The sequence below is a fragment of the Hibiscus syriacus genome, unplaced genomic scaffold (genome assembly GCF_006381635.1).
Source record: "Hibiscus syriacus cultivar Baekdansim isolate YM2019G1 unplaced genomic scaffold, ASM638163v2 tig00110206_pilon, whole genome shotgun sequence".
Taxonomy (NCBI): Eukaryota; Viridiplantae; Streptophyta; class Magnoliopsida; order Malvales; family Malvaceae; genus Hibiscus; species Hibiscus syriacus.
Window position 1 is genome coordinate 2,760,569 of NW_024062627.1, and position 139,811 is coordinate 2,900,379.

A 139,811-nucleotide genomic window follows, 5' to 3' on the forward strand; every position below is an offset into this window, starting at 1 on the left:
ATTTTTGGATCGGTCACTGCTTACTACCAACTAAATATAAGGTTTTTAGCGCTATTGAGACAATTGTTAGGCAGGGTTGCTCTTGACTATGGAACGGCGTTCGAATGAGAGTTGTTTTGGAACCTTGACGATGGGTCCTCCATTGATTTTTGGAATGATGTGTGGCTGGGTGATCATGGCCCTTTATTAGACATTTGATACAACGCACCTTAAGGCTGGTTTCTCTTCCACTATTGTTTAGTCCATGGTGGCTCCGGATGAGGATTGACAGTGGGATTTGGTACGTAATGCTCTGTCGGATACAACTTTACTTAGCCTCGCAGTTGTGAAACTTCCATTGTTGAATGGGGGTGATGACACGCCATCTTGGAAATGGGAGCAATCTCGGCGTTTTACGGTTTCTAGTGAATATGCACGTGGCGAGGGTGGTCATGCTGGTTTGGATGTGCAACTTTGGTGTCTAATATCGAAGTACCGTGGCCTCCTGCAGGTTCAAATGTTGTTTTGGTTAATGGGAAGGGATCGCCTTATGATAAAGGCAGAACAGGTTCAACGCCTCCTTTCGGACAACCCAAGCTATACTTGTTGTGGTGTTGCCATGGAATCCATCTCTCATATTTTCCGGGAATGTCCTATTGTGCTCACGGTTTGGAACGAGGTAATCAAGTCGGAGTTATTAAACCAGTTTCTCCGTATGGACTTGGCTTAATGGCTTCGCTTGAATTCGCAACATTCGATGTATTTTTTGGTGCACGGGAAAGATTGAGACCTAATTTTTTCAGTTCAATCATTTGCTGTCTTCGGACTCGGAGGAACCGAGCGATTACTGATCACACGCTTCGTGTCCGTCCTCGACGGATTGGAGTAAGTTGAACACTGATGGAACCGCAAGATTACCTCGGGCTTAGCTGCATATGATCAATAAATCATGGATTTTACGAAAGCTAGAGGTCGCTGTTCGATGCTAGATTCGGAGTTGTGGGGCATATTGATATGTATAGGTTTGTGCAGAGTTCAAAATTATCTGAATTTATAAATTTATTTTCTAAACTACACGAGTTTTTTTTCCCGAAATAATTTGCAGAAAATAAAAGAGTTCAAAATTATCTGAATTTATTTGGAAAAAATGAAAGAATTTGTGATTTTTAAATTTTATTTTCGATGCCATCCAAAATTATTTGAAAGAGAAAGAATTTATTATTCTTTAAAATTTTCGAAGTTGTCCAAATTATTTGGAAAAAGAAAAAAACTTTTGTTTTTTTAATATTATTTTCGGAGTTATGCAAAATCATTTTTAGAATAGAGGAGATAATTTATGAAAACCGTTCGGGTTTGGAGAAATCTATAGTTGGCGTAAACTAGAGAAAGTGACGTGGGGAAATGGCAAGTGGTAAGTGTGGGTTTTTATTAAATTTATATGAGTTATTAATATACGTTGATTCTCCTTCCATGATACGATATAATGATAACTTTATTAATTGATCATTTGGGGGTTGATCCACATAACTGAAAGTAGCCAGACCAATTAATGATCATGTATTATAATTGTGTTGTATTTTTGTTTATTTATTATAATTAGAGATGAACCAAGGAAAAAGTGAGTGAGACAATTCTCTCTTAAAAATTTTAAATTCCTATATATTTTAGATGTATTTTTTATTTTTAATTAAAATTTTATAAATTTATTATGTCTTAAAATTGTATAATTCATCCTCAAATTAAAACCATGAGTATGTCCCTAATTATAATTTAAATTAAAAATGTATTTACATAAACACAAAATATTTAAATAAATTTATTTAATTTACTTATAATTAATCTTCTAAATCTCGGGCGTAGCCGGGATTGGAACTAGTTTTAGTAAAAAGGAATCCCATTTACAGCAACCGGGGTTAAAGGCTGCAGTGAAAAAATCCCTGTGCAGTTGGTAAACTTCTAAAGAGGTTAATTGGTGGTGCAGTTCAGGTTTGGACGTACTGGGGGATAAATGAAATGATTTCAAAAACTAAAAGAATGATGTTTCTAGAAATTTTCAATTCGAGTAGCATGTCTATAGAAAGGTTTAAATGTTTATTATGAAAGGTTATTAGTTACGGTAAATAACCTGAGATATTGAAGTAAATTATTGGACTACTTTTTAGTCTAGAGACCTTTTAACATAAGAGGAGGAAACATCAATATGTGGTAAGAATATTTTCATCTTTTATGATTTTCCTTTCCTTTCCTTTATGCTTCCTTTCAGGCTGAATTTCAACTTATGAGTTAAGGAACTGATCATGAAACAGAAGACTCTAAAACATACAAATAAACCCATTACTTATGAGAAACAAAAACTGCAAAAAAAAAAAAAGGTGTAAAATTACTTTCTATAACACAATTTTGCTTAGTTATTGATGTGACGCTAAATTTTATCATCGTTTTTGGACCATGTTAATGAATGCAAGAGAGATTGCCGTCAACTGAAAGAAATCGCCGTTCTCTTTCGTCAACGGCGACACCACTCCTTCCTTCTCCTTGAACTGCTCTTCACAGGTGTCAGCTGCATCCATAGCGGCACTTATCTCCGAATTAGCCGTTCCATAATCTTTGCCCTCAAAAGCCTGCTCCCCACTTTTTAAATTCGACCCTGCATCAGAGTAAAGCTCGGAGCAATCTTCCAGGCAGGTCCTCGCATACTGTTCGAGGCTTTTGTTACTCAGGAGCTTCGATATGATGGACCCGATGCTCGTCGCATTCGACATGGCGGTATCGATCGCGACGTCGACCAAATCTGCGACGCTGGTGGCGCTTTTGGCTTTGGGATCCACTTGGAGGCTCGATACGCAGAAGTCGAAGTTTATATTCGGATCGCCCTTTGCAGCTTGGCTGCAAGAATCATTGAGGACATCGGACCTTACAGAAACGATCAAAAGGTGGAAGAAAACAATACAAGAAATGAGGTAATTTTTCATCTTTGGGTGTTTAATATTTCTTTAGAGAACTCGTATGAAGATGATAAGAAAAAGCTCGGAGATGCAAATGATTATATGGAGTTGAAATGGGGTTGTGCATTAATGGTGATAATTTTAACAATGGGAAAATCTGAAACGTAAAATGGAGTGACTTTCTGTTCAGATTTTTGTTGTGTTTTTTTGGATTTTCAAGATTCTTCCGTTAAAGAATGGCAAAGGCCATCTTCATCTTTGAAATCTATTTTGGTAAGCAATCTATATGTATTCAAGGTTGGCCGCCATTCTCAGTAATGTGAACTGTCATGGTAATATTCCATCAAAATAATAATATATGGCAATATTATAAAGGGTAAAATACACAAATGGTCCCCCAACTATTAAAAGTTACAAAATAATAATCTGACTATACGGTGTTACTTTGTTGAGCCTCTTGACTATTAAAAGTTACAAAATGGTTACCCGACTATTCATATGTTCCAAACTCGTCCTTTTTCGATAAAAAAATTGACAGTCGTCACGTTAACATGTTGTCTAAGATATGATAGTCGTTTGAGATTCTAAGATTATATTTTAGCATATCTTAGTCAATAGGTTAACGTCAAGCTCAAACTGTCATTAATTTTTTAACCGAAAAGGCCGAGTTTGAAACATATGAATAGTCATGTGACAATTTTATAACTTTTACTAGTCAAGGGACTCAACAAAGCAACATCCTATAGCTGGAGGACCATTTGTGTACTTTACCCTATTAAAAAATCAAAATTAATACATTATAATCCAATTGGTTCAATTACTTTAACAGTTATCCCCAAATCATCACGATGCTTCATTAAGAAATTTGGTTCATGAATTGATCGATACATATGCAATCTCAATTACCAAATTCTTATTTCGGTAATTTTGGATGCTTACTTTATGAAATTATGATTCTATTTCTATATTTTGTTAAAATTTAAAATTTAGTTTTTATATTTTAATTTGATATAATTTAATGTTTATTTTTAAATACGTTCTTCTTCAGTCAAATTATGGATTGGAGTGTTTATTTTTAATGTTTATTTCAGTAATTTAACGTTTATTTTTAAAATTTAGTTTTTATATTTTAATTTGATTCTATTTCTAGATCGATTGGAGTGTTTGAAGATGGCCCCGACTCACCAAGAAATCCCAAGAAGCACAGACGGCTAGTCAAGGAACCACCGGACAAGGGCGATCCTGAAAAGGAATATTTCTTTACCTTTGTAGTAGTCTTAACTCACACTATAGGTACAAGAACCAAGATATATAAGTTATTAAGAGAATGATTATTATTTATAAAGCTCTAGGTTTGAGTATTAGAGATTCTAAAAGTATTTAAGCTTTCATTACCAATTAATTAAGAGTTTTTATTTTGAAAATTTATGTGTATCAATATATACACATAACAATAATTTCAAGATGAATTGAAAATTGCACGAATCAACTTACCTCAGTAGTTAAAAAAAATCACTGTTGTTCCTAAAGGTAATGGGTTCGAGCACCAGCGACCGTAAGGGTGATTGGACTTTCATTATCAAATGATTGAAAGTATTTAGAACAAATATTATTTTATAATCACCTTAGTTTAATAAAAAAATAAATTGAAAATTTTCTCATGTCACTCGATTCTGATTTGCGATTTTCAGTGTTATTAAAACCGGACCTGATCGGCCGGTTCAACCGGTTGAACCGTGAACCGGTGGCTTGTCCGGTTCGGTTAACTCCCAAAACCGGATGAGCACAGAACCGATAAAGAACTGGTAGAACCGGCTGAGAACTGGCAAAACCGGGGTGAACCGGCTGAAAACCGGCAAAACAGATGTGAACCGCCGGCTCTCTTTTTTTCTTTAAAAAAAATTAAACCAAACGACGTCATTTGTTAAACGAGCCGAGTCGAACTCGAGTACTGTTGAGCTCGACTCGAACTCGAAAACTTTAAAAGTAAGCTCAACTTGTAACATCCCAAACTATGGGTTAGTGACCAAATTGTAAAGTTTCAGAATTTGGTGACTAAAGTAGAAGAATGAATTAGTTCAGTGATTTATTTGGAAGTATTTCCTAAAATTTGTTAGTAATTATTAAAGGAACTAAAGGGTAAAAATGGTCATTTGATCATTTAAGGAATTAAAAATGTGATAGTGGGGATATATATTTTTACACGTGGGAGTGTAGGAAACCAAAAACAATGTCTCCAGAATTCTCTTCTCCTCCTTTCTTCTTTGTGCGTGAAGCTCCAGCTCAAAGGTGAGTTTCTTAATTAGTTGGTTATTTGTTGAATTAAAAGTTGGGTTATGATTCTTAGGTGATACTTAAGCTTAAGGAAAGCTTAAGTTATCTTAAGATCAAAAGATAAATGAGTTGGGAAGATTAAAGATTTGCAGTTCTTGAGTGAATTTCCAGAATGGAGTTGATAAGTTGAACTTGAAACTAAATTTGACTTGTCATCAGCTTAATTAAGAAGTATTAAGTGTTAGAATTAGATTTGAAACATGTGGAAAATAGGGTATGATTCTTGAAATTCCTAAAGAGGAGAGGATATTAAGGTTAAAGATGAGATAAATGAATATTAATGAGTTTAAGTATGTATATGTAAGTTAGGAATATGAAAGGGGTTGAAATATGAAGGATTTAATCCAAAAAGAATGAATTTTCGGGTTCAAAAAGAGGATTCTGGGCAGAGTGCATCGATGCATATTCATAGTGCACCGATGCATCAAGGTTAAAACCCAGAAATTGTTTGAAGGTGGTAGTGCATCGATGCACTCTTTTAATCTAAAAACACTGAATGCAATTGGTGCATCGATGCATAAGGCATGCATCGATGCATCCCAGTAATAAACAAACATCGAATGTATTTTATGCACCGATGCACAGGTAGTGCATCGATGCACCGATAGGGAATGCATCGATACACTGTGCAGTGCATCGATGCATACCTTCATTAAAAGATGAAATGGGCTTTTCTTTTAGCCTAAGAAGTGACAATTTAGAAGATATCAATTAGTATACTGATATGTATCAATGTATTATTATGATGTAGATATAGAATAAAGCTTGTTCCGGAACAATCTAAGGATTAAGATTGATTCAAAGCAAACAAAGTTAAGGTGAGTGCATATTCTCTAGTATATGAGGTTCAAGGGAAAATAAGACTTGTGATAAGTCTATTTCCAATAGTGAAAAACATGAATTCATAGAAGTATGTATTTGTTATGATTTATATGTGTGCATGAGTATATGTTTATGTGATAACATGATAAGATGACAATGATTTACATGTCATATGAACACATGAGAAATGTTATGAGCCATATGAAAGAGAAAGTATATGTGATACATGAGGGTGAATCCTATGTTTATATGAATGAACTCATATGAGAATTGACATGAACTACGTGATTACATGTATATGTGAATGAAACCATGAGCTTATATGAATATATGATATGGTTACATGAATATGTAAAAGGATATAAAAGATAATGCCCATGTTATGTGTCATGAGAGCTAGGGGTATAGTCGGCATGCCAAGAGTCGAGGGTCTATGTGGTCCTTCGGGACATATATGTATTCTTTGGAACATGTGTGAAGTCTGGTGAGACACATACTTGATCCTTGGCATATGTATATGATTTTTAAGGAATGATATGTGGTCTTTCGGGACATATATGTATTCTTTGGAATATGTGTGAAGTTTGGTGAGACACATACTTGATCCCTAGTATATGTATATGATTATTAAGGAATGATATGCGGTCCTTATGGACATTATTATATGACAATACGATGCAATTGTACGCGGCACTCCGGTGCAATTATATGTGGCACTTCGGTGCAATTATATGAGCTGTGGTGACAGCATTAGTGTACAACCTCTATGTACTCGGAAATCTTTAGTTCTCACATATGTATCATGGGCTATTAAATAGATAATATTAATAAAGTGATATGATAATATGTTTTTTTCCTTGTGGAATTTCATGTGTGATATTGATTGTACAAATGGTAACTTATAAGACCATATGATGAAAGGAATCAATGATAGTGATAAAATAAGAAAGAAATGAAGATGATAATATAGTTGCTTGGGTGTACGTGTTTTATGATAGTATATATATATATATGGTTTACATGACATGATATGTATATGTGCAATTGGTTATGGTATATGTTATATGATATGAACATAAGAGATCATAGGAACATGAGATAAGAGATATGAATGATAATGACATATTTGTATGCATATATTTGTTACATGTAAAAGTATGAGTGATATGAAATGATAGTAGTAATTGTTTAGGTATGATTATTAGTTACCGTTTACCTTATATGTTTATATGCCTCACTAAGTCTTTGACTTAGCGTGTAAGTGATTTACACGTAGGTTTCGAGAAGAGTAAAGAGCAATGTGGAGCAAGACAGGTCATTTCTCCTTACTAAAGGTCAGATCAGAAAAGATGTGAATAATATGTATTTTAGTATATAAAGTTCTAGTTGGCATGTTTTCAAAAGAATATATTGTTTAAGCTATGAATAGTTTTATAAATGTTTCGAATAGTTATATGTAAATAAATAAGTGAAATATACACGCTCTGATTGGTTTTGTAATAATGAAAATGTCTTTTATGTAAATTAGTCATTTATATGTTATAAAAGTTTTAAATTACTCACTATTTTATACAAGTACATGTTTTAAAAGGTCAATGTGACACCTCGGATTCGTATCCGGGTCGGATACGGGTTGGGGTGTTACACAACTCGACTCAAAAACTCACGAGCTAAAAATTATCAAGTTCAACTCGAACTCGAAATATAATATTGAAACTTGAACTCGAAAAGGCTCAAACTCAAAAAAAATTTAGAAGCTCGATTAAAACCTGAAATTCAAGCTCAATTGAAGCGAAAGAATAATTCGCTCTGTACTCACCAAAAGGCTCCATGATTTTGAATGTCAAATTACCTCTAGTATTTATAGAAGTAGGTTGAGATGCTCTTCTATGTTTCTTAGTCATGTGAGATTGTTTTGTTCTCCTATTTTTACTCTTTAGACTTTTGGGATGCTCTTCTATGTTTCTTAGCCATGTGGGATTGTTTTTAAAAAAAAAATCAAACCAAACGACATCGTTTGTTATGATTTTTTTCAGCCCCAAAAGTTTTTTTATTATACTTATATACTTATATTTATTATTTAATATGTTTTACCTTATGTTGTAGTTGATTTAAATCATTTTGTTTCACTTGATTTTTTTTAAACTTATATATGTTATGACTTGTGATATTTTTATACCTTTTAATATTGTAAACTTAAAAAAAGTGTTATATATATATATATATATTAATATTACTTTGAATATTATGTAAAATTAAAAAAAATTATTTTATATAAAATTCGGTTAAATCGCGGTTGAACCAGTAAACCAGTACCTTCACCGGTTCACGGTCTGGTCCGGTTTTAAAAACATTGGTGATTTTTCAATAATCTTTCAATAGTTTGATTTCCTTTTGTGGTTTGTTTGGTAATACACTTAGATCTATTCATATATACATTTTTTTCGAATTCATATGGTTAGGTTTTTTAATATTTTCCTTGTATGATCCTAAGTAACTAATTTATTGTGTTACTAATTATAGGAATATAACTTTATTATATGTTTAATTTATGATTTTAATTATAAAATTTTATTATAATTTTTGATATTTTTTAATAAAATTAACGATTTTTATCTTATAAAAAATAATAATTTTTAAATAGAGGACAGAGGAGCAAATTTTAGAACTGTTCGCGAATAGGAAAATTAGACCACCAACGTATGGGTGTTTCGTCATCAGATTCTTTAACTTTTCTATATACTGGACCATGTCCTTCGCTATGCTTTGAGAAATTAGAATAAAGTTTAGAATAATATATATTAAAATACAATAAAGTGATTCGTTTTTATAGCATATAAAATTATGATTAAAATTGAATGATTATAAAAATAAATATATATTAGTTGTGTGAGTTTAACACCACTAACATTATTATCTGTGTAATATAAGAGTATATGAGAAATATACTTAAAATTTTAATACACTAATTTTAAGAGAAACTTGAATAATTTAAATATTATAATAAAAAGAATGGTAAAAGAGTATAAGAGGTCCTTGTAATTTTGGGGAAAAAAATGTGGCCATCGTATTATTTGTGGCCCAAAAATTCAGAAAACAAATTAAATGTGGGTTTAGGTTTTTTTTTTTTTTGAAAAATAGTACTTTGTATTAATATATTTTACAAAGCACACCACCACAAGGACCTCATTAAAAAAACCTCCTAAACTTAAATGGAGTAAAAAGAGTGTAGATCTTTGACCAACACTTTTCGTATTAACCATTACGATGCTAACGTAGCGGTTCAAAGTATTAATATGATGGTTCACGGTGATTAATGATGTGACGGATAACATGATAAATGAATTAATTTGATTTTTTAAATTGTTCAATATCCAAATTAGTTCCCAAAATATTGGTTCTACAAACATTTACAACATTAAATTTAATTAATGATCATTATTTTCATAGGATGATTGATGCGTGCACTTCCAATTCTATAGCTAAAGTTGAGATGCATGCAGAGTTTATTGAAGTTGATGTGAGTGGTTCGAATTTGTATTGAAAAATAATAGAAAAAGATGACACATACGAAGTAGACTCAAAAATACTACATAAAATTGAATGTCTACATGATGCGATGTATAAAGAACAAGAAGAAAAATCACAAACGATTAAAGAATTCAATATAACTTTTGACAAGTATACAAACTACAATGACTTAAGTTATAATTTAGCTATATTATCATCTATCAGAAGAAGAAAAAATATTTTTTTTCTTTTTGAAAGACCTTAATTAATAAAAATGTTTTGTCTTCTCTCTTTGGCCACTAAGATTAATCGTGTTGATCTTTTGATTATTGTTTTGACGGAGATCATGAAATATGTAATTGAGCATTTTGTTTTTCAGTTTTTCCAGCTCATAGAATGCACATTTGCTCTTTATAGTACAAATGAATGCCATTTTAAGAATTGATAAAAAAATGGTGTTATTTTAATAACTAACTTTTATATATATTTAGATAAAAGCACCATGAATTATTTAGATTAGAACAAAGCATGTTAAAAGTACAATTGAGTTATCAATGAAATTAGGATGGCTTTTATATAATTATATTATATCAAATTATAAAAGATTCAATATTAAAGTGGTTTAAGGTAATTTTAAAATAATATTTTGATTTTCACAATATAATCAATTCGGTTTGATATGTTTATATTGGATATTAGGTTTGATTTTTCAAAAATCAAGATATTGTATAATAACAATAGTTTTTCTTTTCTTTCCAAATTTGGTCCGAACCTAACTTTTATGACCCAATAATTGCATATATGATAAACCTATTAGTCGTAACAGGTCAAGAGAATGTATGAGAGAAGTGTAGACAGTGAATGAGTTTTGAAGGAGTTCGGTTCAAGAAAAGTTGAAGGCCGAACAATCCCAAAATAAAAAAGGGATTGAGACTTACGCATTGATTTAGTGGGCCAATTCTCAACATCTTTCATGTGTCGATTGTCCTAATTCTCATACAACTCACGGTTGCATCCTTTTCATTTCATTCTTCACAAGTCACGGGTTCAATTGTTAATAAACCATACTTGTACTCTTTTATAAAAAAAATTGTGTAAACTAAGTGCTTAAACCTTTTTCAATAAATATATGTATCTAATGTTATAAACGTTATAATTTTGAGTATTTAGTCCACAAAAGCCATTAAAAAATCCGTTATCTAACACTTGTCACATTTATAAAATTATAAATTTTTTATTTAAAATAAAAACTTAAAAATTAATTTTTTTAAAAAAAATAAAAAAAATATTCTTAAATCACATTTAACCTTTACCTTTTTAATTTTTATTATAATTTGGTTCTTCTCCTTAAAAATAAACCCTCTACCGCCACCATCTTTATTCAATTTTTGTACCTTTAATCCTTTCTTTGATGTCATTGCATTCTAAGTGTGTTTATCATCTATAATAGGTGCAAGGGCCGAGCCAGTCTTTCCCGGATGGATTTTCAATGGGAGAAGTGTCCCAGGTATTAAATCTATGCAGGAATCATCGTTTTTTCCCTTCAAGAATTGCAATTTATGTTGCTGATAATGTCTTGCAATCACACAGGACTTGTTGGGAGATGACTTCAAAAGCCAAGGCTCACATGTCCCTTATAACATAGCTGATTTTTCAACACAGGTATAGGCTCTTAACTAGTATTTTTTATTATTATTAAAACTGTATTCTCAGTCTGTATTATATAAATTATCAAGTTGAGGTTTGTTCAGAATTAGCTTGTAGTTTTATTGGAGATTGCATCACTGGGTCATTTTTAACTTGCTGAGCGTCAATGTTATGATTTAAATAAGGGAAAAGAAAAGTTAAAAAAGGTGTATCATGGCAATGTAACTGGATGTTTCCTGATGGCCTCGAGTTATTAGGAGTGTTGAATATGTTTTGAATAATCTGTTTTCCATAGGTTTTTATCTTTTCTAATTTCCTGCAACTAGAACAAGGAAGTTCTGTTTTGCGTTCCTCTCTACTGGATTGATAACACAGGTTGGTTGATTTTGTGTTTGCTTGCAGGCTTCTCAGAGTGGGTATGCTGTTGATTATGTTACGCAAGGAGCACAGGGTGCATTCTCAGGGAACTTCCTAAACCACAATTCTCAAGCTGGATATTCTCGTTTTGGTTCTGGATATGATTTCATGTCTCAGGTTCCGACAAAGTGCTGTGGTGTGATTAGTTTATGCGCTCTCCCATTGTCTTCCTGAAATGATTCATTTTTTTTCACAGGACTACATGAATCATGGATCACAAGGCTTGTTAACTCAGGTCGGCTATAATGACGCTTCACATGATGATGCATCCCAAAGCCACTTTGGCATGTCTAGTCTCAACCAGCTTCAGTTCCGGGTAGGTTCTTTTATCATTGCTTATTATTAATGGAGAATTATTTTTGACTAAATTGTCAGGTTGGCAATCATATTTGTTCCCTAATTAGGAACTTTCTTGTCAAATAACTGCTAATGGGGTAGTTTTAAGTATTTTCAGCTTATCTGGTTAGAGAACAGTCATACTGTGACATCATTATGTTACATATTTTGACCTTCTTTTCTGTATTAAATGGGAGTGCATATGGCTGGCTATCTATTCCCAGGGCATGATGAATTCTCTTTACTCCCAGCCCTTTTCCCACTACAACACACAACCACTGAACTTGCAGGCTCCTCAACAGAAGCCTCCGCAGGAGCAGGTTTCCCAAAACCAGAAACTTCACTATAATGGTTAAGAATAAACATGCATGTGGACTTTGATGGGTTATAGTCTTTGGAATCAGCAACTTGGTTTATGCTGTCCTTGTTTGCCCGAACAAACACATACTATGAAGTTGAAAAGCGTTGTTGGTTTGAGGTCACCTAAATTTCTGTCCATGACCTGAAAGATCGACGGTGGGAACAAATATAAATGCAGTGGGAGTAAGATGGCTGTGGCCGTTGGGACAATGTGCAAATAGTGGCAGTGCACCCAGGGCTGAGAAAGAAAAGGTGGATATATAACCCCAAATATCTGCTTGGAGGTTTTGCATTTGTTTTGAAGAAATCAAGAGAGCATTTACATGGTAAGGTTTTGTGGAAAGGGATGTGTTTATATGACATATGGGATAAAACCCATTACTGGTAGAGAGGCAGTTTGAGGTGAAAATTTTGTACAGCGCGCTGGGGAATAATATTGCCCGACCCTTTCAGCACTTCCTGAAGTGTAATTATGCTCGTGTTATTTGACAATTTAGATGTATATACCTAGAACATTTATCGAATATCGACATGTACATTATATTTCTAGTTTTGTGATTTTGCATCAATAAAGCACGTTGCGTCTATCGTACCTTAATTTAATATTTAATATACGTTTTATATAACTAGTTAAAGTGATTCAATTTAAGTATAAATTCATGAATATAATAATGATAAATATTACACAAAATTTTAATTTTCATTTCTCAAAACTTAGAAGTTTTCTATACTTTACGGGTGTTTTGATACTGATGTGTTCTAAAAGCATTGCCTTAAATTCACAATAGCGTATTGGAAATTGATCTAGGGCATGTCAACAATCATTTTAAGGGATCAAGTCAAGGGTATGTGGTTTTTCAGATGATATGAAGTTCCAAAAGTTTCGAGGGACTCCAGAGGTTTTAAGGAACTCCAAAGACTATTAGTAGACGGAAAAATGAACATTGAAAGATAATTTAAGAAGGAGATCGGGAGAAGATACAACAAAAATAATCGTAATCTCCAACCCTATTAGTACCTTACAATAATGTAGTTCTAAAATCATCGCGCAAATAATATTTATGTTATTTTCTCACATTATATCAAATACTATTGAATTTAATAATTTGATGCGTAGCCTAAACACATAAGCCAATGACAAAACAACAATTTGATCATCAATTCCTAGATTTGTTTCTTTATAATTTGTCATTGAAACTTTTTTTTTTTTTTGATGTTTATCAACTTTCTAATAATATTTGTAAAGGAATGGATATGAATTTTGAAAGAGCAATTAACGTCGAGGTGATGTGCGAAGCTGCTCAGATCACTAAGTTTTTTTTCGAAGGAATCAACTTGGCAGGTGACAACACTATTTTTTTGGGCAAACAAACAATCCAAATGAGGTTGGATAACAAATTGAAGTGAAAAGGATCTTCTTTGGACGAACATGTAATAAATATATACGCTGTCGGCATTCACTATGTATTTCAAGGTTAAAAATTGTTTACCCATTTGGATACGTGTTTGTTACCATGCAAGTTACATTTATGTTAGTATTTTTTTTTTGGTCTATGATTCTTATTTGTAGTTGTCCTCCCGATTTCTTATAACTTTATCCTGATTAATTATAAATGACATGTATCATACACTTAATTTTGATAAGTGAGTCTCTCAACGAAGATTTTCTACATATACAATGTCTCGTACTTGAGACATGCTTAAATAATATCAGGTTACTTACCATTTTAACCTACCTTATTGTTTTTGTTTATTATTATTTTAATTATGTTTTTGATTTAAAATTTTTGGGTTGGTTTGAGTAAATCGCGAAAGATGTCAGGAAGTGATCCAATTAAGGAGAAAAACGCGTAAACAAAGCTTCAATTTTCTCCTAACCCTAAACCACCACCGAAAGAAAGAGGACAAATGAATGAAATGTCAAAATGCTCATCATCTTTAATTTTATTTTTTTCTCTTTTCAATTTGTCTCATAGTCAACCTCTACAACTAAGAAAACTCGCCTTCCAATTTGCGGTTGTTATAATCAAATTGTAAGCAATGGCCTAATCCACAATAATCAAACCTAAATCAATGATAAAAACTATATAAAAATAGAGAATAAAGAGATAAAGACATCGCATTAAAATACTAATTAGTATCTATTCTTCTTATAAACTCATGATTGAGTTAATTTAACATATTAACCAAATATTGCATGAACCAAGTGATGATTAAGAGATTTTTTGTTATCCTTTGAAGTCCCGAGTTCAAACATCGCACATATAGAAGTATGAGCTTCATTGTTAAAGGATTTGAGTCTTTGAACAGATATTATTTTGTATTCACTTCATATTTATTAAAAAAAACATATTAAAAGAGAATGATATTATTGTCTTTATATTTGGTGTCAAGTGGTATGATAATATTAAAAGGGAATAATCTTTCTTTGGCATATCTTGTATAGTCATGATGAACCAACTCTTTTGATATATTAATTGTCTCGTAAGGTGGCAATCGATTTTACTTAAGTTTGCTTATTATGTTATGTTCATAAGTCTTAAATCGACGATTATAAATTGAAATAATGTAATTGGTCGAAATGACCCCACGGAAAAAGGGGAATCCAACAAATGGCAAACAAAACGATGAGATATAACAATATATATCTTCATTATTCAATCCATTCTCTTTGAAGCATAAAGATATTATCCGTCAAAATATACGACCATAATGAACTTACGTTACATTAAAAATAACATTTTGTAGTGAAAAAAAAAATCCACGTTAAATACTCCCAAAAGGGACAAAAAAAGCTCTCAAAATGTTGCACATACTTAATTGTGACCGATGACAACTGCAACTGCAAGGGTAAGTGTCCCCTAAAAATGGGCCAAACCGAATATCTTTATCCCTCGAAGTTGGTCCCAAAATACAACTCTAACTGCAGTTAGAGTTCAGGTTCTAAAGAAGAAGAAAAAGTCGATAATTAAATTAATATTTTTATTGAAAATATAACTTACCTATTCTATGAATTTCATAGTTAACCCTTATATTTAATGTCTTATTCGTTTTTCTTTTACTTTTATGGTGGAGTAGGGGAACGCTGATTTTCCCCAGAATGCGTGATTTATCTTCTTTAACCAAACTTGATAATCTAAGGTGAACTTTTAGGGGGGGATTTTTAACAAAATTAATTCTCCGCATAGCAACCCTTCCTATGGAAATCATGATAAATATTTATTTTTTACCTCTCGCATAGCCTCGTTATTCTCATATTTTTTTTATTTGAGTGAATGTTTTCTTAACATTTTCAATGAAAACGAGTGCCGTTCATTGAATTTACACTGCTTCGAACATAGATTACGTTTTAAACTATTCGACAAATCAAGTACTTATATGAGTAGTCAAAATACGAGTACCCAATTATCAATATTTCTATTACTTGTGGTGCGATCCATCAAATAGGGGTTAGATTGATATGATGGTGTAACACGTTGAGTCCCATTTGTCCTAGTCAAAACAGAAACTGTGGAGTTCTCAGCTTTGTTGAGCATGCATTCATACAATATGATTTGAGGTAATTATTATAATAAGATAATTAAATATTATTTATATCTAACATATTATACGCAATTAATAAAAATATTAACTTGTAAAAGAAGAAAATAGTTAGAAAGAATTTTTCATATTTAAAATTTTGATGTGATTGAACGATTGAAAATAAAAAAAAATATTGCATAAACATCGTTGAAAAGAAAACAAAAAGGATTTTGGTAAGAAGAAAGGAGAGATGGTGATTAATGAAGCTTCCTCTTTGCTCACTGTTGTTTTTTTGGTATATAATTTGCCGAATTTCGTGCTTGTTTCAAGGTGATGGCCCCAAGCTCCAACCCCATGCAAAACCTATATTATTACACCAACACCCAAACAGATTTCAAAAAACCCCCACCTTAACAAATAAATGAGTAAAAAATATATTTATTCATTCAACTATCCTTATATTTTTATTTTGACCGTCCAACTATTTTTTTTTTTCTAAATCATCATTATATTTATTTTTTGTTACCTTTTGATCGTCTGTCGTTGAAAAAATATTGACGTGATATTTTTTCAATCATTGTTAATTCTTTAACGACGGATAATCAAAATGAGACAAAAATATAAGTTTAATAATTTTAAAAACAAAATAGTTGAAGGATAAAAATGGAACCATGAAATAACTGAATACGTAGTTTTATATAAATCAATAGCTCAGTGCTTTCCTAGATCGATTTGATTCATATCCCAAACCGTGTTGACTAGACTATATGTTTCTAAACTAATGTATTTCATCATTGTTCTTTAACTAATTAAGAATATTCATTTTTTTTACATTAATGTAGAATTATCACCATAATTTCAAGCTTTGCTGTATGATTATTCTACATTAAGAAAATATTAGATATTAATTGGTAACAGAATGATAACATCGGTTTGCTGGATGGTTCTACAAAGTATTTATCTGGATTTATTTGAAATTTTCTAGATTATTACAAAGTAATTATCCAAGTTGTTGATTGTTTGCTGTCAAGAGAAAATACACTTTGGGATTTTTTATTAAATTAAAATTCAACCTACTACAAAAACAATAAAACATGGTTTAAAGTCAACAGAGTTGGCCTGCTGTTCTAATTCATATGAGAACATTGGTTTCATAAAATACAATCCCGTCGAAATCAAATCGCTCAGCTTCGTTGAATCTTCAATAATCTCGAAATATCCATTTCATCTAAGCCAATAATTAAGGAATATTTATGGGTTAATTTCCTTAATTTTATGTGACATTGTTAAATTATGATTCATATTTTAAACAGTTAAGGATATTAAATATAATCAAACTTTTTTTAAAAATAATTAATTTTTTGAGTTTATTTATTCAATTAAGTTCTTATACTCGAAAATTTCATCAATTCATCCTTTTAATCAATTTTAATCATTAAATATAACATTTTTTAGATCAGTTTGTGACACGAGTATGTAACAATGTTTTCGCATGACATTTATATAAGTCTTATTATTTTTAAATAATTTTAAAATATTCTTTTAAAATTTTTGTTAAATACACAAATATCATACAACAAATAATTTATTTATTTATTTCGATTTAAGTACGTAATTGATTTTTTTTGTTGCTGTGAGAGTTTAATTGGGTGTAAAAAAAACTTTATGGATTAATTATTTTTGTCAAAGGTCAAGAACTTAGACACCCTTAAATCTAATTTAATCTGATCTTCAAGTTTTAGAACATTTTAATTAAGTCTCAGAATAGCATTATCAAATCGATAAGGTTAATCAAATTGATCTTTGGACATTAAGCGCTTAATCAAATCGAGCATGAAGTGTATTTAAAACAATATCGTATTGTAAACACGTGTGTAGGGATAGAAACGAGATCCGAATCCTACGAGTTCTGACCCGATTCAAAACTATTGGGTCAAGTTTTTTAGATTATAAGTTTGGGCCGGGTTAGATAAAAAATTAGGGTAAAAAATATTTGATCCATAAACTATATAATTATACATTATATATTTAAGGATAATTACAATAATATTCCACTCTCTATATTTTTTCAATTAGACCTCTATTTTATCAAATAAAATTAAGAATCGTGTTATATATATATATATATATTTGTACAGGTCGAATCAAGTACATATTTTATCTCAAAAGATGAGTCGAATTTCATGTTGAATGAATAACTTTAAACATGGGTCATATCAAGTCAAATTTTCGATGGAGTGTTTACTTTTATCTAGTCAGACCAGATTAGCCAGAAACCCGATCTGATCGTCTGTTGTATGAATAAGTTAGATCTTGTGTTTCCAAATTTATTAACTTCTTTTTTACATAAAAGTTATTAATGTTATAGTAATACACATTTATAATTTAATCCAAATATTTTAAATATATTTTACATCATATCTAAAATAAATATTAAATACCTATATTATGACTAGATTGATAAAAAGACCTATTCAATATAATTAAAATATTTTAAAAATTTTATATCAATTTAATATATAAATGATAGTTTTAGGACATTTGGAGGAATTAACCCTATTTATTAGAGAATAATAAAACATGTCATGATTTTTTTTGAACATGTAAAGCTGATCTTTAGGTCATCTCCAGTCCTCATCTCTACTCTACATCATCTTTATTTCTACTCTAAAGATGAAACAATAATTTATCTCCAGCGTTATATCTACATTACCATCAACTATACTTTATTCACAATATTTAACTATTATAATATTAATTTTACAAATATAAAAAAATATAAAAAAAATTAGTATGATTATTTATCTAATTTTAATATATTTTTATCTATCTTATAATTTAATATACTTTAATTAAAAAAAGAAAATGTAATGTTAGCTACAGTACCGCATAGCGTGATACTGTGGCAATTCATCACTGTAGCGATAATGATAGCGCAGGGCTGGAGCGCGCTACAATAAAAATATCTCCATTGTAGCGCAACGTTGGAGATGGTCTTTTTAAGATAAAATGAACGCAACATTACAACCGAGAATAAAGAAACAATGAAAACAAAACACTAAAACGAGCTGAAAGGGCAGAACAAAAAATTGCAAATGAACTTTGAAACATGATTTTAATCTTGTGGCTAGGGGAGCCAACCCTTGCTCCTAGACACTCAGTCCAAACCTTACTTAAAGTTGATTGTTTTTGGGAAAGATCACCAGTAACCTCATCATAAATTTAATTAAAATATATCTGTTTTTTTAATATGGCTTTAATAATGATTATTGGCATTGGTTTAATAATGTTTTTGGGGATAGATAAATTCTAGGGATTTTATACATAGATGGTAAAAAGGGGAATTTTGTTAAAAAATATCACATTTAATTTTGTTTAAAATATTAATGAATTTTGCATTGATATTGTTTAAAAGAAAGAGAAAATAACTTCAGTGACAAAAAATGTCTTATAATATACGATTTTAACCAACTTTTTTTGGATTTGCCAAAATGACCAACTAAATCGCAATGCGATCGATAATTCACAACGCGATCTCCGGTATCGCAAATCAGTTTCCAGATTCGCAACGCAATTCTGACTATCGCATTGCGATTTTCCAAATTCGCGTTGCGATTTTCTGACTATTGCAATGCGAATATGTAAATCGCAATGCGATTATAACTATCGCAACGCGATTCTGACTATCGCAACGCGATGCTGACTATCGCAATGCGATTTTCAAAGCGCCATTATTATCGCAACACGTATTTTTTTTTCAAATTCTAAACACGAATATTAATATATCGGAACACTGAACCGTCCACAGTATATCCCGTAATCGCAACTCATAACCTAAAACCCTAAATCACAACTCAGTCATATCTCCATCTCTCACTCTCTAAGGCGACATCTGTCCCCATCTCCGACAAAATCAGTCCCCATCTCCGACGAAATCCGTATATCTCCACCTCTCAGAGCCACCCTCACAATCATTCACGGTCAGAAATGGAAAATCAACCAAATCAACCACCGATGGTTAGTTTTTTTTAATTATTTTTATTTTGAAATTTTTGCATTATTATTAGGTTTTTCATATTGAAATTGATGATAAGTTTACTGGTAATTTCAATAATAGATTAACCATTTCATTTAAATTGCTTATTAAATTCATTCGATTGCTGCCAATACTGCTAAACTGTTTAGTCTTTAAACCCTATGAATTTAGTATTTGTCTTTGTTTTGTCTTTTGGTTGAAGTAATGCAATCCATTCAAGTTTCAATTTTAGTATTTAAAACCGAGAATCGCAACGCTAAATAAAAATCGCAACGACAGAATCGCAATGCGATTTTAGTTTCGCGTTGCGATTTTCATTCCGCGTTGCGATAGTCAAATTTGCGTTGCGATAGTCATTTTCGTGTTGCGATTTTAAGTTTCAGAAACTATTCTTCTTCTGCAAATTGAAACTTGAATGAATTGCATTACTTCAACAAAAAAAAACAAAGACAAATACTAAATTCACAGTGTTGCAAATTTAAGTTTGAAGAATAAACTACTACTCTTTATGTTTATTGTTCTTGGTATATCTTCACAGTGTAGTTTTTGGTATATCTAACTTGGTATGTTTATTGTTTTTGTAGAACTTTTATTCAGCTCAATTGACCTTAAGAAATAAAGTAAGCCTGGCCAAAACAATTGCGTCGAAGCTTTCACCTGCATAAAGAAAAATATTTGAGGATACTTGCTTCGGGCCATGGCTGAAAGTACAACATCCGAGTGGAGATGCTATGTTGACCCATCTATTTCTTCAAACCATGACTAGCGATCTACCAGAGACCATACAACGTCGTGATGAAGAGATATGGTTTGATTTTCCACCGGCGTATACTTGTTTTGGGCGGGAGGAGTTTTACTTAATCACCGGTCTACGCTTCGGACACGATGATTAGGTCGGTACACTAGACATATTACCCGCCTATCATGGTTATCCCGTGTTTTTCCTGAGCTGTCAATGGAGAAGCCGAATTTTCACGTGGAAGACTTGACGAGATTATTGAATAAGAAAGAAGGTTTTACTCGGATGGATGATGTCGATGTTGTCCGAGTATGCCTTCTAATACTTTTGCATGCCGGCTTTTTAGGCAGAGAGGCCAGACAACCTATTCCTAATGATTTAATTAAATTGGTAGAGGACCTAAATGCATGGAACATGTTTCCGTGGGGTTCGTATATATGGAAAGCTACATGGAATAAGTTGTCGTCTGCCTTTGATGATCGAAAAAGTTTGCGTGGCGATGGTTCCAAATACACTTTGTCAGGCTTTATTTGGGCCTTTAAGGTAAGAATTTTTATATAATGTTTCCAAAATTATAATTAATTATTTAACAATTACTAATGTTTGTTATTATATTATTTGTAGATTTGGATATTTGAGGCCTTTCCCGCCATGCAGACATATGCATTAAAAACTTCTAATGATATTCCTAGGGCTATTTCCTGGAAGAGGAAACGGACCTTGTAGCAATGGGAAGATTTACTACCGTATACGATAATAAATAATGTAAGTTAACACAAATAATACCATATGTTTATAAACAAGTTATTACTAGTACACGTTTAACTTTGTTTGAGCTTTTATATTGTTAGGAGGCCAACACTCCATTACAGAGGCTGACACCCACGGAAGCTGAGCTTGTCACTGATTGGTGGCAAGCTAGTAAGCGTTTTTTTGATGGCACGGATGATGAGCAACCTCCACTTCGAGAGCCATCACCTCACCCAGAGCCATCACCTGATCGACCCGACTATACACCTCCACAACGAGAGCCATCACCTATTCTGTCACATCATCGAGCCTCTTCTCCACCATCACCTTGTGATAGGTGACCGGCAAAGATGCCACGATGTTTATCTCCCTGTTCTCCACCTCCACCTCTACGGGATGAGTTAGGGGAGTTACGTGATGAGGTCAATGCCTTGCGTGAGGAGGTCGGTACTTTACGCGGTGACAATGGTGCATGGTGTGTTAAGGTGTCTACTTTACGTGGTGAGGTAGCCGCTCTACGTGAGATGGTAGCATCGTTGCAAAATGAGGTTCATACTCTACACAATGAGGTAAGTTTAATATTTTTCATATTTAACTTGATGATAAATTTACTCGTAATTTCACTTAGATTAACCATTTCACTTAGATTGCTTAGTAAATTCATTCGGTTGCTGCCAATACTGCTAAACTGTTTATTATTCAACCCTGTGAAGTTAGTATTTGTTTTTGGTTGTCTTTTGGTTGAAGTAATGCAATCCATTCAAGTTTCAATTTGTAGAAGAAGAATAGTTTACTTTCGCAACGCGAAAATGACTATCGCAATGCGAATTTGACTATTGCAACGAAAGAATCGCAATGCGAAATGAAAATTGCATTGCGATTCTCTCGTTGCGATAGTCAAATTCGCGTTGCGATAGTTATTTTCGCGTTGCGATAGTCATTCGTGTTGCGATTTTAAGTTTTAGATTCTATTCTTCTTCTGTAAATTGAAACTTGAATGAATTGCATTACTTCAACCAAAAGACAAAGACAAATACTAACTTCACAGTGTTGAAAATTTAAGTTTCAAGAATATACTACTACTCTTTATGTTGTCATTGAACCTGAACTAAACCTATATGTTGTCCTTTTAAATGTTTATATAAGTGATTACTTCTGGAATGTTATCTGATGCATTTTGTGAACAATGATAAAATAATGACTTGGGTGAATACCGTGCAAGTTTGAAATATATTTGTCTTTTTTTTCACTGTTTAATATCATGTCTGTTTATTTACTGATTATGTATTAATTTATTTTTAGTGGCCCGCTAAGGTGGATGCTCTACGTTGGGTTTTTCTTGCAAGACGGAGTTCACGCATCAGACGGCGTGCATGTGTCATTACGTCTCCGTTCATCACAATAGTGCGAAGAATCCGTAAGAAAAAGCCCGACTCACCTGCCATCGTTCAAGAGGCCTCCCCTATCATTCAAGAGGCCCCTATCATCCCTCAAGAGTCCCCTCCCACCGTTCAAGAGGCCACTGTCATCGTTGAAGAGGTCTCTCTCAACATTCTAGAGCTCGATTCACACGGCGTAATATATCAAATTATTGAGAAACTCCCTCACGTGCCGGACATGATGGATGATTGTTGGCTTTCGTATAAGTTACCGGCCAATACCATTCCGGCAGATGAAGTGGAGAGGAAACAACTACCGAAAACAATTCTGGATAATACCCTTTGGGCTAAGACCGTAGTTGATTTTTATCTACATGAGCGGAGCCAAGGGTTTTACGCTGACATATACAAACTCAACGATGATATGCATTTGTTGATTGAACGGTCTTGGTGGGGTGTGTTATTAGGGGTTGAAGACAATGTCTATTTCGATGAAGGTAAGTCTTATATTTATTCTTATATTTCATTTTGATTAATTTTTTTTAAAATTTATGTAATTCACTAATATATGTCTTTTTTTTGTAAAACATCATATTGATGCATGTGTGTCACATCTTCTAATAGTAAGAAAATTGAAGAAAAATAAAAAAAATACGCGATATACAATTATGCCGACGTCTTTTCACGTAGTTCACTTGAAGAATCAACGATATGAATCATATGTGTTGGCTAATGGACAAGCTAAACTTTATCCTGCATAGTGTGAGGTCGATAAGGTTAGTATTTATTTGTTTAAATATTTTAAAGGTGTTCATAAATAAGTGCGCAATTTGAATTATTACATTTCGATGCAGGTGTTTATCCATGTTTCGGAACATACTCATTGGTTTCTCGTCGAGCTTCATCTCCCATCCCTAAAGACAATAGTATATGACAGCATGATAAATTACATATCATTGTCTGATTTGAGAGATATTATTAAGGGATGGAGCTCTCATTGGCTAAATTCTTGGATGCGAACAAACGCCGAAAGCCAGAGGGGATTGTGGTCCTCTCATATGCATGTGCTTGGAGCGTTTGACGACAGGAAGTACACAGTTTCTACCTCTCACTGATAGAGATAGAGGTGCAGTAGGCTTGTGATTTCGGCATTTTATGGCTAGAGCGATATATGCAAGACGCTGCCTACCTGCATCCGCGTTATGAAAGTGTCCATAAACAATTTGTAAGTCAAATGCAAGTGTTGTTAAGTACCTAGAATTCAATAATTGTGTTTGTTGGTTTTAGATGTGTAGAAAGTGTTATTTGAGCAAATGTTTGGTTTCTGCAGGTTAATCCTGAAGTGAGCTGCGTGAAATTGATGTATGGGTGCATAAACAACTGTCTGGGGTACACTTTTTTTGATTGTTTAATTGATTCTTAAAAGTCTGATTTGTTTAATTGATGAGAAAAATAAGAATTATTATCATTTTTTTCTTGTTTAATTGATTTATAAAAATTGATTTGTTTAATATTGATGTGTAAATAATTCGTATTTGTACTTGTTTAATTGATTGAAATGTAAAAGTTGATTTGTTGATTTCAATATGCATCATATTGAAGGCAAAAGACCTGTTGAATGTACACTTTCGCAACGCTAAACTCAAAATCGCAATGCGAAAGCCAAAATCGCAACGCGAAAGTCAATTCACGTTGCGATAGTCTAATATGCTTTGCGATTTTCTCGTTGCGATAGTCAAACACCCGTTACGATAATCAAATTCGAGTTGCAATAGTCAAATTCGCGTTGTGATTTTCTCGTTGCGATAGTCAAATACCTGTTGCGATAATCAAATTCGTATTGCGATAGTCAAATTTGCATTGCGATAGACAAATTCGCGTTGCGATAGTCATATTCGTGTTGTGATAGTCAAATTCGCGTTGCGATTTTTGAGTTGCGATAATCAAATTCGCGTTGTGATAGTTAAATTCGCGTTGAGATAGTCAAATTCGCGTTACGATATTCAAATGAATGTGTAATAAGTGATAACAACTGAACATATCATAGCAATGTTCAAACTCAAGTTACTAATACATGCCTAACTGAAAATATTAAAAGTTTACACATAAAATACACATAATAGTCAAATTCGCGTTGCGATATTCAAATGAATGTGTAATAAGTGATAACAACTGAACAGATCATAGCAATGTTCAAACTCAAGTTACTAATACATGCCTAACTGAAAATGTTAAAAGTTTACACATAATACAACGTTTGCATTTAAAAATCACCTAAGTTAATAGTCTCAAAAGGTGAAGCTGGTTATGATTGGGATTTTGATTTTGATTGCGATTTTGATTTCTTTTTTCTTGACACCATATGAGCTTTGGATTTTGATGAGGATCCATATTTTGGTAGAGGAAAATATGATTGTGATGGCACTGGAGATCCACATGTCAACCTTATATGATCATTTTCCTTGCACCGACTACATGTCGATCTCTTCTTCTCTTCACCCTTAGACGGTATACGATCGTGACTTTTTGGTCGGCCAGGTAGCCTTCTGTCAATGACTGGTGGCAAAATTGTTTGTAAGTCATCTGGTATGTCCCACTCAGAAGGATGTGGAATATGGTAGATAATCTCGGCATAAGTCTGTCGATATACTTCTGTAGTGTAGCAATCCATAGCGTATGCGCTTGAATCATCTTGGTTTAGATGAAGAGCAACTTTTATAACATGCCCACACGGATAACCAGATGTTTGTCATTTCATACAACTACACGTCTTTGCATTTAGATCGACAAGCCCATTTAAGTTATTATCCAGTACTTCAAACAAAGTGTTTGAATATGGTTCAACTCTCCATGACGTTGACTTCACAACACGTTTCGTTATCTTTTTTTCAGTCCATGGTGTAAGACGATGTTTCAATGTTCCTGTAAATTTAAATAAATAATACTTAGTAAAATATATGATAAGTTACGAATTTAAAGAAATAATACATGCATGATTTCTTTTCTTGTAGTACAACTGTTGAATAGAGGCTCGAAAAAACTCCATTAACATAGTAATGGGTAATTTCCGGGAATGACGACTTAGAGCGTTGATTGATTATACACTATTAGACGTCATGAAACCATATCTTGCTCCAAGTTGATGTACTCTTGACCATCTTTCAAACCCGACATCTTCTAGTGTTTGAGCACACTGAGGCAAAACATGTCTTAAACAATTTATATGCTTATTAAAATCCACTTCCCGATAAGCTTTTACAGCCTTCCAGTATGTCTATTTGTGATTTTTTATAACAGCATACCTTGATTTTAGATTTCTATATAAATAAACACCACAAAGTCCATGAAAAGCATCTGGGAAACACCTTCTAATAGCGTTGTCAATTGAGTTTGCCCTATCGGATATGATTGTCAGATTGCTAATAAGACCTATGCAATCCCTAAGATGCCCCATAAACCATGTCCATGAATCAGATGTTTCAGATTTGTCAACCCTGTAAGCTATTGGCAGTATCTCATTGTTAGCATCCATGACTACTGCTAATAAGTTTACTCCAAGGTATCGACCTTTTAAATGTGCTCCGTCAACTATAATAACTGGGCGCATGCAAGTAATAAACGAACGAATCTACAAAATCATATACACAAGAAATATAATCATTTAAATGTGAAATGCATGCAACTAACAAAAATGGGTCAACAAAATTATATTGATTTACTAACCGCAACACCAATGGCGATAAACAGCAACTCAAAGCGTCCATCTCTATCTGTTTTGATATGAGTTACCGACCCAAGATTTTTTAGCTTTAAATTGTGACAATAAGCCGTCAGTTGGGCAAACGATGCTTCTGGCGACCCCCTCAACAATTTCAAGGCATAACATTTGGCTCTCCAAGCTTGAGAATATGAGATACTAATCTTGAACCGAGCATTCATGTCAGTCATAATTTCATGTCCCCGATATACCCTGCCATTCAAAAACATTAACTCAGCCAGAAAACCACCCAGCACGTTTTTGTTTGCCTGTCTATGGTGAGGAAAAACTTGGGTTCTTGAACATGTATGTTTATCAATAAAAGTCCTAACTTGAAACATTTCGCAATCTTTTATCCTCTTTGCAATCATACACCACGTACAGTTTTTGTCAATCATACACCTTGTTTCGAAACGATCTTTGCTTGATTTGTTAACTTTTAGTTGATAGCCATCTTCCACACATTTCGTATACAAAGTTATCTTCAAGTCTTCCTTTGTATCAAAACAGTCATCTTTCTTGATACGAATAATTTTTGTGTAACAATCAACTGTTATTTTTACCAACTCTTCTTCCGGTATCTGAAGTAATTCTGGCATATTCCAGATATACTCCCGTGGCATTTTCTTCGGGGACTTTTCTTCGAGGATTTCTTATTCTTCTTTTTCTTCTTCAGGGTTATATGAATTACAGAATGAATGTTCAATATGTTCATTCACAGTCGTAATTTCCTCCTCATTATCATCAACAACATCTTCCTCGGTAGCGGCTGTTTCATCATCAAAATTCAGGTATTGACCAATATCAAAATCATTACACGCAGGGTCTGTTTCTTCTTCTGAAACATCATCAAAATCCGAGTATTGACCAAGATCAAAGTCCGGGTATTGACCAAGATCAAATTTTGAATACCGACTAGTACTCACAATTTTTTCTGTTGGCTCATCATCGTCTAACTGGTTAATACGAAAACCAGAATTTGGTGCTGAAAGTTGATTGGGATTTGGATTAGGGAAAGATTGTGGGTTTTGAAATTGTGTTTGGTATTGGAAATGTGGTGAAACAAAATTTGCTTGGTGATGAAATTGTGGTGGAACCATTAAATTTTGAGCACCATAAATTGGGGTTGAAAAACTTAATTGATTACTACCCGCTACTGACCCAACTTCACTACTTTTAAGTTCAACAACATACAATGTAACATCATCTTGCGAAACACTAATGTAAGCAATGAATCGTTTAACATCTTCATTGCCGGTTAACAAATAAACTTTACCTTTTCTCTGATAAAATAGCCTAAATCCACTTAAGGGCTCTAAATTTAATTTATTTACAACACGTAACATTAGAGTTTCATAAATTAACTTTTTCATAAGTTAATTTTTTTAATAAACTTAAGGACTCTCTCTGTCTTTTTCATAAGTTAACTTTTTTAATAAACTTAAGGACTCTCTCTGTCCTGCACCAACTTTGAACGTACTCTTTTTACCAACCCCATTTTCACTCTTCTTTTAATAATTATAGAAATTAGGTGTTTTTATTAAAAAGAAAAACGATAGGATTAGGAGAGTTGAATTGGGTGTGTGAGGCTTTTAATAACAAACACGAGATTCCTTACTCAAGACAAGCCAACCCCCACGCCAAGAAGAAGAAGAAATAAGGCGCCTCTCTCTTGGACTCATTCCTATATATCACAAGGATGAGATGGGTTTTTGATTCTTCTTCTGCTTATTATCATCCATTCTTCATTGCTTGATTTTCCTTCTTCAAAGTTTACTGCACAATCTTGCTTGCTTTCTTTTTCATTAATGGCTGTTCAAGCTCAATACCCTTCCAATATCCTCCTCTTAAACAGGTTCATTCTTTTTCTTCCTTCTTTACCGTTTCTTATCTTACTTTCCTCTTCCTTTTTTTTGTTGATTATGGGTTTAAATTTTCAGAGGTGGACAAGAGGAGCATGAGTTTTCACTGCAGCAACAAACAGGAGGAGTTTTCATTGATCAATCTCATATGTTTTCCAACAACAATAATACGAGGAAAAGAGGAAGAGAAGTTGCAATAATAACGCCAATCAATTCTTTCTCTTTGCAAACACAACCATCCCAGTTGATAGACCTTTCTCAACTTCACCAACCAAATGCAGTCTCCACCGGCCTCCGGTTATCCTCCGGCGACCAACAACAAAACTTACAGCAAACTCAAAATCATTGTTATCCCCAACAACAACAATTAAGTCTTCTTTCAAACTCCTTTGATGATTTGGGTACCCAAATCCAACGCCAGAGAGAAGAACTAGACCAATTCCTTCAAGCCCAGGTACCAAGTTGTCTCTTTTAAGAACTGTGTGTTTTCTTTTTCCTTTTGTTTGTTGGGGAAAATGTAACTTTGGGTTAAAGGGAGAGGAATTGCGGCGTGTCTTGGTGGAGAAAAGGCAAAGGAACTACCGTGCGCTACTGGGAGCGGCGGAGGAATCGGTGGAGAGGAGGTTGAGGGAAAAAGAAGCGGAAGTGGAGAAAGCAAAGCGTCGAAACGCCGAGTTGGAGGCACGCGCGGCACAAGTCAGAGTGGAGACACAGGTTTGGCAGGCAAAGGCGATGGCGCAGGAGGCGACGTCGGTTTCGTTACAAGCGCAGCTCCAAAAGGCTATAATGAGCGGAGGGGCCGCTGTGACGCACGATGGCAAAAGAGGGAACGATGGGCTGAACTGCGCGGGTGGGATGCAAAGGCAGGCGGAAGACGCCGAGTCTGCTTATGTGGACCCGGACCGGGTAGTTCTGACGGGACCGGCCTGCAAGGCGTGTGGGACATGTGTAGCATCGGTGGTGGTGCTGCCGTGTGGGCACCTTTGCCTTTGTACAGAGTGTGATAGAGTGGCCGAAGCCTGCCCCCTTTGCCTCACCGTCCGTAATTCTAGCGTTGAGGTTTTGCTTTTCCCTTGAAAGTTTTCCTTTTTCAAAGGAAAAAAAATTGAAAATAACCTTCGAGTATAATAATAATCTGTTTACCTTATTTTTACTTTTCGGAAATTAAATTCTTTTATTTGATAAATATAATTTGGTCTTAATTAATTAATGTCGAGAATGATTTTTTTTATTTTTTAACGATCGTGAATATAAATTAATATATGTTTAGAATTATTTTTAGTCATTAATAATGTACATATACTTACAGACGTAACTGTTTGAACTCATAATTTTTGGAAGGAATAACGTTCTCTTAATTATGTAGGTCACTTTGATGAGTTTAGAATTAAATATGTTAAATTTAATGATAATAATTTAACTCAAAACTGATGAATTTATATCTGATCCAATATGATAGGATCAAATTTTAAAAAAAAATTAAGTTCATGTCGGGTGGGGTCGATTTTATATAGAGATGAGATCAGGTCAAATGGAAGGTGAAAAACCTCTGACTTAGGAGTAATAGTTTAATTTTTTATACAAATTTATAGATAATTGCTATACTACTCATCTCTCACTATAGTTTTTTTTTAATTAGGTTTATGTCTAGTTGGTTCAAATAGAATTTATATTCAAAAAACTCATGTTGAATCAGGTTCGGGTGGAGGTCGGGTCAAGTCGGGTGAAAGATAAATATTTTAAGTTAAGTCAATTCGAGTGAGAGGTATATGTATATTTCGAGTCGAGTCGAACCCGGCCCAATCTCACATGTCGCGATCTCTAATTAAATTGTTTTAATTTTGCATAGTTAGTTCTTTGTTGCAACGGTTTTAGTATTGGAAACTCAAACGTTCAGTTTATTTTGTTAATTTGGCTGCATTGTTTTAGACAACATCTTGTGTCAATTTAGCACTTGTTTTCTTCCGTTTGTCTTTCGGAATTAAACTTTCCAAATAGCTTAATGCCAAACAAATTCTTAAAAAAGAAATAACCATATCAAGTATCTAATAATAATAGTTCAAAGGGTTAATTAAAGGACTCAAGTGAGGCAAATATATAGGCAAATCCCACCTTTTTTTTTAATTTATATGAACACCCAGTTTTCAAGTTGAAGCCATCTCATATGCGCTATTATTCCCATACCTTGTACTGCTGAAGATGCTAAAACAGAGTATATATCAAAGAATGCTAATGGCATATCATCTATATTTTCATTTCACTGAAATCCCATGGTTATATACCATATCTCCAGAGAAAACCCTTTCCTTCGGAGGAATTTCACAAACCAAAATCTTTGGGGTTATTTTTACTTTATTCACGGATTGAACAGAGTAAAGAAATGGGAAATTTCCCTCTTTTTATGCCAACTCAATTATCGAAGGAAAAATCAATAAATGAAAAAGGAGGAGCAGTCACATTGGCCGAATTTCAAGGTTTGATTAATGTCGTAATTATAAATAGTATGTTCAAAGATAACTCTCAACGTTTTAACATTAAACATCTTTGGGGTTATTTTTACTTTATTCACGGATTGAACAGAGTAAAGAAATGGGAAATTTCCCTCTTTTTATGCCAACTCAATTATCGAAGGAAAAATCAATAAATGAAAAAGGGAGGAGCAGTCACATTGGCCGAATTTCAAGGTTTGATTAATGTCGTAATTATAAAATAGTATATGTTCAAAGATAACTCTCAACGTTTTAACATTAAACACTCGCACCATTATCATTCATAGTGCTTGAACTCGATACCTCTAAACTTGTTTTTGCAGTATAGATTGGATCACAGGCATTACCAAATTTATTATACTTCAACTCAGTTTCAGCCTTAGCGGTTAAGCTGGAATCTGATTGTGATCACATGCTCATCACATCGCGTTGTCCACTGAAATTCGCCTTTTATATTTTTCCTTTGCTCACACAATATCAAACTCGGTCATAGAATGGTTGTTTTCTAATTCCTTGGGAAATATCTAGCGAGTGTGATGAACTTGTTGATGGCTTCAACGTCTAGACCACGAAACCAAAGGGACCATTATCAAAATGGTTGTTTTCATGGCGAAGGAAATCAAACAGACAACAAATGAAATCTCAAGGCTGTCAAATGGGACAACATATACATGACAATATTTGTATAATTGTGTATATGCCCGCATGTTCTCATCAATTGCTCCGTCCCATGTCTTTAAAAAACCCACACAAATGAAAAACAAGTATGAGGACAATGTAGATGTACCTAGAGATGGTCTTATAGATATTTTTTCCTTTGGACCAAAAGTAAAATTTACAAAAATCAAGGGTCTCTCTCAATTGATAAAAACTTTATATAACTCAAATTAATCTAAAGATAAATTTTCGACACATCTATTATGGGGTGACCATCTTAATTCAATTTTTTTCTATTTACAATATCAGTATTTGAATTATTAACTTTATTTAAAATATTTAGTGTTTTATCTCACTAAATCAACTGATTGTTAATTATAATATTTTTTTTTAAAAAAATCAATCATTTTTATTTTTTTTCTTTTGAAAGTGGAAGACAGATATTATTGTCCCTTACTTCTACATCGTTATTATTGTTATCACCAAATAATCTTTTTTGAAAACATCTTGTCATAAAACACACATCTTGATAGATAACAATAATAATGTTGGGTTTTGGTCCTCTCCATGAATGAAATAAAAATGTATTGATATTTGATCATATCAATTAGGGACTAAACGTGTGCTAGGCTTTAAAAGAGCAATGTGAGCTGGTTTGGGGAATTAAATCCAATGGCTATAGAGGCAGAGAGATGATGGTTTTGGGGGTCCTTCGAAATAAATTTGATTGTATATTAAGTTATATAGAACAAGAAAAATGATAAAATTATCTTTAAAAAATAATTGATGGATTAACATATTTGTTTGATAAGTGTAAAAGTATAAGACATATAATAATAAAAATATAAATATAAATGTTGTTATTTGTTGATGTTTTTAATAGAACATTTTAAGTGAAATAATTTTAAAATTTAAAAGATATAAATTTAATAGGATAGAAGAAGTACTATTTTAATTTTTTTTACTCAATAGCAAATTGGAGACGGCAAATCTGCTTTGTTCTGGGAGGATTGGTGGTGTGGAGAAAAACCTTTGAGAATTATCTTTCTTCGACTGTATAGGTTATCATTGTTTAAAGGAGCACATGTGGCCAATTTAATCGAAAATGTTGAATGTAGGAACGTGGAGTGGGGTACAACTTTCTCAAGGACTTTGTTGGATAAGGAATGACTTATGATTGAGGAACTAGTTAAAGTAACAGTGTGTGTTAAAATATTATCGAACGTGGTAGATAAATCGAGTTGGATTCATGATAAAGCAAGATATTTTTCAGTGAAAAAAACTTGCGCAGTTGGTGGTAACTGTTGGGGTGGAGGAGCCGAATTTGACTTCGACAGGTTATGAAAATTGAAAGTCCTTCCTAAAGTTGAAAGTTTTTTGTGGACATTGAAGATTGATCGACTGCCGAAAAAGGAATTTTTGGATAGGATGGGTGTTGAATGCGATATAGAGCAAAGTTTTTGTGTATTTTGTAGATCAATTTCTAAAACTGCAAACCATTTGTTTGTTGGCTGCTCTTTCATTGGAAGATTTTGGAGGCTGTTTTGTAATCGATGGGAGGATGCCGAAAATGTTTCAAACCTGTATCTTTTTTGTATTAATCTTCCCTTCACAGGTTTGCAGCACAGTCTTTGGTCGATAGCCGTGGCAGCAGCAATATGGAGTATCTGGCTTATGCGTAATCATATTGGTTTTGAGGTTAAATCTGCCAGTATAAAGGATTTGTCTTTTTATACAAAATCGAGTGTATCGAAGTCTTGTTCTCCCTAGCTGTGGGTTGCTCCATCAACTGGTTCGATCAAGTTTAACGTGGGTGGTGTAGCAAAAAAGAGGGCAGCTGGGTGTGGAGGTGTTCTCCGTACAAGGGAGGGAATTAAAATGAATGAATCGTATATGACCGTCACAACTAAATATTACTATCAACAAATTAAATAGAATGTTTTAAAGTGTAAAATCAATGTAAGTACTATTATTTAGTACAATTTTCATCGAACTTGACTTCTAGTTTCTTCTCCTACATCTCACAAATTAACAAGCAAAACAATGTATAAGGACTAGAGCACGATGTAAAAGAGATTTGGATTGAAAGGGATATTAAAATCACTTTCAAATATGACCCCCCAAAAAGGAAAAAAACTATATTGAATCACAAGACAAGATAATTCATTATCCATGAAGAAGCATATGACTATAATCAAGTCTAAAACAGGAGGAGTTTGATGTTTGGTAATAAAAAGATTCACGAGCTAAGTAGCAGACTACCCCATTTCATTAATTAACAGTCCAACGTTAGGGTATAATGGGTGACAGATGCTTCACTCAAATCCAATCTGTCCTTTTGGGTGAATTTTGAATGGTAAAATATCAAAGTTGAAAAAGGTATCTGAGCATTTCACCCATTTCATTTAGAGAAAATCGCCTCAGTGACCAAAAATGCCTTATAATATACGATTTTAACCAACTTTTTTTTGATTTGCCAAAATGACCAACAAAATCGCAACGCGATATCAAAACCGCAACGCGATTTAGAAAAGCGCAACGTTGAAAAGAAGATCGCAACGCGATTCAGAAAATCGCAACGCGATCTTCCAAGAATCGCAACGCGATTAAGAAAATCGCAACGCGATTCCAAGAATCGCAACGCGATTTAGAAAATCGCAACGCGATTCCAAGAATCGCAACGCGATCCAGAAAATCGCAACGCGATTCCAAGAATCGCAACGCGATTCAGAAAATCGCAACGCGATCTTCCAAGAATCGCAACGCGATTAAGAAAATCGCAACGAAAATGAGTAAATTCTTTCAAAAGTTGTTGCATTTGTTTCTTTCTTAAGAATTTTCTCTAAAAAGATAGTATCCGCGCGGACGTGTCGAAGACACGTATTACCACTACCACTACCACTACCACTACCACTACCACGACCACTACCACTACCACGACCACGACCACGACCACGACCACGACCACGACCACGACCACGACCACGACCACGACCACGACCACGACCACGACCACGACCCGACCCGAGACGAGACGGCGGCGGCGGCGGCGCGCGAGAGTCCCCCTTGTTCTCTTTCACTCAACAAGGAAATGGGAAATCCAAGCCTTAAATACACTTCCCAATAGTGTTTCCAATACTATGTGGGATTGAGCATTACTCAACACTTCAAAGAAAATATAGCAATTTTTGTAGCATGTTTCCCGCTTAATCCATATTTAAAAATATTAAAACATTTTATCATATTAAAACTATATGTATAAGTTTGAATTGAAATGTAGATATCTACAACTCTTTTAATTCTCTTGATAAAATGTTTTAATATTTTTAGATATGGATTAAGTGGGAAAATACTACAAAAATTGCTATATTTTCTTTGAAGTGTTGAGTAATGCTCAATCCCACATAGTATTGGAAACACTATTGGGAAGTGTATTTAAGGCTTGGATTTCCCATTTCCTTGTTGAGTGAAAGAGAACAAGGGGGACTCTCGCGCGCCGCCGCCGCCGCCGTCTCGTCTCGGGTCGTGGTCGTGGTCGTGGTCGTGGTCGTGGTCGTGGTCGTGGTCGTGGTCGTGGCGTGGTCGTGGTCGTGGTCGTGGTCGTGGTCGTGGTCGTGGTCGTGGTCGTGGTCGTGGTCGTGGTCGTGGTCGTGGTCGTGGTAATACGTGTCTTCGACACGTCCGCGCGGATACTATCTTTTTAGAGAAAATTCTTAAGAAAGAAACAAATGCAACAACCTTGGAAGATCGCGTTGCGATTTTCTTAATCGCGTTGCGATTCTTGGAAGATCGCGTTGCGATTTTATGAATCGCATTGCGATTCTTGGAAGATCGCGTTGCGATTTTCTTTTCAACGTTGCGCTTTTCTAAATCGCGTTGCGGTTTTGATATCGCGTTGCGATTTTGTTGGTCATTTTGGCAAATCAAAAAAAAGTTGGTTAAAATCGTATATTATAATGCATTTTTGGTCACTGAGGCGATTTTCTCCTTTCATTTATGGTTTGATTGAATATAAAAAAGTATGTGCAGTGGCGGTGCTACTTTTTCTTTTAAAATGATTTCGTGCCTACCAAACTGATAGTACAAATGCTTGTTATTTATCAAAAATTTTATTCGGTTCAAATAAGATTTAAAATATAATACGAGTTTAATATGATTATCGAATTTCAAGGTCTCAGATCAGGAAAAAAATTCAAAGTTTTCATATATTTTAAAAAATAAAATGAATATTTTATTTTTATTCTGATTATTTTTATTGAATTATATAGTCTAAAATTTTTAATTTAAGTTAATTTAATTTAAAAATAAATTATATTTTATCAAATATATATTTTATTTTTAATAAAAATTTAAAAATTAATCAAAATAATTTTCAAAAGTTTGATTTTATATTAGTAATTAATTTTATTTGTAACTTAGCTTCATACATCTTATAAATAATATTAATTGATCTTAATTTATCTAGAAACAACATTTTATTTTTTTATTGTCGAAATTACTACTTTAAGTCTCATTTTTATCGTTAGAATGATTTGTCGATTAATTATATTATGGGGTAAATTATAAATTTAAGTACTGGACTTTCTTATCACTCCTATTTTACTCATTGTATTTTAAAAAAATAATTTAATAATTAAACTTTATAAATTGATTTTTTTTGTTATTTGACCGTTTTCTCACTAACAATTTGATTACTTGGCTTAATGTAATATTAAAACCAGCTAAAATTATCTTATTTTTCTTTTTCCTCTATCGGGAAACCTGGACTAAAATGTTTGCTTCCATGGGGTATGATTCAAGGCTAGGGATGTGGATGGGTCAGGTCGGGTCGGATTTTTGATCAACTCGATCTAATTCGAAAATTATACATCCTCCATCCAATTTGATTTGATCCAAAAAATACACACTCTCCACCCGACCCAAACTTAACTCAACCTTTTGCGATAAAACTCGAATCCAAACCGACCTGAAATAATATATTTATTAAAAATATTATTTTTATTTAATATAAATAAGGATTTAATTGAAAAAATATAGAGAGAGAAGTATTATTACAATTATCCTTAAATATAAAAGTAAAATTATATATTTTTCTCGGATCAAGTCGGATCGTATATTTTTTACCATAAATCCGAACCTAACTTATAAGAGCTCCTCGGTATTTCGTTTTGCAACAACAATGAGTTGCAAATGGGCCGAAAGGCCAGACCGATAGACAGAGGAATAAGTTCTTCCTTGTTCTATCCGTCGAAATACTTTTCTATTAATGTCACCTTCAACGTATGGATACATAAATTTAGTTAAAAAAATAAATTTTTAAAATTTAAAGAGAAGATAGATTTATAAAATTTTAAGAGTAGAAATATATTTTTAGTAAGAAATATAAAAAAAAATTAAAATATATAATAGAGGGTGAATTTAAGTGCGGATGAGTTCTAGTTTTTTTAGTTATTTAAATTAGATGTTTATCTTATTTAAATTATATAAGTTATTTTTATTTTTAATATATATTAACACTTTTTGAATAAAAAGTTAAGTTTTACATATTAAGAGAGTTTTTATTTTAATTTTTGTACCGTCTTTTGAGTTTATATGTTGGGATTGTATTAATGTTATTGTACCTTACCTTTTATTTAAGACATAATGATGAAATTACTCTTTAACGTTTACACATATGACTATTTTTGCTTTTATTCTTTTTTAGTATTTTAGTTTTTTAGCGTTTTAATTGTTAGTTACATTATTCCTTGTTTAAAGAAAATCGTTAGTTAACTAACGATCAATACATATTATTGATATAAACTCTGTTATTAGGATGTCCTTGCGGGCGGTGTCTGTTTTCGAAAAATTGAGGGAGGAAATACTACAGTGGTTTGGGCATGTCCTTAGGCGACTATCGTCGGATGCAGTTAGGAGGGTAGAGTCGATTACAGTCGACGGTGCCAGAAGGAGAGGACGACAAAGGCAAAAGTGGGAAGACTGCTTGAGATCTGATTTGATGGATTTAGCCCTTACCGAGGACATGACCTCTGATAAGAAAGTATGGAGACTTAAGACTAGGATAGTCGAGTAGTGTGGGTCACATCTATAGGGTGTATCATCTATGTCTTTTTTCAATGCCTTTGTAGTAATTTTCATGACTTTTACTTTTTATACGTTTCTGTTATCGGTATTTATGAAGGCTTAAAACTGGGTTTCCTATCGTTGACTTCTGTGTATCATTCCCTTCACTTTTAAATTTAGCCGGGTCTTACGTTTCTGTCTATATGCAGAGATTTTTTCGCAGGGATTTATTTGTAGGGATTACTTTCCATTACAGACGCGCATATGATATTAATAATATTAATGACTGCAAATGAATATTGTTCAACTATGTATTTATGTATTTATTTATACATGCATTGCATGTTATCTATATTTTTAATTTTTTGACTGCCGGAGGTGTTCCACGGAAGCTACTCTCAACCTGACGTTGGGGGCAGCCTACTACCCTACATTCCCCTTACCCTATTGCATATGAAAATTGGATTTTATTATTGTCGTCGTCGTCTAAAATCTACCATACATATTTAAGTTTCAACATACTGAAAAATAAAATATAAATTACTATTAAAATTATACTCAACCTCAAAAATAAAATATTTAATTATGCATTGCAAATAATAATTTGTTACAAAAAGGAAGTTTGATTATTGAAGATAAAAAGTTAACGTGGAAGATCATATAAAGCTATTGTCCTTGATGCGATCGCAGCCGTTAATTCTAAGAATTAGCAAAATGGTAAGATGTTTCTCGTCTAACTGTATCGCTGCTCTGGACACCGTCAAAATTGAATATTTCGTTAAATGTATTGTGGTGTTATGAGGTGCCACGTGTAAAAACATATGACGTGTTGTGGCGGTGATTAGCACTAAGCCACACGTGTATAGCGTAAAATCACGGACAGGTGATAGTAGCTGTGGTTGGGAAAACGATCAAAACGCCTCGGAACAAGTGTCTTTGTTTAAAGTAAAAGAGCATCATTACTTTTATATAATAAAACAATAAATAATTAGGAAAGCAAATTAAACCTAATAAAGGATGTTTATTTTCTTATTAAAAATATGATCTCTACTTTGATTACATTCACGACATCGTAAAAGGAAATAATTTGTTTAAGAATGATTTCATAAAAAAAAATATATATTTCTTCTTTTGTCTTATTAAAATTTTTATTTTTTAATTTTCATAATCAAAATTTTTAACTTTAATTTATTGTTGATACTAATTTGAGCAAAAATGTTTTTAGAACTTTTCAAATATATAAATAATAAGTATTAAAAATAAGTAAATAAATTAACTATTAAAAAATAACTAAATAAATCAAAATTTGTTGTTGATAAACCAAATACTACTATAATTTGATTACATTTGAATTTTTAAAGTTAACTATTAAAACTAAATAAATAATAACTTAATAAATATATAGTGTTTTAAATATTTGACGAGTGTACGCCTCCATGCTTGATACGTCATCTTTAATATTATTAAAAGAATACGAGGGGTCAAAAAATGAAACAAATTTTGAAATAAATAAGTGATAAAAGTATTTCATTTTTACTTAAATATTATCGATTTACTTTTTGGAAAATGTTATTTATATCATATTAAAAGATACATTTTTGTACTAAATTCAAAATTATAAAAGATTTGTTAATTTTTTAAAATTAAATAAATATTAGTGTAAATTTTAAATTTGTATAGTTAAAGGATATTGTAAACACAAGTATCTAGACTAATGTAAATATGTTTAACTCTAATAAAGATCTATTTTGTGCCATTTTTACTTTTCAAGTTACTTCTTTTTGTTTTATTGTATAAATTTATTTATAGTTTTATATATAATTTCATTATTTTAGATTATTCAGATTATGAGTTTATTGTACAAGAGATCCTTAAATCATCACTCTTATTCTAAATTAATTCATATTCAAGCTATGACTCTAAATTGGTCCTTAAATTTTAAAGTATTCTATATCGACTTTTAAACCATCAGTATCATTCAATTTTGATCTCTTTATTAATTTATCGTTAGCTCTATTGGTTTTTGAATATTGTAAGAATTGAGCTCGTAACCTTCTAAATAATACAATTTATTTTTTAAAGTCTTGAAAATTCAACCCGCGATATTTTAAAAAGTTTAATCTATTTCTAAAGCTCCTTAGATTTTTTTAGATGTTGATACATGCTTCCTTGCTTCATTTGACTAGGCCATGCAAAAATGTCATTAAAATTTAAAATATATTTAGCGTTGTTTCGGCTGAAAAAATGCAGTTGATTTTTTTTTTGTTCGAATAGGGTACTCTCGAAATTATTTCGTGAAATAGAGTGAATGCCACAGTAAATCCGAAGACGCATTGGAGTCTAAGCGACTTACATATAAATTTTGGGTTTCTCCAATTGCATTGCTATGTAAATGCACAAAGGGTAAATTACACAATTAATAATTCAACTTTACTCTCTCCAAATTCACTCACTGTACTTTTAATTTTTCAATTTAATCACTCAACTTTTATTTTACTCCTATTTTGATCACTCTACAATGACATAGATTGTTTTACTCATATTTTGATCACTCAACGACCATTGTTCAAGTTGTTATATGGAAGCCAATTTGATCCATCAGCTCTAGCATTGAATTTGTGTACTAAAGAAACCAACATCGTACTCACATAACTTCTAATTGAAATTGGGTTTAGGTGAGAGTTATGACCCCCAATAATTTAGGGTATAATAAAAATAAATTAATTAAATGCAACTACACTATTTTGGACAACAATTTCAATTAGAAATTATGTAAGCACGATGTTGGTTTCTTTAGTACACAAATTCAATGCTTGGACTCCAAAAAAATTACCCTTTGTACATTTATGAAAAAGTGAAAAAAACTACCCTTTAGTACACAAGTTGAGTGATTAAATTAAAAAAATTAAAAGTACAATGAGTAAATTTGGAGAGAGTAAAATTGAATGATTAATTACGTAATTTACCCTTTGTACATTTAGTGAAAAAGTGAAAAAAAAATATGGGAGTCACATTACACTCCATGCGTCTCCCATATTTTTTTCACTTTTTCATCAATGTACAAATGTTAAATTACATAATTAATCATTCAACTTTACTATCTCTCCAAATTCATTCACTTTACTTTTAATTTTTTTAATTTAATCACTCAACTTTTGTTTTACTCATATTTTGATCACTCAACGACCATTGTTCAAGTTGTTATATGGAAACCAATTTGATCCATCAGCTCTAGCATTGAATTTGTGTACTAAAGAAACTAGCATCATGCTCACATAATTTCTAATTGAAATTGGGTTTAGGTGGGAGTTATGACCCCCCACTAATTTAGGGTATAATAAAAATAAATTAATTAAATGCAACTGTACTGTTTTGGATAACAATTTCAACTAGAAATTATGTAATCACGATGTTTGTTTCTTTAGTACACAAATTCAATGCTAGAGCTAATGGATCAAATTGGCTTTCATATAACAACTTGAACAATGGTCGTTGAGTGATCAAAATAGGAGTAAAACAATCCATGTCATTGTAGAGTGATCAAAATAGGAGTAAAATAAAAGTTGAGTGATTAAATTGAAAAAAATTAAAAGTACAGTGAGTGAATTTGGAGAGAGAGTAAAGTTGAATGATTAATTGTGTAATTTACCCTTTATACATTTACATAGCAATGAAATTGGTGAAAAAACAATTTATATGTAAGTCGCTTGGACTCCAATGCGTCTTCGGGTTTACTGTAGCATTCATTATATTTCATGAAATAATTTCGAGAATGCCCTATTCAAACAATTTTTTTTTCAACTGTATTATTTGAGAAATTCAACCAAGACGTTCAAACTTTTGGAGAAAAAAATAGTGTAGTCCATAAGCTTTTTTTAGACTTAATATGACCCTTCAACTAATTTGATGTGATATTTTAATTGCGATAGTGCATTATGAATATGATATGGTAGATGAATTTAAATGATTTTGGTTAAATTTGAGAACCTAATTAATTTTTTTAGAAAGCTTAAGGATTTATTAATTCTAAAAAAATAAGAAAATATTTAAATTTAAAATATAAACTATTTTTAATATATTTAATACATAAAATATAAAATACTATAAAAATTAAATTATCAAAATAATTTAGTTTAAGAACCACATTAATTTTTTTGCAAAAATTTAAAGGTAAGTCAAAAGATTATTGTTAGAAATATTTATACTCTGTAAGTTAAGTTTAAAATTTGTATCTTGTGTTTTCTTATTTTCTAAATTGTCAAAACAATTTTAATGAAAAATATTTATTTTTTTATATTTTTATATTTTTACTTATTTTTATTTTCAAAAATTATTTTTCAATTTTACAAATAAACACGTTTTATCTAATATGTTTTATTTTTAAAAATAAAAATGAAAATAAAAACAAGATATATTTTATAGAACTAAACATTCCCTAAGTTTATTTTTACCTAGTAGCTTTAGTGGTCCCTAGTTTTGATGTTTTGGGGAGTGGGGCAGGCGAAGTTGAGGAAGGGATGAAAATGAAAACGACAAAACATTTGAGAAAAAAATAGCGAAAGCGAGAGAGTGACGTAATACGTTGAGTAAAGAGTAATCGAAACCGTTGATTCTCTCTTTTTTCTCTTTCGGGATATAATATGTAAAGAAAAAAAATTATCGTTTTAGAAGTATTTTAAGAAACTAAAATATAGAGTTGGGGAAGTTTCTATTAAAGTCTTACTTGCATTCATGGCGCGTGGGTCGATCATACTCACATCTTTTCTTTGTTTTCTTTAATGATTTACACTGTACACACAATATTCAAACAAAGAATTTTGTTATCTTTAAACATTCTTTAAATTCAATATATATATATATATTTATTTATTTTTTTTATTAAGACAAACAAGATATTATTTATATTCAAAGTTCTTTCTATAGATTATTAGTTATTTTGAATTAATTACTCCCAATTAAGTAATCTTTGCTTGCAATCCAAGAAATAACCCCGAGATATTTTGTTTCTTCACCTTTGAACACATTTTGTTAGGGTAAAGTATGTTCATGACATCGTTTTTTTTTTTAAATATGTGAATTACATTGAGATTTGGTTTCTAGGTATTCATAGTCTCATATAAACTTTTATTATAATTAAATGCACAAATTAGTAATTTTTGTATTTTTTAAAATTGTTTTCATATTACTTGACAAATTTAATGAGACAACAAAGTGAGAAAATGAATTTTTTCATGTAGAGTGTTGTAAATTTTATTTTTTTCAAATAAGGTGAATGTTACAGTTTTAATAAAAAAAATCGCGTGAATCATATGACGTGTTTGAGAAGACACACACGAAAGACAAGATGGATATCCTCAACAGAAGACTGACGGAAGGCATATCGTTTCCTTGCATTAGCTTCCGTTCTTGTATTTTTCGTCTTCCCAAACTCCATCAATGGTGTCCGCTTGCTCCCACACTTTCTGACTACCCTAGTAAATACACTCTCAGCCAACTAAAAAAGTTAACTTTCAAACTGAATATAATAAATATATGAAAAATCATATTATAATGACTTTTTGAAAATCTTGTTCCCGAATACGAGAAAGGCTTCCCATTATTTCCGTTTTCGCCCTCTATTCTTTCTCAAATGACGAAATTGCCATTTCATTTCATATTTCACCTATTATTATTATTATTTTCAGAATTTGACAACACGCATTTTAGGCTTGCATGATAGAAAAATAGAATTTTTTATGCAAAATATACTTATTTTTTTAACAGAAGTATGTAAAATTAGAAATTTATTTTCACTAGAAAAATAACATGGCTCTTTGGTAGTTTTGAGTAAAAGTAAGTGGCAGATCCGTCAACGTGAGCACAACTATTAACCGGTAATAATTTCGAGCTTATTATATTAAGCAAATGGATCCGCTTGGACGGATATCCCTGAAACCTGCCGGTGTTTGTAATCTTTTTCTCAACAAAGAACAAAACTTTCCCTCATAAAATCTCACCATTTCTTCAAGCTTCTCTCTCTCTCTTTATTTTCCTTCAAAGATCAGACCTTTTGTAGCAACAGGACCAAATGGAATTTTCTGGACTTTCAAGGAAGCCTTGTTTCATTGAAGAAGATGATGGCTTGGCATCCCTAGCAGCTATGGAACCAAATGGGTTTTTTTCAACACCCTTTTGTTTCTCAAGGAGGAGTAGTTTAAGGAACCTGTCTTCTTCTTGTTTAGTTTCTTCTCCAGGGTCTGCCAGGTTTTTTGATGGCAGACTTGAAGACCGTCAGCCCCATTTCTTGGATGCTTGTTTCCTTTGCAAGAAATCTCTTAGGGGTAACAGCGACGTCTTCATGTACAGGCCAGTCCTTTTATCATATTTCTCAAATTCATATGTTAATCTAGATCGAAAGATGAAAACTTTAGAAAGATCCAATGAATTCTGTAGATTTGGTTGGTGATTGGTACTGTGTGTTGCAGAGGGGACACACCTTTCTGCAGTGAAGAGTGCAGGCAAGAACAAATCGATATGGATGAAGCCAAGGAAAAGAATCGGAACCTCAGTTCATCAATGAAAGCTTTGAGAAAGAAAGATCAAAGGAAATCTACATCTCCAACCAATTCTGAAGACTACCCTTTCCGAACAGGCACTGTTGCAGCTGCCTGAATCACCTAGCAAAGGAAATAAACAACATATACTTAATAAATAGCTAAGGAAGATGAAGAAGAAAGATGGCTATCTTGAGGGGGGGGGGTTTATCCCCCTTTTTCCCCTTCAAGAAAACAATATATGCTAAGATTTTAACCTTTGAATGTTATGCTAATGTGTGGTTTTTTTTTCCTTGGCAAATACTTGATGCATAAATGAAAAGAATGGTGTGAAAAGAAATGGTGAGAAGAGTGGTTTTTCTAGTCTCTTCTTGGTATATTTCTGTACTAAATTCCCCTTGTAAATGGGACTTACTTGGTAAAGATGTTTCCCTTGTGTTCATAAAAAGTGTTTTTCTTTGTCAGGTGAGAATTCTTCTTCTCTTTTGTCATCTTTTTGACTAAAATTGCATTAGAAATGTAACCCCAACTTTTTGACTATTTTGTTCCAAAAAGAAGAAATAAATTATTAGAAGTTTATAAAATATTCATACATTTTATCAGAATTAATACGAAAGTGCTATGCAATAAATTTGGTTCATTCATGAGAAAGCTAAGTCGATTTGTGTGACATAGAACACAATTTTCTTTTAAAATTGGGCCTTGTTATCAATATTAATTTTGTATCGATATTAGATTTTATCTCAAGTGTCTTAAATGAAAATTCAAAAGTAAATCTCTCTATATTTTTAAGCTAAATAATTTTAAAATTGAGATTCTCAGAATTTTTGAGATCTTGTTCTCTTATAGATTAGCACATCTAAAATTTTAAAGTATCTTATAATCTTTTTCTTTTTCTCCAATTTGAAGAAATTAAATTGTAGGTATTATATAAAGTTTGATTATAAATAAAGAATGTGTTGAACTATTTTGTTCTATGATATTTTTCTTTTAACAAATTAACAAAAATATCAAATCACCTCATGAATTTCGTGAAATATAAAAAAAAATCGATATACTTATCATAGATTCTTTCGATATTGCTCACGGTATTTAAGATAACATCAAGTCATAATATGAGTTTGTAAATATATCACATCTCCACCACCAGATTAGAATTAAATATAAAGATTAGATGATGCTAATTTCGATTGAAACAGAGTTTAAGCAGGATGAGAAGAAACTTTTTGAGCAAAACACTAGATATACTCTTCACGTGAAATTTGATGTTATTTTTCGACTCAAGGTATCTGTTGGAGTTAAAGATGAAATTAGAAGGATATCGCCCGCAACTCGTTCGTAGAGTCGAGCAAATTTGGATTTATTAAAAAATGATTATTTTAAATTAATTCAAAACTTAATTTATATTTTAAATCTAAATGAAGTTTACATTTTTAGAACTCAGATAATTGAATAATTAAAAGTTTAAACGATTTATTGATTAAATAATTTGACTCTATTTTCATGATTTGATCTATAATTCTATTGTTTCTTCAATGTTTTTATTTTAAAGCTATTGTTTATTAAATTAGAATCAAAATCAGGATAGGAGTGCATATGTAATTTTAATTTTTAACAATAAATATATTATTTTTATACTTAATCTCTTAATTTTATATTTTATTCAATTTAATCCATAACTTTTTTGTACTCCTAAAATTAATTTATCCACAAAACATCTTCTTAGTATAAACATATTATACAATTTTAAATATTTTTTATTTATTAATAATATAAAATTTATATGTATAATTAATTAATATTAAATTTAAATAAAAATTAAACAAATGGAATTTAAATTTTATAAACTCAACATTCCTAAAATTTTTAAATAATAAAATAGTATTTAGTTGCTCCAGCTCATTTTATGATTGTAGTGTATATTTTTGTAACATCGTCGGCGTATACTTTATTATCACTCGTCAAACAATGCCATTCATATTTGAAAATCCCTTATTATCTCTCCAAGATTTAGTAATGGATCGATTTCGTGAGTAGAGATTGTTGCATGTTATACTAACCATTGGTAAACTTAAATCTCTCATTCCTCCCCCCCACCCCCAATTTTATTATAGCTTAAGCTGTCAAATTTTGACAACTTTTAAGGCAAAAGTTTTTCGGAATAAATCAAAATATGGTTTAATCAGTTGTCAGCTCTACCAAGTAAGAGTTCCGATGCAGAAATTCAAAATTAAGAATTGAAATTTATCGTAATTGGTTTAAAAACATACGAAAAAGAGCCTGAAACACTGCTGCTGCCCAACTATACCCATCATTTGATGAAAGCATTGCTTCCATAATACAAGATAGGCAAAAACAGTTTTATGTCATGGCTTCTGGATCTTAAACCCAAATACTCTTGGAACATAGCTTTGAGATGCTTTTTGTGGCTTCAGGTGTTGGTATGTCATCAAAAACAGGTTTGGAAATGTCGTCCCGAAGTACGCTCCGTCAGTGTCTACATACAATTAAGGTAAAATCGTTACTTAATGCAGAGGAATGTACAAAAAGATGATTCATATCATAAAATATGATATCTTCCCCCAACAAAATTCATACAACAAATAAGTTCAATGGCCAAAAGGATACTGCCTTGGTACTTGGAGCGAGGGTAGTAGATATCTTCACATCTAGGGCAGTATAATTTTACGGTGCTTGTCCGAGGAATATCTGATTGACCAACCGGAAGACAAGGTTGTCCACAGCAGTAAACTCTAGGGCATCTTCCGAAATCATAGCTCTTGTACTTGTCTAGCTGTAATAATTCAAATATATATATATAGTTGCATTCAGTTGACCAACTTTACATGTATATGAAACCATCAAACTATAACATTCAATATCATGGCAAACATCTCACCATTGCAGCAATTCCTTTGCTTGTCAATATGTATCGGGAATGAATCAGACCATATAGCATCTCTGCCGCAGATTCAACTAATTCATTTTGCTCCTCCGTAAACATATCTCCTATCAAATGTCAGTCCAACACAAATTACTAATTGCTAGACGCCGGGGGAGGGGGGAACTTCCCATGTTGCTAGGTGGCATAAATAATACAGAGAAAATTCAAGATTTCACCGACAACAAGATTTAAAGCAATTATTAGAACAAGAAAATGACAAAGAAAGATATCAACAGGAACAAAAAGGAAAACACTTCGCAACATCCTAACAACTTGACATTAGAAGAAATAAATTGTAAGCTTACCATGAGAAGATTCAACATCCAAAATCAAATCAAGTGCATAATCATAATAAGGAACTTGACTGCTTAGTCCACAAAGGTTAAAATCATCTTGTATGTAGTCTTCATCAACTTCGCAAAAGAACTCATTTCCACGGAGATTGCAAAACCAAGAGATCCAAGACGTGTCATCCCCATCAGAACCGCTAACATCAGACTCTTCACTGTCAGTTTCAGATTCATCTGCAGTAAATGGAATCAAATTTGTATCAGTGCAAAGCATCACCACCAAATACAAAAAGTTAACAACCCTCGCATCGAAAACATGGTTCTTAGATGGGTAAACTGGATGAGCAACTATGAAGTAAAATTTTAGAAAGTTGAATACGTGGAAGGTAACAACGCAAACCCAAAAAGGTAACAACCCTCACTTCGGAAGGAGGGTAATCACTGGCTGAGCAACTATGGAGCAAAATTCTAGAAAGATGAATACATGGAAGGTTCATAAAACATTAAGGATATGATTTCATTTGATACTGAAAAATGAGGGAACATAGAAAGGCTTAAGACAAACTTAGTTTGCATGACATTTAACAACACTTATTCATATGGCAATAACTATATATACACATCACACCAGACACTTCAAAAATCTAAATTAAAAGCGTTTGCATGACAAAGTATGCATTTCCCTCCTGTTTAATGATAGAAAAGCACACCCAGTTGAAAGTTAAGTGTCATTGTGGGCAATGCCAAAATAAATCTTTGATCTTTATTATATTGTTTTCTCATTATTTGTCAACCATTGGCATCGAAATACATCTAGTGTAATTTGTTTTTAATAACATTCATATTAATTAAGAATAGAAATTCATTTTCTTATTTATATCCAATTTCGATTGTGTAAATTTCATATTAATGGCAATAAAAGAAAATATAATTGCATTAGAGATCAAATATACTCAAATAGTGGGGGAAAAATAAAACTACGAAATAGTAATGTCTAACCTAGACAAAATCATTTCTACAAATAATAATAATAATAACAATAAACTAGACAAAATCAATTAATGATGAAACCCCCCTAAATTTATCGTATTTCCTCATATGAAACGAGATAAATAAAAAACCAATATTTTTATAAATTATTTATCTAAAGAGGGAGATGTTGTTATGTTTATACCACCGGAGTCGTTAGCTTTGGGGAGAGAAGCAGAGCGAGAGTCATGATACTGATCCTTGCCGTTGATCGCTCTCGAAGTAGACGGCGACGACCGTTCCAGTTGCTTATCAAGCGCCTCGTTAATCCGCTTCCGATCCACCGACCCCACCTCTCCCTTGGATCCACCGGCCGCTCTCTCTCTGTACATCTCCTCTTTCGTTTGCTGCTAATAAGAATCCGCCTCCTTTATCGCCGATTTATAGCGTGGAATAACAGAAATGACCCTAGATCCTCCAAAATCTAAGGTTTTCTCTTGTTCTTTTTTGTTTCTGTTTTAAATTTAATGGAGCTAAGAGATAAAGCTAACCCATTTTTTTTTAAGATTTTTTTTTTCGCTGGATTCTTTTGGGTTTTCACTGTATCTAGCTGGGTTGTGTTGAGGAATAAACAGAGGGGAGGGGGAAATCCGAGAGAGAGAAGGGTTAAAATGGGTAGAGAATTCTGAGGTTCCGGTGATAAGGCCGATAAATCAGAGGGGATAGCATTTAAAGGGTAGGGGCATTTATTGCGTGTTATTCTTCTATATTCTCTATGTTCATGATCTACACGTGTCGCTTGATCACTTCCTCCCATGTTAAACATCTTTCTTACTATGGAAAAAGGTTTAATTCCTCCTTATGTTCCTAAACTATTTTACGCCTCAACATAATTGTCTTATTAATTAATTTTTTTATAATTTTAAGGGTAAAACACATAAATGATTTCATGACTAGATGATACTGTTTTGTTGAATCTAATTACTATTAAAAATCATAAAATAGTCCTCTAACTATAAAGAGTTATTTTGTTGAGTCAATCGACTATTAAAAGTTAAAAAATGATTATATGATTATTCATTATGTTCAGAACTCGTCATTTTTCGTTAAAAAATTAACGACATTATGAGTTGAAAGTTAATTTACTGACTGAGATATGATAAAAATTGATCTCATGATCTCAAACGACTATCATATCTCAATCAGTATGTTAACGTCCAACTTATACGACCATTATTTTTAATGGAAAAAGACGAGTTTGGAACATAATAAATAGTCAGGTGACCATTTTGTAACTTTTAATAGCCAAGGGACACAACAAAGCAACTACTTATAATCGGGAGATAATTTTATAATCTTTACTAATCATGAACTAGCAAAATAATATCTTATAGTAGAGGGACCATTTGCGTACTTTAACCTAATCTTAATTGGTTTTATATTTAGAATACATAGATGAAAATTCAAATATACGAATACATATAATATGGACGCTTTAGACATAAAAGTATGTTTTAGACACCCTCCGAGTTATATTTAAACAACTAAATTGGTGGTTAAGCTTATAGAAGATATGATCGAATAATATTGATGATTTCAAGACTCAATTGAAATAATTTTGAAGTTTTTAAAATTTAGGTCATAATTTGAAGATGTGCTCTAATTAACAATAAAAGTAAAATTATGGTTTAAGTCTATCTAGTATATCATTACAATCAATTTTTAGGATTTGTAATTGTCACTCCTAATTTTATCTTCTTCGAGGTTTTAACATAAATTCTATTTTGGATGTAATATACCTTAGCATTGCATTCAACACTTGTTTGTAGTCCAACTGCACAACAAATTTGAGAACCTAAAGTCTCCAAGGAACTAAAAAGCTTAGAATGTGAACAAGCAAAACGATAAGAGAGGAAGACAAGGCAATAAAGAACAAGAGAGCTTTTTAGAGTAAATGCTTTGGTTACTCTGAATGAATAACAGGTGACTTGAGGAGTTCTATATTTATAATTGAGTCCCTTTATATCTATCAATCAGTATAAATCAAATTACATCAATGATTAAGATTTGACACTTATATGTAAGATAAAGTTACAAGAGAATTCAACCTTCACATTATCTCTTATAATCGACCGTGGATGCAAAGCATTTTCAGTGTCTATATTGAAATATAGATTTTTTTATATCAGTTATAAATTTTATTATTGGTGTCTACTTTGAATTTTTATTTTTGCTCACCCCATATGCAAAAATTCAATAACTAATATATGTGTCTACCCTAAAAAATATTTATGGATCCGTCACTATTTATCCTTAGAATATTTATCATCTTAATTAAAAAGTTACTAAGTTAATTTACTAAGTCAATCATACCTCTTATAAATGATCTCTTTAGTATTCTCTAATGATCGAACCAAGTTAGATGGTCGAATCAAGCCTAGTATGTTACAAAGAACCTCTTGAAAAACTATTTTTACATCTGTCTTAAGCCTTATCCTACGATTTTTGACATTCTCACCCATCGAATCTAACGATGCTCTCGTCACATCCTCCTCAATACCTTGGCTTGCTCCCAACACTCTACCATGTTAGTTTATCCCCTCCATCGAACTATTCAACTAGGCATATACCTCAATGTAAACTTCATCATTTGTAAGAACCCCATCCTATTAGTTGTGATTTGTCTAAGTTCAAACTCTCTCAAGAAAAGGAATAAAGAGTAAAGTAACTCGATCAAGGAAATTTAACCCAAGTATAAAATTATAGTCATCTAAATGGATTACCTCAAAGTTTTTCTTACCTTTTCATTCATCAATATGCAGCTCCGCACCTTGTGCTACTCCCACACTTAGAACTTCCTTAGAATCTTTGGTCTTCATCCTTCCAATTGAACCATCAATCTTGAGATTGAGTTTAAAGTTCTAATAATAATAAAGTTTAGGTCAAGGGTGGATCCCCAGTCAAGCGTCAAGGTATACCTAAGATCCAATTGTGATTTACATAGGACTTTACAGATTGTCCACCAAGAGTGACGGTGATGTGATTTACATAAGGCATACCTAAAGTACATCAAATTCATATTTAATATATAGTATTCTAGTCATGATATTTATTTATTTATTATTTTTCATATTTTTTTTAACATTCTAACAAATAGTTTTTGTTTAAAGCATATCTGAAAATCAAACTATTGAAAATATTTATCAAACAAAGTCTTAATTATTAAACTGATCAATTGATTCAATTTTTCAACAAATTATCAAACAAAGTCATAATTAATATTGAAATTAAGAAATCTGTGTATCAGGTGTCCATCGTTCAATGTTTCAAAAACCTTGGAAGTTCTAAAAGTTTTCTTCGCACCTCTAACACCCTTCGGTCCATCCATGAGTAGGTTGCTTTAAGACCTGGCCATTGTTTTGATCCATTGACCCACATGCTAAAGAGTACACGATAGACGAGTCTCAAGTTCTCCCACGTGAAATGAGCTACTCTTGAAGATAATCTGTCTCGTTTATTCATGGAAATAGCTTCTCATCATCAATGCCATGGAGATATTGTCCTCAATCCATGATTTAAAAGGTCTTTGTTCACCTTGCAATTTGAGCATTCCCATTTTAGGTACTTGCAACGTGGATATATAGATGCTTGCGCAATATAAATTGCACATATCGCTGCCTAAAATTTTGTTTCCTTAATATAAAATCTTTTGTTTGTTCCTGAGTGTATGAAAGTGATTTTGTTTAAATAGGAGTGTGTGGGTAAAAAAATGAGTTAAACCTGTAATCTATGAACTTACTTAAATGTGGCTGATAGTATCACTCCCTCGTTAATTAAGTGATATCAACACTTTTTATCTAAGATCCAAATTATGTTCTTCTCCTAATTATAAAAATAAAAGAAAATTTTCTTTAATATTTAATTGAATAATTATTTTTATTTTTTGAGCATTTTAGTTCTAATATTTTATTTTAGAGTAAAATGGCCTCTGGTTGAATAATTTTTGTTGTTGCTGAAGTAAAGCTGTCATGACTTTTCGACATGTGATATATGTCATATCTTGACTTTTTGACATATTGTATGTGTCATACCATCACTTTCGACATGTGACATATTTTACATTATCATTTTCGACACGTGATATGTACTACATCATCACTTTCAACATATAATGTGTCATGTTATCACTCTTCAACAATTGACATGTATCACATTAGTACTTCTGATATATGACATGTACAATATTACTTTAGAGGTGTGACAATCCCACGTCAGCTACATGTATTGATTAGTAATCAATTAACGATTCCCATTTAATTTAGAGTATTTTACCTTAAAATAAAATGTTGACATCAAAATGTTAAAAAAAAAATTTGTTATAAAAATAGAACTTAAAATAATTATTTTATCAAAACATTAGATAAATTCGGAATTAAAAAAATGAGATTGATTTTTTTTATAAAAAAATTGGAGACAGTTAAACATGACAAACCAATGTTTTTTTAAAGGTCTTATACAAGTAGAATATGTCGTTACAACGGAGCAGCTAGCTGACATAATGAAGAAGGCCTTGGGTTAGTCAGTAGCATGAGTTGATTACTGTTATTACTGTTAGTTTCTTGTTGGTGTTATTTCAGTTAGTTGTAGAAACAGTTAGTTTGATGTATAAATATAAACAACTGTAAATAATAATGATAAATGAGAATGAAATAATTTTCTGTGCATTTCTCTAATATTTTAACACTTCTTCCATTGTTCGTTATATCAGTTATAATTTCACATTTAAATTTTTCATTTTAGCATTTTTTTACATATCATCAATACTATTGAATTGTAAATTGTAAATAATTATTTATACAAAAATGTGGAAGAAGTGCAAATTCACTCGTAAAAATAAATGATAATGAAAAAATTATGATGTGAATGATTTTTATTGGTTAAAATTATGACTGACGTGATAAGGAGATTTTAATCATAATTTTCATTGCTTTACTATTTTTTCCATTATAGAAATTGAAAGTGATAATTATTTATTTTATAAATATTCAAGTACGGAATTAGAATAAAACATCCACAATGCCAAAAATTGACTCTAATATTTAACTGAATAATTATTTTAAATTCTATTCTTTTTTAGAGTATTTTGATATCTACATTCCATTTTAGTATATAAAGACTTTTAACGTTTAATTAAATAATTATATATTAATATTATACATTAAAAAAGAGTTCAAAATTTACCCTAAAATTATACATTAATTTTATCGGGTATTAATAATGTACATTAATTTCTATAATTTTATTTAAACATTTTAATTTTTTAAATTATACACCGTGATTTTAAATTTTTGGGTTCGCCAATGAGAAAAACTAGTGTAGTTCTATCTTAGTCATTGTAAAATATAGATGGAGATTTCCATCTAAGGCTTGAAAAAATAAAGTTGTAAATGTTAAACCTTGTGTTTGAAAGGCTCAATTCAAGTTAGTGAATTGAAAAAAATTTAGTGATGGAAAGCTAAAACAGTACAGGTAGACTTTGATTGATAAATTCGAATTGTACCAAAAGTATTTATTTTTTTTATCAAGCTTACACCGATTTTTCTAAAAGTCAATTCATCTTCTTTTTTACGATTATCAGTTGATCGATCAAGCTAACAATATAAAATTTGGAAAATGAAATAAAATTACTTGGGCAAAATCAATGGCAGATGCAAAGGCAGAGCCACATATTGAGAACCAATGGGTAGTTACAGGCAACAGTTGAAAGGTGTCAGAATCGTCTTTCGGGTGGGCCCGAAATTGGACTTCGACTTAGGTTAAATGAATTGGAGTCGCCACTGATAATTTAATTTAAAGAAAATGGGTTGATCAAATACCCTATTTAATTAAGAAAGTTGTAAGTTAAATTTAAAGGTAAAAATAAGATCCCAGTCACTTACCTCTGATTGGTGAAAATACCCTTAAAAGATTAAAGATGTTAGGCTTGTAGTGAAGTACATTATCAATGTAAGATAGAAATAATAAACAAAACACAAAAAGATCAAATAAGTAAAAACAAAATAATCAAATAAATAAGAAAACAAAATAAAATAAAAAAAATAAAATTATAGCAAATATAAAACGAAACATAAAACAAAAAACGGAATGAAATAGAAACATGAATAAAAGAAGAAAATAAAAAATGAGAAAAAGAATAAAGTGAAAATAATAAGAATTATAATAATAATAATAATAATAATAATAATAATAAAAAAAAAAGGTAAAATAGATACATAGATACATAGGAAAAATATAAGTAAACATAAATAAAATAAAATAAAATATTAAAAACATATATATATTTATTAATAAAAAAATAAAAAAAATGTATATATAAAACAAAATAAGTAATATAAAATAATAATAATAATAATAATAATACATAAAAGAAAGGGATCAAATCAGAAGGAAAAACAAATCGATGGGCCAATTTCGAAGCAAAAACATTGATTTAGGGGAAAAATTAAATAATTTTTTTAAAACACGAAAGCTTTTTGTATCTTGTTTTCAAAAATCAAGATGTTTTTTTTATAAAAAAGTGCCTCGGGGGCTAGATCTACGAGAGAAAATCTCGACCGAGCCTCTCCGTTCATCCGCAAAACCGCTCCTTTTGGGTTCTATTCGAATCAAAACAACGAGACCAAACCAATGATAGCCACATGCAAGTCAAATAAAACGCGAGAGAGAACAAAAAAGGTACCTTTATTTCGAATAAAGTTTCGAAATTTTACAGATTTTGCTCTTGATTTCCTTGAAGTTTCTCTTAATAATCTCTTGTATATTTTGTGTAAGTATTCACTGTGAAAATCATGTGTCCATTGTATGTTATTACAACTTATTTATAGTGCCTAATATCATATTTTTGGTGTTTGAATCCTAGTAGAACACTAACAATATTGTTGTGTTTGTTGGTGTCGTGGGTGCCGAGATCTTCGGCGTGGAACTCGGGTTGGAGGCGTGAGGATGGTGTCTGACCGAGCGGCTGGGATGCGTGAGTGGCGAGGAGACTATTGCGGCGCAGAAGAGAAAAGTTTAAAACCCTAATCTGCTCTAGGGTTTTAAACCGGTTTGGGTTTCCAGGACCGGGTTTGCTGAAATCCGGTTCACGTGCAATTGTGTAGTATTGGGCAGCTGAGTTTGGGTCACGCTGGGCTATGTTGATGTAGCATTTTATTTGGGCCTATAACATATAAAATAATATAATAAATGATATGTAATATATGCCGGTTATAATATATACACGTAAATATTATGAATGTAACGCATATATATTTGGATGAAATGGGGTGTCTACAAAAGGCTAATGTCAGAGCTTGAAACTTGACTCAAAGTTTGAATAGAATTACAGTTTAATTGGTTTGCCAATGCTTCTCCTTAGCCATTGTAAAATTACAGAATATCTAACAAAGCTATAAATTAGCTGATATAGATAGATAATTGTTATAACTATAAAAAAAATCACCCATATTTGATCATTTTTTGGGGTCATGGCTGTCAATTTATATGAAGTCAAAAGTAGAAGTAGTTAGTAATGAATTCATATGATTCATATGATCAACAAGTTAAAAAGAAGAACGATTTTTAGGTGACTAATCTGTTGATGAATTTAGATTGCATTCAGCAACTTCACTTTCATACAAGGCAGTCGTTTCAATTCAATGGGGTTCGGTTCATGATTTCTAGATGCAGTTTCGACTTGGTGCCAGAGAGAATGTTCACATGCATGATCAAAGGTAGTTTGAAAATGAAAAATACATGTATTGTAATGATCCTTCTTAAAATAATTTATAATTCTCGCATAAACAACAATTTACAATTCTTCATTGAGTCTGAAAAATTATCTACAATTGTTGCAGAAACAATAGCTCATCGTCAATGGCCTCCTCTACATTTCTCATATGTTTTACTGTTATTAACCTTGCATTTGCAGAGGCTAAGGTCTACATGGTTTTAATGGAGGATGAGCCTACTTTCTCTCTCTCAAACAAACAAAAATACCACAGGTGTCACTACAAACTTCTTTATGTATATTGTGTATACAATTACATACATATATACATATTAACTTCCCTATCCTTGCAGAGGTATTAGAGATTACTTTTCAATGTGTAGGGTTGACGATGATTACATTGTATACAAAGAGAAAATCCATAATAGTCACACCAGTTTCTTGGAATCTCACTTAAAAAAAGGATCCTATACCAAACTCTACAGCTATACTCATTTACTCAATGGCTTTGCAGTCCATGTTACTTCAGACGAGGTATACTCAAGTAGATGATATGGCTTTAGTCTACTATTATGACAATGATAAGATCTTTGACCATTTCAGGTTCTCAGCACCCTGCGAAATGCAACCGGGGTTCGGTTGATCCACGAAGATGTCAAAATCGAGAAGCTTACTACGCATACACCTGATTTTCTTGGAATCTCAACTCATGTGTGGCCAAGATTAGGAGGTGCGGAGAGTTCCGGTGAGGGTGTCGTAATAGGTTTCGTCGACACCGGGATAAATCCTGAGCATCCCAGTTTTATGACAAGTTCTTCTTCGAGGTTTCTGAATGGCACAAAGTTTAAAGGGAAATGCACTTCTGGGGAGAAATTCCCTTCAACAGCATGCAATGGGAAGATAGTAGGTGCTCAATATTTTGCACATGGAGCAATGGCTAATGGTGAGTTTAACTCCACTCGCGACGTCCCATCCCCGTATGACGCAGATGGCCATGGAAGGCAGGTTATATCTATACAATGATAAATTTAGAAGCTAACGGGTTTGGCTGATTTTTTTACTTCAAATTTCTGACTGTTTACCAACTTTAAGTTAACTGTTGTCGTTCTATCTGACAAATCATTATCTTTATGTGAAAAACAATTTATGTTTCCAGCCACACAGCATCCATAGCTGCAGGGAGCTCCAATGTTTCAGTGATTGTCAATGGCTTTGATTATGGTACTGCAAGTGGAATGGCTCCAGGAGCTAGGTAACTGATAGAAAGGAATTCGTGCATTATAGATATAGCATTTAGTGGTCTGATTGTTAACATCATATCCATATATATATATATATTTCCATAGGATTGCTGTGTATAAAGCTATTTATGCTTTTGGAGGGTACATGTCAGATGTTGTGGCTGCAGTTGATCAGGTTCAAGAATATAAGGCGAACTCTCTCTTTAAAATTTGCTTTACAAGATGGTTTCCACAGCATCTCTAAGACAACATTAACATGTATTCTTGTTAATTTAGGCAGTTGAAGATGGAGTTGATATACTTAGCCTCTCTGCTGGTCCATCTAGTGTTCCTTCTGGGGATTCTGCTTTCCTCAATGTTCTAGAACTGCAGCTCCTGTTTGCAATCAAAGCCGGTGTTTTAGTTGTTCAAGCTGCTGGAAATGGTGGCCCTTTTTCGAGTTCAGTCATTTCGTTTAGCCCTTGGATCACTAGTGTTGCTGCATCCATCACTGATCGCAAATATAACAATACCATCTTACTGGGAAATGGTCAAAACTTCAGTGGATCCGGCATTTCTCGTAATTTATATATGAAATACTTCAACTGTTCTTATAAAAGTCTCCTTTTACAATTGTTTTCAAAGTTTCTATAAGTTGAGCTTCAACTTTGCAGCTCCCACAGAAGGAGAAATTAATTACCAAGTGGCTGCAGCAGCTGATGTATGTGTGAGGACTGCTACCGCCATCACAATAGATTGCTGTCAAAATCCAGAACTTTTCATCCAAACTTTGGTCTACGGAAAGCTTATTATCTGCACATATACATTCGAATATGAATATGAGTCTGCGAGCATTGCAGCTGTTGCAGACAACATGAAGCAAATAGGAGCAGCAGGTTTTATAATCACATTGGATCCAAATTTAGGTTCTGTTGTAATCAATGGAACCATGGTGACCCTGCAGATCCCTGCCATTATCCTCAACAACATGCAAGCTTCGTCGGTGGGTTACTTTCCCTATGGATAGAATTATTTTCTTCAGGATTAATTGTTATTCATTCTTTTTGCACATCCTTATGATATACATTCATTCAGTATCGCCTGTTTTTCTCTTAGGCTTTATGGGAGTATTACAATTCGAATACTGTCAGGGACATGAGGGGACAGGCAATAATATTTGCTGCAAAAGCAAGAATATTAGATGGAAGGCAAGCATTTTATACGGGGAAGGCTCCGGTTGTGGCATCCTACTCTTCTCGAGGTCCCGATGTGCAAAATTCACTTATGCAAACTGCTGATGTCCTTAAACCAAATGTCATGGCCCCTGGCTCCTCTATTTGGGCTTCATGGAGTCCTGACAGTGAAGGAGATAAATACATCAAAGGTAAGACCACCTTTCAATTTTTGTTTTTGGGATCATTCCATTGAACTTATGACGAAGATTAGTTCATTCTTTGATGCAGGGCAAAATTTTGCACTTATATCTGGTACAAGCATGGCTACTCCTCATATTGCTGGCATAGCTGCTATGATCAAACAAAGACATCCTAAATGGGGTCCGGATGCTATCACATCTGCAATGATGACAACCGCGGATAGAACTGATCATTCGGGTGCTCCCATTCTAGCTGAATCGTTAAGCGAACTTACTGAAGCTACTCCATTTGATTTCGGGGCGGGTTCTATCAATGCATCTCAAGCCATCAAACCAGGGCTCATATTCAATGCCACTTTCAAACACTATGTTGAATTTCTTTGTGCTGTTCCAGGTCTGGATCGTGAGGCCGTGAAACGAGCAGTAGGGGTTAGTTGCTCAAGTAAAAGGAAGTTCAAGTGCTCGGATTTGAACACAGCAAGTGTAACAATCTCAAATTTAGTCGGGAAAAGAAAGGTGATTCGATATGTAAAAAACGTGAGTGACAAGGATAAATACACAGTACATATAAAGGAGCCATTAGGTGTAAACGTTACTGTAGTCCCAGAGACATTCAAAATCAAAAGGAGAGGTTCAAAGCGCCTACGGTTCTTATTTCAAGCGACTGAGACAACAAATGCTTACACATTTGGGGAAATGGTATTAAAGGGTAAGCAGCACACTGTTAGAGTGCCTTTAGCTGTTTATGTGGCTTCTGCCTCAAGTTCTTGATATTTTCATCTCCCCCTTCCCCCCCCCCCCTTTTCATTCAAGCAGATGATGCAATGTTTAACGTGCTTTTCAAGAAATCAACCCTTTATTTGTATGAGTTTGTTCATCACTTTCTTGTTCAAAAAAGAGTAAACACCATTTCTACACGCTGCAAATGAATAATGATTGATTTGTAAGTACAAATTTATGGTGATACATAATATGTATGCTCCTTTCAGTGAAGTTCTTTCCCTGTTTCAGACGAAGGATTTTTAGAAAAATACTGACAAATTAACAGTTTTCTATCACTGTGTGCTCATCTTTGACATGGATGAACAATATATTTATATATTGTTAATGATCTGTTGACTATATTCTTCTGACATCTTATGCATTAGCCTACAAGAAACCTCCTCATTATAAGTCAACATTGCAAATAATCTTGGCAGATTCATTCTAGTCAAAGTTCTCCCCATAAACTACTGCTTAATGGATGATCAGTTGCGGATTATGGCAGAAAATGGAGATATTGATGCATTGTACAGAAGGCTTGCCCAGAATCCATACCTATTGGATCGTATTGATCAGATACCGTTTATCGATACACCCTTGCACCAAGCTGCCAAGGCAGGCAAACCCCATTTTGCAATTGAAGTTGCAAATCTGAAACCATCACTTGGTTGGAAGCTAAACCAATGTGGGACTTAGTCCTCTTCATCTTGCTTTGCAGCACAATTGCAGTTTAATGGTTAGATGACTAATTGCCAACGATAGTCAGCTTATCCGAGTCAAAGGAAAAGGGTCGATTACACCTCTACACTATTTAGCCCAGATTGAAGATGCTGATCTTTTAGCTGAATTTTTATTTGCTTGTCCATCATCTATTGAAGACACCACAGTAAAGTTTGAGACTGCAGTGCACATTGCTGTGAAAAACCATTCGATTAGAGCTTTCAGAGTTCTTTTGGGATGGCTTAAACGAGTAGACAAAAAAGACATTCTGAATTGGAAGGATGAAGATGGTAACACTGTTGGTTTTTTGGCAAAAGTCCCACATTGGTTGTGTATAAGGAGGAGGGGAAATTCTTTTGTTATAAATAAAACCCTCCTCCTCCTTAGTTAATCATCCCACAAATATAAGCCTTCTTCTATTTTAAAGGCTATTTGTATTCTTTCTCTCTTTGTAATATTTCCTCTATTAGTGAAATATTTTGGTGTTCTCTTTTATGTCTATTTAATAGCTATTGTCGGATATAGTTGTTGTCAATTATTGTCCTATTAAAATTACTTGTCTTGGTAGTTCTGTCTAAGGAAAGTGGGTTTTAAGAGAGACCATTGTGACCCCTCCTCTTTCCTGGGAATCTACCTTGGGGTGATTTTTAGTACAATCGTTTTCACACTAGTCACCTAGATAATAGTTTTCACGGTGAATCTGTTATTGGTGGAAATTAACCCGAATTTCACAACAATTGGTATCAACGCTCTTGGTTTATTTTAGTATGCTCTGTGGTTGCGGCTTAGGCTGATCTTCCACATCAGAAAAATTTCCTTGGGATAATTGACATTCTGCATTGGCAGCTATTAAATAGAATTTGTAGCAGAAATGGCAGACACTTCTTCATCTTCAATTTTGGCAAGAAATGCTGTGACAAATGTTAGATTTGCAGTGGAGATTTTTGATGGCACCGGTCATTTCGGCATGTGGCAAAGCGAGGTTCTAGATGCCCTATTTCAGCAGGGTCTAGACATTGCTATTGAAGGAGAGAAACCAGATGATGTTGAGGAGAAAGAATGGAAGAGGATCAATAGAATGGCATGTGGTACTATTCGATCGTGTCTTTCTAGAGAGCAGAAGTATGCATTTTCTAAAGAAACTTCTGCAAGTAAATTGTGGAAGGCACTGGAGGAGAAATTTTTGAAGAAAAGCGGTCAGAACAAACTCTACATGAAAAAGAGACTGTTCCGCTTCAACTATGTACCAGGTACCACTATGAATGATCACATTACTAGCTTTAATCAGCTGGTGACTGATCTGATGAATATGGACGTGACTTTTGAAGACGAAGATCTGGCTCTGATATTGATGGGATCACTTCCTGATGAGTTTGAGTATCTTGAAACTACTCTACTTCATGGGAAGGTTGATGTGTCTCTCAGTGAAGTAACTGCTGCCTTGTATAGTTATGAATTGAGAAAGAAAGACAAACAAGAAAACACAAGTGTCGAAGCAGAAGCTCTTGTTGTTAGAGGCCGTTCCAAGAGTCAGAATAAAGGAAGCAGAGGGAGATCGAAGTCAAAGTCCAGATTGAGCAAAGATGAATGTGCTTTTTGTCGAGAAAAAGGGCACTGGAAGAAAGAATGTCCCAAGCTAAAGAATAAAGGCAAACCTGAAAGGGGGAAGGCTGTCTCAGAATCAGATGTGGTCGAGTATGATGATGGAGATTCAGATTTCGCATTCGCTGCTACGCCATCAACCAGCTGTTCCAGTTCATGGCTGTTAGATTCAGCTTGTAGCCACCATATGACCCCCAATAGAGAATGGTTCTTTGATTTTAAAGAACTAAAAGGTGGAATTGTCTACACAGTAAATAATTCCCCTCTTGACACACTTGGGATTGGTTCAATTCGCTTGAGGAATCAGGATGGATCAATCAGAACCTTAACATGTGTCCATTATGTACCAGATTTAATGAGAAATCTCATCTCTGTGGGAACCTTAGAGTCAAAAGGTTTAGAAGTGAGGGCAAAAGATGGGATTATGAGGATTATCTCTGGTGCACTGGTGATAATGAAGGGAATCCGAAAAAGAAACAATGTGTATTACTTTCTGGGTAGTACAATTGTTGGGACAGCAGTAGTGGCAGCTTCTACTGATGAACAGGAGTCAGAAGCAACCAGGTTATGTCATATGCGCTTGGGGCATGTTGGTGAAAAATCATTGAAATTACTGATAGATCAAGGATTATTGAAGGGTGCTCGGGCTTGCAAATTAGCTTTTTGTGAGCATTGCATCAAAGGGAAGAAGACGATGGTGAAATTTGGAACATCAATCCATGATACTAAAGGTATTTTGGATTATGTTCATTCAGATGTATGGGGGCCTTCCAAGACAACTTCATTGGGAGGAACACACTATTATGTCACCTTTGTTGATGATTTTTCCCGGAGAGTTTGGGTGTATCCAATGAAGACAAAGGATGAGGTGCTAGGATTTTTCCTTAAATGGAAAAAGATGATGGAGACTCAAACAGGCAGAAAAATCAAGCGTCTCCGTACAGACAATGGTGGAGAGTACAAAAATGATCCATTTCTGAAAGTCTGTGAAGAGGAAGGTATTGTTAGGCACTTCACTGTCAGAGGTACACCACAACAGAATGGAGTGGCAGAGCGTATGAACCGGACATTAGTGGAGAAGGTTCGGTGTATGTTGTCTAATGCTGGGTTAGGCAAAGAATTTTGGGCTGAGGCTTTGGTCTATGCTTGTCACCTTGTCAACCGCTTACCATCGACTGCTATTGGTGGTAAAACACCATTAGAGAAATGGTTTGGAGTACCTGCTATAGATTATGATTCCTTACATGTGTTTGGTTCCACTGTATACTACCATGTTAAGGAGTCAAAGCTGGATCCAAGAGCAAAGAAGGCGATTTTTATGGGGATCACCTCTGGTGTGAAAGGCTATCGTCTTTGGTGTCCAGAAACAAAGAAAATAATCTTCAGCAGGGATGTTACCTTTGATGAATCTACCATGTTGAGAAAGGTGACTTCAGAAAAATTGGAGCAGACAGATGGAACTCCCAAAAAGGTGGAGTTTGAAGGAAGCAAATTTGTCCCAACCAGTAAAGAAAATGATGTTGACTCTCCTATGGTAGAAGAAGAGTCAGATGAAGAAGAGGTTCAGACCCAAGAACCTCCACAGCAACATGAATCAATTGCAATCAGAAAGGGAAAGAGGACCATTAGACAACCTGCTCGTTATGCTGATATGGTCTCTTTTGCATCACCAATTGCAATTGATGACGTTCCTGCCACTTTTAATGAAGCAGTTCAAAGTTCAGAACATAAAAAGTGGAGGATTGCCATGAATGAAGAAATGCAATCCCTTCAAAAGAATCAGACGTGGAAACTAGCTAGTCTTCCGAAGGGAAAGAAGGCAATTGGGTGCAAGTGGGTATATGCAAAGAAAGATGGATTTCCTGACAAGAATAACATCCGCTACAAAGCAAGATTGGTGGCTAAAGGCTACGCTCAAACGGAGGGAGTTGATTATAATGAAGTATTTTCTCCAGTTGTAAAACATTCCTCCATCAGAATTTTGTTGGCTTTGGTAGCACAGTTGGATTTGGAACTAGTTCAGATGGATGTAAAAACTGCATTTTTACATGGAGACTTGGATGAGGAAATCTACATGACTCAGCCAGATGGATTCAAAGTTGCTGAAAAAGAAGAGATGGTGTGCAAATTAGAAAAATCGCTGTACGGATTGAAGCAATCTCCAAGGCAGTGGTACAAGCGATTTGACAAGTTTATGATAGGGCAGAAGTACACAAGAAGCAAATATGATCATTGTGTGTATTTACGCGAGCTAGAAGACGGATCCTATATATATCTTCTTCTTTATGTTGATGATATGCTGATAGCTTCCAGGAGTCAGACAGAAATTGCGAAACTAAAGACTCAATTGAACAGGGAGTTTGAGATGAAGGATCTTGGTGAAGCGAAGAAGATTCTAGGCATGGAGATATCAAGGGATAAGAAATTGGGGAGGCTTTGTTTGTCTCAGAAAGAATATCTGAGGAAGGTACTAAAACGTTTTGGCATAAATGAGATGTCAAAACCAGTTAGTACACCTCTTGCTCCTCATTTCAAGCTCGGTGCATCCATGTCACCTAAGGATGATGCAGAACGGGAATACATGTCAAAGGTTCCGTATGCAAGTGATGTTGGTAGCTTGATGTATGCAATGGTGTGTACGAGACCCGATATTTCACAGGCAATTGGGGTTGTGAGCAGGTATATGCATGATCCTGGAAAGGAGCATTGGCAAGCTGTGAAATGGATTATGCGGTATATTCTAAACACCGTAGATGTTGGTTTGGTCTTTCAGCAGGACAAACAAGATGGTCAGTGTGTAGTTGGGTATTGTGATTCAGACTATGCAGGTGATTTGGACAAGCGTCGATCAACTACTGGTTATGTGTTTACATTTGCAAAGGCACCAGTCAGTTGGAAGTCCACCTTACAGTCAACAGTGGCTTTGTCTACTACAGAGGCAAAGTATATGGCAGTTACAGAGGCTGTGAAGGAGGCAATTTGGATTCAAGGGTTGCTTGGTGAATTGGGAATGGAACAAAAGCACATCAAAGTGCACTGTGACAGTCAGAGTGCTATTCATTTAGCAAAGAACCAGGTTTACCATGCAAGGACGAAGCATATTGATGTTCGATATCACTTTGTACGAGAGATTCTAGAAGAATGTGGAGTCATAATCCAGAAGATTCGGACCACTGAGAATCCTGCTGATATGTTGACAAAAGTGGTAACTGCGGTCAAGTTTAAACATTGTTTAGATTTGGTCAATATTGTTACAAATTAAAAGATTGTTTTTTAGAGATGTGTGTGGAATTTGCCAAGGTGGAGATTTGTTGGTTTTTGGCAAAAGTCCCACATTGGTTGTGTATAAGGAGGAGGGGAAATTCTTTTGTTATAAATAAAGCTCTCCTCCTCCTTAGTTAATCATCCCACAAATATAAGCCTTCTTCTATTTTAAAGGCTATTTGTATTCTTTCTCTCTTTGTAATATTTCCTCTATTAGTGAAATATTTTGGTGTTCTCTTTTATGTCTATTTAATAGCTATTGTCGGGTATAGTTGTTGTAAATTATTGTCCTATTAAAATTACTTGTCTTGGTAGTTCTGTCTAAGGAAAGTGGGTTTTAAGAGGGACCATTGTGACCCCTCCTCTTTCCTGGGAATCTACCTTGGGGTGATTTTTAGTACAATCGTTTTCACACTAGTCACCTAGATAATAGTTTTCACGGTGAATCTGTTATTGGTGGAAATTAACCCGAATTTCACAACAAACACTGCCTTGCATATTGCCACATCTACCAATCAGCCAAAGGCAAGCTTTAAAGATATTCATCATTTTCTATAATTGATTTCGAAACACATTATATTAAAATTTTTACATGATCATGCAGGTAGTTAAACTTGTTATAATATCGGAACGATGATTATTGGCAAACAAATAAACACGATCGACAAGGAAAAACAAAGAACACCAGGATTTACGTGGAAAACCTAAAAGGGAAAAATCACAGGCAGAAAAGAAGAATTTCACTAATATGAAGGAATAAAATATAAGAGGATTTTGGTGAAAGAAAAACTTGATTTCTAACCATGACCTTAATATCTATTTATAGGGATAGATACTTGATTACAAAAGAAAACTAAATAAAGTAAAAATCTACTTTAATAAAGTTTTCTACTTTTAATCAAATTGGGGTTATTACTTTCTCAATATTTATATATTAGTTAATTTGTGTCACTTTGAATTCGAGTCAAACTCTAACAAAACTGTTAACTAAGAATGTTAATGTGAATGTCAAGAACTCCAATGGATTGACAGCTATGGACATATTTCACCTTCAAGGAACAATGCAGAACTTAGAGATCGGTAGCAGCCTACGTAGAGCTAAAGCTAAAAAGGGATCCGATCTTACCACGAATTTTACTATTAGAGATTACTTGAGTAGGGAGTTAACTCTAATTGATAAACGTGACAAATACTTTGGAAATGATTCTCAAAATAAATCTACTGATTTTCGTACTATGGTTCTCGTTGTGGCGATCCTGATTGCAACAGCCACCTACCAGGCTGGCCTCAACCCTCCAGGTGGGTACTGGCAAGATAACTATAAACCTTCAGCAGAAAACAATGGTAGCATTGCCAACAATACCATCCTGGGGCAAGATCATAGACCATATCAAGCTGGAAAGATAATCATGAGCCCTACATATCTTTTATATTTCTTCACTCTCAACAGTTGTGCCTTTTATTTGTCTGCATGGACCATTCTGGTTGTTATAATTGGTATCCCATATTCCATGACCCTTTACATATTGACATGGCTTCTGCTTCATTCATATTACCCTTCAAACGTTGGTACCTTTCCGTCACAGTCGAACTCCCCGACTTTCAACACGGCGAAGACTTTATACATAGTCTTTATTTATGCATCTGCAGCAACAGCATGTGGATTTCCGCTGATAGCTATTTTTAAACATGAAAGGGTTAAAAATCTTGTGGACACAATAAGAGGAAACAGGGTAGTTGCCGATCTTAAAACATGAAAAACAGGAAACCTATGTACTTGTTTTTTTGTCATATCTGTTCAAATCAGTATGAAATTTGAGTGAAATGATTCAGCAAGCAAGCAAAGCATTTACTGGTATAATTTGTCAACGTCATTGCCTGGTTGAATGTTGTCAATGTCAAGCTACTATGACATGTAGACTTTCTTATCCAATTTTTCTGTAAACTTCTTTCCGGTTTCAGATCAAGGATTATAAGAATAAATTTCCATGGAAAAACTTCAGTCAAATCTTTGAATAATACTAACAAATTAACAGTGTTATGTCAATGTGTGCCACCACTTTTGCACATGTATATTTATGTTCTTTTGATCAAACTCAGCTGACATTTTATGCATTAGCCTACAAGCAATCTCCTCGTTATAATTCAACCATTTTTTAAGCCTCAACTTGAAAATCATTATTTAATCAAGTATTCATGTTGTTGGCTTTTCAAAGCTTTTGTCATAACATCAGCTATTGATTTGTTGTAATAACATATTCAGTTTGAATACAATCTTCTTTAATCCTGTCTCCTATAAAATGATAATCTATCTCAATATGTTTTGTTCTCTCATGAAAAATTAGATTTGCAGCAACCTGTAAAGTTGTCTTGCTGTCCCACCTTAACTATAATCGTAGTATGAACACCAAGCTCCCCTAGCAACCCTTTTAACCGGAAAATTTATGTTGTTTTCGATGTCATACTTCTATATTCTGCTTCTGCAGAAGATCTCGCAACCGTGCTATGTTTCTTTCATTTCCATGAAATCAATGACTCCCCCAACTTTATTCAGAACCAGTAATGGACTTTCTGGACATTGGACATGTTGCCCACTCTAAGTTGTAATATGCAGTCAGTTGACATTCACTCTGAGAATTAACAAAATACCTCTTCCTACATTCTTCTTAATGTGTCTTATTAATTTGTGTTGCTTAATGATGAGATTTCTTTGGTTCTTGCATGAATCGACTTAAATGATATACTGTGTAAGTTATATCTGGCCTTGTAGGAGTCAAATGAATAAATAAATGATGTACAGCAATATGTTCTAGTGTTTACTTGCTTTCCTCCAGCTGATCCCAGTGTGACTTGATCAACAAGAATAAACCTTTACACGTATTATGCCTTAATATGGACCCTCTTTCCACTTCCACCACCATAATGTAGTTTCTACCCTTAATTAATTTTAAAACCATCTATTCGAACCCGAACTCGACATTACGGAAATGTCGAATCACAGATCGAACGGGTACATTTCCCCCACAAGTGTGTTCTGGAACATAAAGGTAACCACTTATTGGTTTTATTGTCTCAGCATCTCTGATATAATTAGCTCTGCTATTATTGCTCTTTCAGTCCAGTCACCAGTGTCCACCCCAAAATCTGCAACAAAAGACACTTGGAAATGCGCATCATCGAGCCATTGTTGCTCATTTGACTATAACCTCATCTGCTTTACACCTTGCATACCTTTTTCCTTCTCCTTCTTTAAAGTTTTCTGGGGAGCATTGAGCATGATTAAAGCTCATCTAACTCTTCCATTACATTACCTTTAGTAGTTATGTTCACCAAGCGTCAGCAGATGGTCGGGGGATGATGTTTTGGGTACAGACACATGGGATGTATGATTGGTCCCAATTCTCAACAATGTCCACTCCATTATTTCTTCATAGTGGCAAAGAATTTATAAATGGAGAGTGATCTCATTAGTTTAAGCCAATAAAAGTGGCGGTCACTATCTCAAAAATAATTCTTTTCTCAATCTTTCTGAAATGTTAAAGTACATGTTTAGAGAGTGTCTTGTCAAATAATGTACTGAAACCAGGTGTTAAGTAATCACCACCAGAGATATAAAACCATGGTATTTACAACACAATTTGCCGTGCAATCACCAAATGGAAAACCAGGAAGAAAAGCCACCAACCCACTTCACAAATAAAATACTATACTATTAGAACCTTTATTTAAGCACACCTAATCCTATACGAAAGTTCAAACTTTGTAATGTAATCTTGTTCCCTATACATGCCGACATCAATTTAAACGTGTCAAGAGTTTTTGTTTTTAAGATCAATTTGTTGTTTAAACCTGCGAAAATAGTAAACTATAGGGTGCTTTCCACACTAAAATATGAAGTCTTTCATTTAAAATTTTCCACCATAAATGACTGTAGTTTATGAGACTTTGCTAATTGCTACTTTCTTACTGGTTTAGCAGTCGTGGTAGTGCTTTACAATAAAACCCACCAAAGTGACGGCTTTTTGGTGGGTTTATTGCAGTCGTTACAATACATACTAAATTTATCGGTTTATTAAAGATGATACACATTAACAAAACAAGTAGAACTTAATGGTTAAAATGATGATTATTATTTTTAGAGGTTTTGAGTTTCAACACGACGTTGACAAATATGTTTGAACGTTATGTTAGATTTGTCTATAAATTAAGTTGACAAGTTGGAAATTTCATCTTGGTTGGTGGCAAACTTATTGGAAATTTCATCTTGGTTGGTGGCCAAACTTTGAACATGTGAATTTCATATTTGGTGGCTAACTTGTACACATTAGAAAATTCTTTGGTAGGTGGCCAAACTTTGAACATATTGTTCTTGAAACTCAACTATAAATAGGCCTAAGTATTTCCATTAGAAATCATCCCAAAAACAAGTCCTCTCTTCCTCTTGTATTCTTCATTCTCCCACTTTGGGAATTCCAAAGAATTTCATTTGTTGTAATATTGGCGATATAGTGAAGTTATCATCTGGTGTGGTGCCCGAGGAGTAGACGATATTCTCGTCGAACCTCGTAAATTTGGTGTGCTCTCTCCTTTATTGTTTTTTATTCGGTTCTTTTCCATTGTGTTTCAATATTCAATAATTTGACAGGTTTATCCGCTGTGCAACCTTTGGTGGTTTTAATCTTGACATTTTAGGTCAATTTTAAAACTACGTTCGTGTGGAAAATAACCCGTTTTCCCCAACAATTGGTATCAGAGCTTCGGTTGAGGTTATCCTGGTGGTTCCGTTGCTGAAAAGATACAGTTCGTGATATTGAATATTGTTCGTTAGAATTAAAATGCCAAAATACGGATCAGTTGAGACATCAAGCTCTTCATCTGGACCGGTGAGGAGGGTGATGTCAAATGCAAATTTCTCGGTGGAGTTGTTCAATAGATCCGGTCATTTTGGCATGTGGCAAGGCGAGGTGTTAGACGCTTTATTCCAACAAGGTCTAGACATCGCCATTGAGGAAGAAAAGCCTGAATATATGGAGGAGAAAGAATGGGGAACAATCAATCGTTTGGCGTGCAGCACGATTCAATCTTGTCTTTCCAGGGAGCAGAAGTATGGCTACAAGAACGAGACTTCTGCAAGTAAGATGTGGAAAGCTTTGGAGGAAAAATTCCTGAAGAAAAGCTCTAAGAATCGTCTCCACATGAAGAAAAGATTGTTCAGATTTGATTATCAACCAGGCACCAGTATGAATGAACACATCACTGCGTTCAATGAGCTAGTGAAAAACTTATTGGGTATGGATGAAACCTTCAAAGATGAAGATTTGGCTTTGATGTTGTTGTCATCTCTTCCAGATGAATTTGAGCACCTTGAGACAACGTTACTTCATGGTAAGGATAATGTTACCCTTAAAGATGTAACTGTTGCTTTGTATAGTTATGAACTCAGGAAGAAAACCAAGAAGGAGAGCAAGTACGAAGCAGCAGAGGCCATGGTGGCAAGAGGTCGCTCGAAAAGTCAAAAGCTAAAGTGGAGAGGGAGATTAAAGTCGAAGTCCATACTGGGAAAAGATGAATGTGCATTTTGTCATGAGAAAGACCATTGGAAGAAAGATTGTCCGAAGATGAAGAATAAAGGAAAAGCTGCTCCAGATGCATGTGTTGCAGAGCATGATGCACATGACTCTAACATATCATTGGTTGCTTCATCAACAACATTCCATTCTGATGAGTGGATATTAGATTCGGGTTGCACCTATCATATGTCCCCTAATCGGGAGTGGTTCTCCGATTTAGTGGAACTAAATGCAGGAGTTGTTTATATGGGCAATGACAATGCCTGTAAAACTGTTGGGATAGGTTCAATTCGATTGAAGAATCAAGATGGATCAACCAAATTTCTGACGGATGTCCGATACGTGCCCAGTTTGAAGAAAAATCTCATCTCGTTGGGAGCCTTAGAATCCAAAGGCTCAGTAACCACTATGAGAGATGGAGTTTTAAAAGTCACATATGGCGCACTTGTGATGATGAAGGGCATCAGGAAAAATAATTTGTATTACTACCAAGGTAGTACAATTATTGGAGCAGTTGCAGCAGCTTCCGGAGATGATGATTTGGACGCAACCCAGTTGTGGCATATGCGGTTGGGACATGCTGGAGAGAAATCCTTGCAAATTCTGGCAAAGAAAGTATTGTTGAAAGGTACAAAGGCTTGCAAATTGAACTTTTGCGAGCATTGTGTTCTGGGAAAGCAGAAGAGAGTGAAGTTTGGCACCACTATACATAATACAAAAGGTATTGTAGATTATATTCACTCAGATGTATGGGGTCCTTCAAATACATCATCTTTGGGAGGAAACCATTATTTTGTAACTTTTGTAGATGACTTTTCCAGAAGAGTTTGGGTGTATCCGATGAAGTCTAAAGATGAAGTGCTTCAAATTTTCCTGAAATGGAAAAATATGATCGAGAACCAGACTGGTAGAAAGATCAAACGTCTTAGGACGGACAATGGAGGGGAATATAAAAGTGACCCATTCTTTGACGTTTGCCATGAGTATGATATTGTTCGACACTTCACTGTTAGACATACACCACAACAGAATGGGGTGGCAGAGCGTATGAATCGAACACTATTGGAGAAAGTTCGATGTATGTTGTCTAATGATGGGTTAGGCAAGACATTTTGGGCTGAGGCTGTGACATATGCTGGTCATCTCATTAACCGTCTGCCGTCATCAGCGATAGGAGGAAAAACACCATTGGAGGTATGGTCTGGAAAACCTGCTACTGATTATGATTCCTTACATGTATTTGGATACACTGCTTATTATCATGTGAAGGAATCCAAGCTTGATCCGAGAGCAAAGAAGGCTCTCTTTATGGGAATCACCCATGGAGTGAAGGGATTCTGCCTTTGGTGTTTAGACACCAAGAATATAATTTGTAGCAGATATGTTACCTTTGATGAATCTGCCCTAGTAAAGAATGTAACAAGTGAAGCTGTCCAGACAAGTAGTACTCCGCAGCAGGTGGAGCATACTCCAAAACAGGTGGAGTTTCAGCAGATGATGATCCCAGAAGTTGATGCAGTTGATTCTTCAACTCCAATAGAAGAATCAAAAGATGAAGAGGTTCAAACCCAAGAACCATTGGAGACACCAGAAACACTTGCAGTTACAAGGCCAATGAGAGAAATTCGTAGACCTGCTCAATTTGTTGATATGGTGGCCTATACTCTTCCAGTTGTTGATGATGATATCCCTATCACTTACCAAGAAGCAATACAAAGCTTGGAAAGTAATAAGTGGAAAAGTTCCATGGATGAAGAAATGCAATTTCTCTAAAAGAACGACACTTAGAAACTGGCACAATTACCGAAAGGTAAAAGAGCCATTGGATGCAAGTGTGTATTTGTAAAGAAAGATGGATCTCATAACAAGAAAGATGTTCGGTACAAGGCACGGTTGGTAGCTAAAGGCTACGCTCAAAAGGAGGGAATCGACTACAATAAAGTATTTTCCCCTGTTGTGAAGCATTCTTCCATTAGAATATTGTTGGCCTTGGTAGCACAGTTGAATTTGGAGCTAGCTCAACTTGATGTAAATACGGCTTTCTTGCTTGGTGATTTAGAAGAGGAGATCTATATGACACAACCAGAAGGATACAAAGATGGTGGTTGTGAGAAATGGGTTTGTAAGCTGAACAAATCACTATATGGATTGAAGCAATCTCCGAGGCAGTGGTACAAGCGATTTGATAGCTTTATGAGGAGGCAAAAGTATACTAGAAGCAAATATGATCATTGTGTGTATTTGCAAAAGCTCAAAGATGGATCTTTCATTTATCTTCTCTTGTACGTTGACGATATGTTGATCGCTTCAAAGAGTCAAAAGGAGATAGACAAATTAAAGGCTCAGTTGAATCAAGAGTTTGAGATGAAAGATCTAGGTGAGGCCAAGAAGATTCTTGGTATAGAGATAAGCAGAGATAGACAGAGAGTGAAGCTTTGTTTAACACAGAAGCGGTATCTGAGAATGGTATTACAATGTTTTGGCATGAATGAAAATACCAAACATGTAAGTATCCCATTGGCTTCTCATTTGAAACTTAGTTATCAATTATCTCCTAAAACTAATGAAGAACGAGTGTATATGGAAAAAGTTCCATATGCTAATACAGTTGGGAGCTTGATGTATGTAATGGTGTGTGCGCGTCTTGACATTTCACAAGCAGTTAGAGTTGTGAGCAGGTACATGCATGATCCTGGAGAAGGACATTGGAAAGCTGTGAAATGGATTCTACGGTATCTCCAACAAACCGTGGATGTTGGTTTAGTTTTTGAACAGGATGAAGCACTTGGTCAGTGTATGGTTGGATATGTTGATTCCGATTATGCTGGTGATTTGGATAAGCGTCGATCAACTACTGTGTATTTGTATACTCTTGCTAAAGCCCCAGTAAGTTGGAAGTCTACATTGCAATTTGTCTACTACAGAGGCAGAATACATGGCAGTTTCAGAGGCTGTAAAGGAAGCAATTTGGCTTAACGGGTTGATGGAAGACTTGGGAGTTGTTCAAAGTCACATTAGTCTCTATTGTGACAGTCAGAGCTCTATTCACTTAGCAAAAAATAAGTCTACCATTCAAGAACTAAGCATATCGACGTGAGGTATCACTTTGTGCGGGAGATCTTTGAAGAAGGAAAGATTCTACTTCAGAAAATTGCGACATCAGAAAATCCCGCAGATATGATGACCAAGGTGGTAACAGTAATCAAGTTCAATCATTGTTTGAACTTGATTAACATCCTGAAAGTATGAACACCTTCGGGTGTGTGGCGCTTGTGAGCGCAATTAGAGGCACTACAAATTTGGGGAGTTGAAGAAGTTGAGTAGGCTTGGTAATTTCAAGCCAAGGTGGAGATTTGTTAGATTTGTCTAGAAATTAAGTTGACAAGTTGGAAATTTCATCTTGGTTGGTGGCCAACTTATTGGAAATTTCATCTTGGTTGGTGGCCAAACTTTGAACATGTGAATTTCATATTTGGTGGCTAACTTGTACACATTGGAAAATTCTTTGGTAGGTGGCCAAACTTTGAACATATTGTTCTTGAAACTCAACTATAAATAGACCTAAGTATTTCCATTAGAAATCATCCCAAAAACAAGTTCTCTATTCCTCTTGTATTCTTCATTCTCCCACTTTGGGAATTCCAAAGAATTCCATTTGTTGTAATATTGGCGATATAGTGAAGTTATCATCCGGTGTGGTGCCCGAGGAGTAGACGATATTCTCGTCGAACCTCGTAAATTTGGTGTGTTCTCTCCTTTATTGTTTTTTATTCGGTTCTTTTCCATTGTGTTTCAATATTCAATAGTTTGACAGGTTTATCTGCTATGCAACCTTTGGTGGTTTTAATCTTGACATTTTAAGTCAATTTTAAAACTACGTTCGTGTGGGAAATAACCGTTTTCCCCAACACGTTCATTATCAAATAGTTAAAATTATTTGAAACATATGCTACCTTATAATCATCTAAGTTAATAAAAAAATTATACATAAAATATAGCAGATTTGGTGTTGGTGGTTTTCTCATTAGTATTTAAGTTTCAAGTAAAATCAATATTTAGTCACTAGATTACTATCGTGTTTTTATATAAAAATTTTATTTTAATTTCTAAAGTTATTGTTTTATTTTGTTTTCATCAGTAATTGTTAAAAATATAGTCCAAAGTCCTTATATTGTTATATATTTGAAAATTATTGTTACCTGATTTATTGTAGGTTAGAATATGGTCCAAATCCGTATACTCTTAATATATTTGGAATTTAGTTTCTTTCATTTACTTTTAGAAATTTAATGTATATTTTTTAGATTTAAATATTCAAATTCAATTGTTAACATTGTTAAAACTTATCTATTAAATTCAAGTCCATTACAATGTTATTTTCATGATTGCCAAGTTAGTAACTTTTAATTTCAAAATATCACATCAACGAATTTAACAAAAGAATGACGATCATATTTACAATTGAACTTTAATTTTTAATTAGAAAGTGGAGAGACTAAATTCTAAATGTACTAAGATTACAAGAACTTGTAGCATATTGTAACTTTTATCGTAATATAATCTTCTTAATTTGTCAAATTGCATGGATGGTCCATGAAATATTATTTTTTTATTAATGTAATCGCTAATTTATTTTTCTAGTTCTTTATTTTTCAAAATATTAAATTTATTCTTAAAATAACTTTTTAATTTATTTTATTAAATAAGCTGACATGTTTTTTTGGAGATTGTTGATGGGAACAAATTGATTGTGGTGGTTGCGGTTCATCCCTCTTGATTTGGGCGAATAGTCGCAGTCAGTGATAGAACGATCGTTGGTCGGTGTCAATATTCTATATCTCCATGATGAGATAGCAGAGAAATAAGTGAGGGTGATGTGGTTTCAATCCTTTCTATTGGTCTTGGTCAAGATGTTTTATTGTGACTCTTGTAACTGGTTCTAGGCGTAGGGTCATCATGATTACATGTATGCTTGAAGGCTAGGTTGGATGTCCTAGAGACGGTCTATGTCCAAAATGTTTTCAAGCACTACATATGAATAAATAATCCTAATTGATTTAGGATCAATAATGAAATGTTTGATGTAGTGTAATACCCCAAACATCGGGTCAGTGATCAAAATGTAAGAAATTTAAATTTTAGTAGTTTAATTGGAATAAGTGATAAGTTCAAGGACTAATGTTTGGAAATTGTGTTAGGATTTAATTGCAAAGAAGGAAGAGAAGAAGGGAAAGATGGTCTTTTTTAGCATATGGATTTTATATCCATATTATATTAAGATATTTAAAGTGGATAAGGGAGATAATAAGAGTTATCTGGAATACTTAGTTATTTTCTCTTCTTCTTCTTCGGCTCGTGACTTCCTGGTTTAAGGTGAGTTATTGTAAGTTGTTGATTTTCTTAACTTATGGGTTTATATTAAAGCTTTAAGAGGTAGAGAAGATTAAGGAAACTTGCAAATGAAGAAAAACTAAGTTAATAAGGAGTTATTAAGGAATGAATAAGATGGGTTTTGAAGTGAAAATTTGTAAATTTATTGATAAATGGATTCTAAAGGTAGAATTGACTTGTCAAAGTCCTAGCTAAGAGATTTTAAGTGTTAGAAATAACTTATAACATGTTTGATTAAATGATATGATCTTATTTTTAAGTATATTATTGGGAAAGTGGATGTTATAAGAGGAGTAGTGGAGATAAGTTGTCTAGTATGAGTAGTAATGAGTTTGAGAAGTTTATTAGAGCTAAGAGAAAGGAAAATAGGTGATTATGGGTTAAAATTTAAAATGGACGAGTTGAAATCTGGACAAGGGTATCGGTACTGTAAGAACAGTAACGATACTTCAAGGCTAAATCAATTAAAAATCAAGGATCAGTATCAATATTAATTGTTGGGGTACTGATACTGAAAGGGGAGTATCGATACCATTTTTAAGCTGAAATTCCAATATGTTGAAATGGTATCGGTACCAAAGGAGGGTATCGATACCATCAAAGGGAAGTATCAGTACTATGGGGGGAGTACGATACTACTAAGCATGTAATGAGAAATTAAGTTTTTCTTGCAGATTAAGTTATTATGATTGAAGATAAGTGATTCGAATTCCAATATTTATTTTCGATTGTTTTGTGTAGACGTTGAACAAAATCAACTTCCGGTCAACTCCACATTATAAGTTTAGAACAAAAGAGTAAAGGACTTGAGTGAGGCAAAAGTGAGTGTAACTAAATTGTTTATATTGGATTTGAGAACGACTTGAGACAAGCCAACTTCAAAGTTTTCGATCGAAAACTATTTTCAATTCTTTTATGCAATATATTATGATGTTTTATTAAAGTATATTTTCAAGTAAGTTCTATTGTTAATTATGTTTGAATGTGAACATGTAATATGTGAATGTGAACATGTAATATGTGAATATGAAATGCCCTACGTGTAAATAATCTACGAGAATGTTCTATATGCAATTAAGATACACTTTAAATAGTGAAACTTAAAATAATTATAAGTTAAAGCCCAATGGGTATATGTGAGAATTAGGGGTATAGTTGACATGCCAAGAGTAGAGGGTTCTACGCGGTTCTTCAGGATAACTGTTGAGTTAATCGATCGATGGAAATAGCCAAGAGGGGGGTGAATTGGCAATAAAAAATTTTAGTGGAAGCTTTTGCAGAAAATTGAAAATATTTGCACAACGATTTATAGTGGTTCGACTTTCTCAACCAAAGTCTACGTCCACTACCTTAGCTATTCACACTAATGATTTTCCAACAAATTCACTAATTTGTTCTTTCTTTTAAGGACAAAGAGTAACCTTACAACTCCCTCAAGAATTATACCCAAAATTATTGAGCACACTCTTTTTCAAAGAGAAATACACAAATTTGCAAACTTATATTATGTTTTTTTATTAAAGTATATTTTCAAGTAAGTTCTATTATTAATTGTGCTTGAATGTGAACATGTAATATGTGAATATGAAATGCCCTACGTGTAAATAATCTACTATAATGTTCTATATGCAATTAAGATACACTTTAAATAGTGAAACTTAAAATAATTATAAGTTAAAGCCCAATGAGTATATGTGAGAATTAGGGGTATAGTTGACATGCCAAGAGTCGAGGGTTCTACGCGGTCCTTCGGGACAACTGTTGAGTTAATCGATCGATGGAAATGGCCAAGAGGGGGGTGAATTGGCAATAAAAAATTTTGGTAGAAGCTTTTGTAGAAAATTGAAAAAATTTGCACAGCGATTTAGAGTGGTTCGACTTTCTCAACCAAAGTCTACGTCCACTACCTTAGCTATTCACACTAAGGATTTTTCAACAAATTCACTAATTTGTTCTTTCTTTTAAGGACAAAGAGTAACCTTACAACTCCCTCAATAATTATACCCCAAATTATTGAGCACACTCTTTTTCAAAGAGAAATACACAAATTTGCAAACTTACAAGGAAAACCACACAAGGTAGATTGTTTGCACAATTCTAGAACAAAGAAAGAACACTCAAGGATAAATACAATAGAGCACAAATGGTGTTCTTGAAAGCACAATGAATATTGAATGAAAAATAGGCTTGAAGTGCTCAAACAATGAGTTTGATGCTTTCTCTTTGATTCTCTCTCAACTCTTGATGATTGTTGTTTCTTGTTGTTGATCAATGACTTCTAAGTTTGTTTAAATACTCTTTCAATTGATTCTAAACGTTGGGGATGATTAGTGGATTCAATGGAGCCGTTTTAGTGTGAAATCAATTAATAAAACAACTTGGAGCGTGGGGGGAATCAGTACCCCCTCATAGGGAATCGATTCCCTAAGTGTAAAATTCAAATATTTTGACCGTTGATCAGGGGGAATCGGTTCCCTCCGAGCATTCTGTTTTTCTCGGAGCCAAACTATTCAGGGGGAATCAGTACCCCCTTGGGGAGGAATCAGTTCCCTCTAGACATTCTGGAATTTTTGGCTTTGAAACGGTTTGTAAAATTGTTTTGAAATTATTTTAAGATTAAAACTTAATTTTACACTTGAGTAAGGATTAAAAATGACATTTGAAAGATTTGGAGTAATATTTTGATATTCGAATAATTATATCGAATATACTTAGAAAATCTTTTGGAAAATCTTAAAAATCATTTATCTTAATTTGTTATATCGAAATATCAAAATGTTTTCAACAATCTCCCCCTTTTTGATATAACAAAACATTTTAGTAATTTTAAGATTTTGAAATTAAGTTTTGAAAATTACTCCCCCCTTACTCTAACACTTCTCCCCACTTCTCCCCTTTAAAACACTTTAACTTCTCCCCTTTAAAACACTTTAACATTTCTCCCCCTTTTTGTTAAATCAAAAAGACCTTTTTAAGAGATTTTAAACAAGTTTTTGAAAAACACTTAGCCAATTGATTATAAATAAATATAGTGTAAGATGCTAAGAGCACAATCAAGAGAAACGTTAGCCATTAGTTTCATAATCAATATTCATAATCAATGTGACATGGTAAATTGGTTATAATGCAACTAATATGGAAATGATGCAAAAATTAATAAACATTAAGCTCAAAATGAAAGTTAAAAACCAAACCAAAGATATAAGCATGTAAGTTCAAATATCCAATCATCCAAGAAATTCAAACATCAAAAATAAAACAATCCATGAACATCAAAATGTTTCACAATTCAAAGTTCTGAGTTCGGGACGATAAACCTATTGGACGTTTTCTTATCCTTTTTCTATCCCTTTTTCTTTAAGGAAGTAAGATTGATTTGGTTTTGGAGAGGGATATGAATATCAGGAGAGATCTTAAAACCGAGTTTGATAAACAAATTACTAAGGAGACAACCATAAATCAAGGTTTCTATATTATTGGAAGGAATAATGTTTATGGAAACTCACTAAAGATGATCTGTGGTAGATTAATCTTCTTTTTATGTTGGATATAATATATCCACCATATATCTATATTCCTAAGGGAGGAGTACCTACCTCCGGATGGTCTAAACCACCAAGAGATCATATAATGAAGGACTCTATCACGATGAGTTTTTAGGGCACTCTCACTATCTTTAGACTTATAGGGTGAAACCACAGTCTCTTTTTCATTAAACCTGAGTTATCTAGTCCAAAATGGGTAGCGATTGTACTAGAGTCAATAAAAATAAATTATCCTAAAAGATAGGATCTAATTCCTATAGTTTCAGACCGACGCTCATTTTGGACACATATCATATTGGAATAGAAAAATGCGGACTAATAGATGATAACCCAAAGGTTTGAGTTTAAAGAGTTTATCAAACTTCTAGGATTTAAGAGTAGAAAGATATTGGAAGTCCATATCTTCCATAGCTTGGATCAAAGGGATACGCTCTTCCCGGATTTTGTATGACTAAAAACAAGTATGGTACCTATGGTGTAGATCTTGTCCACGACCAGGTACGTTGAAACAAGAGTTCAAAATGGTCATATTTGGGTTATTTGGATTGGGTGGAGGAATAAGAGGTCGGTTTTGACTTGAGCGACTAGACAATGTCCTAGGTTGTTTAGGATTTGACATGGTTTAAGAATCGGAATAGAATATGTAACCTGTAAATTTAAACACATGTATGTAATATAAACAAACCCAAAACTCAAATGAGTCCTTAATATTTCAAGGTTCTCTAAACCAAATCCTAAAGGACAATGTTTTGAAAAACTATTTGGAAAATAATGTTTGAAAAACATAATATGTATAGTTTTTTTTTATGAAAACAACATAATTGAATCAAAAACATCAATTAAAACAACAATTTTCGATTTTTTTTATTTCGAAATTTAAAGATAGTTTTGAAAAATTGAGTATTTTTGACAAAATTGGTTGTAAAATCATCATATAACAATGCCCGTTGTAATGTTCATCTTAGAACTAATCAAAACTAGTCCTAAGTTCAAAAATCAATGAAATAGAGGATTTTGAAATATTACCTTGAAAATTTGGATTTTATGAGAATGTGATGTTGTTTGCAAGGATTTAGTGATGTTAGCAGGATCAGAAGTTGAAGAACTATCTAATTCCGACTTGTATTTGATGATTTTGGCAAAAGTGGAGATTTAGAGAGAAAGAAAGGATGAACAATGTTTAAAATAGAAGAGAAGGTTTTGAGAGAAAAGGTTTTTCTGGGCGTTTAATAACCAGAACCCGTGTGGGGTATCGATTCCCTAAAGGAGGGAATCAGTTCCCATTCAAATGGGGAATCGGTTCCCCTTCAAGGTGGTATCGATTCCTCTTGCACTAAAATTCAAAAAATTGTATTGTAAACACTCAAAATGCTAAATTAATTTCCTCTTGTGGTATTGGCAACTTATATTACGAAAAATTAACTATGTTCAATCAATCAAATCTATCATTAAAATTTATTTGAACATATAATCAATTTTTCAAAAAGAATCATAAAATCCCCCTAACTAATAGCAAAGAATGCAATCAAAACTAATTATAAGCATTTTTCATTTATTCTTAAAATTGCTAAAATTATTTTAAACACTAAGTGAAAATAGGTCAGTTAAACCTAAATCTCTCCTAAGTGTCCAAAATCTTTCCTTGTCTAAAGGTTTTGTAAAAATGTCTGCTAATTGGTGCAAAGTATCAACAAATTCTAGAACTACATCTTCCTTAGTGACATGGTCTTTAATGAAGTGTTGTCTAATTTCAATGTGCTTAGTTCTAGAGTGTTGGATGGGATTTTTAGTGAGACAAATAGCACCAGTATTGTCACACTTGATAGGAATGGTACCTACTTCAATTCCATAATCAAAAAGTTGTTGTTTCATCCATAAAACTTGTGCACAACAACTACCAGTTGAAATGTATTCGGCTTCAGTGGTAGATAATGCAACACAATTTTGTTTCTTTGAAAACCAAGAAATTAGCATATTTCCAAGGAATTGGAAAGTACCAGAGGTGCCTATCTAATTTGCATCATCCATAATCTACATCAGAGAAGGCATGCAAGCTAAAGCTAGAGTCCCTAGGATACCAAAGTCCTAAACTAGGAGTGTCCTTAAGGTATCTAAAGATTCTCTTAACAGCTAGTAAATGTGATTCCTTAGGGCATGATTGAAATCTAGCATATAAGTAAACACTAAACATAATGTCTGGTCTACTTGCAGTTAGATAGAGCAAAGAGCCAATCATTGACCTATATAATTTAACATCCACACATTTACCTCCTTCATCTATGTCAAGCTTTGTTGATGAGCTCATTGAAGTGTCATGAGGTTTCCCATTTTCCAGTCCAAACTTCTTGAGCATATCTTTGACGTACTTAGCTTGATTGATGAAGATGTCATCTTTTCTTTGCTTGATTTTGAGTCCCAAGAAAAATGAGAGCTCCCTCATCATGCTCATCTCAAATTCACTTTGCATTAGCTTGGAAAATTATTGGCAAAGAACATCATTAGTAGAAACAAATATTATATCATCAACATAAATTTGAACTACTAATAAATTTTTACCTTTATGCTTTAAAAACAATATAGTGTCAACCTTCCTTTTTGAAAAACCTTTTTCAATTAAAAAAAATTGACAATCTTTCATACCAAGCTCTAGGAACTTGTTTTAAACCATAAATCGCTTTTGTCAATTTAAGAACATGATTTAGAAATTTTGAATCTTCAAAACCTGGAGGTTGTTCCACATACACTTCTTCTTTTATAAAACCATTTAAAAATGCACTTTTAATATCCATTTGATATAATTTAAATTCATGAAAACATGCAAATGCTAATAACATTCTAATTGCTTCCATCCTAGCTACGGGAGCATATGTTTCATCATAGTCTATGCCTTCTTCTTGAGTATAGCCTTGAGTAACAAGTCTAGCCTTGTTTCTCACTATATTACCACTTTCATCATGCTTATTCCTATATACCCATCTAGTACATATAGTAGATTTATTACTAGGCCTTTCAACTAATGTCCATACTTTACTTCTCTCAAATTGATTTAACTCTTCTTGCATAGCCATAATCCAATGTTCATCATTTAATGCTTCTTTAATATTCTTAGGCTCTATGCATGAGATAAATGCAACATAATTACAAATATTTCTAAGAGAATATCGAGTTGTTACCCCTTTTGGATGGATCACCTATAATCTCACCATCCTTGACATAGTTGTACTCTCTTAGATAAGGTACTTCCCTTTCTTCAATGGTTGGATTCTCGAGAGGATCTTGAGTTTCCTCATCTTTCGTTTCTTCATTTGATGATGGTTCTCCAACGTCATGTCTAACGTAATTTGTATTTATAACACCTACATCATCATTCAAACAAGAATTCTTCCTCGGAAGGAGATTATCATCGAAAACAACATGTATAGACTCTTCTACAACTAAAGTTCTTTTATTAAATACTCAATAAGCTTTAGAATTTAAGGAATAACCTAGAAAAAATACTTCATCACTTTTAGCATCAAATTTGCCAAGATTGTCTTTACCGTTGTTTAAAACAAAACATTTACATCCAAAAGGATGAAAATAGCTAATGTTAGGTTTTTTTATTTTAAAAAGTTCATATGGAGTTTTCTTCAAAATAGGCCTAATCATTACTCGATTAATAGCATAACAAGCGATATTTGTGGCTTCCGTCCAAAAATATTTTGGCAAATTGTTTTCACAAAGCATGGTTCTAGCCATTTCTTCTAAAGTTTGATTTTTCCTCTCAACAACTCCATTTTGTTGAGGGGTTCTAGGAGCTGAAAAATTATGGCTAATACCATTAGAATTACAAAACTCAGTAAATCCAAGATTTTCAAATTCAGTTCCATGATCACTCCTAACACTAGTTATAGAGTAACCTTTTTCGTTTTGGATTACTTTTGAAAAACGTGATGAATTTTTATAATGCTTCATCTTTAGTACTTAAGAATAGAACCCAAGTATATCTAGAATAGTCATCTACCAAAACAAATGCATATTATTTTCCACCCAAGCTAGTAGATCTAGATGGCCCAAAAAGATCTAAATGGATCAATTGTAATACTCTGCTAGATGATATGTCATTAATGTATTTAAAAGAAATTCGCCTTTGTTTTCCTTTAGCACAAACATCACAAATTTTATCATTATCAAATTTTAGCTTTGACAACCCTCTAACTAAATCTCATTGAATCAATCGTTGCAAAACACTCATACTAGCATGTCCTAGTCTCCTATGCCATAACCAACTATCATGCTCATCCTTAGCAACTAGGCATAAATTAGTCATATTGATAGAATCTAAATGCACCATGTAAATGTTTCCTATTCTATGACCAACAAGCATAATCAAAGTAGATGCAATGTCAATCAATTTTGCAAACACTTAATTTAAAAATAAGACATTGTATCTTTAGTCAAATTCATCTAATCGGATTATGCTTTAATCCATTTACATACAAAATATTATGCAATGTTGATTATCGAGATTAAGAGCACATGCATAAAGTTTTTTTGAAAAATGTTATGCATTAAAACTTTATAATATTTTTTAAAAAAATATGCATAATCATTAAGAAAAATTTAAGGTCAAAATTTTGCAAAACCAAAGTTCTTGAAAAATCGATATCAATTGTTAAAGAGATATCAATTACATTTTAAAAAAAATTTGACCAAAAATTAATATAATGAACTAGAGTTTATAAAACATTACAAAAAATTATTATGTTCATCATACAATATTTTTCAACATACATGAGATAAAACATAATCATTTAGAATTAAAAACCTCATGCATGCATAAACTAAATGAGCAACCAAATAAAATAAAAACATTAAGTTTAGAGGTTACCCATTCCTTTTTCATGTGTGGCTAGAGCATCTTGAATATCATCATCTTCATCACCATTGCTCCCACACAACTACAAGAGACATTTAAGTAGATTTGGGTATCCAAATTGCTTTGGATCCTTGAACATTAGTTTCAATGCCTCTTGTTCCTTATGGAACCCATACTTGTCTAATTTTAAATTGTTTTCCTATGACCATGATAATGACAATGTGAACATATTGTCATTATTGAACTAGATGAATTATTTAAAATGATCTCTTTTTCTTTTGTTAAACATTCAAGCTTAACTTTCAAATCGAAATTTTCTTTTTCAATACTTTCAAATTTCATTTTTGAAAGCTCTAAATCCTTCTTCAAGATTTCATTTTGATTTTCAAAATTCATTTTCGTTTCTAGAAGAAGTTTGTTTAATTTGACAATTTCTTTTTCAAAGTTTTCAGATTTTATTTTTGAAAGTTCTAACTCTTTTCTCAACATTTCATTTTGATTTTCCAAGTCTGTTTTAGCTTTCAAAAGAAGATCATTTTTAGCAATAAATTTAGAAATCAATTTATTATATTTAGAGTTCATGGTCTCACACTCCGAAAATAATTCATTATAAGCATCTTGTAACTCATTAAAAGATTTTGAATTTAATTTATTTGAGTTAGAAGATACATTTGGCTCTGTGAGAGCTAATAGAGACATCACCTTTATTGGTTCTTCTTCTTCCTTGTCTCCATAGATCTCCTTAAGCTTATCCCACATCTCCTTGGCACTTGAACAAGAAGAAACTCTTTTATATACATTAGGATCAATTGCACAATATAACATGTGCATAGCCTTTGTGTTTTGTTGAGCTTTCTTCCGTTCTTGATCACTCCACTTCTTTGCCTTCTTCGTAGGAGAAGAATATCCTTTCTCGATCATCATCCAAGCTTCCATATCAAATGCTTGAATAAATATCATCATGAACTTCTTCCAACGACGATAATTTGTTCCATTTAAGTGAGGAGGCATGTCAATTGGTCTGGATTCTTCCATGGAGAATGAATCGGAAGTGGACGCCATCTTTATCAATTTAACTCTTCCCGGATCTACTCAAGAGGCGGTTAAACCTTCAAATGAGTCAAGCTCTGATACCAATTGTTGAGTTAATCGATCGATGGAAATGGCCAAGAGGGGGTGAATTGGCAATAAAAAATTTTGGTGGAAGCTTTTGCAGAAAATTGAAAATATTTGCACAGCGATTTAGAGTGGTTCGACTTTCTCAACCAAAGTCTACGTCCACTACCTTAGCTATCCACACTAAAGATTTTCCAACAAATTCACTAATTTGTTCTTTCTTTTAAGGACAAAGAGTAACCTTACAACTCCCTCAAGAATTATACCCCAAATTATTGAGCACACTCTTTTTCAAAGAGAAATACACAAATTTGCAAAGTTGCAAGGAAAACCTCACAAGGTAGATTGTTTGCACAATTCTAGAACAAAGAAAGAATACTCAAGGATAAATACAATAGAGCACAAATGATGTTCTTGAAAGCACAATGAATATTGAATGAAAAATAGGCTTGAAGTGCTCAAACAATGAGTTTGATGCTTTCTCTTTAATTCTCTCTCAACTCTTGATGATTGTTGTTTCTTGTTGTTGATCAATGGCTTCTAAGTTTGTTTAAATACTCCTTCAATTGATTCTGAACGTTGGGGATGATTAGTGGAGTCAATGGAGCTGTTTTAGTGTGAAATCAATTAATAAAATAGCTTGGAGCGTGGGGGGAATCGGTACCCCCTCATAGGGAATCGATTCCCTAAGTGTAAAATTCAAATATTTTGAACGTTGATCAGGGGGAATCGGTACCCCCTGGGGGGGAATCGGTTCCCTCCGAGCATTTTGTTTTTCTCGGAGCCAAACCATTCAGGGGAATCGGTTCCCTTTGGACATTCTGGAATTTTTGGCTTTGAAACGGTTCGAAATACTTTGTAAAATTGTTTTGAAATTATTTTAAGATTAAAACTTAATTTTACACTTGAGTAAGGATTAAAAATGACATTTGAAAGATTTGGAGTAATATTTTGATATTCGAATAATTATATCGAATATAATTAGAAAATATTTTGGAAAATCTTAAAAATCATTTATCTTAATTTGTTATATCAAAATATCAAAATGTTTTCAACAACCTATGTGATCCTTCGGGATATTTATGTGTGGTCCTTTGGGACAAATTCTACGTGGTCATTCGGGACAAATTCTACGTGGCACTTCGGTGCAAATTATATGAGCTGTGGTGACAACAATTGTGCACAACCTCAGTGTACTCAGATATCATGAATTCTCAGTGTTATACATTGGGATAAAAGAATAAGGATGCAAGTTGAATAAAGAGTGATTTAATGTAAGTGTAGAAACCATATTTAATTCAAGTATGAAAAGCTTTATATAGATCAATGAAAAATGTTTTTGAAATGTTTTTCTTTTATATACTACTTATTGTCTCACTAAGTCAAAGACTTAGCGTGTGGATTGTTTCACACGTAGGTTCAAAGAGATCAGAAAAGTGAAGATTAAGAGAGGACAACATAAGCAGTGAAGATCAGATCATAATCATTTGAAAAGTAAGTTTATAAGTTTTGTACATTTTGTTGGCATGCATCATTGGTTTAAATGGAAATGCTCTTATCAATTTTTGTAAATGTAAATTTTATGGTATTTATGTAAATGATGAATTATATATTTTCAGTTGAATTGGAAAGTTGTACTCTTTATCTTTTATCAAAATGTTCTACTATTCAAAAGAAAATTTTATTGTCAACTATTTGTTAAAGGTCAAAGATTTGAAAAGTCAATGTGACACCTCTAATTTGTATTCGGGTCGGATACGGGTTGGGGTGTTACATGTAGAATGTCCCATGCCTGTTAGGAATAACATAAATGTGGAGTCCTATGAAGGCATATATAAGTTACTGTGGATTTTATTATGGTTAAGAGGTAGATAAAGTTGATACACTTTTTGTCTTCTATCATGTTCCTTGAGGCCCTGGTCAAAGAGGCAATTATCGCAATGGTTTTTCAAGGATTTTAGGCCTAGTAACGAAAACATGCTAGACGATGATATTAATAGAAGGTCAGAAGACTCACTCGATGATGATTTTAGCGCGATTGAGATGTGTGGTATAGATATTTTCGGAGTAGAGAACAATTCAAGGACGACTGAGTGTTGGACTAAGTAGTCAGGCTAGACTGTTCTAGAGGATGTCTTTGGGCTCTCTTCCATTCCTTCGAGTTCTTGGGGCATCTTAAAACTAGTTTCATTCTTAAATCAGTATATGCTTCCCTATAGAGGGTTTTTAATGCTTAATCGAGAATTATCTTCACATGTTATATAGAGGTCAATGATAAGTTTTTTCAACCATAGCGGAGGTGTATCAATCTAATTGTGCCCATGAAAGTGTTATAGTGCATTGTTGTACGAGGTATCTTCGCATTATTAGCCAATGAAGAGGAAATTTAACACCTTTAGAGAAGTTCAGTCAACAGGTGGAGGCTTCTTTATTATTAGTAGAAACAATGGGGAGGTCTCTATCCCCTTATTATTTTAAAGGCATCTTTATACTCGTTGAGCAGAGGTATCCCAACACTCTTTGGAGAATTCATAAAGTTGTTATAGCTAGAGTGTGAGGTGAATTCACCCAGAATTAAGAGTTGTGTAGAGGCATCTCGATACTTTTGGATGGAGCTTCTAAATGTTTTATAGTGTGGTAATGGAGTGTTCCAATTGTCAGAATAGTGTCATCTTAACTCTTTTGGCTGACATTTAGCATGAAAAAGAGAGAGAAATATAGTAGTTTTATCATTTTTCACCGATAGAGAAGGAAACTCGACGCCCTTAGAAGGATCCAATTATCGAGCAAAGTATTCTTTGTTGGGGTAGATACAATTGGGTAGTTTTTGTCTCCCTTGTTGTGGAAAAGGCATCTCTACACTCATAGTCACAACAGATAAATTCATGTCACTGAGTGGAGGCATCTCAACACTCTGTGGAGGATATGAAAAGTTGTGATAACAATAATGTATGGCAACTCCCTCTTGGCATGAGTATTGTAGATGTATCTTAGTGCTTTCAAGTAGTGGCTTCTTGATCCGGTTAGATTGGGAAACTTAGCCCACGATAATGCACAACAAGTATAGCAGAGGCATCTTCATGCTTTGAGAATTTTTTTTTGATATAATTGGGGCATCTCTACCTAGGTAGAAACTTAGAGTTGAAATATTTCTAGTTAAGGAAAATGATGTCTTGATGCTCGTTAAAGCACAATAGAATCACTCCTATTGCTATAGTTGAGGTTTTCCATCCCCGTGTGTAGTTTTCATAAGTCGTAAGTTTAGGGTGAAGGCATATCGATTCCTAACGAAGGTAACTCGAAAATGTATGGGGTACACACATCTTATTTCCCTTGGATAACAGAAACATCTTAACTTGTTTGGTCGATTAATGCAAAGACAACTTAACATACTTGACCAAAGAGAAGGCATCTTGTTGGGATATTCGCAATAAAGCTCAATCGATCAACCGAATATATGCCAAGAGGGGGTGAATTGGCTTTTTGAGTTTAGAGAGTATGGAGTAAAAAAGGATAAAAAATTTGCACAATGATTTATAGTGGTTCGACTTCTCAACCAAGTCTACATCCACTACCTTAGCTCCTCACTAAGGATTTTCTAACAAATTCATTAATTTGTTCTTCCTTTTTACAGGATTAAGAGATAACATTTACAACTCACTAGCTTTTCAAAGGCTTAGCTAGAACCAATCCCCTTTACAAAGGTAAAGAAATGTAAACAAGAAAAACCTCTCTAAAGGAAGGTGTTTACAAAGATTTAAGCTCACAACAACAAAACCTAAGGATATACAATTAAGCTCAAAACACAAATATTTACAAAAGAAAGAAAATTAAATATTGAAAAACTTTTCTCTTGTGTATGAATGCTTGGATAGGTGTTGGTAACCTTCTTCAAGTGTCCTCAACTTGTTTTTATATGTTGGAATGAATTTGTTGTCGTTTCTAGGCGTTTGGGGATGTTTTGGAGCCGTTGTAGATTAATTCTCTGCAAAATAAAACTGCCTAGTAAAGGGAGTATCGGTATTTCCTTTGTTATATTCAAATAAACTAGCCGTTAAAGACCGTTGGGCTTGACCAGTATCGATACTATGCTCATGGTATCGATACCACTTTGTAAAGTAGTATCGGTACCCCTTAAGTATCATACCTATTTTGCATTCTGGAATTTGAGCATTTTGAAAACACTGGTAGTATCGATGCTACCTAGAGAGTATCGATATCTCTCTTACCTTTGGTATCAGTACCACATGAATAGTATCAGTATTGTTCATATAGTATCGATACTATAAGAACAGTATCGGTACTACGTACCCAGAAAAACAGTTTTGTGCTCAAATTCTAGTTTTATGAACTTTGATTTATTTTTGAAAACTTTGAACAAATTCAATCAAGTCCAAAAATGTTTTGTCTTGATTTGTTATATCAAAACATTATAAAACATGGTTCAACACATTTGCACTATGACAACACAATGAAGACGTCTCAATACCATGACAACATAACAGAGGTTTTAAGACATCTTGTCCTAGTACTATAAGAGTTTGTAAAGTTTTAGTTTTCAAACAAAGAACTCTAATTTTCGTATGTACTAGAAGTTTTTGAGTCCTACATGGTACGTTCGAAGGAAGTTTTCTCTTAGTTTTGTTTGAGAAGTAGCTAAGCCTTGGTCTAATAAGCTTTGTTTTAAGTCTAAGGAAGAGACGTGGATCTAACAAGTAGGTCTGTCTAAATTGGTTCCTAGTAGACAACTCACGTTTGTACCGACCATACGACAACTATTATAGTTACATGTGTGGCTTACTGAATTTATTTTCCAGAGGAACGGTTGGGAAGCTTTTCTTATCGCTTTATGAGATTATGTACTTCACCTTAACCAATTCAGCTAAAATATTGTGGGTTTAAAGATTGTATTCTACGTCCGGTTATACCAGCTGAAAATGTGGGATTCTTTTATTTCATCTTTCTGTTGATTTTCTTTTCATTGAATTGTTGAAAAAGGAGGAACCGAGGACGAAGAATACCAAAAACATCTTCTTCACTGTTATTCCTTAATGGTTGAAAACCAATTATAGCATAAACAAATAATATAATATATCAATTTGTCAAAACAATTCACATCATTCATCTTAATCCTACCCCCCATTAAACCCTTTAATTAGTGGAAGAAAAAAGGTATAATAATTTGCTCAACAGCAGCCTCTTCCCTTCCACTATAAATATGGGACTCGAGTTCTCAGCTTCTCATCTCAGTTCTTCATTCAATCTCTTATCTTTTCTTTGTTCCATTATTGCTTTTGAAGCTGAAAACATGGGCTACTCATTTAAGTTCCACTGTTGCATTGTGTCGATCATGGTGCTATTTTCTACACTCTGTTACTCTCAGGACGATTTCGTTAAGTCCAGAGCAACTTACTATGGCAGCCCTGACTGTTTAGGGACTCCAAGTACGTACATTGCTCCTATATAATCCATGCATTTTTATTTATTTAATTCGTCGTGTTTATGGATTCTTCGTTAGATGTCCGACATGTTTGGCTCAAACTGTGATGAATTTCAGGAGGAGCTTGCGGGTATGGAGAATATGGAAGGACCGTGAATGATGCGAATGTGGCTGGGGTTTCGTACAGGCTCTACAAAAATGGAGCTGGCTGTGGTGCTTGCTATCAGGTTAGGTGCACAAACCCTCAACTCTGCACAGATAATGGGGTGAACATAGTGGTGACCGACTATGGAGAAGGAGACAACACCGATTTTATCCTCAGCCCCCGCGCTTACGGTAGAATGGCACAGTCGGACAAAGCGGGCGAGCTGTACGCTTATGGAGTAGTTGAAGTCGAATACAAGAGAATCCCCTGCCGCTACGGTGGTTACAAGCTGCAGTTCAAGGTTCATGAACATAGCAAGTACTCCAATTACTTGGCCATTGTGATCTTGTACCAAGCCGGCAGAACCGAGATCCTTGCGGCACAAGTTTGGCAGGTAATTAAAATGCTGTAATGAATTCAGTAACTTTGAAACATTAGTATTTGTCGTGACGACACTGATGCGTATGACAATCGATCGGCGCAGGCGGATTGTAATGAGTGGATAGAAATGAGGAGGGCGTATGGGGCGGTTTTCGACACGACGAGTCCGCCATCATCGGGATATGTCAGTTTTAGGTTCCAAGTGAGTGGCAGCGCCGGGGTGTATTGGGTGGAGGCAGCAAATGCGCTCCCCAGTAACTGGGAAGCTGGAGTTGCTTATGAATCCGATGTTCAGCTTGAATGAAGCACCGGAATTGTATTTTGAGAAAAAACAGTCTTTTAAAAGATAATTAGTTTCCTCAATTATGGTTGCTTACTTAATATTATGTCGTTAGTAGGAGTTTATAAGTCAGCAAAGTGCTCAAGCTTTGCCTTGCACTTAATACACAAATTCATGGGCATATGTACTTTTGCTCGATGTTTGTGTGTCAATCAATAAAAGTTGCACTGTGGAGATATTTTCCTTAAAAGTATTTCTTTTATTAGTTTGTGAAGTGTTTACAAGTTAGTATATGTTCGAAATATTCTTAATTATTTTAAAATGAATTCTTATAAATGTCGTGTTCGAATTCAAAACTTTTATAGACAATAATCATCAATTTAATTATTAAAATCACTTGGTTCGTATCTTAAAATATGAAAATGGGCATCTTTTAGCAATAAATCTTTAACTAATACTACTCTAAAAGAACTCAAACCTTTACGACATAATAATAAAGAAGAGACGAGTGCTAAGAAGGATTCATTCTGACAACAACAAAAATCAAGACGTTTTGAATTTCGAATCCAAATCTGCAAAAAGTAGGTAAGTAAATTTTCCTGGATGCTGGTGGGTCGTAATTTTCTGATGGGATAAACAATCGACGATCGGATAAAAGCGCAAGAACCAGAAGTAGTAACATAAGGATGAGGCTTGGCCGGATGACAGTGGAACCGAACAGGTAGGAAGCTGATAAACAAAGGGATGGGTGGAGGAAGTTGTATATTTTCAAATTTTTAAGCTGTCAAATTTATTTACAAAATAAAATATCTTTTAAAAATAGGAGGTTTTCATCAATATTTTTGTTGGGTGCGATCAAATCATTTAAAGGATTTCTTTTATTTTAATACAAATTTAAAATAAATTGAAATGGGGTGTGGGTCTCGACATCTTTTTGAAGCGAGGTAGGCCTAAAACCTTAGTAGGTTAATAACTAGGGTTAATTCTTATGACTAATTTTCCCCGAAATTCAAGTTATGAAAATCGGCGAGCTTAGTTGGACATGGTTATCGGAAGGGCATCATCGTGTGAGTGGTTGGTGGCTTGGTGCATCTAATAATAGAGGTGAGCAAAACTTCACTCGACTCGAAAAAATTATTTTTTTTATTCGAATTGAATTCGAGTTGTAATTTCATACACTCGACTAGACTCGAAAAAATTTTAAGTTCAAATTGAGTTGTAAAATACAACTCGAATAACTCGTAATTTTTTAATAATTAATAGATTGATTTTCAAGTATGAGTCCAGTCCCTCGACTTTGTATGATATATGTAAATTACATATGAAAAATATAAAAAAAAATAAGTATGTATATGGTTATAAAATAACATTTAAATTGGAATAAAATAATGTCATAATATTGTAAATATTTACAATTAAATTTAAATATAAACTCGAAAATTTGACTCGACTCGACTAAAAAAATTTCAAGTCATCACCGAGTTCTAAAATAAGACTTACCAACTCAAATAATTCGAATTTGTTTTACTCGACTTGATTGAACGCTCACCTCTACCTACTACTCATTAACTTTTCTCCCTATTATGGGTAAGGTATCAACTCGGAGTGGTGTAACACTCCTTGTGCTCGGTTATTGTCTTTGTCATGTCGGGCCAAACTCCACAATCACTTGTGACTAAGTAATAGAAAAACACGAATCAAGTGACATCGGTGGTAAGATCTCGAGTTCGAGCACCATGAATATCAAAGGTATGAACATTCAAAGTCAAATGATTGAAAATTATCTTTAAACAATATTATTATATACTTACCTCGTATTAATAAAAAAATTAAAATTTATATATAAAAAATAATTTTAATCTACGAATTTAGAGATCGAGTTCAGTTATGTAATTTATGAGAAAAAAATGTTAGCACCTTACGATATCTATTAATAAAAGCAATATCATTTAATCACATGTTATCCTTGAATTTAAAATAATAAATAAAAAATCTATATTAAAAAAATAATTCCTAACAAATAATAATTTTTTAGGAATAAGACGATACATCTTCAAGATTAAAAATCATGATGGTAACCTGATAGTGATCCTTATAGAAATTTCAGATGGTTTCATTTCATTTGTGAATATGATAATGTTACTAATTAAAATTATCGAAGATAATAACAATAGTCTAACAATGACTTTTATAATCATTATCGTAACGGAGCATTATCTAGTTTTAAATTTAGCTCAAGATTATAAATTTATCAAGTTTTATTAAATATACCAATAATAAACTGTTATCTTATTATCATTTTTTTATAATTATATGATAAATACAAGATAATATACGTTTAAAGATTCTCAATTATTTGATAATAAATATTCATACCTTGTAGTTGACAATAAATATTTATACCCTACATACACGGTATTCAAACTTAAAACCTCAAGGGATAACAACAATCCACAAACGATAAGGAATATTTTTAGTGCTATGCAATAGGATTTCTTAATGCTGATGCTTTCATTAGGCCCTGGATCATGTTCTGTAGGTAAACTGTAAATCAATTCTTATATTTTAATTTTATCAATTTTCAAGTACTTTCCAATTTTTGAAATTTAAATTCTAACCACACGATGAAAAACAATAGAACTAAATTATCATTACATAAACCGATCAAATGACTGAATTATTGGAACTGATCTTGGACACAGTAACCAACTCTACATCTTAAAATGGTACACGGACTCCTAATAGAATTTAACTTAATAAATTTAAAGATTATTTTCTTAAATATTGAAAATATAAGGATTAATTACGCACAATAAACAGACAATAATTTGACCTTTCTTAATTATAATTCCTTGCGAGTTTGTAAGACATCAAGTGCTCAAACATTTGCTGCATGATTATTCACTGAAACTGTTCAAAACATAAAAAACAAAAAGTAAGGCATCAAATATGTATGAAGTTATAAGAAGCTCCCGAAATTCTCATAAAGATTAGAAGCATAAACTTGCTTAAAGAATTCAAATTCAACAAAACAGTCGAAACTCGGAGGTCATAAGTATGATTTAATGTTCAAGGTGGAAGACGTATTCTGTCAGTCGCTGCAATTTGCCAGGGTCTAATTTCTGCCCTTTCACGACAGCTTGTTTCGTCACAGTTAGCATTCGAGAAGTAGGATCGACTGCCCATCCTTGCCGGAGTACATCTGCATGTGACAACCAGAATCAGCTCAAACAATCCTCATAAGAGTCTATTGGATGCTCGGAAAACCTAGTAAGCATTAAGTAAACAACTCCAACGGAAGCTAAAACAACCCTCAAAATAGTCTATCGGAGGCTCGGAGAAACCTTGCAGAGTTTATAATCCTCTTTTTTAGAAAAAAATCTATGGCCTACTAATCACATAAACCATAACACCGTAATTTCCGACCTGGCTAACCATCTTGAGTGTGTGGAAAGTTAATAGTACTTAAACTATCAGCATAACTGGACTTGAATGGAAATCCAAATGATTATCACTTTCCTAGCCTAGATTAACCCTGTAAACAGCACAAGTTATTGCTTTTCAATGGCTTTTAAAGCCATCAATCTTTTTTTTCATAAAACGAAGAGGGGGGCTGAAAAAGATAGCTCTCCTTTGCCACAATGTTTGAGAGTCTCAAGCATTTGCACGTTTCGGGAGCATTTGAAAGGCAAAAGTTTCAAGGCCTAAAGATGTCGATTTCTAATAAATCCATAAGGAGCAGATGCTTTTGACATTGTCGTCACCGATTTATTATATAAACCAGACATGTCCCCAGCCTGTACTAAGGCAGTCTCTTTCTACTACCTATTTTTCTTTCAGATTTTTAGTGTTTAGTGGGGCTGCTGGGATTCCAGCCAAGGTCTCCATAGGCCAAAACGTGGAATTCTAAGCCTAAATTACATCCATAAGTCGTCCTCTCAGATAATATATGTTTCTCTTTACACTACAAGGATACTTGGCTAATAAAAGAAGCTTAAGCAAAACATCTAAAAATTAGTAAAATAGTAGAAACTTTATATCATAAACATGATAAAAAATGTGCATACTTACAATTTGTGGCATCTTCCTCACTCATTCCAAGAAACTGAGCCGCATCTTGGATGCTTATAGTTGAATAAGCAGATTGCAGCAGCTCAAACATCCTCTTAGTGTATAGCTCTACAAAAAAGACATAAAATAATTCCCTCAAATACTACATTACCTAAATCTTTATTCTACGATATGAAGTTGCAAGATTTTACATGATTTCGTTACTATTTTATGCCATAACATCTGAATTAACGAATATGGATTTCCTTCAAAATCACTTACTTCAGGGTTCGGTTCATCTTTCACACACACACACAATTACTTAAATTACTGTGAAAACTATGATTAGAGAAAGCTTTGCCTGAGAAAGCAGCAACAAGAACTTGTGTTTGTTGAGTCCAATCGAAGCCGCGAATAGCCTCGTAGACACCGGCATAGTCCCTTGTCCACAGCTTTTGACCTATTTTCCAGGCCGCAACCAACTCCGGTTGGCTCTCCTTGATTGTAGCAGGTATTGATTTCCAAAGAAACCTCGCACTATTACTGCAAAACCATCCACATCCAAGTATCAAAAAACCTACACAAGTCTATGTATTATTGAAATCCAACAAAAACACAAACTAAAATTTTGAAAAAGAAACTAAAATCACATATTCCCAAAAATATAAATTAAGTAATCAAACACAGAAAGAAAGAAAAATAAAAGAAGTTTACACATCATCAACATAGATGTGACCCAAAAGATGAACTGCAAAAGGCCATTCGTCTCGAAAAGGAACGCCCTCCGCTGCTACCTGGTTTTATCATTAGTGTTTTTTTTTCCAACATAAAGCAAAGCTTGTATTTCAGAAATTCGATTTAAGGCTTGTATCATAGGATTTGGGGATTTTAAAAGGAAATTAAAGAAAATGGAACCTGAAGCATGAGAGCGTCGCATATATCGGCGACCTTATCGAAGGATTTGGAGGCCAGGGCTTCGTTGAGAACACTAAAATCCATATCTGCTTCTTCGCTGCTAAATTATCTTGCTTACAAATACCATTTTTCTTTTCTGTTCTGTATATATATATATATATAGAAGATCGCGATCTCATGATTTAGTTGGAAACCTGTTGGGCCTTTAAACTCAAATGTGTATCGGTAAGATCTTTACAATTTGTATACAACAACGGCCCATTTCTTTTGTTATATCTCCGGTTTTAATCTTTTGTATTTTTATTTGATCTATTAATTTCTATTTCTATTACTATTACTATTAATTTCTGTTTTAATTTAAAAAATTATTAATCAGCTTCACTAGAATTCTATTTTTAAAATATGACATTAAACTTATCTCATTTAATGTTAAACTATATTTATCATCGCTTAATTATTTACAATTTTAATATGATAAGTGATTTAGAAATTTTTCATTTAGATCATTTAATTATTTAAATAATATCAATCAAGCTATTTATAGTTAATATTTAACGGTAGATCTGACACAACATTTTAAAAAATTAATAAAATTATACATGCAGTCCTCATTACTTATACATTCTATCAATTCATTAAATTAAATTAAAAATAAGACCAAATTAATAGTAGAAAATTATAAATATATAATTTTTTTAACTATCACATCAACTATTCTATCAAATGTTAACTCTAATTTATAAATAATTTGATTAACATCACTTAAATAATATTATTAAAATATTAATAAGTCAATAATTATATTAAAATCTTTTTATAGTTAAGTATCATCCATATAATTTATCCGTCATTTAAAAGTTATGATTATTGAAAGAGTAGTTTGTCATTTCAGAGAAATTTGTAGCTCAATCTCGTAAAGGGAAATTTTTTTGTTTGAATTCCACGTCAACCTACTAACATATTTTCTACTGTATTAGTAATTTTACTAAAAAATAAAATTAATAATAACAAAATTAAAGCATCAAAAATATATTTTCAAATCTAGTAAACCAAAAGTCGCCAAAAATAAGTTTCTATTTTGGGCTTTTTAAAATTATATAACGTGCACGAACCAATTTAACTCAATGGTTAAAGAAATCTTTATTATTTCTAGAAGTTATGTGTTCGAGCACCAACGATTGAAAGGGTGATTGAGCGTTCATTGTCAAATAGTTGAAAGAACTTAAAACATATACTACTTTGTTTATTTCTATTTTAGTAAATTATACATTTGATATTTAAACTATCACTTTTATTCTTTTAGTACTTAAATTTTATTTTATTTCAAAATCATACCTCATATTTAGTTTATGCTTTAATTTGATATTCCGCCATTAAAAACTGTGGTAATGATGATGTTAAATTATTTTCCCTTTTTTGATATTTCACGCATCTTGTAATGAAAATTTCATGTTATCGATGTCGTTAAGTTTTTAACGACGGGTATTAAATTGAAACTTAAACTAAATATTAGGTTTGATTTTGAAAAAAAATTAAGTACTAAACGGAACAAAAGTAATAGTTTAGGTATTAAACATGTAGTTTTTCCTTATATAATTTGCCCTTCTATCAAAAGTCTATTATATTACATCATCAAACGGTCAATGTCAATGCTAATAAAAAAAGGCGGGAAACCTATTAAACAAAAGAAAAAGTTATAGAAAAAGACAAATAAGTTTGTATGATCATTCTAAAGGGCTCGCTTTTTCTCATTCGGAACAGTGAGAGAACCAGACGATCTGTTTGGTTCATAATAAAGATCTGTCACGTGTCATCTTCTAAGATGTTCCGTTTACTTCGCTGCTCTTATTTTGGCGGCTGGTGGATATCGACCGATATCCCGATTGCTCCTGCTAGAATCATATGGTTTCTTCTCCAGAGTAGCTGCCAGATGAGTTACAAAATGACTCGTGTATCCCTCCTCCACCCGCTTCCACAACTGCAACAATGAGCGAATGATCGGCAATGGGTTGATGGGAGAAAGTAGAAACCGTGGCCGTTGATGATGAGTGTGGGGACAGCAGGAAAGCGGTTAATTTGACGCTGATGATTGAAGCTAATTCAAACCCCGACCGAACGTTTCAAGAAGAATATTTCCCAAATTGATCATCCTCCGAAAGATGGAAAAGTTTAGATTTTGAATCCCCCGGTATAGGTTCGGGTGCTCCAAGAGAGAGAGGAATACCGACGATATCATATAAATCGTTGAATAGATGGAGCTTGAAGAATGTTAGTCCGATTCAATCAGAGCTTGAAAATTAACAAAATCGTGAATTTATAGGAAAAGATGGGTTGAATTTTTAAGACCTAGGTTTTGATTACGGGAGCGAGGAAAGGAGTTAACAGACACAGGTGAGGGGAATTCAATCAAATTAATGCAGGTTTAAATTCAAATAAAATTCGAATCATTTTAAATTTAACTAATTCAAAAAATAATTAATTTTATGCATTAATTTAACCAAGTTCAATTTAAAATGGTTTGTTAATGTGTAAACCGAATTTGATACGACAAAAATAAATTAACGAAGATATAAAAAATAAGAGATAATTGGAGAAAGTAAAAAATATAGTTTGATTGAAAGTATGAAATTCATCTTCTTTTATTTTGATTAATAGTAGAAAACTTACTTTGATGAAACAAAGATGTTGTCCGAAGAAACGACTGTGCTGTGTAAATCAGCTCTTAAAAATTTTATTAATAAAGATGAGCAGAAATGGAACATACAAGTGAAGCCAACAAATTCTACTCTTCGATCTAGTTCATGAACCCCAGAATGGAGCTACCCAGCAAGCTCCACAACTTTTTATTGCTAGAGACAAGTCTATACGACAAATTAGACTTTCATAGGGATACACAAAGTTTGATTCAGTTGTTTATGTTTTAAATTTTACTGAAGATTTAGATGCGAATGAACAACAATTATTTTTCTCAAAGACATTCAACCATGAGAAATTTAAACATCTAAATAAAAATACAATATAGTTTAGGAACTTATTTTCTTATTAAGCCTACAATGTAAGAATAATCCTATTCAAGCCAAGAGTGGCATCCAAGTAAAACCCTCCCTTCAATGATGACGGATTTATTACCACTTTTTTTTTTATTAGATTCCTTGAATCAAATTATATATGCAAGGATAAAAAAAAAAGAAAGGGCAGATGGTAATTCCTTAGCATGCATCCCATGAAAGCTAATTTCCTTTTATTCCATTTTTCTTTCCCCACTCACTCTGGGATAAGCCGGAAACCGGGCAGGGAGGTACGTAAAATTATGTTTCTATGCAAAAACTACATCTGCGTACAAAACTCTGGAAATTACTACCTCTTCTGCCTTTTTTGAGATCTCTATTACAAATCTATTGTGAAGCTATACAAAAATACCCACCTCAAAATTCATCCCTTAGCATTCCAAGTTTGATAAGTCAAGGGCAAAGAAACAGCAACCATCAAACCTCATCCACAGACTTCGGTTTTCGGCATGCAAAATATGTCCACCCCGATCACGGGATCTTGCAGAAGGAACATAACTTTATAGCTCTAGTAATTAACAACCCATCAGTAGGGATGGACAAGATGTGGGTGCAGCGAGTTACTACTAGTGCTTGCCCGTTGCCCTAAACTTGAAGTAGGATGAAGCAGTTCTGCCTGTGGGAATGAGCCATTGTGTGGCACATCCAACAGCAAATCTTGGTCTGAACATTCATCAACAAAATGGAGAGAGTCCAGCATGAGAGAGCTACCATCCGGAGGCAATGCAAACAGGCTTCTGGGGCAAAAGCAAGAGTCGTCATTTTCTCTGTGTTCTTTGTTTCCGTAGGTAGCCTTCACGGTCACTCTCTTTGGACTCTTTAATGTCCTTTCATCTGAAAAACGAAAAACAAGTTTTTTCTTTAACAAAATGCCAGTGTAACTCATGATAATTCAAACAGCTCACAAGAATAGCACTCAAAGATGAAATTTATTTAGTTACAGAATTTTTCTTCGTAATGTTTCATGTTTGCAATTATATTCCTTTCATCCAGATTATTAACTATTCTTGTTACGTTCCTTTTATCATAAAAGCTCATCTGGGTTATTTTCACTCACATTCAATGTTACTATCAAGTCATCAATATAATTTAACAGGATCTATTTCACACATTGCTTGGGCCAAAAAAGAGTTTCATGCAGTGCAATCCTAGCAGAGAAAATTTTCTAACCTGGAATTTGACTGTTCCGTGATCTCTTCATAGCGACCGAATTATTCAATGTTATGGCGTTTGGTCCTCTAGCAACAACCGACCCTCCAACGCTACTTTTACATTTCTGCAGCCAAAGAAATGCTTTTATGCATCCAATGAGCATGATAGGTTCATGTCAAGGTGTCACCACTAAATATAACCAATTCAAACCTTGAGTCCATGACGAAATTCCACCCAGTGAGATTTCGTCAAATTGAATAATGCAAATCTCTTTAAAGTCTTACAATCTTCAGCTTTCACCCCAGAAACAGAGATGTCAAAGAAACCTTCCTCGAGCAGTTGCTGAAAGTAACATAAGTTATCCTTGAATTGAGGGCTTTCAAACATGCATTTGAGGCTGCAGATGCAAAGAAAACTATCAGCAAGTCCATTTTCCATATCATATTTCAATTATTCTCATCTCTTTAAATGAATAATAACCGCTGCTGGTTTTTCTCTTTTTATTTTCCTCAAATACCTGATTTCCACTATATGTGCATCAGATACTATCAAACTACTATTATTACCCAAAATGCTTTACATTACACACAAAACATAAAAAAAATATTCTTGGAGAAAGAGTCAAAAAGGGTACCTCTCGGGGAGTTTGGAAATGTCAAGTGGAGGTAGATACCGCAGTAATTGCTGCTGTTCATCTTTTGTCAAATGCTTGACAAACTCCTCAATGTTGATAATATCCTATATCACAAAAAAATATCATCACATAATTGAGAAAGAATATGTGCGGCGGTGCAAATTGTTCATGGTAACTCAACCCTTCCTTAAGATGGAAGAGTTATGTGAAAGATTTTCGAACATCCGAAATCATTAAATGTAATCAAGCTTAATGGTTCTGAGTTCTCAATTGAGAGTTTTAACATAGAAGCGGTGAAGTTGAGGTCTAAAGAACTTTCCCTCAGAGAAACAAATAAAGAAAATGAAACAAGGGAACTTACACTCAAATCTATGTTACAAAGTGGTGAATTATGACTTTCCAGCATTAGGGTTTTTTCGTATGGAGCCTTGTCTCTGTCAAATGTCAGAAAGGAAAAGAAATGATATATTAATCAATATGAAAGCACCATTCTCCCATATCTCCTCACATTCACAGCATCTATTTGCTTTATGTAATGGCCCATGAGGCCGTGAGTCGTGATGACTAAATTTTCTTCCTGAAAAAACTGTAGGGATAAGGATATTACTACGTTGAGCTTTCGAGATAAGTTCCATGTCTCACATTGCTGTAAGAAATATACTATACATTTATCTTAACCTTTCTGAGTGGCCATGGTAAATTTTCAGTAAAAAAAGATCACATGGTCTGCACCAATGCTAGCTTCATAAGCGGTAGATTCTGTTGCAACCTTGTAAAGCAACATATAAAAAGTAAAAGTTTTACCTCTTAACTTGCTCATGCAGCATCCCTTGTCCAGCAGGGTTCTTTGCCTTTTCAATTCCATGTCCCAAAAAATTTATGCTCTTTCTATCATTATATGCAGGGAAGTTTAATAAATGTGAATAAGCCTCATTCATTGAATATTGTTTGTTATCAAATGAGAGGGAGCTAACTTCTGATTCCTCTTCTCGAGCTATTGAGCTCGGATGCCTAATCAGAATACTTCCATGCCCAATCTCAATAGAAACCATGGGAGTTTCACTCTCGAGAAGCAAGTCCTCCTCAAAAGATCCAGAGAAATATGAAGACTGTCGTTGTTCATGTAAAATAGTATACAGATCTTTTGTAAGTTTCTCAACTGGTGATGGCTTTGGACGATTTACACATGTTCTTTTCTTAGAAGATACCATTGAGTCCCACACATTAGATTGAGCAGGCCCTGGAGAAAGATAGAAAGAAGACATCTTAAACCAATATTCCACAAAATTTTAAAACTGTAAACATGTAGCTAAATGAATTGACTTGCATTAGTCAAGATTAAGTTGGAATGAAGATAAAACCCGACGATGGGGATTAAAACACCAATAAGAACGCTAAGCATAAAATTTAACAATTAGTCTGAATCATGTCAATACATTGTTTCCACTGAAAACTAGACTTTCAATTCAAATATCTCAAAGAAATGAAAACTTTTTTTCTTCTGTTGTTCATTGTGAATCGTTTAGTGTTAAACCATAACACTTGAATTCTAGGAAGATATATAACATATCCAGAATCATTCGATAATGCCATGAATCTCCAATGAGTTCAGAAGATAGAATGAGAATTTCCATTGAATATCAGTATCTGACCCTTTAATGACTAAAAAATTGCAATTTAATCCCACACAGTTAGTGATGTGGAACACTGATGGTATCATGTCCAACCTGTTAAGTCACTAGCATCTACACTGCCAAATTGAGCACAGCTTTCAGAATTAGATATGGCTGATCCAGAACTTGATCTGTTACTAGTATCTTCGTCCACAAATTTACGGAAACCTAGGTTGTAATCAGGGGAAATAATGGCTGTGTCATGATTTGGTTTTCTTTTCAGTAGTTTTACTTTGTTCTTATTTATAGATATGCTCTTCACTCTGGCCCTACTCTCCTCAGGTTCAGGACGAGCATGAAGTGGGGTATATTTTGCAAGTGTCCCTTTAGTCCTCCACCGCGATCCACATGCATTACACAACACTGGCTTCTCAGGAGGTCCGTTGCGCCAAAGAGGAGTGCCTATCACAATGCAGTGTTGTCAGTAAGTTTATACACATTAAGGACTGTGATATACTTGTGGCTCTTCTAACCACAAGAGACATTTGCCAGATTTTATAGATATTTAAAGGGACAACATCACAACAGAAGACAAAAGAGTGCATAAAAGAGTTCAGCATATTGTTAGCCAAGTTCAAAGACAAACATCTCTAGCCTATCAAAGACAGACTAGAGTAAGAATGGAAGTTAAGAGAAACTTGCATTTAATCAAAAAAGATTGCCTACACCACAGCCAACAAGGATTATTGGTGCTTCCCTTAAAACTTTTACTTGAAATAATTTAACACTTGTAAGAATGACAAGCAAAATTAGAATTCAACAAAATAGTTCTATTACAGTAATTGGTGCAGACAAGCTAAGTTCAAATATTATAAAACACTTCGAGTATTTTATAAATGGTGCAATAAATTTAACACTTAGAAGTCATTCAGAGTGTTTAAATGAAAATGATACTTACGAGATTGAATTGCTTAAAGGCTAAATAGTCAACAAGATTAACTTCAAAATAGAATTGAACGCAATTCTTGAAAAATGTTTCACATTTGTATTGGAGTCAATTGGAGGTGAACAATTCTTATCAACAAAGAACGAAAGAAAAGGCTTAGAATAAGCATTAGAGTGCTTTCCTCTTTGACACTGAATTTTAAAGCAGAGCTTATTTACCAACTCATGGCAAGTGCACCACTAAAGGATCAAAACAATGATGTTGCAAGGAAAAACATTCAATTCAATTGAATAGAACAGAAATGAGGTTTGACTTGACATTTAAGCTTATAAACATCAATGGAGCAAGGGAAACCAATACCAATCAAATGTTGAATCCCAAACTGCCAATAATTCAACAACATATGCAATACCCCAGTATCCAATGAAATTCAATCTCATTTTCCTTTGCGAGATACGATGGAAATTTGAACAATACTCAAAGAAGACTAACCCCAAGAGATGTATAAGGCTGAGAAAATGAGGTTGAAAGATACTACTGAATTCAATACCAAATTCAAGTTCAAAGCTTTAAATGAACTGAGAAAAAAAACACCTGTTTTCTAAATCCATATACAAACAGAATAACACAAAGAACATAACATGTCCTAAAATTTATTATCATTGTCCATATATTTTGTTTAATCTGTTTCTGCATACCGTTCTTCCGCTCCCAAATTCCAACGATAGAAATATGTATGCATCCAAGCAGATATAAAATCATACACAAAAAATACTAAGGGAAAAAGGTTTACATTTACACACATCCCAGAACTCAAAATTCAGTTTTTTCCCTCTTTCTAAAGCTTTATATAGAACAAGTTAACTGGAGAAACAATAACTCACGTGTAACTCCACAGTGATAGCAAGGACCTTGCTTGCCCATATCCTTCTCTTTTGCTCAAGGGAAGAGAAATAAATTAAAAGAAAAAATGTGAAAAAAAAACAAAAGAGGAATTTTTTTTTTATTTATTGACAAAATTTTTTTACTAAAAATTGAAAAGTTTTTATACAAATATGATTGATTTCTTCAACCTTTATATGACATATTCAACTGGGTATTAAAGGCTTTTCTGCAACAACCCAGAAAGCTAATTTAGTTTGCAGAACAAAGCAGTAGACCCCAAAATGAAAAAAACTCAGAAGAGCTTTTTTGTCCTTCTACCAGTCCAATAAACATAAGAGAAAAAAACAAGAAGAAACGAAAGATTTTAGAGATGGGTATCTCAGCTTAGGATTTGTACAATCCAATGGAAAGAAAATATTATTAAAAGAAGAAGAAGAAGAAGACGACGACTATTGAGAGGAATCTAATAAATGGCTGTGAAAAGAGAGAGGTTAAATGGGAAAGAAAAATAAAAAAGGAAAAGAGATAGCAGTGTCAAGTGTGTTTTGTGTTTGTGTGCATTTTTTTTTATGATATTATTTGTTATCACTAATGTAGGTAAATTTATTTATCTTCAAAATATAATTAATAAATACATAAATTATATTTATAATTTTATTTTTATATTTAAAAACAATTTGTGGTGATAATTTTTTATTATTCATTTGTATACAGGGATGATCATGGATTAGGTTAAGTTTTAGTTTATTCGGACTCAATTTGAGTATAATATTTCTTCATTCGACATTTAATTCGACTTAGATTTAGAGAAATTTTATCCGTCTCAAAATTTGATGTGACTTCTTGGGTAAAATATATTATCTAAACCCGATATAAACATATAAAATTCTTATTTTTATTAGATAAAATAAGGATTTAATTGAAAATATATAAATAATAAAATATTATAATAATTATATCTAAATATATAAATATGAATTAAATTATTATTCTCATATTGATTAGTTTAAACTCAAACCTAACATGTCTTTATCCTTGAATAATACATGACTTTACCCAAAATAATATTTTTTTAAAAAAATTTAATCCTATTGAAGGTCGAATTAAAATCTTTCTAATCCAAATTAAATGTTGAACCCTATTTGTATAAAATTAATTAATTTTATTTTAAAGGTTAAAAAATAATTTTTTGAGATAAATTACTTTTTTATTAAAGCAAACTTCTTGTAAAAATATCTATAATAAAAAAAATAATAATAAATATTTTATCACAAATAATAATTATTTTTTATCAATTAAAGGATTTCAATGTTGTATTTTTATATAATATATATATAGTCACGTTTTGTAATTAGAATATAGAGAATATATTGCATATGTGTTGTTGAGTAGACTTTTCAGCTTTGTTGACGTCAATTCAAAATAATTTTTTAAAGAATTATAAATAAATTATAGAGTTAATTACGTATTTAGTCACACATATAATTTTATAATTTTTTGATCATTCAAATATTTTTAAAATTATATATAATGTTATCATAAGATAATGTCATATCATTATTAAAAATTAAAAAATATCACATTAAAAGTTATATTTACTTTTTTTTTTAAACGAGTAACCTAAATGAAATCAAAATATGATGTTATATATGATTTTGAAAGAAAAAATGTTAGATAAACGAAACTGAATATTGACCTCGTTTAAGCCATCTAGAGGAATTCGTCATGGTGATCCATCATCCATCATTCCATTGCTATCCAGAGCGCGGTTGATAGGAGGAAATGGATACCAGTACAAGTTGTTCGCAAGGAAACTAAAATCTCACTTTTTTACGGATGATCATGTGCTTTTTTACTGAGAACATTACTCTTAAGTCATTTCAAATTATGGATTGAATGAAAACATATTAAAAAAATTGCAGCTGATCAAAGACATGTGCTATGCGGAAAGATCAAATATACAGAAAGGAAAGGAAATGGGAAGACTCCATCAAGCAGAACATTAACATTCTGCATTATACAATGAACAAAATCACCGGTTCCCACTACACTCATATATTCATTCCGTCGACGGTGAAGCCATTGAAAGATTTAACAGAAAACCGACCATTATCCCTATCAGTCCCACAAAGGATGCAAACATGAAGGAGAAGCCGGTGTTGTTCCTACGTTTTCTTTGCCTCTTCAGAAAATCCTGTTGAGGGAAAACAAGATTGTTTTACTTATCGATAATGGCTGTAAAATGAGTTGTATGACACCATAACAGCATGGATGGATTGAAAAGTTCTATGATTTATTCGCACTTTTTACATTAGGGACAAACTAACATAGCAAAACCTTGAAATTCCATATTACGACAGCTGGATTTCTCTTATCATCTTCCCTGTATTTGTGTATCAGAGTGCGCATGTCTGTTTTCGAGCTTATTATAGGCTCATCAACTTGTGATTGAAATTAAGACCACAATATCAGAAGGAAAAAACGTACCACTTCTTGTTGCAGCTGCACTGTTTGCCGAACTGCGGCATTTCTTTCATCCTTAAGGTGCTGTATGGTCTGATTTCAATGAACAAAGAAAGGAAATTTAGGAATGAAGACATGGAAATCGGACACAGGGTTTGAGTTTTCAAGTTAACAACACCAGAAAATATCATGAAAGGTAGAAAAAAAGCCTCAATCGAACCTTTACTTGAAACCTCAAAGATAGGATGTGTGCATATGTTGTGAGACTAAGCAATTGTAACATAATATTTATTTCCATAAACAAACAAAATACACCCTAATCCCCCTCCAAGAAATAAAGAGCATATCACCAACAAGACTCACAGAGTTTGCATCAGGGGTTTGTGATTCGAAGCTCTTTAACCCTCCATCTTCTGAATTTGCTTGACCCGAAGGAGATTCATAGAAAACTTTAAGCTTGTGCTCCTTTATCTCCTTAGTACCATCCTTGTTAAACTGGAAGTAAAGACAGATCGCATTCCGAAAACCAAATTTATTTAAGACAGTATCATACAGGTAGTCAAATGAAAACATTAATCTCCATGTAAGATTCTTACAGTATCTGCCGGTAGATCTTCCACGTCGGTATTTGGAGGCACTATAGTACTCTGCAGCAGAAATTTGTCCTTGCATTGCATATCAGGAGGACATTCCCTTTGGGCTTGGAGAGTGACTGATAGGTCAATGAAACCGATATCATACATAAGGTCATCCCAATGAACTAACCGGGAAATGTACTGCTGTCGTAAATTTATTTACGAGAAGTGAACGCTGTCGTAAATTTATTTACGAGAAATGAAATGGTTTGTGGGATCAAAAGCAATACCTCTTATGATACATGAGTCCCGAGGCATTACAACACCGGTGTTCGGTCGCACAAAGTACTTCTTAGGTGAAGTTGTTTTAACCTGACATGATAACAAGTTGGGAACATTAAAATCAAACAATCAAATACTGAGAATCACAGAATGGAAGAAGAATTACACATACACGTAACAAGATATTCATGCACATATGCAACAATGACAGAAATGGTACCTTAAATGCCACATGGTCATCCGTGTTGTTCGTCAATTGAAGATTACAAAAACTTGGCTTGTCCAGCTCAACTGAAAACATGAATCACATGAACAAAAGTAAACTAAAACCTGTTTAACAAATATATATATATATATATATATATATATATATATATATATATATATATATATATATTGTTGCGGAAGACGGCTATCGGATAGAGCAAAATTGCAACTGATAATTTGAGAAAATAAAGATGAAGATAAAAGAGACACAAAATTTACGTGGAAAACCCCTAAATTATATAGGGTAAAAACCACGGGCAACGGTAGAAGAATTTCACTATGAGAAAATAGGAATTACAACCTCTCTCGATCTACCAAGGAGAAAACAATGATAATTCTCTCTTGATAAAAAGGAGAAAATAACTCTCAAGAAACTCTATAAAATCTCTCTAGTATTGGAAGAAAGCTAGAATGCTTTGGGATGATTTTGAAGCTAAATGAGCTAGGATATTTATAGTTGAAACATAAGGACTAATTTGTAAATACCCTAAAATTTAGTGACTAAATTGAATTATCCCATTTTTTATATTTTCAACAAAAGGGGCCATACACCTTTCAGTGCATTAATTTAGGCACCTTTCGGTGCTAGTCAACAATCTCCCACTTGAAGATTTGATTGGAACAATCATATCTTCACACCATTCTTTCTACCTTGTACCATCATGTTGCTTACGTTTCTGTCAGGCCACAAGAGGATCGACACCAGCTAAATTTATCAGCGTTGATTGCTTTCGTCATGAAATCTGCTATATTGTCTTTGGTATGGATCTTCTGCATATCTACCGTCCCTTCTTCCACCTTTTCACGAATGAAATGGTATTGAACTCGTATGTGCTTTGTCCTTGAATGAAATGCTGGATTCCTTGCTAGATGCAAGGCACTTTGACTGTCACAAAACAAAGAGACAAACTCTTGATTGTGCCCAAGCTCCTCCAATAGCATTTTCAACCAAATTGCTTCTTTACTGGCTTGTGTAGCTGCTACATATTCTGCCTCTGTTGTGGACGTAGCCACAACTGACTGCAATTTTGAAACCCAGCTTACAGCTCCACCAGCAACTTTGAACACATATCCTGTAGTAGATTTGCTTTTATCCAAATCCCCTGTATAGTCAGAATCTACATACCCATTAATTAGTAAGTTTGATCCTCCGTAACATAATGCAATATTTGAGGTCCCTTTGATGTATCTTAGGATCCTCTTTACTGTATTCCAATGCTCTTTGCCTGGATTCTCCATGTATCGACTAACCACTCCCACTGCTTGTGCAATGTCTGGTCTTGTGCATATCATAGCGAACATTAAACTTCCCACTGCTGATGCATACGGTACTCGAGACATCTCCATCCTCTCTTCTTCACTGCTAGGACTCATACTGGAGGATAATTTGAAGTTAATAGAAAGAGGGGTAGAAATTGGCTTACAATCTTGCATGTTGAATCGTGACAAGATTTTCTTCAAGTAATTCTTTTGTGAAAGCCAAATCTTCCTATTACTTCTGTCTCGGTGAATTTGCATCCCTAGAATATTGTTTGATGATCCCAAGTCCTTCATTTCAAATTCCCTAGCCAGTTGTGCCTTCAATTCTTCAATATGATCTTTTTTGGGTCCTGCAACCAACATGTCATCTACATACAACAACAATATAACAAAATCGTTATCACCAGACCTCTTGAAATAAGCACAAGGGTCTGCATTAAGTCTGTTGTATCCAAGGCACATAATGAAGGAATCAAATCTCTTATACCAACACCTTGGCGCCTGCTTTAGACCGTACAAAGATTTGTTCAACCTGCAAACCAAGTTCTTCTTTTCGTCTTCTTCAAAACCTTCAGGTTGGAGCATATAAATCTCTTCTTCAAGATTTCCATGAAGAAAAGTTGTTTTAACATCTAGCTGCTCTAGATGTAAGTCCAATGTAGCACACATTGCCAAAACTACTCGAATTGTTGTTAGTCGAACCACAGGAGAAAAATATTTCATTGAAATCAATACCTTCCTTTTGAGCATATCCTTTGACCACCAGTCTTGCACGATACCTCTCAACTTGATCGTCACCATTTCGCTTGATTTTGAAGACCCATTTGTTACCAATTGGCTTCCTTCCTTGTGGTAGTGGCACAAGGTCCCATGTATTATTTTTATGAAGGGCTTCGATTTCTTCTTGCATTGCCATCATCCACAGTGAAGCATCTGAGCTGTTTATTGCCTCCTGGTATGTTGATGGCTCACCGTCCTCTGTTAAAAGGCAGTATGCAATATTACCTTCTATAACATAATCCGAGTGCCAATTGAGACGTCTTCTCACACGATCTGATTGACGAGTTGTTGGAGCTTCAGAACTCTCTGGTACTTGTTCATCATGTGTTGTTTCTGCTTCAGAAGAATCTCCTTCTTCAAACTCTTTTTCCACATGTATCTGAGTAGTCTCTGACTTTTCAGCGCTATCATCGTCTTCTTTTCTTTGTAGTTTATCTTCTACAAAGATAACATCCCTGCTAATGATCACTTTACGGGTAGTGGGATCCCACAAGCGATACCCCTTTACTCCATCAGCATACCCCAAGAATTTGCATTTCATGGATTTTGGATCCAGCTTTGAAATTTCTTGGGCGTTGTACATCACGTACACAATACTTCCAAATACATGGAGGTTTGAATAATCAACTGGTTTACCAGTCCACATCTCCATTGGTTTCTTCAGCTCTATTGCAGTTGATGGAGCTCGATTCACCAAATAACAGGCGGTATTGACTGCTTCTGCCCAGAATGATTTTTCTAGGCCTGCGTCCCTCAACATTGCTCTTGTTCTTTCTAACAAGGTTCTGTTCATCCGCTCTGCCATTCCATTTTGTTGAGGAGTGTTCGCCACTGTGAACTGTCTTTTGATGCCTTCTTTCTTGCAAAAGTCATCAAATTCTTCGCTTGTGTATTCTCCTCCATTATCTGTTCTGAAACACTTGATCTTATTTCCAGAATCAAGTTCCACCCGCGCTTTGAAGTTTTTGAAAGTTGAAAACACGTCTTCTTAATAGGGTGCACCCAACATCTCCTGTAGTAGTTATCAATAAATGAGACAAAGTATTTTGCTCCACCTAGGGACGTTACTGGTGCTTGCCATACGTCAGAGTGAACCAAGTCTAGAACACTTTTGCCTCTAGAATTTGATGTGTTGAATTTCAACCGGTGCTGCTTACTTGTTATGCAATGCTCACACAAAGGAAGTGATACATTTGTTAAGCCTGGAAGTAGCTTTTGCTCCACAAGGACTTTCATTCCTTGTTCTGACATGTGTCCAAGTTTCTGATGTCATAGCATTGCCGAATCTGAACTACATGAGGCAACAGAGGCTTCTGCTTCTACCAAAGTCTCTCCCTTCAGCATGTACAAGTTTGCAGCTATTTTTTCGCCTTTCAGTACCACAAGCGCTCCACGGAACACTTTCATGATTCCTTTCCGTGTTTCAATCTTGCTTGCATTATTATCCAACAATCCGTAGGATAATAAATTTTTCTTCAGGCCTTTCACGTGCCGCACATCTCGAACAACTTTAATTGTTCCGTCATACATCTTCAATTTGATGGTTCCCACGCCAACGATCTCTAAGGCATGATCATTGCAACTATAAACAGATCCTCCTGAGACAGGTTCATAATGATGGAACCATTCTCTTCTTGAGGTCATGTGATATGTTGCTCCTGAATCAATGAGCCATATATCTGCAAATCGTTTTCTTCATTCCACGGTGGTTGACGCTTCACAGCATAGAGCATCTCCATCATCTGAAGTGTTTGCGGTATTGCCTTGTAGATTGGAGTTTTTATTTAGACTCCAACAATCCTTCTTCAGATGACCCTTCTTTCCACAGTTGTAACACTTTAAATTCTTCTTGCTCCTCGACTTCGATCTACCATGTTTGTGACTGCTGTTTTGGCCACGTTCTGTTGATCTACCTCTCATCGTTGTCATCGTTGTCAACGCTTCTGCTTGTTGCAGATTTACTTGTCTGTCTTCCTTGTTCTTGCGCCGATTTTCTTCTTGTAGAATAGCAGCTGCAACGTCATCGAAGACTAGATTGGTGACATTACTGTTTGTCAAGTTGATGATGAGTTGATCATACGAATCCGGTAAACTTTGAAGTAGAAGTTCAGCACGTTCTTGTTCTCCTATTTTACAGCTTAAAGATGTAAGCTGAGAAAATAAAGTGTTTAGTGTATTTAAGTGCTCCGTCACTGAAGTAGATTCTAGCATACGGAGAGTGTACAATTTTCTCTTAAGGAAAATTTTATTGTGCAACGATGTGGCCTCGTACAGTTCGGTGAGATGATCTCATATCTCCTTAGCTGTCTTTTTCTCCTCGATGCTTGACAATACTTCATCTGCTAATGCTAGATGAAAGTTTGCCATAGCATTTTCGTCCATTTCGATCCATTTGCTGTCATCTGCAAAATCCATCGGCCTTTCACTGATAGCCGCTAGACACCCGTCTTTCCTCAGGATGGCCTTCATCTTTAATTTCCACAATGAGAAATTTCTCTCATTGAACTTTTCAATATCAAATTTCGTTGCCATAGCTTCTTTTATGGATAGCTCCCACTATTTCACTATCGTGAATAGTTCTCTGGAACCTTCAAAGAATGGGTAATAACTTCTTACTTTCTTATGTTGGAGGATCCACCTTTTGGTGGCAACCACAAAGACAATAAGCATATATTACACACTCTAATCTGGCTCGGATACCAATTGTTGCGGAAGATGGCTATCGGATAGAGCAAAATTGCAACTGATAATTTGAGAAAATAAAGATGAAGATAAAAGAGACACAAAATTTACGTGGAAAACCCCTAAATTATATAGGGTAAAAACCACGGGCAACGGTAGAAGAATTTCACTATGAGAAAATAGGAATTACAACCTCTCTCGATCTACCAAGGAGAAAACAATGATAATTCTCTCTTGATAAAAAGGAGAAAATAACTCTCAAGAAACTCTCTAAAATCTCTCTAGTATTGGAAGAAAGCTAAAATGCTTTGGGATGATTTTGAAGCTAAATGAGCTAGGATATTTATAGTTGAAACCTAAGGACTAATTTGTAAATACTCTAAAATTTAGTGATTAAATTGAATTATCTCATTTTTTATATTTTCAACAAAAGGGGCCATGCACCTTTCGGTGCATTAATTTAGGCACCTTTCGATGCTAGTCAACATATATACCAAAGAAAAATGTGCATAATAACGTCTAAGAAGGATCTTAGCAGTTGTGCATTAGAAATAAAGAGGCTCCCAAATGCAGAAATCAAGATAGCTACTTAAAAAAGAACACCCAGAACAGCTTTATTTTCCCTGAATCTTTTAATGAACTATAAGTTAACATTACATCACCAACTATTTATACAAGTCAGAATCCGAAAAACATCAGCAATGATTGCCAACAACAGATCAAAAGACCCCAATGAAGTCAAGAATTTTAAACATAAGAATCAAAACAATAAAGAAATAAATCAGTCAATCAAAATAGGAGTCATCTCCATTGCAACCAAAACCTCAAATTCAACTCAAGATTAATCGTTTGGTAGTTCATCACGTAACCATGGAATTGAACCATGAATTTCCATATGCATATCCAATGGGACTCTGTAGATGTACATACATCATGCATGCATGGAAGTTTGAACATAGATAAGGTGGGACTTACAAATGAACTTGAGGTCATTGGGTTGAACAGATATCAACTGATTAGCGTCACCAGCAGTCATGACGAACTAAAAAACCAAAGCAGAACCCACAAACAATCATTAACAAACCTTCAAGGAAAAGCAGAGCAAAAAGAAAAGGATAATATGAATTCAACAAACAGAACCCAGAAAAAAGCCTTAAAAACCAATTCTCCAATAGAATTTCTACTTTAGCCTTTTTTTTCATTTAAGAGAGAGAGAGAAATGATTTGGTTAATATTAATAACCCAAACCAATATGAATTATGAACTAACATGTGTCACGGACGGAGGTTTGTCGCCACCGAGGTCGGAGGTTTGTCGGGGAACGGACGGTAATTGGGAGATTCTATGCACCATAGGTCTGCTTTGGAGGAGAAAGGAAGGAAATAAATGTTGACACATGTCAATATAACATGGAGTGCAACCCGGTTCTAATGTAACAACCTGGGGATGGGACCCATCCACGTGGCACAAATTAAAAATAAACTCTTACCTGCCACTTTAATGTTAATAAAAGAAAGTTAAATCTTATTTTTGGTCTTCAGTATATTTAAATTAGAAATTTAATATTAATATTTTATTTTTTTCATATTTATTTTTATAGTGTTATTAGTATTATAAGAGTAGGAAAAAAAGTTACGTTTGAATTCAAAACCTATGTATAGGAAAAAAAGTTATAGTTCGGGTAAAATCGAATTAACTTATCGAACCGAATTTTCAATCGATTAATGGTTCAAGGTTTTTTTTTTAAATTTTATTTTCGGTTAATTCAGTTTGAAATTGGTTAATTTACCGAATTAACCGAAATTATTAAATACTTAATATTATATATATATATATATATATATATATATATATATATATATTAGCTTTAGGGTGTTTGACTCAGTTTTTACCGAATTAATCGATCAAATTAATCGAATAAACAAAAATATTAAATATTTAATATATATATATATTATTTATAAATTTCGGTTGATTCGGTTAATCGATCAATTAACTGAACTTAGTTCGATTCGATTAACTGTTAATGAAAAAAATCGGTTAAATGAAATTTGGATAATTTTATTTGATCGGTTAACATAATTACCCATTTGAACACCCCTACCTATGTCTGCAAAAGTTTTAATAACATAAATCATGCACTAATAAATCAGTAGTCAATTGACTATATTATTAATTAATTAATTTAAATTAGTAAATACTCATATTTATATGACTTTTTTTATTACAAAAACTGGTTTTCAATGTCATTATTTGATATGGATTTGTTTTATTTAAAAAATATGATTTGTTGGTTTTAAATGATAAATTAGTGCAAAATCACATTAAATGTAAAAAAATGGAATGAAAAAGCCAATTTCATTTTCTGAAACCCGTCATGTAAACGATACATCCATAAACTTTCATGTAAGCATTTAATAAAAATAAGGGTAAAGTACACGTACGGTTGTTTTGTTGAGTCCTTTAATTATTAAAAAATAAAAAATAAACTTATTAATAGGATATTATTTTGTTGAATCTCACAACTATTAAAAGTTATAAAATGGTCACCTAACTATTCATATGTTCCAAACTCGATCTTTTCCATTAAAAAATGAAGACCGTCTGACCTAAACGTTAATCTATTGATTGTGATAAGATAAAATTATATTTTTAATGATGTCTATTGACACTGTCGTTGCTTTCAAACGCTCACTTGTCGACATAATATAAATAGAAAGTTGATCCACAATATACAACTCAAATAGTTTTTAGATAAGATTTCATCAAAACTCAGTAAACATGTTTACATCTAGCTCAGTCGACCACTAATTTTTAACAGAAAATGACGAGTTTGGAACATATGAATAGTCAGTGACTATTTTTAACTTTTAATAGTTAGGGGACTCGACAAAACAACGCTCTATAGTTGGAGGATCATTTTATAATTTTTAATACTTAAAGGGCTCGACAAAGTAAGACACTATAGTCAATGTATCATTTGTATATTTTACCGTAAAAATAATTAATATTGTAATGAATTAAAACAATATATTAACCAAAAAAAGTTTTGTTTATGTTTTAAAATTTTCAAATAAATAAATAAATAAATGTTTATCCTTAATTTTGTATACTAAAGAAATTGTATCATTAGAATGGATGGTTGGTAAGATATGAATTGATGAAAAAGCAAATAAAGGTATATGAGGCAACTCTGACTTACACATATTATTCTTAAAAGTAAACTTTGGCGTGTATTATAATAGTTAATAGTTCCATAATCATGACGCATAACAATTTGGGACGTGAGGTTAATCATTACATCAATATAAAATAAAATAATAATGTTTGAATATTATTTTTATTTTTATTTTTATTTTTATTTTTATCAAATTACTTCGATGGTTAAGGTCAATTATCTTAAAGGTTATAAGTTCGAACACGACATCTATATAAATATTTGCGTGTTTATTGTCAAATAATTAAATCTTTTGAATAAATACTATTTTATAATCATTAAAATTAAATTAATAAAAAAAATCAGGCTTAGAGCAGCATTTTCTACTTTTTTTTAAAGAAATTTAGAAGACTTTTTAAAGTGAAGATTCTATATCTTAACTTAAAGAAAACAGAACCTTTAATCCTTGTTTAACTTGTACAGAAAATGGACATAAACTTTAAAGGAAATGATCTTATGGTTATCATTACAATTAGGCATGTTAACAAAAGAAATATTTACCCCGGGAATACAATCTCTACTCCAATGCCAACAATGATTCTCCGGATTTGAATGACGGTGTGTATATCATTAACGGTGAGTATTCGATCGAGTTAAATCGATTTCAGTCAAAAAAATTGAGTTAATCAAATTGATGAGTTGTATTTTATAACTCAAACTTAATTTGAATTTTTTTTTCGAGCTGAGTCGAGTTCATATACAAATTAAATTGTAATTATTTATAGTATTATGATACAAATTGGTTTCAATTTTTTAAATTTCTCTAACTATATAATATATATGTATATATATTTCTAAGGCTTGCATGATTATTATGGCTTATGGAATTTTTAAATCATCATTTAACATCAATTGTGGTTTCTTAAAATCAAATCATCACCAAAATCATTAAAACACACTTAACACTCAAAATACCCGACATACGTAGTATAAAGTTTATGAAATACAAAAAGCATTTCAGACTAAGCTTAACAGCAAAATGAAATTCCTTTGATTAATATTCACTTTCTCATTTTATCTAGTACTTGAAGGTTTTCCCACCTCTTTCACTAATCAAACAAGAACCTAATGAATTTAAAAGTTAAACTAAAGCTTAGAGGAATAAGAAAATATGAGTTTGGAATATGTAAACACCATGGAAATGATCAAGAGAGTTTCTCAAAGTTCGAACTCTTCAAAACCCTTAAGTAGCTTCACATTATCCTTTGAAGGAGATTGTGAACTTTTCTTGAAGCTTATAGGATATAGATGATGATTCTTTCCTCCTTCTGTTTCATATGATTGATTTGAATGTCAAAGATCACCCTGCAATGTCTAAATTCTATAGTTTTTGAAGAATGAAGATGAGATAAAAAAGATGAGAGAAGGGTGATATGACACTTTAACCTTTCGTCCAAATAAGAAAAATAAATAAAAAAATTTAACCCTTTTTTTCATCAATGGCTAATCACACTTTCGATTTTTTTAATCTAAGTTCAAAAGTTATCTTTTATGACTAATCAGGTTTAATTCCAATTTGATTAAACACATTCTTCGCATAATAAGCTCCATTACACTAATAATTGGATCCATCTATGACTGTTGTTTGTTTAGTCAACTTTTAAGTTTAGTGAGGGAGCACAAAACATGGTGAACCTGCTAATCAAGAGCCCTTGTTATGCGAGGAGTTAAACCAATTTAATCTGGAATTCAGCAAAGATGAACGCACAATCCTTTAAAGCATGTTAGTGTAATGTAGTCGTTATTCTCGCTGGATGTTTCTTTCATTTCGTGATGCCTTTTTTTCTCTCGTGATATATACTCAGCAGTCGCAAATTTTAACGGTATGAATTAATTATAAGATAGTATATGTTTAGAATCTTTACTAATCATTGACAATACACACACTCAAGGGCGAAATATCATGGGGGACAAGGGGAGCTTTGGTTCCCGCCAATTATTATTTTTTAAATATTAATTAATATTAAAAAATATATTTTTTTTTAAAAATAAATAAAGAAAATTTTATCATGTCCCCTTAATTTAAAAAATGAAATTGGCGTTTATGAAAAATAAAAAAAATACTTTAACCCTGCTATAATAAATGTATAGTTTGGCCCCTACACACATCTTACAGACACAACTATTTGAATTCAATATTTTAAGGAATAACAATATTCTCTTTAATCACATAACCACTTTATGAGTTCCACTTATAAAAAAACTTAAAAAAAATCGAATGAGTAGGAGATTTGTGAGCCAGCTTTATCTCAATATTTTTCGAAAAACAAACATCTCAAATAATATAATTAATTGAAAAATATGATATTGAAATAATTAAAAGAATCATTGTTGTTTTTAAAGGTTATGAGTTTAAGCACCATTGACTACAAAGATAATTGAGCATTCATTATTAAATAATTAAGATTACTTGGAACATATAATACTTTGTACCAAAAAAAAAATTTAAAATGAATCACTTGTGGTTTATGACGTAGTTGGGATATAGTCATGATAGCGCGTTGGTTTTATTTAAAAGCAGTGTGATTGGTTCCAATGCTTCAAGCATCTAATCTTAAATGGAAGACGCTTGAACCTCCAATAATATGCTTTTTCTTATTTTATTTTTAAACGTACAAATATTCTCATCTCATCTCAAATTAAATGTAATTTATTAAACCCTAAAAAAAAGGAAAAATTGCATTCCAAGTCTCATTTGGAATAAAAGAATTCTATAATGTTAAGAGATTTATTGTATTTTTTGAGGTCTCATATTTAACATCACGTATATAGAAATATGAGTTTTCATTTGTCAAAGAAATGAAATTTTTTAAATAGATACTATTTTGTATTTACTACATATTTATAAAAAAAATTCTATAATGTTAGACTTTAAACAATTCTTAACCATCAAAACAAACATTATCCTCTTCACTCTTTTATCTTCTATGCTTAACATAGATCATTGAGTTAATAGCGTATCAATTATATAAATTATATCAATTAAATACAAAATAATTCGATTAATATTATTATTGTTATTATACACAGAAAAAATCGTAAGTCAAAACCAAGTAATTTCAATAATCAAAGAATTATTGTTATACTTTGAGATTCTGAATTCCAGTATTATATATATAAAATAAGAATATTTATTATTAAATAATTAAAAATATTTAAACAAATATTATTTTATATTTATCTCGATTTACATATAAAAAACTTTGGTAACTTTGGTTGGATTTGTTGAACCGTATCTTTTTTTCGTGAATGTCTCCCCACTTAAGTGCTCCACAACAAACCCGAAAAGAGACCACAAATTCCTTTGGGGGATACGCTTCAGTTAATGCCTCGTGCAGAATGAAATGTCTAACACTTTAATATTTGGCCTAATGTTAGAATTACCTTTATTAAAATGATTATTTTGATTTATATTCTTTTTTAAGTATTTAAATTTTGATATTTTATTTTAGGGTAAAATTATTTCTAATAATTGACTAAATAGTTATTTTAGTCATTATTTTTTAGAATATATTGACTTTTAATATTTCATTTTAGGATAAATTTTTTTTTTTAAAAACGTTAATCATTTATTAACTAATAATTTTTATTCACAAAAAGGTCTTTTTTTTCTAAAATAAAATGTTAAAGTTAAAATATAAAATAATTAAAATAATTATTCAATCAAATGTTATATATTTCGAAAAGATTCTTCAATGCCTCTATATATAATTAACCTTATAGGACTCTCCGGTATTCCTCACTCAACTCATTACCTCAGCTCTCCCAGGCTCAGCTCAATGACTCAGTTCCAGGTTATAACCGCGATGACTCTTCTTGTTGTTTTGGTATCAAACTCGGTAGCTCAAAGCCCCTTAGCATCACCAGCGATGTCACCCTCCACCGGCGGAGCTCCTCCGCCAGCCGCGACTCCAACGTCGTCACCCATGTCTAACCCTCCTCCCATGGTTCCGACCACTCCAAGCCCATCAATGGCTCCTACACCGTCTCCATCAACCCCAATGGCACCAATCCCATCAATGAGTTCACCACCTTCACCCATGGGAATGGCTCCTTTGCCATTTATTGCTTCTCCCCCTGGATCACCCGGTTCCTCCCCCGAAAACGCGCCGGCTACGCCTCCGGTTATGTCCTCACCGAGTTTGGCTGCTTCTATGTATGAATATAGCATGTCCTTGTTAGCGTTGCTTGGAGCTGTGGCACTCTTGGCTTAGGACACACCAAGTTTGCTGAAAATTTTCCATCTTTTGTTATGTTTACTTTATGTAAACTAAGCTATTTATTTCTGTACGATTTATTTTTGCTTCATCTATTCTCTCTTCTGGTTTATTCTTGGAGCTGAATTTGTGATTTGTTGGGGTCTTTCTACTTGGAGATTTACGATGGATTTTTAGCATTTTGACTTGCGTGAATAAAGGGAGACTTTGTGAACCTTGTTTGTTTTCCGTACTGTAATAATTAGCGTTAAATCTTTAAGTAATTATAAGGTTATCCATATGATTTTTGCTAAATAAAATGGACAAAGTAAATGGTGGTTAATGTGAGATGCCAATGAACCTTTGGGGAAAGAAAAAGGTAAGGTGACTTAGTGGGTGGCTACGAGAGATGAAGATTAATTCAACTTTTGGAAAAGAAAGCGGGGAAACTTGACATTTCTTTTTAATCATAATTTCAAAAAAAAAAAATCTAAGACTTGGTTAAATAATTATTGTGGTTCATGTTCTTTTTAGAACAATTTAGTCTCTAATATTTCATTTTGGGCAAAAAAGTTCCTCTATAGTAATAGTCTAGGGTGATTACAAAATAGTATATGTTCAAAACTTTCTTAACCTAGTGAGAAACCACACATCATGCAGATACAGATGCTCAAACCTAGGATCTCTAGGGAGAATAATCTTCTCTTTAACCACTAAAACCACTTGATACGTCTAAGCACTCCAAAATATAACATTTTTATCCTAAAATGAAATATTGTTGCTTAAATACTCAAAAAGAAAAAAAAGAAGATACCAAAGTGATTATTTAGTCAAATGTTAGAGACATCTTACTTTAAAGTGAAATGCTGAGGGCCAAAATATTGATTTTTTTTATTAAAGTTACTATTTAATTGATCATTTGAGATATTTTTTAGTGGAGCAAAAGCTTTAACTTAAACCCGATATGAATATATGAATACACAAATTCTATATACGAAAATGAGAATGTATGGATGATAGTCTGTAAAGTGGACCTGGAAACTCAAAAGACAAGCAATTTTCAGTATATAAGTGATGGGCACATGGGATGCTTTCCCAACCAACGAATTAGATACCATCTATCTCATCAAACCTTTGTAAAATTCAGTTAATGGAAATGTACTGTTAATGGATAAAGCTTAGGTTTTATAATGAGAGAGTGAAGAAATGGCAAGTTGAGCCAAGTCCAGTGGAAGTTATGGCTACACAGACTAAATCACATGATACCTACTTTAACATTTACTGAAAAAGTGAAAGAAACAACCAACACATTTACTTCTCCTGTCTGTATCTTCTTTATTTCTTCAGAAAGTCCTGTTGGAGTAAAAACAACCTTTTACAACCATTTCTGTCAAGTCTGTCGAGATTTCTAGATAGAAATGAATTGGTTTGTTGGCCTACAATTGAATAGTACATAGAAAATCGAATAGAGTTGTTGTTGGAGTCCGAATGAAACAGAAGATCAATCGATAATCATCATCGTCTATTTTTCCTTTGTTTCCTTCGGTAATGGAAGCATTCTGAACAAGGAGGTTTTGTTTTACTCGAGTAACTGGTTTGGAACTTGCTGGGTCGTATTTTCAGGTCTTCCATAAGTATCTGATGAAGCTTCTGATTCTCCTTCATAAATTATTCAATATTTTGCTGATGCTTCAACACTTGAACGAAAGTAGAAATTTCAGTAGAAACTAAAACAATTCTAAACAAGAAGAAGAGTACAAACATGAACATACTTCACTAGCGATTCTTATTGAGTCGTTATGAATCAAATGTGCGTAGTAACCTAGCAACATCTACCGTGAATAAATCCTTTCGAGATATGGTTACTGCTAGAGTCCAACATTCACGAAATGTCACATCTGATTACGGTCGATTTATGCCAATAATCAATGATCTTAGCAGAGGACAAAACCAAATAAGGAGCATTATCAGGTGAAGCATGTTGTTTTCTGTTTGTAACCGGCCGGCCTACAAAACAACCAAAACTGGTTAATTATTGCTGCCGCCAGCTGCAATCACTGATAAACAAAACCAAAACAAATGCAACAGCTTGTCACATGTTAAAAGAATGTTCTTTTGGCGGCTTTCCATTCCCAGATACTCTTTCAATTGCTGAAGTGAAATGATGTTCTCTTAGAGTAAAACCAATGGATCTAAGCATCATATTGTGCAAATTAAACCCATAGACCTCCATAATATTTTATAGAAATGACATGCCACATGCACATGTAGCATAAAGGTAACCTTGCATACTAGTTCATTTAGCCTGGTTCCATCTTCCTTCAAAATCGGATTTTGCAAAAAACTATTAAGAACCTTTTCTGTTCGAGTTCCAAAAGATGTCTCAGCGGGAGATTTTGGTGACTCTTTTTCATAAGCCGAACCTCTGCTCATAATTCCAGTTCCGTGCAAGCCTTGAGATGTTGGATCTGCTAGCTTTGATACCATATGATTCATGTTTCCGAATGGATTTTGGGAGTGTTCATTTGTTGTGGTCGAAGCACTTTGAAAGGGTACGGGAAAAGCACCTTCACTGAAGGGTTAATTGGAAGCCATTCTGAACTTCGTCATCAAATTCGCCATTGTTTCCTAAAATTTTCAGATTAGAAGTTTAGATACACTAAAGCAAAAACACAATAGAAGAAACAGATGCTATATAAGAAAATTATACATACCATAATACTACATTGAATTTGATGCAGCTTCACAGCAAGTCCTATAACGCAAACAACTTTTGCTTTCAAAAACAGCATTTCTAGGTCGTCCCCAACAACAAATATATCAAATTTCCAAGGAAAAAAGAGAACCGGACAAAAATTAGTTATTTTTTTCATCTTTGCTCTATTCTTGTTTACACAAGAATGTGCAAAGAGAGAAGCGGTAAACACCTATTTTTTTTCCGAGTCTCAAAAAAAATATTATTATTATTATTATTATTATTTTAATACAAGTTACATTTTTTAGGCCACTACAAGCCCAAACATATCAAATTTCCAAGCAAAAAAGAGAGCTGAACAAAAATTGATTATATTTTTCATCTTTGTCATATTCTTGTTCACACAAGAATGTGTAAAGAAGGACAATTGTAAATACCTATTTTTTTGTCCGGGTCTCGAAAAAAATATTATTATTATTATTATTATACAAGTTACATTTTTATAGGCCACTACAAGCCCAAACAATTAACCCATACTACCCAACAACATGACCCAACAGTTAACAAACCGACCCAGCGACCTGACCCAAAGCCAGCAGCCAGTCGACCCAATTCAACAGCCCACTAGACTCGGATCCGACCCAACAGTTAATCCAACTCGACCCGAATTCGATCTGATCCTGCCCAATTAGGGTTTTCTAAAACCTAGCTCTAGGTAGCTGCTACCGACGCCTGTCCTTGCTGCTACTGTTCCATGTTATTCCCATCTGTACCAACTGTGACAACCATCATCTCATAAACATCAAAAAGAAAAGAAGGCATGGAACTCATCAGATATAGGATTTTATTTTAAAACCTATGTAAAATGCAGTTATAAAAGTTGAACCATGTAACAAGAGAGGGGTCTCTTTTTCTCCCCGTTTTTCAGAAGTAATACAAAAACAATAAATTTTGAGGTATTTTATTTTTATTTCTTTCGAATAAAAAAGCAAGTAAAAAAACTTATCTAGATCTATTTTTTACACTGAATAAAGGGAAAGAAAAAGAGAGGAGAGTGAGTATTTTACCTGGGAGGGGGGTTTCGAAAAAGGGTTGGTTCGTCGATGATCGGAGGTTTGGGAGTTGAAGTGTCGCATTATTTTTGGGGGGGGGGGGTTTAGTGATTTTTAGACTTCGGTTTGGCTTTAGGGAAATAAATCCAGAGGTTTTGAGCGTTTCAGGACGATTTGGGATTTTCGACCGTCGTGTACGACGGTAAGAGGCAGATCGGTGACCAGTAATGGGCTGGCCAGAAACCAGGCGAGATAGAGTTTAGAGAACTCTCCCAAATTTTTTTGGGTTTTTGGTTCAAAATGAAAAAAAAAGAGGAAGAATGACATATATAGGAGCCGTTAATGGGTTAATTGCGTTTTAAATACCTGAACGTTTGTCGTGTTTTTACGTTTTGGTGCTATTATACCTTTTTGTTGTGCATGCTTTAATTGTTTGGTAAATTCATTGTTTTAGTCCCCAAACTTAGTTTGTTTTTACATTTTGGTCACTGGACCTTTCGTTTCTAATTTATTACAATTTTATTATTCTGTTTTGTTTTATTTTAATTTAGTCACTGTTAGTTTTTTTATTTAGCTACTGCTATTTTAATTCTTACATTTTGATAACTGTTTATTTCTTATTTAGTTACTAACTATTATTTTCTTGCATTTTAGTCAATGTAATTAGATTTTATGCAATTAGACCCTTGTACTTATTTTTTTTTATTTTATGTTGTTTTTTTATTGTTTTCATTTTTTTATTTGTTGTTTTAATTATTTTAATTAAGCTTATTATTAATTGTTTTGTTTCATAATTTATTTTATTAGATTTAGTTTTAAATTAAATTAATGTTCGAATCAAATTTAGAAATTAGGACGACACTTTAGTTAATAATCAGGGAGTGATTCAAGTCGAGATTTCGCATAAGATGTCCAATTACTCGAATCGATTGCTCGTCTTTTAAAATTTATTAATAATTAATATTTTCTAAAAACTCTAGGTTTAATAATTTAGATAATAATTAGTTTAGATTTAGTCCTCAACTTTATAAATTATCAATTTAGGTCCTAAGCTTTTAGATCTTTTAGAAGTCGGTCTTTTTAGATCTTGACCTTTTAGTCCCCGAATTTCAATTAGAGTCTTAATATCGACATAATTAAATAGGTTAATTAGAGCCTCCATTTTAGATTAGATTTCAAACAAATCTTTTAATTTAGGGGATAATTCGAGTCGGCTCTCGCGTAAATGCTCGAAGGACCATCTCAATTATTCGATTTAATAATTGATTAAAATCAAATAGGAATAATATTAGAACCTACACATCTAGGTTTATGCCCCTAGGTTCCTTAATTCTCATAATTTGACACTTTAAGTTCGAAATAATGTACTTTTAGTTTAATTAGGAAGAATAAAATTTTGTCTGATTGTATTTTATTTTAAATCCTAAGACAATGTTCACTTATTAGGGAATTAATGATATATATCCCGTCAGTATAATCAGGGAGTGAATATTGTTGATTCTTGAAATATGTCGATATCCTTTTCAAAGACTGCATTGTGTTTTCTAAAAACAAGGCAATAGTCGGTTATTAGGCACAATAGCTGATCTCCCGCATTTACGCTTGGGAGAAAATGCTATCGGTCTTAAACGAATATCCTTTTCAAACTTTGCATCCATAATTATTTTCAAATTAAATAAAGATCGAACTCAACATTTTTGATTTTAAATATAGGGTTACCAACTAGGTACCAATTTTTGGGCGCTTATGGGGGTGTTAATCATTCCCCACGAATAACCGACTCCCGAACATGATTTTTGGATTTTCGTAGACCCCAAAACTTGATATTTTAATAAAAATAAAATATTTTATTAAAATTACTAGGTTTTTATGGTGTCCTAATCTCACCTTAAATGATTGGTTGCGGCTCCTCACATTTCGGTAAATCTTTTCAAATAGAAAACTCTGAGTCGTTATCGGTATTTTTCCCCGTCTGGGTGAAAAACGATGTTGACATTTAGAATAATTATTTTAATTTTAAATTATAGTATAAAAGAAAAGGGAAATAACAAAGTTTTAATTAAATGATACAATCATATTATCTTTATATTAAATAATTTTACTCAAATTATTTTTAATCATGTTCTTTCATAGTTTTTTAATTTCACAAAATCATTTCTAAAATTCACCAAGTCTTAGTTTACTTTATAAAACATTTAGAGGTTCTTTTAAAAACAAATAAAATGTACTATATTACAATAGAAATGTTATATTAATTGTTTCCTTGAACCTTAAACCAACTATCATACCTTAAGCAACCCTAAATCCTCACCATCATGCTCATCTATTACATTACTTCATATCCCACAAAGTTAGCACGCATAAAATCAAATGCATAACCAACAAATTCATTTTATCAATCTTGTCCACTCAATTTCCTTAGTTTTCGTAAGAATGACCACTCTTACATGAGCAATAACAAGAATATTATACCATGCAAAGAATCAGACAATAAATTTTACACACAAAAAATCTCAAACATGGATTTTCATCAGTATAATCAATGACTATCCCAACTCGTTATCCGCAACAACAAATAGATACTTCACTCTCTACTTCCATAATTTTTTCTTTTCTTTTTAATCTGTTTTCTCCTTCTTCAACTTCTTCGATTTTCTTTACGAAAGAACACCGAAGGCTTTTAGGGTTTGTTTTAGAGATTTTGAACAAAACCTATCGCCTTCATAATAATAATAATATATATATATATATATATATATATATATATATTTATATATAAATCCATGTGTAAATGACATATTTTATTTTGTAATTTATTGTGTCTAGTCAATACTTAGTTAATGGGCAACAATATTTAATATTACAGTGACCAAAATATTATAAATGATAATATAAGTGATCAAATTTTTTAAAAAAAAATTAATGATAAAAATAGAAATAATAAAAAAGTTACCATTTTGACAATTTACCAGTGTTTTGAAAATCGGACTGGACCGGCCGGTTCAACCGGGAACCGCTGTCTAGTCCAGTTCAATCTACATCGGTTGAACCGTTACTATTGAACCGGCCGGAACCGCTGAACCGTTCAAACCGGACCGGCTGAAAACCGGAAAAAACCACCAATTTTGTTTTTTTTATAAAAAAAATTAAACCAAACGACGTCGCTTGTTAAACGAGCCAAGTCGAACTCGAGTATTGCTGAGCTCGACTCGAACTTGAAAACTTTAAAAGTAAGCTCAACCCGACTCAAACTCACGAGCTAAAAATTATCAAGTTCAACTCGAACTCGAAATATAATATTAAAACTTGAACTCGAAAAAACTTGAACTCAAAAAAAATTTAGAAGCTTGATTGAAGCTTAAAATTCAAGCTTGATTGAAGTGAAAGAATAGTTCACTCAATGCTCACCAAAAGGCTCCATGATTTTGAATGTCAAATTAACTCTATTATTTATAGAAGTTAGTTGGGATGCTCTTCTATGTTTCTTAGCCATGTGAGATTGTTTTGTTCTCATATTTTTATTCTTTAGACTTTTGGGATGCTCTTCTATCTTTCTTAGCCATGTGAGATTGTTTTTTTAAAAAAAATTAAACCAAACAATATCATTTTGTTATGATTTTTTTAGCTTCAAAATTATTTTTTAATTATAGTTATATAATTATATTTATTATTTAATATGTTTTACCTTAAATATTATGTTGTAGTTAATTTGAATCATTTTGTTTCACTTGATTTTATGGTTTTTAACTTATATATATTATGACTTGCTTCGAATATAACTTGTGATATAAAAAATTATTTTTTTATTAAATATTTTTGGTATTTTTTATTTAATTTTTTAAATAATTATGACGTCGTCTGGTTCTTCCGACCGATCAGACCGATTCAACCGGTTAAATTAATAAACCAATAGTATGACCGGTTCACTAACCGATCCGGTTATGAAATCATACAATTTACCTTTAATTTTTAAGTAAAAAGTTAAAATCTGACAAAAAAGAGATCAACAAGGAAAAGGACGATTAAATAAAAAAACAAACAAAACAATGATTCTAAATTTCAACTATTTAAAACAGTGAATCAAAAGTGGATCAAAATATTTGCGAAAAATGGAGTTAGATGAATTATATAGCCTGTATCTCCTCCACCACCAGGATTAATGTTTCGACTTTCACTTTTAAAGTGTATCATTTGATTCAACATCTTCCCTTTTTCTCTTTCTCCAGAGATCAAGAGAGTTGCCTGAATTGAATTACTTGAAAATCTCTCTTCCTTTTTTCGATTTCTGCCTCAAAGTTGTTTCGTTTTAGCGCTCTCTCTCTTTCATCTTCTCAGGTAAGTTACAAAGCTTCAATTCCCCCTATCCCCATATTTCGTTTCGTATGCTTTCAGTTATTGTATCTTTATGTGATTTGTTGCTGTTTTTCACTATATTAATTTATTTTTTTAGTTACCCATTTTTCTCTTCGGGTTTCCAAGAAAAACCCTTAAAATTTTAGACTCAAAATCTGTTATTTTTCCATTCTTTTTCAGCCTTGTAGCGATTCCTACTCTCTGGGGTTTTTCTGCTTCAGTTTCTACTTTTACGACATTGTGCTAAGTAGTAGAGATTTTTTTTGTATAATTACTGAATTTTGACATCATGTTGGTATTAGTATATAACCCATATATATTTTTTAATTTTGTGCAGAGGATGAGGAGTTTGTGATATAAGTTTGAAGAATATTAGGTTAATTTTTTTAAGGGGACAATGCGGTTGTTTCCATCAGATTCAAGTGTGACAAAGGAGCAAAGCAATGGAGGAAACAATCGCGTTTTGTTGTATCTCAATGTATATGATCTCACACCTATAAATAACTTCCTTTACTGGTTCGGCCTTGGTATATTCCACTCTGGGATTGAAGGTATCATCCTTTTCTCCTTCTGCGAACTTCATTTTGCTGCTTAGATGCGGATGATTTTGTCTTGTAAGTTGATTGCCATTGCTAGTTTCTGACGCTTAGTTATTTGATAAATAGCTTTGGACATGCTGGCGATGTAGGATATAATGTGGGTTTTCATTTAAAGACTCTTAGTGTCTATATATGATTCGGCCGCAAATTCGTTATGCAATTTGATTACCATTTGGAGTAGCTTAAATCTTTACATTGATGGCATTAATTAATCTAGTTTTGCTATCATCTCTGTTTTGTAAAGTTTGTTCATAGTTCCCCATTACATAATGATTTGTTATGTATTAAAAGAAAATGTTTACTTTTTACATTCTCCTGATTTTTGTTTTCAAAATCTGTTGGATTAATTTAATTTGCCCTGTATTCTTCTAATCAGTGCATGGGATGGAGTATGGCTTTGGAGCACACGAGTACCCTACAAGTGGGGTGTTTGAAGTTGAACCAAGAAGTTGTCCTGGTTTCATCTTCAGACGATCGGTATTGTTGGGCAGCACCGGCATGTCTTGTTCGGAATTCCGGTTATTTATGGAACAACTTTCGTATAAATACCAAGGGGACACATATCATTTGATTGCTAAGAATTGCAACCATTTCACTGATGACGTGTGTATGCAGCTAACTGGAAAACATATTCCTGGATGGGTAAATAGGCTGGCTCGACTAGGTGGGAAAATTGCTTGCTCTTTTGTGTGCATGTGATCAAAGAATCTTTGTTGTATTTGAGTACCTTACGAGATAGCTTCTAATGGCAGTTGATTTCATATTCATATTGCATGTTTTAAAAGTATTTCTCATGGTTAGATTGTCTTGTGTGGGGAATATCACGTCTATAATTTATTTTTGAAGGATTGGATGGAATAGCTCCCAACACTTCTAGGATATTTAACCGTGGATTCTGTACACTTGTAGGATATTTTACTGTGGATTCTGTAGTCCATGCAATTGTTTCATCTGATCAACGAGGTATTCGACTTTCAGGTTCGTTTTGTAACTGTCTACTTCCTGAAAGCATTCAAGTGACAGCAGTTCGACATCCTCCCAATCGTCCTGCATTTTCTGGTAAGCTTTATCATGTTTTTTCATAAGTTTCACCAAGTTTATTCTAGGTATTATGCACTGCTGAATGACTGAATCAGATGAGTTTATAATCGGCTTGCAAATGATTCAAATGCTCGTAGTTTTCTTGATCCTGAGAACGCTGGATCTGTTCTGCTAACTTAGGCTATAATAAAAAATGTGCTAAGTTGTACTGCATTTGGGATAGGATAAACCAACAGAGATGGATCCAAAAGCAGTTATCCAAAAGCAATTATCCAGGGCTACAGATTCTTACATTGAACTTTTGTCAAATTCTGAGCCAGACTGCCTTTTCATTTTTTTTTGTTATGATATCCTTGAATGCAGATGACGAATTATCAGGTTCGGCTGCATCATCGTTAATGGAAGAGAGCGAGGAAGAGGAAGATCATCATCTGCTGACTACACCGAACATCGATGTTGCTGTTCTCAAAGAAAAGCCAATGAGGCTTGCTAAAGATCTCCTATGATATTTCCTTGAATTATATTAGTTTCTATTGTGGGCCTTGCTATTATTAGTTCTTCAAAGTTACGTGTCTCAAAGTCATCAGAGAATATATCAGACCTCCTCATGGTGCATTTATGATGCTATTGACTTCATTTTTATTCTAAAAATTAAGATCAATTGATCATATCCCAAACTTACTATTCCTTTACTACTGTTAAAAAGTTTTTAACTAAATGCTTTGGATTTTAAAGAATCTCCATTGAAGTTTGAGGACCAATTTTAAATCTAGGTCTGGGTGTAAATGAATTGAGCTTGAATGAACAAAGTCTTGTTCGTGTTTGTTTTATTTCTAAAAGTTTTCATGTTCGGCAAGTGTTCATTTTGTTTATTTATTTTTAAAGGTGTTCGCGTTCGTTTGTTTAGTATTTGTGAACATATTCGTTTAACGTTTGTAAATATGTTTAATTTTTTATCTTTTCATTTGCAAGCCAAAGAAAATTGTGAAATTACACAATTAGTCCTCAAGTTTATTATGTTTCACAATTTATTAAATGAGCATAAATGAGTTTGTTTGTGAACATAAACGAATTGAATATATTTATGTTTGTGTTTATTTATTTATTAAATGAACATAAAAATTTTGTTATTACTCGTATATTTAGTATAATAAATTAATATAAATAAACGTTATATGAACAATTCATCGAATGTTATGTTCATTTACACTTGTAATTTGGGTCATGGTTGGAGAGGACATCTGGGGCAATTAATCTTAAAATCTCATAATCTTATTCCTCTGTTTTGGGTTTTCAAGGAGGAAAAAAGTGAAAATAATAGTAATTATGCACCAAAACTCCACTTTGCGACAGATGGGATTATGAATTTTGTTTCAATTACTATAATCAAATTTAATAGCAAAACTAGTTCCATGTTCAAGTAATCCCTCTTCATGAGATTGCTTAATGCTATAAACTATATAAAGTGTAAAGGGATGATTCCTCAAGTGTTAGAGAAGTCATTCAATGGCACAACTAACACGAAAGCGATCAACTTTTAATAAGGGAGAAAATGACTTGTATACGCCCTTTGAATCAAACTTAGTTGGGGTCTTTGGGATGGTAAAAAGACCTTTGAACAGAGACTAGTGGTCCATAATAACATTGACAAATAAGACAGGCAATTTCCACAACTTTGAGTTTATCCACTAGATTGTTGATCGGTTGCTCTCAATTGGTACGATTGTTTTTGTTTTTTTTTATGATTTTGGATTGAGTTAATTGGAGTTTAAAAATTTTTACTTTTCTTTAATTTAAGTTAATTTTACGTTCTGATGAAATGATGAAATCTTTCGATATTTTTTTAATATTTGATAATATGTACACACCCTCCAAATATATTTATTTGAACTTATGACTTCTAGGAAAAATAATATTATAATTTATCGCTAAACCTATTAAATGAGTTATCCAATTATCCTTTTAATAATAACAATGTTGACCGCAAATGACGTTTAAAACTTGAAGGAAACCTTAGTTTCTTAGTGGCGGAAGCTACCTTCATTGACTAGGGTTCTTCCATGCATTCAAGTACTTGTATGTATCAAAAGTCGTTGTGCGTGTGCTAGACTCTTCTTTCACTCTACACATGTTAAAACCCATTTATAATACGACTCATCATCCTTTATAGGATCCATTGATTTGTTGCTACACTCTCTATTCCTTTTGTATTTGCCATTACAAACAATGAATGCTTCTTTCTTCTTCATCCTTTCCCTCTCTATAGTACTCCTTCCATATGCAGCAGCTTTAGATGCCATTTCCCCACCTGCAAAATGTGGTCCAAAGGGTTTCAAAATCATGTCCCCTTTCAGGTTAAAAACCCAGCACCATGGTGACCCAAGTTTTGGGCTTTTTTGCAGAAACAATTCCACCATCATTCACTTCCCTTTTTATGGCGATTTGGTCGTCAAATCCATTTCTTACGGCACAAGGAAACTAGATCTTCTTGACTCCAGAAACTGTGTTCATGAGGTTTTTTTAAACCTCGATCTTTCCCACACTCCATTCCATTACTTCTATGTGGTTAAGAACTATACCTACTTGAACTGTTCAGCTTCCATTGGGAGTTCAATCCCAGAAATCCCTTGCTTGAGTGGCTCTCAGCATCATGTTTATACTGTGGAATCATATCTTGAGGTTCCAGATTCCTGCAGGACCATCAAAACTGTTGCCATTCCATTTGCTTATAGTTCTTATCTTTCTGATAGTAGCTTTGGTCTGGGCCTAACTTGGGAGTTGCCTCAACGTCACGACTTTGGATTCCAATTTAAAAGAACCTGCTTCCATTTACCACCAAATTCAGGTAATAATTTTTTTCATCATTCCTTTTTGGGTCAAATTTTAGTTTTGCTCCCTCCACTATCTATATGTTTTAATTTAACGTCATTTGATATTCTGTTTTTATAATATTACTTGTTAATTCAATTAATTAATATACTGACATTTAAATAAAAATCAACTCATTATGTTGAAAAAGATTTTCTTTTGGGAAAATCAATGCTGGTATTTTAATCGATATGATTAAAGGTTTTAACTTTTTAAACTAATTAATGATGTTATAAAATTTAAATATGAAATTATGACAAATTTAAGTACATAAATCAGTCGAGTAAACCACTGATGAAATGGAGAATGATTTGCATTACTCAATTTTTTTATTGATAATAGGTCTTGGTTCAAAACCTTGGACAGCCCCTTCTCCTTACCATGATAAAAAATGAATAATATCAAAATTATCCCCGAATGTTTATTAAAATTATCATTTCAGACTCATTTTTTAGCATTTTGGCCCAAATATTTCATTTTAAAGTAAAAAAGACCCTAACATTTGACAAAATAGTCACCTTGATCCTTATCCTTTTTTCTGAAGTATTTTGGCCATCAATATTTCATTTTAAGATAAAAAAAAAACTCATACTTTGGAGCGTTAATAGTGTGTTAAGTAACTATTTCCATCTTTAGAAGGGGCATTTTGCCCCCAAAATGAAACATTGGGGAAAATATTCCCAAAAATAGGATAGAGGTCAATATGACCATTTTGATAAATGTTGGGGGTTAATTTTGACATTATGCCATAAAAAATACAGTGATTAAATTAAAAAATTGAGAAAGTAACGGGACCAAGATCATTATTTGACCCTTCTTTTTCTCTATGAGTTGCAAATTTGAGTAATTCTAACTATGGTTCACTGGTTGCAGTCCCAATGATAGTGGGGTTGATTCTTTTAGCTACTGCTGCTGCTGTTACAATGTTGAAGAAAATGAAAGACCCTTTATACCACCAAATTGGTTTCAAACGAAGATAAGGAAAATCAATTTGCAGAGACGCTACTACCACCACAAAATATCTCCCAACCATCACACTAATAATTACCGCTTCCAATGTTACTTTTTCCTTTTCTCGTTTTTTAGTTTTGTTTCTGATGTTTTCCATCTTTCTTTGCTTATCACCAGCTTTACGAGTTGAAATGTTTTGACAATTTTCATGCTGGATGCTGTTTTTGTATTCATTTTTTTAGTACTATAGGGTGAATACGATAGTGTTTGTTCAAAACTTTCTTAATCAATTAACAATGTATATATATCAAGTAAACACAACTGTTCGAATCTAATATCTCTAAAAAGAATAATATCCCATTTTACTGCTAAGACCACTTGATGAATTAAGCTTCTATACCTATTTTTAAAATACCGGTTAGGAGAGGAGAGTATATCATGACAAATGCATGAAAAAAAAGGCGTTTGGTATGTCACAAACACTAGTCGTTTCACAGCATCAATTGTATGGCTTAGAAGATAAAAGTACACATAAGATTTGTCAGATCAATCCTTAAGTACGGATTAAATATTTAACTTACGAAAAATTTATTTTTTGAGTTACTATCAACCTTTTGAATTATATAAAGTCGGATACCTAAAAATCCATCTATTGTAGCCCGGTATACCACATTAAGAAAAAATGTATAAAAGGTAAAGTTAAAATTAAACTATAATATAAACGTAACGAGATATTAATGGTTAATCTTTTAACCAAAATCAAGAGTATCCTAATAATAATTATCTGGAGTTCAAAATATTGAAAAACAAACAATATTATGGATTTAAAAGAAATAGAATATTCCAAGAGCCAGAGCTCACAGTGCCACCATTAACATCTACATCATAACAAAATCCCCTTTTATTAAAGTTACATTTTCAGCCATAAATGTTGACAGAATAATACACCCAATAAAGCAAAGAATCCGAAAAACACTTCAGCCACCTGTTTTTTATGTTACGATAAAGTTCTCCATTTTTTAAGTATTAAATGTCTTCGGTACGTATTAAATTAAAGATATAAGGTATCACATAAAAGTATTGATATAATAATTAATATTTTATTAAAATATAATCCTAGTCTCATCAAGAATCTTTTTTGACTCTATCCATACAAATTATATAATTGAAAATAATATGAAACATGAAACCTTGCTAGTTAAAATATGCTGATTAAGAAATTACCATTTTCATTTGCCATCCTTTGTTCACTTTTCATATAATTTAATGGACGTTTATTATATTAAAGTACATCCAAAAGCCACTGCGTGGACCTTAAGAGCATCTACATATTAGGTTCCAGATATAGGACTGGAATGAAATTTATATTTGGATTGCAGGGTTAATTTAAATGGATTTGGTATTGTTTTAGTATGGGTTTATCTGGAATCTAATTTGTTTCAAATTAGAATTATATAAAATTTAAGATTAGATTATTTTGGATTAGGCCATTAAGAATTTGGATTGTTTTAGATTTAAATCAAATTTAAAATTAGGTTTTATAATTACATTAAATTAGGTTAAAATTGAATTCAAATTAATTGAATCAAAATTTTAAATTTGAATATAAATTAATAAAAATTTCTTTTTTCTTTTAAACTAAAATAAATATTTCTTTTATCGATTTGGACTAAAATGATGTTATGATCGATTACAATGAATAATTCAAAAATAAAAAGACTTATTTCTTCTTTTTCATTTATTTTTCAGTGTGAAGTTTTATTATTCAAATATACCTCTTTTTATTTATAATTATAATAGCTTTAAAGTATCATGTTGTGTCACATAAGGCGAAGCTGCACATTTTATAAGTTTTACGTGACATAATTGATCAGAAAAAAGAAAAATACGTGTTTTACAAAATACCCATTTCCTTGATTTTATTGTTTTTAATTTTCTATTTAGGTTACTGATATATGATTTTAGGTTAAGAGTTTTCAATGGTTGTTTAGGATTTTAATTTTTACAATTTCGTTTCAGAATGTTTAGAGTAGATGTATTCTAAGTGTTTCGTTGTGTTAGAGAATAGTAGTTTAAGGTTTGAATTTAGTTTTAAAAATAATTTTATGTTGTTAAATATAATGGAATCCCCTTTTTTTTTTGGTTTAATACAGGTGAATGGGCCTCTTAGAAGCCCGTTTTATCGGCTCTAATTATCTCCTCAGCTTCTTTAGGGTAAATGTGCAGAAAAACAGAATCTTCTCGTTGGTTCCTCATTTGCTTGGCGATGATGTCTGCGACTCGGTTGGCTTCCCTCGGTATGTTCTGAATCTTTACTTCCCAATTCCTTTTGAGCAGATTGTCTATGTGTTGAAGTATTGTTAGTTGTATGTGTTCGGTCGATCTATTGTTTATCAGTTTTACTACTTCCTTGTTATCCGATTCCAGTATAACTTTTCTTTCTCCTTTTATCCATGCCATTTTTAAACCTTCATGAATTCCCCAGAGTTCTGCTTCCAATAAGGAACAAATACCTATTTTCCTGCCAAATCCCCAGAGCCAATTACCTTCGTAATCTCTAGCTACTATTCCACATGCTGCATCTCCATAATTCTGGTTTCTTGTTCCATCAGTGTTTATTTTACAGTAGTTAATCTCTGGTTTTTTCCATCCATATTGGACATTCTTCCTGGTTTGATTAATCCCAGTCTTTAGGGTTTCTGAATTTTCAACCTCCTGAGTAAGTCTCAATGCTTGTTGGATGATTGAATCTCTCTCAACCATTTCAGAGTCGAAAACTACCTGATTTCTTCTTTTCTAGATTAACCAAATAACAGAGCTGAATAAAATCGGCCAATTCTCTGTTCTAGTATTTGGGGATTGGGTTGTTTCAAGATTTTCGATAACCCATTCCTCCATACTCTTGCTTAGGAATCTATCCATTTTTCTATGATCGATCAATTCTGCCCATATAGTTAAGGCTTTAGGACAAAGTCTCAAAGTGTGGTTAATGTCTTCGGTTTCGTATCCACACATAGGGCAACTCTCATCCAATGTCATGTGTCTTCGTTTTCTTTCTGAATTGGCTAGGATCTTATTTCCTCCAATCAGCCATAAAAATGTTTTAATCATGGGTATGTTTCTGTGCTTTGCAATACTACTCCAAATTTTCCCTTCCATATTGTTGTTTATATTTGCTAACCATTTGTAAGCATATTTCACCGAGAACACCTTTTTTTCCTAGATAATCCAACCTGGAGAGTCGGTCAGGTGCTCATCCACTGGAGGCGGAGTAGCTTTGAGCATACTGATAACTTGATCCGGGATAAATTTTGTTATTTTGTTCCAGTCCCAGGTATCGTTCTGGTTGACCATATCCTTCACTTTTAATTTGTCATTCTCAACTTCCTTTGGTTGATTGCAGAGGCTAGATATGGGTTCTTTATTGTTTAACCACTTATCATGCCAGAATTCCACCTGTTTTTCATTGCCAATATTCCAGCAAGTGTTCTGTTTATATTTAGGCCATAGTGAGCAAATCTGATTTCATAGTTGAGATCCACCTCTTTTATGTAACTCTTCAGTTAGGACTCCTTTATTTTGTACTTACTTCTCATTACCTGCACCCACAGAAGATCAAGTCTATTAGTAAGTTTATGGGCAAGTTTAAAAATAAAAGCCTTGTTTTGGCTCCTTAATTTCTTTAGCCCTTGTCCTCATTCTTTTATAGGTTTGCAGAGCGTGTCCCAGTTCACAAGGTGCACTCCTTTTTTATCATTGGTATTTCCCCAGATGAAACTCCTGGTAAGTTTTTCCAACTCATTGCATACTCCTTTAGGAATTAGGATTGATTGCATAGCATAAGCAGAAATTGATGAAATTACTGATTTGGCAAGCATAATTCTTCCTGTCAGAGAAAGTGTTTTAGTTTTCCATCCTGTTAGTATATCTTTGACTCTTTGAATAATACTGTTGTAGGTGTTTCTATTAATTCGATTGTGCAGTATAGGAACTCCCAGGTATATTCCAAGGTTTTCCACTTCCTTAGTCTTTAGTTTGCTTGTAAAGGAATTTCTGGTTTGTGCATCAACATTGTTGGAGTAATAGATGCTGGATTTTTGCAGGTTAACTTTCTGCCCTGAGTTACAGCAGAATCTATTAAGAGTAGTTTGAATAACTTCAATTTGAGAATTGTCATCCTCCGCGAAAAGGATTAGATCATCTGTAAAAAAAATGTGAGAAATATTAGGACCATTCTTAGAAAGCTTAATAGGTTTCCAATTTCCTTTTTCCACAGCTAACTTTATTTCTCGTGCTAATCTTTCCATGCATATAATAAAGAGATAAGGTGATAAAGGGTCTCCCTGTCTGATTCCTCGAGAAGGCTAGAAAGGCTCGGTAAGTTCTCCATTCCAGTTAATCTGAATAGTCGTAGAGCTTATGCAGTTCATTATTGCTCCCATAATTCTGTTAGGCAATCCCAATTTCTCCATCGTATTCTTAATAAAATTCCAGTCCATCCTATCATAAGCTTTCTCTAAATCAATTTTAATGGCAAACCATCCTTTCATTCCTTTCTTTTTCTTCATGGAATGAACTACCTCTTGAGCAAGAATGATATTATCAGTAATCACTCTTCCCAGAACAAAACTCGTTTGACTATTGGAGATGACATTAGGCAACATAGGTTTAAGGCGGTTAGCAATAACTTTTGTAATAATTTTGTAGATAACCTGATAGAGGCTAATGGGTCTGAACTGATTAATTCTTTCAGGATTATCAACCTTAGGAATTAACACCAAACTCGTTCTATTAATCCCTTTAATAAGCTGACCCTCATTAATGCACTGTTTGACTAACTGGCAGACTTTCTCCCCAACCGTATCCCAATTAGTTTGATAGAAAGTAGCATGAAAGTCATCTAATCCGGGAGCTTTGAGAGGACCCATGCTAAATAAAGCCTCTTTAATCTCATTGTTTTCAACCGGTTTATCCAAGAAATCCCAATGATCTTTTTTCAGTTCAGGGAAAAGATTTTGATCATCCAGATTTTGATTGCTCGAAATATCCCTAGTGAACAGGTTCTCATAGAATTCCTTAACATGCTTCTTAAGAATTTCCTGGTCTTCACACCAACCATCCGAGTTTATTTTAAGGGTCGTAATTTGTTTTCTCATTCCTTTTGCAATTGCACAAGAGTGGAAGTATTTCGTATTCCTGTCACCATGAGCAATCCATTTACATCTCACCCTTTGAGCCCAGAGAAGTTCTTCCTGTCTCAAAATATTATCAAGTTCAAACTTTAGTTCGGATTCAATGTTAGACAGTCTAGTAGAATTGTATTTGAGCAGAACCTTATCAATTCCTTTCAGTCTTGAAATAATTCTTGTATTCTTTTGATTAATGTTTCCAAAGGTTTCTTTATTTCAGACTCTTAAGCTAAGCTTGACCTGATTGAGGCTCTCTAATAATTCATTGTGTTTAGCCCATTCTATTTTCAACAAATTTTCA

The 139,811-nt window shown here is 33.1% G+C and overlaps 12 protein-coding genes, 1 long non-coding RNA gene and 1 pseudogene across 15 annotated transcripts; 8 read left to right on the forward strand and 6 right to left on the reverse strand.

Moving 5' to 3' along the window:
* Window positions 1-2,180: 2,180 nt before the first annotated feature.
* On the reverse strand, window positions 2,181-3,163 carry LOC120219325 (putative invertase inhibitor). Its single transcript, XM_039216147.1, has one exon. The coding sequence runs from the start codon at window positions 2,949-2,951 to the stop codon at window positions 2,412-2,414; it is 540 nt and encodes a 179-aa protein (XP_039072078.1). The 5' UTR covers window positions 2,952-3,163; the 3' UTR covers window positions 2,181-2,411.
* Window positions 3,164-11,064: 7,901 nt separating this feature from the next.
* On the forward strand, window positions 11,065-12,793 carry LOC120219203 (regulator of nonsense transcripts 1 homolog). The gene is made up of 5 exons (XM_039216055.1): window positions 11,065-11,097; window positions 11,181-11,252; window positions 11,640-11,771; window positions 11,851-11,964; window positions 12,209-12,793. Exons 1-5 carry the CDS (start codon window positions 11,080-11,082, stop codon window positions 12,344-12,346), a joined length of 474 nt encoding a protein of 157 aa, XP_039071986.1. The 5' UTR covers window positions 11,065-11,079; the 3' UTR covers window positions 12,347-12,793.
* A 15,332-nt stretch (window positions 12,794-28,125) lies between these two features.
* LOC120219318 (BOI-related E3 ubiquitin-protein ligase 1-like) lies at window positions 28,126-29,540 on the forward strand. Its single transcript, XM_039216137.1, has 3 exons — window positions 28,126-28,388; window positions 28,474-28,849; window positions 28,930-29,540. Exons 1-3 carry the CDS (start codon window positions 28,342-28,344, stop codon window positions 29,470-29,472), a joined length of 966 nt encoding a protein of 321 aa, XP_039072068.1. The 5' UTR covers window positions 28,126-28,341; the 3' UTR covers window positions 29,473-29,540.
* A 13,987-nt stretch (window positions 29,541-43,527) lies between these two features.
* LOC120219206 (FCS-Like Zinc finger 2-like) lies at window positions 43,528-44,356 on the forward strand. The gene is made up of 2 exons (XM_039216058.1): window positions 43,528-43,949; window positions 44,069-44,356. The coding sequence occupies exons 1-2, from the start codon at window positions 43,672-43,674 to the stop codon at window positions 44,253-44,255; spliced, it is 465 nt and encodes a 154-aa protein (XP_039071989.1). The 5' UTR covers window positions 43,528-43,671; the 3' UTR covers window positions 44,256-44,356.
* Window positions 44,357-46,346: 1,990 nt separating this feature from the next.
* LOC120113410 (casein kinase II subunit beta-1-like) lies at window positions 46,347-49,049 on the reverse strand. Of its 3 annotated transcripts, none has more exons than XM_039134588.1 (5): window positions 48,546-49,049; window positions 47,387-47,605; window positions 47,037-47,131; window positions 46,766-46,931; window positions 46,347-46,634 (listed from the first exon to the last, which is right to left on the reverse strand). In XM_039134588.1, exons 1-5 carry the CDS (start codon window positions 48,730-48,732, stop codon window positions 46,504-46,506), a joined length of 798 nt encoding a protein of 265 aa, XP_038990519.1. In that variant the 5' UTR covers window positions 48,733-49,049; the 3' UTR covers window positions 46,347-46,503. The 3 variants fall into 3 exon arrangements, with proteins under 3 accessions (XP_038990519.1, XP_038990518.1, XP_038990517.1); XM_039134587.1 differs by having other exon boundaries at window positions 46,769-46,931; window positions 47,037-47,146; window positions 48,546-49,047; XM_039134586.1 differs by having other exon boundaries at window positions 47,037-47,146; window positions 48,546-49,046.
* A 7,202-nt stretch (window positions 49,050-56,251) lies between these two features.
* Window positions 56,252-59,533, forward strand: LOC120219320 (subtilisin-like protease SBT2.6). The gene is made up of 9 exons (XM_039216138.1): window positions 56,252-56,382; window positions 56,492-56,642; window positions 56,712-57,109; window positions 57,265-57,360; window positions 57,455-57,524; window positions 57,626-57,908; window positions 58,003-58,331; window positions 58,445-58,712; window positions 58,792-59,533. Exons 1-9 carry the CDS (start codon window positions 56,255-56,257, stop codon window positions 59,472-59,474), a joined length of 2,406 nt encoding a protein of 801 aa, XP_039072069.1. The 5' UTR covers window positions 56,252-56,254; the 3' UTR covers window positions 59,475-59,533.
* A 409-nt stretch (window positions 59,534-59,942) lies between these two features.
* On the forward strand, window positions 59,943-66,808 carry LOC120219296 (annotated as a pseudogene).
* Window positions 66,809-90,809: 24,001 nt separating this feature from the next.
* Window positions 90,810-91,825, forward strand: LOC120113412 (expansin-like B1). The gene is made up of 3 exons (XM_039134589.1): window positions 90,810-90,975; window positions 91,089-91,510; window positions 91,601-91,825. The coding sequence occupies exons 1-3, from the start codon at window positions 90,840-90,842 to the stop codon at window positions 91,799-91,801; spliced, it is 759 nt and encodes a 252-aa protein (XP_038990520.1). The 5' UTR covers window positions 90,810-90,839; the 3' UTR covers window positions 91,802-91,825.
* Window positions 91,826-94,714: 2,889 nt separating this feature from the next.
* LOC120113413 (COP9 signalosome complex subunit 8-like) lies at window positions 94,715-96,866 on the reverse strand. The gene is made up of 5 exons (XM_039134590.1): window positions 96,743-96,866; window positions 96,542-96,621; window positions 96,189-96,370; window positions 95,849-95,956; window positions 94,715-94,979 (listed from the first exon to the last, which is right to left on the reverse strand). Exons 1-5 carry the CDS (start codon window positions 96,824-96,826, stop codon window positions 94,840-94,842), a joined length of 594 nt encoding a protein of 197 aa, XP_038990521.1. The 5' UTR covers window positions 96,827-96,866; the 3' UTR covers window positions 94,715-94,839.
* Window positions 96,867-100,004: 3,138 nt separating this feature from the next.
* Window positions 100,005-105,476, reverse strand: LOC120113436 (GATA transcription factor 26-like). The gene is made up of 8 exons (XM_039134610.1): window positions 105,040-105,476; window positions 103,324-103,671; window positions 102,401-102,836; window positions 101,958-102,030; window positions 101,597-101,700; window positions 101,173-101,359; window positions 100,981-101,086; window positions 100,005-100,644 (listed from the first exon to the last, which is right to left on the reverse strand). The coding sequence occupies exons 1-8, from the start codon at window positions 105,077-105,079 to the stop codon at window positions 100,337-100,339; spliced, it is 1,602 nt and encodes a 533-aa protein (XP_038990541.1). The 5' UTR covers window positions 105,080-105,476; the 3' UTR covers window positions 100,005-100,336.
* Window positions 105,477-106,963: 1,487 nt separating this feature from the next.
* Window positions 106,964-114,708, reverse strand: LOC120219204 (vesicle-associated protein 2-1-like). The gene is made up of 8 exons (XM_039216056.1): window positions 114,619-114,708; window positions 114,325-114,391; window positions 108,581-108,651; window positions 108,369-108,450; window positions 108,100-108,215; window positions 107,867-107,998; window positions 107,528-107,596; window positions 106,964-107,234 (listed from the first exon to the last, which is right to left on the reverse strand). The coding sequence occupies exons 1-8, from the start codon at window positions 114,700-114,702 to the stop codon at window positions 107,100-107,102; spliced, it is 756 nt and encodes a 251-aa protein (XP_039071987.1). The 5' UTR covers window positions 114,703-114,708; the 3' UTR covers window positions 106,964-107,099.
* Window positions 114,709-122,737: 8,029 nt separating this feature from the next.
* On the reverse strand, window positions 122,738-123,502 carry LOC120219336. Its single transcript, XR_005525291.1, has 3 exons — window positions 123,477-123,502; window positions 123,055-123,390; window positions 122,738-122,769 (listed from the first exon to the last, which is right to left on the reverse strand). It is a non-coding gene; the product is annotated as an uncharacterized LOC120219336 (long non-coding RNA).
* A 5,145-nt stretch (window positions 123,503-128,647) lies between these two features.
* On the forward strand, window positions 128,648-131,170 carry LOC120219298 (deSI-like protein At4g17486). Its single transcript, XM_039216118.1, has 5 exons — window positions 128,648-128,844; window positions 129,200-129,413; window positions 129,838-130,125; window positions 130,440-130,520; window positions 130,866-131,170. Exons 2-5 carry the CDS (start codon window positions 129,260-129,262, stop codon window positions 131,006-131,008), a joined length of 666 nt encoding a protein of 221 aa, XP_039072049.1. The 5' UTR covers window positions 128,648-128,844; window positions 129,200-129,259; the 3' UTR covers window positions 131,009-131,170.
* A 1,517-nt stretch (window positions 131,171-132,687) lies between these two features.
* Window positions 132,688-134,492, forward strand: LOC120219317 (putative RING-H2 finger protein ATL21A). Its single transcript, XM_039216136.1, has 2 exons — window positions 132,688-133,347; window positions 134,244-134,492. The coding sequence occupies exons 1-2, from the start codon at window positions 132,729-132,731 to the stop codon at window positions 134,348-134,350; spliced, it is 726 nt and encodes a 241-aa protein (XP_039072067.1). The 5' UTR covers window positions 132,688-132,728; the 3' UTR covers window positions 134,351-134,492.
* Window positions 134,493-139,811: the final 5,319 nt, after the last annotated feature.

What these genes read in the sequence shown, in the direction of transcription:
- LOC120219206 (XM_039216058.1), top strand. Translation starts at nt 43,672, where the DNA reads ATGGAATTTTCTGGACTTTCAAGGAAGCCTTGTTTCATTGAAGAAGAT. An exon ending in AGCGACGTCTTCATGTACAG is followed by an intron (nt 43,950 to 44,068) that starts GCCAGTCCTTTT and finishes TGTGTGTTGCAG; the next exon opens with AGGGGACACACCTTTCTGCA.
- LOC120219317 (XM_039216136.1), top strand. Translation starts at nt 132,729, where the DNA reads ATGAATGCTTCTTTCTTCTTCATCCTTTCCCTCTCTATAGTACTCCTT. An exon ending in CCATTTACCACCAAATTCAG is followed by an intron (nt 133,348 to 134,243) that starts GTAATAATTTTT and finishes CACTGGTTGCAG; the next exon opens with TCCCAATGATAGTGGGGTTG.
- LOC120219204 (XM_039216056.1), bottom strand. Translation starts at nt 114,702, where the DNA reads ATGGTGCATAGAATCTCCCAATTACCGTCCGTTCCCCGACAAACCTCC. An exon ending in AACCTCCGTCCGTGACACAT is followed by an intron (nt 114,392 to 114,618) that starts GTTAGTTCATAA and finishes TTGGTTTTTTAG; the next exon opens with TTCGTCATGACTGCTGGTGA. An exon ending in ATGACCATGTGGCATTTAAG is followed by an intron (nt 108,451 to 108,580) that starts GTACCATTTCTG and finishes TTATCATGTCAG; the next exon opens with GTTAAAACAACTTCACCTAA.
- LOC120219325 (XM_039216147.1), bottom strand. Translation starts at nt 2,951, where the DNA reads ATGAAAAATTACCTCATTTCTTGTATTGTTTTCTTCCACCTTTTGATC.
- LOC120219203 (XM_039216055.1), top strand. An exon ending in TAGCTGATTTTTCAACACAG is followed by an intron (nt 11,253 to 11,639) that starts GTATAGGCTCTT and finishes GTTTGCTTGCAG; the next exon opens with GCTTCTCAGAGTGGGTATGC. An exon ending in GATATGATTTCATGTCTCAG is followed by an intron (nt 11,772 to 11,850) that starts GTTCCGACAAAG and finishes TTTTTTTCACAG; the next exon opens with GACTACATGAATCATGGATC.
- LOC120113436 (XM_039134610.1), bottom strand. Translation starts at nt 105,079, where the DNA reads ATGGGCAAGCAAGGTCCTTGCTATCACTGTGGAGTTACAC. An exon ending in AGATGCTAGTGACTTAACAG is followed by an intron (nt 102,837 to 103,323) that starts GTTGGACATGAT and finishes ATCTTTCTCCAG; the next exon opens with GGCCTGCTCAATCTAATGTG. An exon ending in CTGCATGAGCAAGTTAAGAG is followed by an intron (nt 102,031 to 102,400) that starts GTAAAACTTTTA and finishes GACATTTGACAG; the next exon opens with AGACAAGGCTCCATACGAAA.
- LOC120113412 (XM_039134589.1), top strand. Translation starts at nt 90,840, where the DNA reads ATGGGCTACTCATTTAAGTTCCACTGTTGCATTGTGTCGATCATGGTG. An exon ending in TGACTGTTTAGGGACTCCAA is followed by an intron (nt 90,976 to 91,088) that starts GTACGTACATTG and finishes GATGAATTTCAG; the next exon opens with GAGGAGCTTGCGGGTATGGA. An exon ending in TTGCGGCACAAGTTTGGCAG is followed by an intron (nt 91,511 to 91,600) that starts GTAATTAAAATG and finishes CGATCGGCGCAG; the next exon opens with GCGGATTGTAATGAGTGGAT.
- LOC120113413 (XM_039134590.1), bottom strand. Translation starts at nt 96,826, where the DNA reads ATGGATTTTAGTGTTCTCAACGAAGCCCTGGCCTCCAAATCCTTCGAT. An exon ending in CACATCTATGTTGATGATGT is followed by an intron (nt 96,371 to 96,541) that starts GTAAACTTCTTT and finishes ATGGTTTTGCAG; the next exon opens with TAATAGTGCGAGGTTTCTTT. An exon ending in TGAGGAAGATGCCACAAATT is followed by an intron (nt 94,980 to 95,848) that starts GTAAGTATGCAC and finishes TGTCACATGCAG; the next exon opens with ATGTACTCCGGCAAGGATGG.
- LOC120219318 (XM_039216137.1), top strand. Translation starts at nt 28,342, where the DNA reads ATGGCTGTTCAAGCTCAATACCCTTCCAATATCCTCCTCTTAAACAG. An exon ending in AATATCCTCCTCTTAAACAG is followed by an intron (nt 28,389 to 28,473) that starts GTTCATTCTTTT and finishes TTAAATTTTCAG; the next exon opens with AGGTGGACAAGAGGAGCATG. An exon ending in ACCAATTCCTTCAAGCCCAG is followed by an intron (nt 28,850 to 28,929) that starts GTACCAAGTTGT and finishes TTTGGGTTAAAG; the next exon opens with GGAGAGGAATTGCGGCGTGT.
- LOC120113410 (XM_039134586.1), bottom strand. Translation starts at nt 48,732, where the DNA reads ATGTACAGAGAGAGAGCGGCCGGTGGATCCAAGGGAGAGGTGGGGTCG. An exon ending in GCAAAGGAATTGCTGCAATG is followed by an intron (nt 46,932 to 47,036) that starts GTGAGATGTTTG and finishes GAATTATTACAG; the next exon opens with CTAGACAAGTACAAGAGCTA. An exon ending in TCGCTCCAAGTACCAAGGCA is followed by an intron (nt 46,635 to 46,765) that starts GTATCCTTTTGG and finishes AATTGTATGTAG; the next exon opens with ACACTGACGGAGCGTACTTC.
- LOC120219320 (XM_039216138.1), top strand. Translation starts at nt 56,255, where the DNA reads ATGGCCTCCTCTACATTTCTCATATGTTTTACTGTTATTAACCTTGCA. An exon ending in GGAATGGCTCCAGGAGCTAG is followed by an intron (nt 57,361 to 57,454) that starts GTAACTGATAGA and finishes ATATTTCCATAG; the next exon opens with GATTGCTGTGTATAAAGCTA. An exon ending in CAGTGGATCCGGCATTTCTC is followed by an intron (nt 57,909 to 58,002) that starts GTAATTTATATA and finishes TCAACTTTGCAG; the next exon opens with CTCCCACAGAAGGAGAAATT.
- LOC120219298 (XM_039216118.1), top strand. Translation starts at nt 129,260, where the DNA reads ATGCGGTTGTTTCCATCAGATTCAAGTGTGACAAAGGAGCAAAGCAAT. An exon ending in AAATAGGCTGGCTCGACTAG is followed by an intron (nt 130,126 to 130,439) that starts GTGGGAAAATTG and finishes TTCGACTTTCAG; the next exon opens with GTTCGTTTTGTAACTGTCTA. An exon ending in CAATCGTCCTGCATTTTCTG is followed by an intron (nt 130,521 to 130,865) that starts GTAAGCTTTATC and finishes CCTTGAATGCAG; the next exon opens with ATGACGAATTATCAGGTTCG.